The following is a 142,585-nucleotide window of genomic DNA, read 5'->3' on the forward strand; positions in this document are numbered from 1 at the left end:
GCAGGGCTCACAGAGACAAACAACCAGTCACTCTCACACTCACACCTTGGGACAATTTAGAGTGTTCAATCAGCCTGCTAAGCATGTTTTTGGAATGTGGGACGAAACCGGAGGACCGGAGAAAACCCACGTGGGCACAGTAAAAACATGCAAACTCCACACAGGGGGGCCGGGCCGGGTCTTGAACTCATACTGCACTGTAAACCGGCGTGCTAACCAGTCGACTGCCGGGCCTTCCCTTTCCTAATGGTGATGACTGCAATTTAGCAAACTGCCGGATGCATTTCAGACCCATTTTATTATATCGGGTTGTATGGGTGGTGCAATCCCTAGCAAAACCAGTATAAAGACTGACAGAACAAAGTTCGACTCAAACTAGGTAGATGAAATATCTTTACCTGAAAATAGACCACAGAATGTGATCCAAAAAAGGAATGATCAAATTTATGGACGTGTGATACGAATGTAGAATTTTTCCATTACCACAACCTTGAGGTACCGTTGGAATATGCAAAAGTCACACACTCCCATCTTCCCTGGGACGGTATTCATTTCAGTACAGTCGACCTGCCGTTGTGTTAATTGAACCTCAACCTACAGTCAGAAAAGGGGCCTAACGGCTCTGTAAATTTAAGATCTGGCAAATAATCAGAAAACTAAATACAGTATATCCATACAGTCGTGCACCTAGATCCCTTTGAATAAAATAAAATTGCCATGACGTACAAAAAGCAAAAAAGACTTTCCCTTATGTTCAGAAGCAGTGAGAGACGATCTTTGTGTCCCTGATGGTCAAGAATGTTTCACTTGGAAACATAAGCCCAAGGACACATCTTCATCCTCATGTTTTCTCCCAAGCGTGACCCTTCGCATGGATTTTGGAGAGTTTTGGGTTGGTCAAGGTGAAGCATGTCACTTGTCTACACTGCCACGACTCCAGAGATGTGAACTTCCAAAAATAATTCCCAAAATATAAGTTATCTCCAATGATGCAGTCCGTCCACATAATTTCTATTGTGTTTCTTACATAGCGCTGGTTCTCTGTTTGAAAAGTAACGGGAACAAAGCACACTCTTCCCCTCCAAACACACCCGTTATTACAGTAGTGCATGGTAGCGATGGGAAAATGAAGCTTCACGATGCTTCTTAAACCAGTCATTGTATTTTATGACACTTCTTGATGGCACAATGACTTGCTATGTCAATGGTTATTGTGTACTTTCATCAGAATGTCGAACAAAGAGGGCCAAAAAAATAGGAGTCAAAATAAAATATAACCACTGGTTCATAAAGCAGTTTTGAAGCTTCATTTTCCCATCGGTACTGACAGTATATATACATCCGACTTACGACCGACGTGGCTTACGACCACCCGTTATAAACGACCACGACCGCCAACCTGATGTTTTAATTTTAATTCTATGCCTGGCACCACAATGCGCCAGGTGTACGACAAGACCAGAACACCATGACGAAAACGCAGCGACGAGAATGCCACGACGAGAAAGCAGCGATGAGAACGCTGCCGTCTCTTTGAGACAGTTAGTTCTGCTTCGGGGTGAGGTGGGGGGTCGGGCGCGTCGGCGTTTCGGCGGGTCGTGCGGCAGCGCGGATATTGGGGTAAGGCCGGTGAGAGGGTAACCGGTAGATCACTGACGACCCAGATCCATGTCCGCCTGCCCCTGTGGCATCAAAATCAGATCGTTTGCAAGTAATTTAGCACCCAGTCTATATTCAACATTTTAAATTTATTTTGACTTACGACCATTTTGACTTTCGGCCGTTTGGTCGGAACGGAACCCGGTCGTATGTCGGATGTTACCTGTACATTTTAAAATGGGACAACATCTCCGTGAGTAAAGTAACTTAGGAACATCCTGCTTCCAGTTATTGGTCAAGGCCTACCAAGCCTTGTATATATAAAAAAAGTCAATGCTCCAAGACAGGTAAAGTTTTGAGATCCAACAGGCAACTGCGTTGTGCAATTTAAATGATCTCAAAAGATAATATCTGGTGTTACGCTATATACATAAAATATGCAATATGACATGTTCCTTGTGTGACATGACACTTCCCGGGAACCAATCATTGAAATTTACATTCAGAACTTCTGCAGTCTCAAGGTTGCCCTCATATTCAATTGTTCCCCCTATTTTCCTTGCATTCATCATAGTTTGTGGCAGAGTCATGTTGAACCACATGTCTCGGCAGGAGTAGCGACTGTATTGTACCATCTTATGAAGGGCAGATCAGGGCCATCCCCTGCTTTGGCTGTTAATTTGCATTTTTATTGCCGCCATCGCATCACGAGTTAATACGCCATTGACTCCGGCTGCCACCCCTCACCTTGCTATCCCGTTGGAAATGAGAATGCTTGTTGGCCCCTGAGGTCTACATTGGCTAGAACCCAGGTAGCGGTCGATCTCGCGGTCCATGGCGGAAATGAAGTGTCTTCACAGGCTAATGTGGAGTTTTCATTAAGAAAGATGATTGATTTGTGCCATGCCTTTGCCGTGAATAGACAATGGGCTTGCACAATGAGACTAAAATGGGGCTTTGTTTGCAGGTGAGGACACATGTGAACTGGAGTGTGACAGCGGAGACGAGAGATGGCAAAAGAGGAAGAAGATGAGAAGGTGAAGGGTCGCAAAAGTGGAATACAGGATGAGTGTGAGAGATGGCAAAGGTGCGGAAGCTTGTCATTCATTTTAAATGCCTATCACGATGCAGTCAGTCGAGCTATAAACCATTGGATAGTTTGTGTATCATGTCCGTCACATTAAAAAGGATCTCCAAGCACTTGCTCTTGAAGTGGGAGGGGGGTTTTGAACACATGTTGGTAACGCTCCAGTTGAACAAGAAACCTTCTTGCTTTTCTTCTACTGAGAGTCAACTGGGATGCACAAACTTTCCCAGGGCATCTGCTCCAAACGCCCACGTCTGATTCTGCATCCAGTAGGAGGGCTTCTCTCACCCTTGAGTCAAGTTGTTGCCGATACGCCATTGGTTGCCTGGGCCAGGGCCCAGAAAGGGAAGGATGGGCCATGAGAATTTTCCCAAACATTTTTTTCTTTCGCTTGCCTTTTAGCCAACATCTGCTTTCAATCAGTGTTAGTCAAAAGACCGTTTCTTTGCTGTTGGGGTTAAAACACACACACACACACACACACACACACACACACACGCACACACACGCACGCACGCACGCACGCACACACACACACACACACACACACACACACACACACACACACACACACACACACACACACACACACACACACACACACACACACACATGCACTGATGTGAAGTCAAACTAGCATTGTCTACAAGAACATTAATATGTGTTTTTATTCAATAATGACTGATACATTTTTTTGGACACTTAACAGCAGTGAATTATAAATTGTTGACATTGTCCCCATTTGTCATGACAGACCAAACATACTTACAATATCTCTGCCAGTAGAGAAGCTGTTGGAATGACTGCTGGTTTTTTTGTTGGGCAATCCTTACATCTATCAATCCATACATCTGTTTTTATAAATATCTAAAAACAATTTGTTATTTGAATGTCATTGACTCTTTCACTGCCATTAACGGATTTCTACGGGAATTAAAAATATGCCGTAGAGCGCCATTTCTGAATTTGTTTTTTTTTTTAATGCTTGGGTGCTGATAAAGCGCTGGTCATGGCCTCTGACAATGTTTTTTTGTTTTCTACAAGGGGGCAGCATTTCCTTTCTTTCCATGTTAGCACTTTGTTCCAGCTTCATTTGTTGTTCAAACACTATATAAACCAATATGTATGTATTGCATTGTATATTGGACAATTTCATATTTTGGATTATTTCAAGCTCATATAACTCCAGACCCATAAAATGTAGGAATTCACTTCTCATGAAAGAAGAGTGTCTAAGGTTTCTAACGCTGTACTGAATGTTTGTGTAGTCCTAAAACCCAATACTCTGTGAGTCCTGGAATTCAAGTAACAATGACAAAAGCCCTGGCAGTGGAGTGGACATGTTTTTGCACGTATGGCAGTGAAAGAGTTAAGAGGAATCTTTTGATGGAAATGGAACATTTTTACATGTTTTTTTCCCTCACCCAAGTACCGATGTACTACATTGCTGAACTTGTGGACTTGTGCACTCATATTGGCTTGCATTCTAATCATGAACACTGTCAAATTCTGACAATGAGGCTGCAAACAGATTGTAGCAGTGTGTGTTTCTGGGGTGGGGCAAAACAGAAATGGCTTGCGGTTTCATGAGCAAACACATCTTGGCACATCATCTTATGGCTTCATTGTTTCAGGGAGGGGAAACATCACCACCACGCAGTCACAGTTTAACAAATCCTTCTACGGAGGAGCGGCAGTGGTTTTGTAGCCACGTACCAAGTCATAGATCGTGAAATATGTTTCACATGTCGCGCCAAAAATTATATCCAAATGCAACACATGTAACGAGGTCAGCTTGGGGCATTTTTTGCTTGTTGTTGGGGTTGAGTCGTCCGGTAACCCATTTAAATTTAGTTCAGGAAAGACTCGAAAACGCATTTTGAAATATTCTGACTTCCGTCTGGCATTATGGATTATAATGAGTTGTTGACATTTGCCCTACTTGGCCTCAGTCGCTTCAATTAGCATTCAAATCTTTGGAAACTCCCCTAACTTCTGAAAGGACGCTCTTCTGTATTCTGCTCGAAAATGGAAGCCCATTTTCATTCCCCAATAAGTTATTCTTTCTTTCTCTTTTTTCTGTGAATGCATTTAAAGTAAATCTGGGCCGAAACCAGAAAGGTCATGGCTCAAGATTTGCCTTTCAAATCTTCGTCCTCCCGCAACAAGTACTATTTTTTTGTCGATGGTTGTGCTCCCCCCACCCGTACCCCCACTTTAGAATGTTAGGTGTCCAGTGGTTTACAGTAAGTCCTTGGCATGTAAGTATTCCGCTGTCTTGCCTGGGTTCACCCGAGGGTTTAAACATGAGTCATGTTGGGTTGCGTGCAGGCTGAGTTGCCCTTTTGCTTAATTGCACAAAGCAGGAAAATCCCATCAGATAAAAATAACACAATGTATTTTTGTATTTTTTTATATGTCCAATTCTGTTTTTTTTGTTTTTATAGGAGCAGTTCCATATTTTTTAATGTCCCGTTCTGTTTTTTTTTTGTTTTTATAGGAGCAGTTCCATATTTTTTTATGTCCCATATTGTTTTTGGTTTTGTTTGTTAGTTATTTTATTTTTTATTTTTTTATATGTCATGTTCCGTTTTTTTGGTTTGTTTTTGTTTTTTGTTGCGTTTTTTTTATACGTCCAGTTCCGTTTATTTTTTATTATTTTTTTTTGTCAACATTGAGTCACACCCCGCTGACCCGTCCACTTGTGAGCCCGCTTCTGTGGTGCCAGCGGCCTTCTCCCTGTGTGCCCTTGCAGCCTCACCCTCTCCGCACGCCGGTCCGTCCGTGCTCCCAAACTGAATGTTTTTGCAACCAAAATAGCTCATTCATGCCGTGCGCGCCTTCACGCAGAACCCTGCGTCGTTCTGTCTTTTCCCACCAAACTTTAACCCCCAGAGTGACAAAGGTTGACACAACTTACTTCACTCGGAGAGAAGGGGCTGCTCCGTAATTCCCCGTGGGAGACAAATATTTGCTAGTGCTCCACTCATCAAGAAAAGTTACAGTTGTGTATATCTTCTTTTATTAAATTGCCAAAGAAGCATTGGGAGGCTATGAATTCAAAGCCACAACGTACCTTCTCATCTCTTGCAACCTAGGCTCGGATACAGAATGCCTTCGTCGCTGTTTTATTAATATTTATACGGTTTAGCGTCATTTGGAAACGGACTATGCATAAATCCCGATTTGGGCAAACTACGCCTTCGTTTTGACTCGCACACTTGAGATTTATGAGCTCAGTGTGACCCATGATTACTCCTGAAGACGAGTCAACAGTGTTGTGCAGTAAATCAGACCAAACACAGCAGGATCAGAGCTACAAAACCAATAGTGTTTAGGGGCAGAGGTCAATGGGAAGGAAGCTTAAAATCATGTGCTGCTATCTTTTTTTTTAACTCTCTCTTGGAGGCTACCGTTATTGCGCTTCTCACTTAGCCGTAACACATTAATGAAAAAGTTCAGTTGCATTAAGTGTCAACAATCTCCATGAACCTCTAGCTGCAGCTATGTCAAACCAAATTTCGAACCTGGCATTACTCTTCCAATTAGTGGTTGATTTCCAATGACAATATGGAATTTTCTCCACGTAACCCACTGAATGATCTCCAACACTACAATACTTTGGATTGGATTAGCCTTAATTAGAGTGGAGAAATTTACATTTCAATGCAGCAAAGTTATGAGTTAGAAGTTAGAAGAGAGGAAAGACATAAACAAAGGAAAAAAAACAGAGGACCTGCTGTAAAAGCGGCCACTCTCGCGTTGCCCTCTGTCATGATCTGGTTGGCGACCAACGGGGGGCGCTGTCGGCCCCGCCTACACCTGCACAGGTGCTGGTCGTCCCAATCAGATTGGCGACCAGCGGGTAGCGACGTCAGCCCTGCCTGCAGCCTCGCAGGTGTTGGTCGTTTAATCATTGACACTGAAAAGGACACCCGGCACGACCATCCGGGGCCGGTTCATTGTTTGTTTGCTGCTTGTTGGCTGCATGCATTGTGTATGTGTTTGTTTAACCTTGGCGAACTTTTACTTTTGGTCTTCTTTTGCTACTTTGTATTTTTTCCATTTAGATGATATTGATGTTTTACATTTTGTTCCTGCTGACTTTATTTTAATACAATTTGTCAAACAACCTCCTGCTCCCTCCTGCCTGCTTTTTGGGATCCGCACCCGCCATCACCACCTTGCAAACCGTGACAGAATGAACCGACCAACCATCGGATCCCGCAGGTACATCGGACCCGTCTCATTTCCACCCTGTGCCTGGCAATGCTACGTCCACGTTAGCGCAAGCCTCGTCGAGTTTGAATTGCGTCACTCGACGAGCCGCAACGTCCACGTAAACGTCCGGCCGACACCTCCTTCCAGGTGGCCGTCCAGGGTGACACTGGGTGACTGGCATTGCACGCCCACGTCCAGCCACGCTGTCGTCGTGCATGACGAATTGAGTCTCATCCACGACGAGCCGTGCAACGTCCGCGTCAACGTCAGTCCGAGACCCCACTCACCGCTGGATCCCGGAGCGGCTCTGGACTGGTCTCGTTCCCCCGGAGCCGGGCAGTTCACGCCCACGTCGGCGTCCGGCTGAGACCTGGTCCCATACGGCCGTACGGGGTGCCATTCTGCGCCTGGCAGTTCGACGTCCACGCAGAGCCATGCGCCGTCGCGTGAACGTGCGAGAGGGATCACACTCACGCCCACGACGATCCGTGCCGCGTCTTCGTCCACCCCAGGCCGAGTCCCGTTCCCATCAGGCCGCCGCCCGTCGTATGCTGGAGAGGCAGCGGTTGCCCTCTCCACCGACCGTTCCCTGGCGAGTGGACCTTTTGGGAGACTGTTGGGACTTCTGGAAGCAGCCCCTTGAAGGGGGGGTACTGTTATGATCTGGTTGGCGACCAACGGGGGTTGCTGTCGGCCCCGCCTACACCTGCACAGGTGCTGGTCGTCCCGATCAGATTGGCGACCAGCGGGTAGCGACGTCAGCCCTGCCTGCAGCCTCGCAGGTGTTGGTCGTTTAATCATTGACACTGAAAAGGACACCCGGCACGACCATCCGGGGCCGGTTCATTGTTTGTTTGCTGCTTGTTGGCTGCATGCATTGTGTATGTGTTTGTTTAACCTTGGCGGACTTTTACTTTTGGTCTTTTTTTGCTACTTTGTATTTTTTCCATTCAGATGATATTGATGTTTTACATTTTGTTCCTGCTGACTTTATTTTAATACAATTTGTCAAACAACCTCCTGCTCCCTCCTGCCTGCTTTTTGGGATCCGCACCCGCCATCACCACCTTGCAAACCGTGACACCATCTTGAAATCAAAACAACAACAACAACAACAAAATAATGTGACACAACACATTATGCACCCGCTTTGTTGTATGAAGCAGTTGTAGATGAAAGAGGAGAGGATCAAAGTGTCCTATTCACCAGTGGATCTGGGATGTCATGGTAAAATGTGCATGTTTGCTGCAAGCTAAATGTTGAAAGCAATCATGAAGCTATACCATCCATTGACGAAAAGAGACTGTCTCACATCTCCTGTCCCACGGAAATCCATTTCAATTCCAAGCCACGACAGTTCCACATATGCATCGGCGCTCTGGACTGACACTCCTTACTTCTCATCGTGGGCTCCTCAAGCCATGCATCCATCCAGCCGCAGACTGTCCAACAGCACCAACCTTTCCGCTAAACAAAGCCGGGCTTTGAAAATGCTCTCCATTACAGGCTCAAAATAACATAATCGCCCCAAAGCTGTCCAGCGATGACAGTCCAATGGCACTGACATTCCTCCCAAATCAAAAACAGTGCTTGCATATCCGTGCTGCAGAAAAGGCGCAACCGCTCATCAGAGTCGCCTCCTTGATGAATACCTTTGAATCCCTTCTGCACTTTTGCCTTTGACTTCAAGACAAAAGCATCTCATCCTTTGTTGTGTTTGTGCATTTTTTTGTCTTCTGGTGAATGTGTTGAGTTGAATCCTATATGGATCGAATTTGTGATTGGTAAAATGAAGCTTCGAACATACTTGATAAGCTAGTTGTCCCTGTTCACCATTGGGCTCACTTGCGGTTTTTGAAACGCCTTCACTTAAACCAACCGTGCCATCTAGAGAAGTAAAACAAAATACTGGTATTGGTTCATGAAGCAAATTTTCATCTTCACTTTCCCATTACGAGATAACACCTTGAGCAAACATTTACGAAAATCTTACTCCAACTACATAACTACACCTTATTCTCGTGGCCTTATTGTACTCCTAATAGTAAATTAACATAAAATACATCAGAAATTGTACCCACACACAATCTATTCCAGATGCCTTTAGACCTTCGATTAGTTTTTCTTTGTCGATGAATCAAAAATCAACGCTGCAAAACAAAAAAGCCAAAGCTTGTATAAAATGCTCACAACAGCTGCTTGAAATGCCTTTTGGTTATTTTCAAGAATCACAAATTTGGCAATCAACTTGCGACGTTCTTCTGTACCTCCTTCCACGCGGCGAATGAACTGCTGTGAAAGGTTAGAAAAGTACTTTTGTTTGAGCGATCAGTGTGCATGTAAACATTTTGCAGTCATCCATTAGCTTTCTTTGTGTGTTCAGAGGAAGCTTCAGAAGATTTTTTTTTTTGCTGTACTTCACATACAAGAAAACATTTTGACAGAAGAGCTACAAGATGTGATACAATCCTCGTTCTCATCCTCCACGAAACAAGCAAGAAACATGCCGTGTGAAGATCTTGCAATAATATTAGCGGTTCGCTCCGTCGTGATGAATTTTACACTCACTGCACTTGTTTTAACTGTGCGTGTGTTTGGCTTGTTATAGGATTTGACAGAACACAGATCCTCCTGCTCTCTATCAGTTTAACACACAGAGAGATGAGCCAGGGATTACTCATGCTGACACTTGACTTTGCCAATGCCCAAATGTTGCTTTGGAATCGGGTGTTCGCGGTGGCGAGTGACTATTTGCAAAGGAAGACACAAAAGGAACACATTATGCGATGTATGCCCGGTAAAAAAAACAAAAACAAAAAATCAAACTAGAAATTGAATGCAACGTTTGAAATAATCAAGTTAACTCATAGCATGTTGGTATATTTCCTTCAATTGGCTTCTTGGTGTGTGTCATGTAAAGCTCATTTCAACACAAACGATAAATGATAGCTGTCCATGTTAGAGGTCTGTTACAGCTTTGGCTGCTGTTAAAGTGCCACATCAATCAATATGCATTATATTGTCTGTCTGTCTGTGTCTGTCTGTCTGTCTGTCTGTCTGTCTGTCTGTCTGTCTGTCTGTCTGTCTGTCTGTCTTTCGGTTTGTCTGTATGTGTATATGTGTGTGCGCGTGTATTTATTTATTTATTTATTTATTTGTTTTGTGATATTATTTTCACAATTTGCTTCATGTGTATATGAAATCTCAGCGCAAACTCAAAATACCTCTGACTGGATTTCAATTGCTCAAAAAGTTGGTCTTATCATTTCACAAAGCATCACTCTTACATTTTGTAACAACAAATTGGGCAATCAGGCCAGTCGTCAACCAGGACAATAGAAGCTATCAGTGGAACTGCAGGGATTATTCCTCTGCTCCCCCCAACCTGAGAGCAGGGACCTATCATAGCAATGTCCGGCACCGCCATGTCTGGACAGTATGGATATATATATATGGCCTATACTACCAGACTTTAGTTCGCTGAAGAATCATCTTGGATAAGGAGCGAAACGTCCGACAAGTTCAAAAAAGTACAGATGACGGCTGAAGAAACCCTTTCATCGATGGACCACTCCTGTATGACTGAGAGCTTACACAGACGTATTCAATGGTGATGTGTACTGTCACAAAGTTTCCATTGAATATATCACACTGTTCACTTGTTGTAATCAATTCACTCAAAAAAAGATGGAAAAAACAGAAAACAAAATACAGTGAAATTTGAATTGTAATTCAATAGACTATTTTGTTTTTGTCACATTACACCGCGATAAACCCACACAAAGATCAAAATTACTTAGTGCAGATCAACCAAAGCGAGTCAGCCTTGATCTTGTGTGGTAATGCCTGTTTCGTCTAGTGAAGTGAAACAACATGCAAAGAAAACACAAATGGGCCAAGCTGCCTTCCACAAGCTGAGCCTGGGTTTGACTAATGTTGCAGTGCTACGTTTGGAGCCGATGCGCGCTCCCTCTGACACCCTCCCAGGCTTTTCCCACATCACTGAGGGGCCGAGGTGGGCTCTTTGCTCCACAACAATCTTTTGGGGTTTGGCTGGGAAAGGCTCAACTCCACTGTTCTCACCATTCCGCACTCATGTTGCTGCAGGAAAAGAAGAAGAAGTAGTAGAAGAAGAAGAGGACATCGGAGTACAGAATGTGGTCAGGGGCATGTTCTACAATGCTGAGTCATTGCTAGCTGATTCCCCGTGTCAGGTGATAACAATTTGAAAGAAAGCAGAACAGAGATTTGCAAGCGGACAAAAAAAAAGACAGTTGAGCTTGACTTGGAAAAACAAATATCGATGTTTCAGGCACAGCAGCTAAAACACATTAACAATGTTTATACCAGAGCTGCTCAACTAAATTGTTCAAGGGGGCCTCATTTTCCAAAAGTGCAGGACAAGATTCTGCCAACATATAAAACAGTTTCTTCAATGGCAAATATGTCATAAATTAAGTGGTAAGTCTCAATGGCGAATAAAAGGCATTCATTCAAAGACCAATAAAAGATATAAAAAAATATATCTGACTTTAACTCATTCACTGCCAGACGTGCAAAAATGTGTCCACGCCAGGGTTTTTGTCATTTTTACTCAAATTGCAGGACCCACAGAATATTGAGTTTTGGGACTGCATAAACATTCAATGCAGCGGAAGAAACCTTAGAATAACTTCTTTCATCAGAAAAAAGGTTAATTCCTAAGTTATATGGGTCTGGAGTTATCTGAGCTTGAATTGGTGGCAGCTGTACAAAATATAATATGTACATATTGATTTATATAGCACTTTAACAACAGCTGCAGCTGAAACAAAGCACTAACAAGGACAAAAGGAGACCACTTCCCCCTTGTGGAAGGGAAAAAAACATGGCCAGAGGTCTTACCAGCGCTTTATCCGCACTCCCGCAAGAAAAAAACAAAAGCTGAACAAAATCAGGAATGCTGCTCTACGTCATATTTTCAATTCCCCAATAAATTTGGGGATTGCAGTGAATTAGTTAATGTCATTATAGACTGCCATGAAAAATTTGAACAACTCAAAGATCGAACTAGATGTCCCGGCCCAATGAGACTTTTGTAGTATTGATATTCATTCTTATTGAGTTTTATTTTGCTGTCTTCCTCTCTTATTTGCTGCCATCATAAAAAATGTCTAAAGCATGGTGCCAACTTTCTACTCACACATTTCACACCATTTGCAAGTTTACATTCCTTAATATTTTTTTTACAACTGCCAGTTATTGCAGCATTGCAGAAACATTTTTTGTACATATTTGACAACTGAGCTCGATAAACAATTTTTAGCTGACTGGTTAACACTATAGGATAAAAAAATAGGACTATAAAAATGTGTGTGTGGGACTGTGTGTGTGGGGGGGCGGAGTGTGTGTGTGTGTGTGTGTGTGTGTGTGTGTGTGTGTGTGTGTGTGTGTGTGTGTGTGTGTGTGTGTGCGTGTGTTTGAACTCACGCAATCTAACTGACGACGGCAGCACTTTCATTTTCAGCACACTTAGTCACCCCCCTTGTTTGCAAATGAGGGATGAGTGGGCGGTGGTCGTCATGATAAGAAGGTGCAAGCGGCAGTACACTGAGAGGAGGCAGTTTGTGCATGAGGAGGGGGCGCAGGGGGGCGGGTCATTGACCGGGCAATTATAGCAACTTGTCCCAACTAGTATTCATAAACACAACGCTTATAGTATGGGGTCACAAATGTATCCATTTAGGTACACAAGTGGCAATGACTGAGTGGTTGTACAGTAAATGGCTGCCTAGACTAATATTTAGGCTTTCTGTTCGAAATCATGATGGATGATTACAATTTGTAGAATCTGAAATCGGAGGAGACCTGCTCACTCTCTGATACTTTTCTATGCATGTGGTATATGCTTGGTCTGCATTAGTGTCACATCGTTACATGAGCATAAAACACTGCGACATCGTAATTTAAAAAACTGTTCTGAGTAAGGATTATGAAACCATAAAAGGAATGAATGGTGACCAAATTGCTTAAAAAAACAAAACATAGCAGTCACGAATTATGAAGTAACGATTTCATACTGAAATATCGAAAATGCAAGTCGTAACTGTACAGTACAATATCACAGTAATTTCATTTTAGAAACCATATGACACAGGTGTCAAAGTCAAGGCCCGAGGTTCAAATCTGTCCCGCTACATCATTTTATTCGGCCCGCGAAAACAAATTGGACGTGTGAAATTCTATGATGTTTGCTGACGTCCAAATCAAAATTTCAAATTGTCCCATGTAAACCACAATAAAAGTCATTATTTTTCACTTCAAATTTAAAAAGCAGTTATTCATTAATTAGTTCTAAACATTGTAATGATTTCCCGAAATACATAACGGCCCTCAAGAGGAAATCGTAACTACAATGTAGCCCATGGCAAAAAATTAATTTGACACCCTGCCATACGACATGAATGATGCAAATTTTTCAAGTGACCATGGCAGACCTGCTGCATTAAAAATCAAATCGAAAATTTTGAAAGCTGTTTTGGAATTGAAGGTGATTCGACGAACATCCAACAATAAATTATCATTATCCTTACTTTTGTCATTTAATGGTGCCGTTTATGTGAATGCACTTAGACTAAAGAAGTGCACTGCTGAATGTAAGACGAGGGGGAAAACATGATAACACAAAGACTGCGTCAGAGAAAACGTGTTGAGAGAAAAAAAGCAGCAAAAGCTGGAAATAACCCTGTTGGGTTTCTCAATCAAGTCACAGAGCATAACAGAGCTCTTACATTGTCGAAAAGGTCATGCTTGTATTTCGCAGAAAAAAATGAGCTTGTGAACAAAGTACATGACTGAAATCATGTCATGATTGCCAAACTTTGATGACAGATGCTGTGATGCAGTGTTGCAAAAATGGCCTCCCTGTGCACGTTTGCATGTTCTCCCCGTGCCTGCTTGGCTTTTCTCCGGGTATTCCGGTTTTCTCCCATATTCCAAAAAACAAGCATGACAAGTTAATAGAATATTCTAAATTGTCCCGAGGCATAATTGTGAGTGTGAATGCTTATCTTTGTGTGCCTTACAATTGTCTCGCAGTAATTTCCCCTCTCCCACTGCCTGCAGATTTATCTATATACAGTATTTATTACATACAGTTACATTCTTCGCGGCCCGGTAGTTGAGTGGTTAGCACACCGGCTTCACAGTGCAGAGGTCGCCGGTTCGCATCCCGGTCCGGCCTCCCTGTGTGGAGTTTGCATGTTCTCCCCGGACCCGCGTGGGTTTTCTCCGGGTCCCCCGGTTTCCTCCCACACTCCAAAAACATGCATGGCAGGCAGATTGACCACTCCAAATTGTCCCTAGGTGTGAGTGTGAGAGTGACTGTTGTACGTCTTTATGTGCCCTGCGATTGGCTGGCAACCAATTCAGGGTGTCCCCCGCCTTGTGCCCGAAGACAGCTGAGATAGGCTCCAGCAACCCCCGCGACCCTAATGAGGAATAAGCGGTACGGAAAATGAGATGAGAGATGAGTTACATTCTTCGAGTTTGCAAATGTTACTTCAAATATCGTTTGTGCTACATTTATTTATTTATTTATTTATTTATTTATTTATTTATTTATTTTTGTGCATGTGGTGGGAATGGGGGCGATGACATTTTTCTAACATTCTTTCTATTTTTTTGAAGTGGGATGCGGTCTCAGCGTTCAAGGTCTACTCTACTTCCAATATGCATGAAGTGGTCCTAAATTATTCCCAACAGAGTTTTGTTTTCATTTCATAGTGTTGTTCTTGGCTGTGTAGCTTGTAGCCGTTCTGATTTTATTTATTGATTTATTTCTGTCTAATCATATTTTTTCTGTCTAAAAAGTCCCTTTGGTGGCCCTAGTAAAAGCCCAACTCACTGCTCACAGAGGCTTTTTAGGTTCTCGTGCTTTTCCAGAGTTGCCTCCATTTGAAAGTACGGAGGCTTATGTTTTGAAATAAAAAGAAACAGCACCACTTCAGTACGCAGAATTTGTTGAGAGTCCACCTGGCAAGGGATCTGCAACCATCCAACTGAGAGATGACCCAAGCCATGTCGCCCACATGGGGTCCAAATTTATTTGGTTTCAGGGTCTTTATTACCTGTGACCTTGTATCAAATAGGTAAGAAAATGTTTATGGTAGCTTAACTGCTTCCATGTGCAATTTTTTTTAAGTGCGATGAAGACACATAACCTCCCTGGGGACCAAAATGCAGCAGCAGTTCATAAATTATCTTGCTGGACCGTGGCACCAAGTCATTAATTAAGAGCACCTGTCAAGGCAGGGGTGTCAAAGTCATTTTTCGCCGTGAGCCACATTGTAGTGATGGTTTTCTCTTGAGGGCCGTTATTAATTTGGGGAAGCCATTAGAATGTTTAATCCCCTCCACACATTACATATAGAGCGCATAACACATTAATGAATAACTAGTTTCCAAATCTGAAGTCAAGAATAATTACTGATATTGTGGTTTATGTCCAAAAATATGAAATTTTGGTGAGGGTTTTAGCAAGAATGATGGAATTTCACAAGTTGATTTGCTTTCGCGGGCCGAAGAAAATTATGTTGCGGGCCGGATTTGGCCCCCGAGGCCTTGACTTTGACACTTTGTGTCAAGGTCTTCATTTGTGACTTTATGAGCTGAGCCATGTTATTTTATATGTATATATTTTTGATTTATTTCTGGATGAAAACAGCTGTGCTTTTTCAATGCATCTCTCCTTGACACGCCGCACCCCCTTCTCTTAAGCAGTCTGACAAATTCAGTGGGGCAGAAAAACAGAGAGATGCTAAGTTGAAGGTGGTGGAGCTACGTAAGAAGGGGGATAATGATGTCACAAGTCAAATTGGAAACATGTGCCTTCAACCTGTCCGATTGACGCATGAATCGTGGCGAAGGACTGGTGACCGGTCTGAGGTTTGTTTGGTTTCCTTTTGCCTCAAATCAGATGGAATAGGCTCCATCTTCGTTTTGAAAATTGATGTATGGTTACACTTTGTCTTACATTTTAATTCCCTGCAGCTTCCTATGTGGATCCATGCAGAACTCTCAAGCATACCACCATCATATATGTCGCCGGTATGCAGACAAATCTTGTCCTCCTTTAGTCTCTGAGGTCCGAGAATCCTCGATTTGGACATCGCCCGGTCGCACTTGATCATTTTAGAAATGAAGCAGAAAACTGGGAATTAAACTACCTTGGTTTGAGGAAGTCACATATCTGTTCATGTCGTATGTGAAAGCAGATAGCCAATTTATCTTTAACCTTGCTTCTGTTTTGACGTTTCTTCCTTAGAAATATTTTTTTCTTCTGGCTCCTTTCCTAAAGTGCTTGCTCACCCCAGTTGGAAGCCAATCGTTGTCCAAAATGGCAATGATCAATTACAATTCACAATCGGCACTTATCGTTGAATCAATGAATTATATCTCACTCTCAAATGTTAGTCCGTCAAGTAAAACTCAGATTATACACAAGTGAACCAAATTGTATTTTTATTTCATCTTTTTTTTTCTACAGTGTATTTCGTTTGATTGAGTTCCCGAAGTGGTGGTCTTGCGCTCAGTCGGCAGGGTAGAACAGCCCAGACACGCTGGGTTAACCTAACAGGAAGCCTGGAGGATACACTCTATTAGACCTGGACTTCCTGTTACTTTGAGCCATGTACAATTTATTATCCCAGCGGCATACAGTGCACTCCTGCGGAGCGTGATGGATTTTCCTTTTTGTCCTCCAAAAAAAGACTGAGCCAATGCAAATCATGAAAGTAACATTTGTGTATGTATGTGTATGTGGAGGGAGGTCGGTGGTTGGGGCTACGGGGCTGATAAGGCGAATAAAATAACCATCTGCAAGACCCTCTGTAAAGCTTTGTGCCAAAAGGTCTGGAAAGAATCGAACAGCTTGGCGGTACTTTCCATGAATATGCGCAGATCCTTGTCCCGATAATTCACAAAAACAACACAGGTGGATGTGAAATAGATTCCATTGCCTAAAAGTCAGTGCCTGTCATTGCTGACATTGTTAACGCAGTAAATCTTCGGTGCAATGTATGGAATAACCAGTTGAAAGTTCAGGATTTACAAAGAAAGCGACCATTTTGAAGGACCAGTGCCAAAACGTCTTTGTCACATTTAATTTTTACCTGGACATGGATGATGATGAGATTTTTTTCTTATATAGGTATATAAGAAAAAAAATATTATACTAGTACAGTGAGACCTCAACTTACGGACACCTTATCTTACGAACGTCAAATTTATGAAAATTAAAGCTTATAATAAGCATCGATGAGAAGCCGTCATCTGTACAAATTTGAAGGTTTAGGACGTTTCTCCTCCTAAGAGGCTTTGTCAGCGAACTAAAGTCTGTCGTATCGGCCCTATTTATATATCCCTAGTGTCCAGCCATGGTGGCGCCGGACACAGCTATGAGCTTATAATAAGCACTATTTTCATAATACACACCCACCATGGCTGGTCCATCAAGCACACAACCTTCGGATCTGGCGGAGTGATCTTCGGCGGAAGCACACGACCGAACAGCGCTCCAGCCGGCGCTACTTTCCACACCCCCTCTCATTGAATGCACACGTCGATCACCTACTTGGAGCTTTTTGCTGATAATTTTACTATGATGGGACAGAAAAAAAACCCACCACAGGCTCGTGTTCAGCCCAAGAAGTCGCTGAGAAGAAGTTGAGGATTTTAAAGCCAGTAACGGATGTTCGATAACATCTGAGGGGGAGATGGCTGCAGCATCAAGTGAGCTCATAAAGGCAATATTGGCAAAGTGGAATGATGTGCAGGCTTTTACCGAACAGTTCCATTCAGAAAAGACTGTGGCTATGACAATCATCAACATGATGAACAATAATGTGATGCCTAATTTTAAGCAGATTCTTTACTTACAGACAGTGTAAGTGTTCAAATACCGAACATGTTTCGGCGACTACTTCCGCCTTCGTCAGAGTGTCACGGATGTTGTTGTGACGCGCCATTTTCAGCTGGTGTTGCTATGAGGGCGTGACCTACCTGTCAGATCTGACAGGAAAGCCACGCTCCCCGCTGTCCGCTCGTCCCTCCAAGATAATGCTCCAGGTATTAGAGGGCATGTAAGCTCCCTCATCCCTGTTGATGGTCCTTGGTCCTCGCTTCCGGATTTCAATGGCCTCCCTGATCCAGCCCTGATGTTTGTTTTCTTCGGTGCGGATGACTCTGGCCTTCTGATGGCTCATTTATGGTGCTCCTGTTGTGCTTGTTCTTTTATTGCTCTTGTTTGTATTGTTGCTGTCTCCTTCTCACACTCCTTCTTGTGCTCTTTTTTTCTTGTATTAAAACTTCTTCCTGTCTCCCCAATGTATGATTTATTGCATGACTTGCATGGGATTTCATATATTGAGTTGCATTTATTTTCCGGGTGTATTTTGTCCTTTGTTTATACCAAGATTTGTTGTGTTGTGAGTTGTGTGTGGTTTGACCGGTGTGTTTATGTTGTGTTTCCTCAGTGTTCTTTGTATGCGTTCTGTGATCCCTCTCATGTATGGCAATGTTACCATTGCTCTGTGTTCTGATTGTTTGTTTGCTTTTTCTTTCTCCCCTGTCTTGGGTTGGATTTGGATTGGATTGGAGTGGATATGCCTTTATTAGTCTCACAGTGGAGAAATTTACATTTCACAGCAGCAAAGTGATGAAAGGAATGAAAGTAGAAAAACAAAATACATGAGCTGCTGGAAAGGCAGCCACTCTCGCGGCGCCATCTTGAAGTCAAAAGAACAAAAAAAAACCTAAATAACAAATAATATGACAGCACAAACACAATATGACAACACAAAGACACAGAGAGACATTCATTCTTCAGGACTTGTGTTGTTTTTGTTTTTGACCTGCTCTGCCCCTTTAGTTATTGCCCACTGAGGATATTGGCATTGTTGTACTGCGTGTTGTATGTTTTTCCTCCTGTGTTCTGTCCTGCGGGTCCATGATCATTGTGGTGCGTTCATGTAATGTTCTGACAACTGACAACTTAACTGACAACAAAGGAGATATTGGTCAGTATGTGTGGGGTTTCTGGGTACTTTTATTTTGATGTCCCCGTTGTCTGTGTGGTGTATGTTCAAGTCCAAGAGAGGCGTTGGATTGGTTTATTTCCTCTTCATGGGTGAACTTGATACTGCCTGTGGTGTCTCTGGAGTTGAGGTGTTCCGTAAGCTGTTGCGTATGTCCTGTTTTGATTTTTTCCAGAATGTCGTCCACATACCGTTTCCATAGTGTTGGTTTGTATGATTCCGGGGCTGTTGAAAGCACTTTCTGTTCCAGGTCCTCCATGAAGAACCCACACATGATGGCAGAGAGTGGGTCCCCCATGGCGAACCCTTCTTTTTGCCTGTATATGGTGTTTCTGAATTGGAAATATGTGGAAGTGGCAATGAACTGAAGTAGCTGGGTTATGTCCTGTGCTGTTAGATTTGTGCGTTTTTTGAGTGTCCTGTCTGCTTTGAGTCTGTCCTATACTATCTGAATGGTGGCTTTGGTGGGTGTTTTGGTGAAAAGTGAGATGACGTCATGTGATATGAACATTTCGTCTTTCTGTAATTTTATGGTGTCGAGTTCTGTAGCAAGTTGCTTTGAGTTCTCGCAGTGTTGGTCCGTGTGTCCCAGTAGCGGTTTTATTATTTCCGATAATGCTTTGGAGAGGTTGTACGTGACTGATCCGATGCTGTCTACTATGGGGCGGAGTGGTGTATCTGGTTTATGTATTTTTGGCGTGCCGTAAATCCTGGGGATGATGTTTGCTGTGGGTACCAGGTGGTTGTACGACTCTCTGTTTATTTTATTTTCGTTTAATAGGGGGGTACATATATATATATATATATATATATATATATATATATATATATATATATATATATATATATATATATATATATACAGTCGAGAGTGGCTGCCTATATATATATATATATATATATATATATATATATATATATATATATATATATATATATATATATATATATATATATATATATTGTTATATATCTATATCTATATATGAGGATTACTTGCTATATATAGAAAATAATAGGCGTGAAGTAGAAAGTTGACTCAGTTCAGGGTTGGTTTCGGGAAGTAGAATGGCGAGACAGCACTTTTGAACAAGAGGTCTATCAGGATGAGACGGGAGATAGGTCAGCCGTCTCCACGGCTGTCACCATGATAGACGGTGTAAGACAGAGTTTTCTCCAGCGATTATCACGCTGCAGTAAAACACCCATGCTCGTTCAAAGCTCGGGCTGACACATTAAATACAAGTAAGTAAGTAAGTAAGTAAATACAAGTAAGTAAGTGAGTTAACGTAGATTCAGATATTTGAAGGACTGAGTAGTCTCAAAAACTGTGCGTGTTTCTCAAGAGAAGAACGTACATGATGAAAATTGTTTATTGCCAGGAGACAGACTAAAAATGCTCAGTTACCAGTGTATGTGTCGAGCATGCCCCACAGATCTTAGTCAGCAGTGCTCTTAAATTTTGATGCCCAAAACTGTATTTTCTGAACAACAAGGCGCACCGGTATATAAGGCACTTCAATAAATGACATATTTTAGAAGATTTTCTAAATATGAAGCACATGTCTTGAAAAAAGCAGCAAACCAGGACGTGTCTCGGCGCCTCCTTAATTGTCTCAACATAAACTTTTTGGCTGTGAAAAGAGTGAAGCAGCTGGCCAGCAGCTCACTGGAGGCTAATGCACTAATGCAGGCTCCCCTATCACAACTGCTTAAAGTCAATGCTGAAGAATGTTAATGACTGTACTGTATCAGGTTTTATGAATAAATATTTCAGTAAATGAGCGTCCTGCTTTTGTTTTTGTCTCAAATATATATAGTATATATACTATTTACATATTTTAATAATGCTGATACTCACAAATGATTGCACACAAATTTCTCGGGGAGGAGGGTGGATGCGCGGGTGGGAGGTTCAAATCCTACTTTGCGGATTTTTGTCCATCACGGGTGGTCCTGGTCCCCAATAAACACTTGGAATTACTGTATAGTAAGGATTTTTTTGGGCCCAAAAACCACGACCACGGACAGTAACGCATTGTTAGCAAAGAAAAAAAAAAAAACAACGGCCATGCATAGTAAAGGTATATATTATATTGAAAAAAACAACAACCAACCATGTATTGTAAGTTTTTTTTTTTTTCGGAGGCTGTTTTTAGCCGAAAAGAACGACCATGTAGAGTAAATCATTTTTAGCCGGAAAAAAACTACCATGTATAGCAGGGGTCGGGAACCTATGGCTCGCGAGCCATATATGGCTCTTTTGATGATTGCATATGGCTCGCCGATAAAACTAAAATATGTATTTACTTTTTCGTTTCGTCGGTTTTTTTTTCGCCGTTCATTTCCCGTTGGCGCTGCAGTTGGCAGAAAACACAATTTTGATTGGATGACACTGACCTAGAATGGCCGAAAACGCCATGTTGATTGGATGATAGTGGCCGTCATGTTGAAACAGGTAAACTCCCCTTTAAATGAGCCCAACGAGTGCACTTCAGCGTGAATGCACCAGTGTGTGTGCGCGGGCGTCTGCGGAAGTCTTCAAGCCGGTTTTTCGATCACCGAATGCGGGCGTGCACGGGGGAATCTCGGCCTGTTCCTTTTGAAATATTTTCAAAGTGTTTGAGCTCCAGCAAGACGGCGAGGAGAGAAAATATTCTGATTCTAATTTGCAATGAAACAATACCATCGATGAAATAGTCGAATGTCAGTGACATTTTAACAAGCCCCATGTTAACGTTAGCATCGACATACTTCTGCAAGAAGTCGATTGCAGATAGCAGTGTGGAAGCTTATGAGCAGTGTGCAGGCTAACTAGCAATAACTTCGCCTCTGGACCGGCAAATTGAATTTCATTCCGATCATTTTCCTGGAATTTTACCAAACACGAGGAACGGAAAACCATTCATGTTAACGGTGAGTACTATCACAAAGTTATTTTAAATAATGCATTCTGATATTTTGTTGAAAAGTGTCCGCGCGTGCGTGTGTGCGCGCGCACGCGAGCGTTTGTATGTGCGCGCGCGTACGCGAGCTTTCGTATGTGCGCGCGCGCGTGCGTGTGGCTCTCGCTGAAAAACATTTCTAAATAGTTTACTTTTGTGGCTCTCTTAGTCAAAAAGGTTCCCGACCCCTGATGTATAGAAAGCTGTTCTTGACTTGAAAAAAACAAAAACAAAATGGCCATGTATATTCACCACAGGACTATTGAAAGCTTTCTTATTCTTATTTTTATTAAAACACGACCATGTATCAGAAGTCATTTTTAGCATGAAAAAAAACGGCCTTGTCGAGTACGGCAATTTTAACCCATCAAATAGGGATGTGTTTAGCTCAGTAGTGCATTGCATGCTTTCAATCCTCAGCATCCCCATTTTGGATTTTTGAAAATTTCCCCATTGTGGGACTAATAAAGGCTTTTTTATTCTGATTGAAACACGACTATCTATACCAGGGGTCGGCAACCTTTACGACTCAAAGAGCCATTCGGACCCATTCCCCACAGAAAAGAAAACACTGGGAGCCACAAAATCCTTTTGACATTTAAAATGAAGACAACACTGCATCTTTTCATCATCGTTTTTTACCTTTATATATGCATAAACAAACTATAGTGTGTTGCATTTATGAATCAATGAACTGTTACAGAGAAGCGAAATTACATATCTGCACGCAACAAAAACATTTTAAACTCCGAAAAAAAAAAGACGCTAACTTTCTTACATATTAAGCATACCGGAAAACCCGTCTCGTCAGCAGTGAAGGCGAACGAATCTGCCCACATATCATTAAACGTTCTGTTTTCTTCAGACACTTTTTCTTTTCTTAGATTTATCCATAGTTGGCCTACCTGGGGGTCGAAAAATTCAAGAAATTGTGCGCAATTTGGCGATTGTGACCGGATATACATCCACTGTCGATGGTTGTGACGTATATTATGAGCGACAAAAAAATTGAATACGTTTTATTTTGTATTATTTATAATCACCATAATCTTCAAATTTAGAATTACATTTTAAAAATGAATTAACTAAAATAATATACATTAAATTAAATACTCATTACTTATTTTCTAAAGCCGCAGGGAGCCGCAGCAGGGGGGTGAAAGAGGCACATGCGGCTCCGGAGCCGCGGGTTGCCGACGTCTGATCTATACTAATGCATTTTTTAGACGTGATAAAAAACCATGTATCGTAAGGCGTTTTTAGCATGAAAAAAAATGACCATGTGCAGTAAGGTGGTTTGAATCCATTAAGTAGGCATGTAACTCACTGGTACAGTGCATGCTTTGCATGTATCAACGTTCCATCCCTGGCATTTCGATTTTGGATTTGTGCAAATTTCCCCATTGTGGGACTATTAAAGGCTGTCTTATGTTGATTAAATAACGACCATATATAGTATGGCGTTATTTTAGACGAGATAAACAACCCTGTGTAGTAAGCCGCTTTTAGCCTAAAAAAACAGCCCGAGATAAACAACCACGCAAGGCATTTCAAGCCCCCCCCAAAAAAAAAGAACCATGGTTAGTAACGCATTTTTACCCCCAAAAAACAATAATGTATCATAAGGCATTCTTTTTGCCCCAAAAAAAGGTATAGTAAGACTTTTTTAGCTGAAAAAAACATACAGTATCTGTATTCATTTTTGGAAGGAAAGGTGAACAGAGTCACGTAGGCTAAATGACTTCAACACATTTGATTGATGATCTCAATGGATTGACCATTCCAGTTGCAGTGTAAACAAAACAAGGACAATTACACAATTTCCTCTGGATAAGAGCGTCCTCCAGAATTCTATGTTTTGGTCTCAATGACAGCCAAATACTGAAACAAACCTAAAACCATAATCAGACGACACATTTGGAATATGATTTAATTGTGTTGCCAAGTGATTATCAGCACGGAGGCCTCGATAAACACAATGGATGAGACCAAGAGGTCGAACACAGACACGGGGCCGGCGCGAGTGCCCTTGTCCTTGCTAAGAATCAGCAGAAGCCCCGCAGGAAACATCTGGAGGAGGCTGTCTCTGCAAACAGATGTCGGAATGAGATAAGAATCCTTGTGAGTGAAGACTCAGCCTCCCACCTCACAGTGATGGGGCTTCAGAACATCCAGGTGGGCTGCAGCCTTGGCTCGAGCGGCTCAAGGGTCCAAATAATCACAAACCACAGCCCCACCCCCCCTCGATCGCCTCCACGCTACCATCTGCTTGGTATGACGCTGTAACCTGCGCACCATTGTTTCTGCTCACATTTTGATCTATTGTCAGCCTGACCCTCCAGAGACCATCTTCATACAATGTTTTTACATCTCCAGATCACAATTCACATCACTTCCTGCCAGTGTTTGGACACTACTTGGGTAACGAATGGCAGTCTGCATCGGTGGGGGGGAAGGCACATCGACCGCTGTTGCTCATTGAAGTTCTTTGTGGTTGAAAAAAGGATTTTAAATGGTGCTGTATGATTTCCATTGTCTTTTCGGAATATACAAAGTAGAATGCCAATGACAATGTAAAACTTAGCTAGTGTAACTAGCTAGCTACCAGACAAAAACACCAAAGTGTCAGACAGAGGTTCTGTTTTGTGTCATTTTCATACATTGTGTCAGTACCGATTTAATGATAAATGTTTTTACTTTTTTAGTAGCATTGTTCCATGGATTTTGCGTGGCTAAATTCAGAGTATTGCAAAAATGTCAGAATTTATGGAGAAAATAGCAATTGGTGCAAAACTATTGGTTGAATGTCATTAGAATTTTCCATGTGACTGTTGAGTCAGAGTTTGGAGTGTTAGTTTCTAACTTTTTGCTCACAATCATCGTACGGACCCGTGGAGACAATTGCAGACATTTTATGAGTAGCTTTAAAGAGAGAGAAAATAAGATACAAATGATAAAAAAAGTGTGTCAATCATGCAGAACAGTCGAAGCCACAAGGGAGACCTGGTTCCTGTTCTACTATACAGAAAAAAAAAATCCCTGCGGACCCAAAAGATGTCAACCCAAACCCACAGAATGTTTGACAACCGCTGGATATTCGTAAATTGCACAATGAAAAGCACTCTGCGTATGTTAATATTCAAAAAATTAACAAATATATTTTGGTATTTTTTTTATTTTTTTTTCTCTGTGCAAAAGTTTTGCTGATGTTTTTGTTGACTAAGTTTTCTGGGTTACAGTAAAATAATGAAAATGTACCTTCAGGATTGAGCTAATATAATTCGAATGTTTTGATGCTTGATGAGTCATAAAAGTCATCAATGTAAATTATATTGATGTAAATGTACAATATAACATGTTCAACTACATAAATAAACACGTTTGAAAAAAAATATGGCGTATGATTATTTTGTATTTTGTAAGGGAAAATACGACAGTTTGTAATGTCATGGAGCTGTGGAGGTTGACAGGTATGCATCCATCCAGCCACTGACTGTCCAACAGCAACGACCTTTCCGCTGAACAAAACGGGGCTCACGCTCACATACCCGCAAACTGTGTTCTATATACAGTATATATTTATATTTTTTTTAACTGCAAAAATATCACAATAAAGGAAACTCCACCTTGCTATGTTGCCTTATTTTGTGCTCAAATGCAGAACTATAGTCATGTGTACCTATGGTGGACTTATTGTGCTTGTTTGGCACGCTTCAAGCGCAATGCTAGCCTTTTTCTCAGGCGAAAAAATGAATAAATTACACGACACTAACAAAAGTCGTGAATCATTTTATGCGCTTTGACAAGATGTCGATGAAATACATTGGATTCACGCTTCCTCACAGTCATACCGCACCAGCCACACCCGTTTCATTTATTGAGAACTTTTTACCACAAGCACCCTCGGGATGACCACTGGTTGGCCACACAAACAGGAAGTAGAGAAGAGGTCAGTCAATGAAAGGAAGAAGTGCTGGCAAACAGCAACAATGCAGACAGGAAAGCAGCCCCTCTTTTTCCCATTATAAATAGGAACAGACCCCTGCAGGAGGTCATGAATGAAGTGATGGGAAACAATAAGGGTGCAAGGACACTGTTTGACCGGCGTAGGTGTAGGCTGAGATAGCAAAACGTCATGGGTCAACGGGGACAAGCTTGATAAAACGATGGAAAAATGAACCTCCGTGTTGACATGATGGCGATTTTTAGTGTGAGTTGGATCACTGTATTTATTGGCCGCTCACGATTCATTTCTGTACCATCATGTCCGCTGCATTCAAATGAAAAAGACACAACTAAAACTATTCCCGATTCAAAATGATGCCATTTACTTTAGTTGTGATGAGATTTGATGCCCCCCTCCAAAAAAATAAAACGTGTACCACATCATGCTTCATGGTTCTACGAGAGTCAATTTTTATTCTAAAATCGTAAAGTGATTAAATAAAAGAGCGTTCATGAAAAAAATATAACATTACATAACACTGTTAGCGTAAGCGTGCATATATTCAAATTGTTCAAAGTTGACTTTTATCTTTGGCAACAAATACTTTTTGACCTTAGGTCACTTTTTATTTGTAACACAACATTTTTTTAACTGGGTGAGTTTAAAATATTAAACATAGGGCTATTACCAAAATTAACGCATCCAATAAGGAATTTTTGTTCCTTTGACCTATCATGCGTGTTGTTGAAGTGTGGGAGGAAACTGGAGTACCCGGAGAAAACCCAGTCAGGCATGGATAGAACATGCACATTCTATGTGTCGTATTTTACGTAAAAGGCCTGCATACCGCTGACGTGGGATCGATTCACTTTTTTGGATGTCCCAATTACAATTACCATGTAGCTTTCGTCCAAATTAACTCATTCACTCCATTTCTGAATTTAATTGAAAAGCATGACGTGGAGCGCCATTCTCAAATCTTTTCGGTTTGTTTGTTTTTTTTTTTCTTGCGGGGGGGGGGGGGGGTTGAAGCTTCGGTCAGACCTCTGGCAATATTTTGCCTTACCACGAGGTGGCAGCATTTGCCTTTTGTGGAGCCATCCTCACTTTTAATACAGATAACTTTACAACTAAGTAAGCTCGAAACAAACTTTTTTCTGATGAAAGAAGAGTCTAAGGTTTCTTATGCTCCATTAAATGTAGTCCTAAAACTCAATATTCAGTGGTTCCTGCAATTTGAGTGAAAATGACACTGAAGTGGACACATATTTGCACATCGTTTGGCAGTGAATGAGTTAAGTTGTGTCGGAGGTGGGAGCGGGGGGATCCTGATGTGCCTCTCATAGTTGTATAGGTCCGAGAAAAAGTGTGAATGTGTCAAGCGGTTGGAAACGAAGAAACCAAGCAACAAATCAGAAAGACAACTTTCTTGGCGGAAGTAATAAGGGGACCCTAAAAACTGGCAACAAACATGCTATTGGACACGGAGAAACCAGCAGAGGTGGTTCTTGTCCCCGAGGACCTGCATCAGGGAGTACAGCAGACGCGGATTATGGGGCAGCATCCAAGGCCTTTCACCTTGGAGCTGTTAACAGCCATGCCTGTGATCCCTAAAGACCCCCGCCCCATCCCCCCCTAACTGTTAAAGACCTCTGGGGTTTCGAACTGTAACCGGAGACATGGAATAACAGTGAAGGGAGGCCTCATGTGGCCAGGCGGACTCTGCCGCACCCTCTTTTCTTCAGCCAGGGTCGAGGTCAGAGGGTGGGAGAACTTTTTCAACCCCCCTGTCCACCCTATTCACCCAGTCTATCTTTTGCCACATTGCCACATTGTTGTAAGATGTAGATAGACAGTCAAGGGGGTCATGCCAAGATGGTAACAGATTGGATAATTTCAGAATATTTATTCCTGTTACGTGGTCACAAACATGTCTCAATAGAATTTATTTAGTGATCCCTGAGACAGAATTTCTTTTTGGTGCATTTTTTTCTTCGTGTCGTTGAAATTTATAGTTTTTCAGAGGCGGTCTTTGAACACCACTTAAGACCAACGATGACAAAGCACGCAGTCGGACAGAGATATGTCTGTATTTGTTGGTGAGTGTTAAAAGAATGAAAAAGTGTAGGTTTAAAAAAACCCAACACTCTTCTTTGTTTCAGAGCTGCAATAAGTGTTTCCTCATGAGGCCATCTGACCACAAGCTTACCTTTGAGACTCAAGATCTAGTCCAAGGAGAGAGCGTGATTTCACTTTGAGGATATTCGACCAGCGTCAAATACTCTAAACTCCGACAATTGAACACAATGGCTATTTGCACACTTCTTTGTTGCGCACTTCTCAATATTTTCAACAAACAATATCACTCATTTTGAGTTTGTTCTCTTTTCCATAAGACCCCTGAATGAGTCTATTTTAGAAGTGCTAAAACATTGACCTAAAATCTACGATGTTATTAAACAACCTCTAGTGATCGTAATCTACTGTATTTTCCGCACTATAAGGCACACCCAAAAGCACTCAATATTCTCAAAATCCGTCCGTGTGCCTTATATACGGATGCCATTTCTGGAATTTACTAATTTAAATGCTCTGTCAAGCGCTTTATTACAGTTCTATACAGGATAAACTGTATTGAATTGTATTGTATTCCCCTTAGCATAGCTCCATCTAGTGCAGGGGTGGGGAACCTATGGCTCGCGAGCCATATATGACTCTTTTGATGATTGCATCTGGCTCGCTGATAAAACAAAATACACATTCTTGCTCGCTCGCTGTTCATTTCCTGTTTGGGCGGCAGTTGGCCAATTTTGATTGATGATACAGACCTATGGCCGTTGATGTCGAAACAGATAAACGCCCCCTTTTAAATAAGCTTGCCGAATAAAAAAAATCAGAATCAGAATCATAAACATCTTTATTGCCAAGTATGTAGAACACACAAGGAATGTGTTTCCGTTAGAACAGGCTGGGGAAGAAGCTGTTTAAATGTCTGCTGGATTTGGTGCGCACTACCGTGAATGAAACAGTTGAATCAGTAGCACTTTGACAAGCCCCATGTGGACGTTTGCATTGATATACTTCTGTGAGAGACAGCAGCAAGCAAGCGTGGAAGCTAATGAGCAGTGTTCAGCCTAGCTAGCAGTAACTTCGCATTGGGCCTGGTAAGTTGACTTTCATTCTGATCGTTTGGCTGGATTTTTACCAATCACGAGGAACAGAAACCCATTCTGTTAATGGTGAGTACTATGACAGTTATTTTAAATAATACATTCTGATGTTTTGTTGAAATCACATGTGTGCGTGTTTGCGTGTGCGCGTGAATGTGTGTGTGTGCGTGCGTGTGCGTGCGTGTGCGTGCGTGTGTTTGTGTGTGTGTGCGCGTGCGTGTGTGTGCTTGTGTGTATGTGTGACTCTCACTGAAAAACATTTCTAAATATTTTACTTTTATGGCTGTCTTATTCAAAAAGGTTCCCGACCCCTGATCTAGTGGATGTATAACACAACTGAAACTATTATTGTAGCTCCTATTATATTGTATGGTAGCTTTCATTCCTTTCATCACTTTGCTGCTGTGAAATGTAAATTTCTCCACTGTGAGACTAATAAAGGCAAAGCCAATCCAATCCAATCCTATTCTATGCACCTTTTAACATGATGCACTCTATGTATGAAAAAAGTGATAGGTCATTTATCGAAGGTGCGCCTAATACTCCGAACCGCCTAATAATGTGGAAAATATGACACTCCACAATCTGCACTTGGATACCTGTCAACCTTGGCTATAGCTGCCCTTATAAATGGTTATATATAAAAAAAAAAACACTAACACAAACGGAAATGCAGAATACTCACCGCGCATGCGCACATTATACTTTTATGAATCCGACTGTCCAGAGCGATTAAAAAAAAAAATGGTGTGACAATAGTAGTGATCGGCGGCAGCATTATTGTTGGCAATCAGCGGTTGAGACAAACTGCATTTGGGCCGAAATGGCCTTTGTAAGATCGGTTCACATTTTTTTCCCCGTGTAAAAGTTGTCTTACGCCGTACATTATTAGAAATGATAAAAAGAAACATAAAATACAGGGAAAACGTAGAAGTTGACATCTATGCACTTGAATGAATAGTGCATTTCTACCTTCAGCTTTTTCCTCTCAAATGAAATTCAAAGACGCTAACAGCAACATTTTGAAGAAATTACTGTCATGATCTGGTTGGCGACCAATGGGGGGCGTTGCCGGCCCCGCCTGCATCTGCACAGGTGCTGGTCGTTTCCAATCAGTGACACTCAAAAGGACCCCCGGCAGGAACTTTCGGTGTTTTTTGTATTTTTCTGTTTGAAAGATTTTGAGATTTTAGATTCTGTTCCTTTTGAATTCATTTTAATACAATTTCTCAAATACAACCTGCTCCTCCCTCCTGCCTGCTTTTTGTGATCCACATCTGCCATCACCACCTTGCAAAACGTGACAGAATTACCCGACCAACCATCAGATCCCGCAGGTACAACGGACCCGTCTCATTTCCACCCTGTGCCTGGCAATGCTACGTCCACGTTAGCCCACACCTTGTCGAGTTTGAATTGCGCCACTCGACGAGCCGTAACGTCCACGTCAACGTGCGGCCGACACTCCAGGGTGACACTGGGTGTCTGGCAGTGCACGCCCACGTCCAGCCACGCTGTCGTCGTGCATGTTGAATTGAGTCGCATCCACGACGAGCCGTGCAATGTCCGCGTCAACGTCAGTCCGAGACCCCATTCATTCTGGATCCCGGAGCGGCTCAGGACTGGTCTCGTTTCCCCGGTGCCGGGCAGTTCATGCCCACGTCGGCGTCCGGCCGATACCTGTTCCCATATGGCCGTCCGGGGTGCCACTCTGCGCCTGGCAGTGAAACGTCCACGCCGCGCCATGCGTCGTCGCGTTAACTTGCGAGAGGGATTGCACTCACGCCCATGACGAGCCGTGCCGCGTCTTCGTCCACCCCAGGCTGAGTCCCATTCCCCTCAGGCCGCCGCCCATCATATGCTGGAGAGGCAACGGTTGCCGTCTCCACCATCGTTTCCGGGCGAGTCGGAACTTTCGGGAGACTGTTGGGACTTCTGGAAGCAGTCCCTTGAAGGTGGGTTACTGTCATGATGTGGTTGGCGACTGTCGGCCCCGCCTGCACCTGCACAGGTGCTGGTTGTTTCCAATCAGTGACACTCAAACGGACCCCCGGCACGACCATTCGGTGTCGGGTAATTGTTAAATGTCATTGTATGCTGTTGAACACATTGTTTGCTGTTGGATGCAATTGTATGCATTGTGTGCAGTGCATTGCGTTTGTTTCATCTTGGCAGACTTTTACTCTTCGTCTTTATTTTGATACTTTGTATTTTTCTGTTTGAAAGATTTTGAGATTTTAGATTCTGTTCCTTCTGACTTCATTTTAATACAATTTCTCAAATACAACCTGGTCCTCCCTCCTGCCTGCTTTTTGGGATCCACATCTGCCATCACCACCTTGCAAAACATGACAATTACAAAGACGCCGATTAGTTCAGTGTAGAGTGGTTCGCACAATTTCTTATGACAATGAAGAAAGAGGAATGTGCCTCAAACTGAAACAAGTAGCGTTGCGCTTAGCCAGTCAAATTGAACGCTTAAAAAAGGCTCAAATGGGTGGTGGTTGGTTATGAACCAGACAGTTTCGATGTATTCTTTTTTTAATGATTGATTTGCTTGCATATGCCCCCACCCCCGCCACCCTAAACATCACATCTTCAAGCGGGTTGGTAAAAAATGCTAAGACTCCCACGGGTATGCAGCTCAGCTAACCACAGTAAAGGTACTGCAGAACACACAAACACACGCACACACACACAAAAACAGACACAGCATCGCTCAGCAAAAATAAATAAAAATAACAGGCACCTGTTGCCAGTATGGCAAAGTGTACAATGAAATTGAATTAGAGCATCTCCTAGGCAACAGTTCAACAAATACAGAAAGAAATATGAAATGAACACCGCATTCCTGTAACACACCAATGCGAACGTCTACCCTTGATCAGTCATTTCTGTTTAGTGACTTGATTAGATTACCCACCTGAAAAAAGTGGACAACAGCTGACAAAAGGGCAAACTAGCCGTCAGTACAGGGCTGGCCATTGAAGGGCCTAGTCAGTGTAATATTTTATTGTATTTTATAGATACAGTGATACCTCAGCTTACGAATGCTTCAGCTCACGAACTTTTCGCTTTCTGAACATTAACTTCAAGAGAATATAATCTTGGCATACAAACTAGTTTTCGCCGAACAAACCAAACCACACGGTCGAACAGCGCCACGGTGGCTGGCGGATGGACACCAAACCACACGGTCGAACTGCGCCACGGTGGCTGGCTGACTAGTTTTCCACCCCCCTTTGAGTGCAGACATTGTTTGCTATTGAGTGGAGTACTTTTGCTATTATGGGACCGAAAACCCCCAACCACAGGCTAGTGTTAAGATGAAGAGGACATAAAAGAACATTACGGTCGAGCAGAAGAAGGGGATCATCGAAAAACACAAACGAGCTTTAGGGCTTATTTAGTAGGAAATTATGTTTTATGGGGACCTGGGAATGGATTATTCTCATTTTTAATGGTTTCTGATGGGAAATAAATTTTTGGTAGACGAACTTTTCACCTGACACACACTTTCTGGGAACCAATTAAATTCCTAGGCTGAGGTATCACTGTACATAAAAAAACTATTTTGGCTCTGGCGTGTGATTGGGGCAACTCTAGTGGTCAAAAGTAGAAATGTGCCTTTCTCCTCTGAGGGCTTTATTAGTTTTCAGGTACTAATAGTCAAAATAAAGATCATAAAAAAGAAATGCATATCAAACTAAAACACATGATTCGCATTTTTACAAGCACAAAAAAAGAACACAGAGGGCATGCACAAGTATGCAGATATTGCATCTGTCATTCTCATTCATGGACATCCCACAAAATACAGTCAAACCTCGGTTTTCGAATGTCTCGGTTCTCCTCCCATTCGGTTTTCAACCAAAAATGTCATATTTTTTAATGCCCCGGTATACAACCGAAATTTGGTTCTCAACCAAACTGAGTGCATCTAAATGCATCACTCGACTACCCTGTGCTTCCTTATACGTCACTTCCTTCTATGTCACGTCTTCCTCATTGTCTCATTGTGACCGACGCATTAATATTGTTGTTGTTTTATTTTTGCGAAAATGCAGACATATTTGGTTAAGATCTCCTGAATAGTATGATTTTAAAGCAAGCAGAGGATGGTTTGAAAAGTTAGTGTGCCCTGTGTTTGCCCAAAGACAGCTGGGATAGGTGCCAACACGCCCTGTGGCAGAAAGATAGAGAGCTTTTTATGTACAGATGTTAATGTTGATGTTAAAAATTGGTTAAAATAATTTTATAGAATTTTCCACATGACCTGCTCCATTATTATGAGCGATGAAGTAGTTAAAAAGTTGTTTTCTAGACTTTGAACTGATTATGGTCGAAAACCGAGGTATCACTGTATTTTGATGTGATTCTGATTAGAATGCTCCTAAGTGGCATAATGTTCTTGAAATATATTGGGGGCAGGGGTAATGAAAAGGAATTTTAAGGGGTAGAACGGGGAGGAACCATGTGGTTATGAATACTCAAAGGGGTGTGTGTTCCGAATGTTTTGTAGACAGATGCATGTGAACTAAAATGGGGGTGTGTGAATACAAGCGGGAGAAGGTGGCCTGCATGAAGAAAATTGGAAGCATATGTGTAGTTCTGTGCAGCAGTTTTTAAGGGACTCTGGTGCATTTGTGAGTGAGGGTGCTAGTGCTAGAAGAAAGATAGGGGGGCTGGCTGTTTGTGTGTGTGTGTGTGTGTGTGTGTGGGGGGGGGGAGTTCTGGGGGGGGGGGGGGTGTTGGTGGCCGTCTGGTGGTTTGGAGGGCATGAGAATGTAAACCTCGACGTAAGTGAGGCGATTTACTGGGGCCTGGGAATACAAAGCTGGGAATGGTGTAAGCAATGTAAAGTGGACACAATTTAAACCATATTGTCTTGATGAAGATAAAATGCAGATGAACCTCCAAAACTGAACCTGATACAATTCGAGATGCTGTTTGACCACCTGTTTTCTGGGAATTTACCCCCTCTGATTTACTGTAACAACATGCTGTTTGCAATTAAAGCAAACATCTGTGTCACCGTTTTAAAACCACGATTAGACTTGACAAAAGCATTTGATAAATATGATCAGTAGAAAATATATAAATACATAAACATTAATACATATTAAATTTGTTGTCTCCGGTCACATCTCTTATAGGTGACGAGCGTGCCCAAGAGGCATTTGGAGTAGTTTCTGGAGTCCCTCAAGTTCACGTACTGGAGTCCACACCATCCTGATTCCAAACACAGCAAAAAAAAAAAAAAAGAAATGGAAAAAAATGATTACAAAATGATTGACACATCTTCATTTGATATTTTACTGATTACGTTTACAATCACTGGGGTGTTTGAATTTTACCAGAAAAACAAAAAAGACTTCAATGACTTTTTATGACCTTGTTGAGATCATATATTTCCCTATTGTTTACTCCACAAGATTTATCCCCTTTCATAAAAAAACAAATAAAAAAAAACAAGTTTGGCTTACGGCTCAACGGTTCAACATCCCCTCGTCAAGTTTGGCTTTGGGCCAGGAAAGAAATGACAACGGTCTTTCTTATTTATTGATCTAAACAGCAACATGCAGGCAGGTGAATAAAAATCGGATGCGGAATGGAGGAGAAGACAGAGGGAAATGGAGGCCTTGCAGGGTGATAGTGTCATCCCTCCAATGAAGGTTACGTCCATTCTGTCCAGTTACACGTCTAGCTGCTCCTTCCCACCTTCCCAATATGTCCCGGCAGCACCTGAACTCTGGATCCCATCACAGCTACCTGCCAGGGATTAAGCAGAACCTGTTACCCCTCTGTGTCTGATGACTGAGATTCTCTCTCTCTCTCTCTCTCTCTCTCTCTCTCTCTCTCTCTCTCTCTCTCTCTCTCTCTCTCTCTCTCTCTCTCTCTCTCTCTCTCTCTCTCTCACCCCCCTCACTTGTTTGCAGACACTCACACATGTGCACAGTCAAGAAGAGGTTGTAATAGGAACCAACTGGTCTTTTCAAGGCTACGCAAGTGGGCCAGACAAGCTCATTCATAACCCTGTGTGAGTTTTAACGAAGCAGGGGAGCAATGCAGAGGCTGTGAGGAGACAAACATGTCTCAAAGTCCCGGGGGTGGGAGGCATGTGAGGGGGGGCATTTTCCTTATTGCCCACAGTCTGCAACTATCTTTCCGTTTGATATTGGAAACAATCTATGACTGCTTTAAAGTTTAAAGTCTCGCGAGGCATCAAATTGTTGTGAAATGACATCACTGCAAGCTCGTTTGGTGAGCAACAACACACAGTTGGAAGACGCCTCAAAATGAGGGCATTTGAAAGTAAATTTCACAACATGTCTTGTGAGTGAAAAAAGTGATGGCCGCCTTGAGTGTATTTTAGATCTATTTGAACTTGTATACACCCACATGTCAGCATCCATAATGGAAGCAAAATGCGCAGAGGTGTTGAAGGCATTTGATGTGTTTTTTGAGAGGCGACCAAGCAGGAGGGGAGCAACGATCACCTTGGTCCTGCTTTTCAACGATGGTGGATGTGTAACGTGAGCTAGTCAAGTCACGATGGAGAAACAGCCTTTTTTACACCCCGGGGTCAGCCTGAAGTGAACTGGTCAGATTGATGCAATTCGACTTTGCTTTGAGCATTTCGGATGAACGTAATTACGTGTCATCCTTGATTGTAGAAAAATAAATATATATAGTATGTATTTTTAGTATTTACATTGTATTTATAAGTGCCTTTCAAAACTCTCAAGGAAACTTTACAGTCACAGACATTATGAGAGATTTTGAACAGCTTGGCCCAAGATCCTAAACGAATCAGTCTTTGGGGAGAAAAGGGGAGTACATCAAACTTCAGAGGGACTACTGTATTTTTTTGGGGTACGGTTAAGGAGGACCGGACTATATGAATGATGTATTTTCCAGCTTTTTCCAGTTTTGTTTAAAACTGTTTTCCATATATAAGGCTCACCACATTATCAGGCCCTATAGTAGAGGCTCAGGTAAAGTTATGCCACCATTAGACCAAAGGTGTCAAAGTCATTTTTTGCCGCAGGCCACGTTGTAGTCATGGCTTTCTCTCAAGGGCCGTGATGAATTTTGGGAAGCCATTAGAATGTTTCATCCCCTCCACATTTTACAAACAGAGCCCACAACAAATTGATGAATGACTAGTTTTCAAATCTGAAGTCAATAATAATGACTTCTATTCAGGTTTACAGACGACAATTTGTTTTGGTACGGGCTTTAGCAAGTATCATGGCACTCAACATGCTTGATTTGCTTTCACGGCCTGAATGAAATTATGTGGTGGGCCAGAGTTGGCCCCTTGGCCCTGACTTTGACACCTGTGCATTAGACGGTGCTGTGCTAAATGGAATGTCAACAAAACAGTCAGATTTCACCAAAAATTTCATTCTTTTATGTCAAACATGAAAATAAACTTTGGAATAGTATATACAGGGTATGATATTTTCTCAATTTTTATAAGCTCCTTTTTTGAACTAAAAAAAGAAGACAAAAGTGATACTCTTTGGTCCCAGTCGCCCATATGCATCTCATCCTGTAGACATGGGACTCCTGGCTCCTTATCTGAAGTCAACAGTCTCTTACTTGGGTCTTAAACTGGACAGTGACTTTAAACTTGACTGACAAATTGGTGCTGTTGTTAAGTCCGTCTTCTTTCATCTTAGGCATCTGGCTAAAGGAAAATCTCTCCTTTCTCATGAGCACCTTGAAGCACTAATTCATGCCTTTGTCACATCTCGGCTCAATTACTGCAATGCGCTTGACTTTGGAGTCAGCCAATCCTCCATGACGTGTCTCCAGCTGGTCCAGAATGCTGCTGCTCTGCTCTTGACTGGTACTCGTAAGAGGGAGCACACAATTCCTTCTCTGACATTCTTTCACTGGCTTCCTACAACTTTTAGAGTTCTTTTAAATATCCTATTATTTGTTTTCAATCTTTACTCAGGCTGATTCTGACTTGACCTTGACTTCATTCCCTGGTGCTTTCTACTATCTTTGTGACTTCTTTATTCCACTATCCATGTAAAGCGCTTTGTTTCAGCTTCAGCTGTTGTTAAAGCGCTATATAAATCAATATGTATTGTATTGAGCACATAAATATTTTTTATCAGAGTTTATTTACAATTTACAATACAATAATAAATAGAATTTTCAGAGATTACCAATCTTCCTTTGTTAAAACTTTTATGTTGCTTGGGGGTTTTCATGGAATATTTTGGCAATTTTTGGCCATTTGTTGAGAGCCAAAATAAAAACAAGCAAACAATTCAAAATTTACATTTTTAGTTTCTGTGCCAAAAATTGAAAATTATGGCGAAATCGTGAAAAAAAAATCCATCTGGAAAAGTAATTTTAAGAGGTTACCAAAATGAAACAAAAAATTTCATTTAATATATCCCAGCATGGATTGCGCACTACTTCTTCTCCAGGGGGAAATGGAGTCCGTGGCTGCTGACAGTTGTTGCTCCATATTACTTCACATATAGGGCGCATCGCCGTATAAGGCGCAGTGTCATCTTGAGAAGAAAATGGAGGCTTTTGGGACCTTATACACCGGAAAATACAGTACTTGGGATGGAAAAACCGACAGAGTTAGCTTTTGACAGGGGGGGGGGGGGGTCACAATTTGGACATGTTACTTGGGAAAAAAGTGATGGTGTCCCGGCACCACAGATTGTTGCGTGGGTGCGGTTATGTATTCAAGTCACACTGGGCACTTGGCGGTTGTGTGGATATTTCAGCGGGGAGGAGGAGGTCATCCGGAGTTGAAAAGAAGATGGCTCCCTTGTTCTTGCTGGGCTTTCCTCTCTCTGATCATCGCATGCAGGGCAGGGATGAATCACCCACCAGCCAGCTGGGCCGAGTGCCAAAAAATGCACGATCTGCCGGGTGATTTCCTGTCTGAGGATTCTTCTACTCGTAACGTGATCGGCAACCCCGCTCGGTCCAAAAATAACTAGCTTCCCTGCAGGAGATGGTAAAGCTTTTGGCGCAATCATGCGGACTTCTCAGCTTCCTTCCGCAAAGGATGCTGTGCGGATGAAGACGATCATCGCTTAAACTTAGTTGTATCGTCAGCTCCTCAAAGGGGATCGGGGGAGGGGGGCACTGGCAAGGCCGGTGGACTTCAACTCGACAGGTGATACTCCTCAACGATCCCACTTGTGTTCCAGCAATAACAGCAAAATACAAACACCTTTTATTTTCAGATGTTAGATCTAAGGCTTCAAACCCCCGAATGCTCTCCAGCAGAGTTTCCTAAAGGACGATCAGCATGTATTGCTTTTGCAGTTTCTTTGCTCCGTGACCTCAACGTGCACTTGCAATGCAAACATGAAATCCAACCAACAAGATGGATAGGTATCGCATCAAAGATGATGAGGATAAAAAGGGCCACTTACATAGCCCATTAACCTCATTATTTCCTTCAGGGCCTTTTTTTTGCTTGTACAGATGTATCTGTGTTGGTTCAAAGAGCCTAAGCTGCCGTAGCAGGGGGCATTTCCCCTGGGTAACTATGTGACAATTTTTGGCCGGTAATTCTCACGGGGTCTCATAAAGTGCAGCGGGGAATAAATGAGGCAGACACACAAGATACTACGAAAGAACCTTTGGTATTCTTCAGCCCCCCCAAATAAAAAAAGAAGAATTGCCATTCAGAGTTAACTCATCCAAGGGGGAAAATGGTTCAGAAATCCAATGATTAAATAAATATGACCACAGCTTCTTCTTATTTTTTTCATATTTAATGAATGTGATGCTGATTTATTTTCCATGTGGCTCGGCTGATTTGTCTGGGCCCAGAACAGAGAGTACTCTGTTTGACGCCACACTCAGCAAACCAGGTGTGAGACAGACGGGCCGAAACAGTTAAAAGTCAACGGAATGGTTCTGCTTTGCAACAACGCACAGCCTGCTTTTTGTCTCACCCCACTTTACATCACAAGCCAACAATTTTGACAATGTGCTTTTTCAAACAGGAAACATTTTCAAATTGTAGGTTTCGCTTAGAAACAGCACTCTTCACACATGTATTTTTTTAATGCTTATGATTGATGCTCAAACCAGGAAAAAAATGATTCTGTGTACTTACATTATAGTTTACATTTAAGGAGTGAGCTTTTATCTCATTCTGGTTTGTTTGGAATCAGTATTGTGTGGTAGTACATGGCCCTGAGGGACTCCAGAAAACCCTTTCGATACTGAAAATGAAGAACCACCATAAATGTTTACACAGAAAATAAAGGAGAGGACTGTTTTTTCCCAAATTTGCTGTGGGTACAAATTTGTATCCCATTTTTCCAATATCTAGTGATGTGGCATTTTTTGGGCTGTCAACACAAGATTGCATCAGAATTACTGCAGGCGTCCAAGAAAGTGCACATTACTTTGCTCGGTTATATTGTTGGCTTGTTACTTGATATCCACAAAAATAGTGTCCTATATATTTGTATTCTCATGTAAAAACACTTCGTCTATGGTTTTATCTACACAACTAATAGAAATGCAACTTTTTATTCACGATCAATATTATATATATATATATATATATATATATATATATATATACAGCAAAGTCTCGTTATATCGATATCGGATATATCGATAGTCCCGGTTATATCAATACTATTTCTATGCACGCACTGAGAAAATTACATGCAAACAGGGTCGGATATATCGATAGTCCCGGTTATATCGATATTTTTTCGGACTCCCTTGAATATCGATATAACGAGACTTTACTGTATATATATATATATATATATATGGTCACATATATAAACAGGCCATATCTTCTTTTCCTTTCGGCTTTTCCCTTGAAGGGGTCGCCACAGCAAATCAGTGTCCTCCATCTTTAGAGGTTTGATCTGCATGTTTGTTTTGGCCAAGCTTTTACCCCGGATGCCCTTCCTGACACAACCCTTTAAATAATATATAACCCTTTAAATTATATATATATATATATATATATATATATATATATATATATATATATATATATATATATATATATATATATATATATATATATAGCGGCCCGGTAGTCGAGTGGTTAGCACACCAGCTTCACAGTGCAGAGGTCGCCGGTTCGCGTCCCGGTCCGGCCTCCCTGTGTGGAGTTTGCATGTTCTCCCCGGAACCGCGTGGGTTTTCTCCGGGTCCTCCGGTTTCCTCCCACACTCCAAAAACATGCATGGCAGGCAGGCATGGCCACTCCAAATTGTCTTTAGGTGTGAGTGTGAGAGTGACTGTTGTACGTCTTTGTGTGCCCTGCGATTGGCTGGCAACCAATTCAGGGTGTCCCCCCGAAGACAGCTGAGATAGGCTCCAACAACCCCCGCGACCCTAATGAGGAATAAGCGGTACGGAAAATGAGATGAGATATATATATATATGGGAGAGTGAATCAGGGGGGATTTTGGATTGGATTGGATATGCCTTTATTAGTCTCACAGTGGAGAAATTTACATTTCACAGCAGCAAAGTGATGAAAGTAGGCTTGAGTATTCACTACACGCGTCTTACCTCTCCCCTTCCGAGGTAGTCGGGCCAGTCTTGAAAGGCCGGCCAGTCACGTCCAATCAGGAGGGGGACAGGGAGAGAGTCAACCACACCAGCTACCGTGCGGATGATTCCCTTGGTTGTGGTCATGGTGAGTTCAGTAGTGCGGTACTCTCTGGTGTCTCCGTGGCCGCAGGAGACTGGAAGGGTTTTCTCTGGAGACAACCTGGTTGGATCGACCAGCGTTTGGCGCACCAAGGTGACCAGGCTTCCGGAGTCCAGCATGGCTTCAACATCCTGTTGATTCACTGTCACTGGACAGGTGGGGGGCCTTGTTAGTGAGCTGTCACTCCCCCCCAGGAGGGAGGCATAATGAGCAGGGTGGGCGCTGGAAGAGTCAACGGACGGCATGGACTCTTCCGTTGGTTTTCCACACTGCCATGAGATGTGTCCCGTCTCTGCGCATCTGTAGCATCGTCTGGTTTCGGTGCCACTGGGCGTCCGCCACTGCCTGGGTGGACTTCTGACACCACCTGGAGCAATCTTGGCTGTGTTGGGGGGCTTGGGCACCTTTGGGCGGGCCATTTCAGTCCGGGGTGGAGATGTGTTGCCGGTTTCCCTCTTGGTCATTCGCAGCATCTCCGCTGTGGCCTGGTACTGCTCCACCGCTGCCACTGTTTGACACGCAGTAGTCAGCGACTGCTGACTGATTATCCTTTTTGCCTCATAGGGCAGGGCCCGTAAGTAGCGATCCACGACAACGGCCTCGACCACCTCAGCTGCCGTGTTCTTCTCCTGTTCCAGCCACTTCCGTGCGATGCGGGCCAATTCGTGCATCTGTGCCCATGGAGGTTGGTCTGGCTGGAACGTCCAGGTGTGGAAGCGCTGTGCCATCCTGAACTTGGTGAGCCCATGTCTGCTGAGAATTTCAGCTTTTAGATAGTCGTAGTCTTCTGCTCTGTCTGCGGTCAAGTCCAGGACAGCATTCAGCGATTCCCCTGTCAGGAAGGGTGCCAGTAATCCCACCCATTGCTTTGGCCACCTTTCTCTCATGGCTGTTGCTTCAAATGTATGCAGATACGCCTCAATATCATCCGTCACCCCCATCTTGGCTAAAAAATCCCCCGCCTTCACCCGGGGCATGTTCTTGGCGGCCATTTGTTTTTGCAAGAGCAACTCCTCTGCCTTCAGTTCATTGGCTCTCTTTTGCTCCTCCAGGAGAGCCAAATTGGCCTGATATTGGGCTTCCTGACTTGCGAGAAGGGTTTTCAAAATGTCTTCCATTTTTTTTTTTTTTTTAATTTAAGATATTTTCAATTTGGGAAAAAAATAACACCAACCATCAATGTCCATGCACTTAATAACGCTTGCCCAGTGCCCGCATCCCCCACCATACGTGATATATTGAGAGGCTAGCTCTCAGCGGGACAGGACAAGGAGCGCAATGGGCGACAGGTTTGAATACAAACAAAGGTTTTAATAAAGGGTTTCAGGGGGAATTCACAAGCAACAAAGGTTTGAATAGTGTCTCTTCCAATACTTAAAACAAGATAAATTCTCTTCTGAGGTGAAATTGAAGACAGAGTTCTTTTCCAGGTGTTTCTACGCCTCACCCCTCTTGATGTCCTTCCTCGGTAGCCTAGCCACCTTTAGCAAGGGTCCAAATCCAGAGTCCCGTCGTATGGTCCCAACTGGCGATGAGTTTCATGCAGCGATCAGTTTCTCCACGGCGGACAGCAATGGAGCTTGTCTTCCCTCGGCCTCCACACTCAGAGGCTCTCTGCCTTAAGCGCCTTGCTTGCCAATCAAGCCGTGATCAGCCGCAGGTGTGTGGTTTGAATTGCTGCCTTCCACCAGATGGGGCCAAGACTCTCTCTGGGTGGAGCCATCTTAGGGGGATGTATTTGCCCTCCAGGACACAGCCTCTCGTGACATCACAATATATATATATATATATATATATATATATATATATATATATCTCATCTCATCTCATCTCATCTCATCTCATCTCATTTTCCGTACCGCTTATTCCTCATTAGGGTCGCGGGGGTTGCTGGAGCCTATCTCAGCTGTCTTCGGGCACGAGGCGGGGGACACCCCGAATTGGTTGCCAGCCAATCACAGGGCACACAAAGACATACAACAGTCACTCTCACACACACACCTAGGGACAATTTGGAGTGGTCAATCTGCCTGCCATGCATGTTTTTGGAGTGTGGGAGGAAACCTGAGGACCCGAAGAAAACTCACGCAGGTCCGGGGAGAACATGCAAACTCCACACAGGGAGGCCGGACCGGGACGCGAACCGGCGACCTCTGCACTGTGAAGCCGTTGTGCTAACCACTCAACTACCGGGCCGCCCGTATGTAATTATTTGTTCATCAATTATTTATTTATTTTATTTATTTTATTTATTTTATTTATTTGTATGTATGTATGTATGTATGTATGTATGTATGTATGTATGTATGTATGTATGTATGCGTGTATGTGTGTGTGTGTGTGTGTGTGTGTGTGTGTGTGTGTGTGCGTGTGTGTGTGTGTGTGTGTGTGTGTGTGTGTGCGTGTGTGTATTTGAGTGTGTGTGTGTGTTACTATTTTTCCCACAAATGTGGACCAAGATATCTTCCACTAAAAACTGAAAATACATTTGAATTTGAATAACTGAACTTGAGCGTTGACATTTTCAATTTGAATTTTCTAAATCAAAGGGGCCAGATTTGGCCTGCCTCATAATTTTTGGGGCAAAAGTGACTCATGAAATATTTTGCCAAATTATCACAACACTCCTTGACACAAATGCTTTTGTCTTTATACGCTTTTATTTCAAGGACTGCACCACCCCCATCCCATAACACTATCTACTAGAAATTTATACAAAGTTAAAGCTCTGCACTGTGAAGCCGGTGTGCTAACCACTCGACTACCGGGCCACCCTACTATATATATATATATATATATATATATATATATATATATATATATATATATATATATATATATATATATATATATATATATGCTTTTCTTTTATATATATATATATTTATATATAGGATCCTCTTGTTTACATCTCGTTCATACAGATGTACGTATAACTGCTTTTTGCCAATTCAAGCGAAAAAAAAGACAAATATCCGATATTTTCAAATGTAGCCCCAAAAAAACTAGCTTATTCCATATTTAGACCAGTTACAGCACATCTTGGACAAGTTCTGGAGCCAATGGAGAAAACCTGGCATGCATGTTTCATATTAAATATCTCAATATAGGGACATTGGAGAAATAATGCTTATCTTTTATAATCTTTTGAAGACAGAATTGGAGGCATGTCAATCGACAAATCCAGTACTACAAAGGACTTCAAATTTTAAGACCATCATCCATTAAAGGGATTTGTGTGGTGAGATAAAAATCGGAATGCTCTGAACTTTTACACATTGTTCCATGGGAATTTGACAGATACATTCTGATGTATCCATACTGCAAAACATAGTTTAATGTATGGTTCAAATGAAAGTGAACTATCTGAAATACAGTACTGTAATCACAACTGATCTGTGGGCAAAAATACATAAATCAATGATGTTCATGTTTTGTTTTATAGCTAAATGCTGCCCCCTGTCTGTTGGTCAGTGCAGACAAACAAAGAGATACAGTTTTCCAACTACAAAAGAAAAAGAAATCAGAAATAAAATGATGACCATGTCATTGCTTGAAATAATTGCCAAGACACCCTTTATCCCGTGGCAGTTATTTCCTCTGTGAGCCTGTGAGTCTTCTTCCAGGAATGCAAACGGACATGCAGCAATTCTCATGTCCCAATATGTGTTCCATTTAGACTTTTTGTCTCTCAAGTACACATGTGGCCAAAATATGTGGCCCTCTGTACTCCAACGGCAACGGAGCACGTTCCGGAACGGGTCTGAATGTGAAGCTCACACTAAAAGGAAGCCAGGTGGCCACTTGTTCCAATGCGGACGAGTCAACATCGAATCAGACTTTTGAGGCAACATACTATCGAAATCAACACAAAATACCACTGAAAGTAATTGTAAGCGAATCCATCTGTCATGACTCGTGCCGGTGAGACATGCATAAGGACCTGACAAATTAAAACCACACTGTTGACGATATCCACTACATGTGATAAAGATATAAACGACTGAGTCGTTTATGCCGGCAGCCATTTTGGCAGCAGGACTAATATTAGTAATGGGGTTCCATTCCAGTTAGGTTAAAGGGAGTGACCCGGTATTTCTCAAGTAAAATGGGATGTTGCATTAAACGCATTTGAATGTCTATGGACATTGAGTTTTGGCTCTTCTCCTGGGTTTTTATTTTCTCCCATTATTTTTTCCGATTCCAATCATAAGCAGGGATATGCAATCTGAGTTTCTTAACTGTCACAAACACTGATGTACGACACCGTGCAATGAAATGCATTTTTTATTTGACCTTTGCAAGGTAAACTATGGATGAAAAAATAAGAAAAGATTCAAACAGTAACGTTGGACCAAAAAAAAAATGGAGTTGCAAAAAAAAACAAGCTTTAATGATGAGCAAGGGGCAGAAAACTGAGGTCATTTGGAGTTGAGGGGTCACTCTTTAAGGCCTTCACGGACTGTGGTGCAACGTGTTAAAAAATGCTTCCCTTGGCACATCCACATTCCCTTTCTTTACCAGTTACAGAGTAACTGTTACACACTGTGAATGTACATGTATTTATTCTACACATTTTAAAAGCATTGGAAAATATTAACATTGTCATTGTCATGTTTGTTTCATTCTAGAAATCATGAAAAAAACAAAAACACTTCCTGTGCCGACCTTTTTCAATTTCAAAAGATTTTTTAAAAAGCTCTAAGGAGCCACTAGGGCGGCGCTAAATAGTCATATACTCATAGGTTGCCGAACGCCGCAAGAAATGAACTGTATGAAAAACAGAAATGTTTCACAGAGGGCAGCCTGCGATCGAGTGTGAAATTGAAAACCATCTCTACCACTCTGATGTGTTGATGGACGTTGCGACATTCAGGGGCCAAAAAAGTAAAAAAAAAACAAATCACATTCATAATCGAATAGTACTGGAATTAATATTAGAATTAATAGTGGAATAGTCGAATACATGTTATAAGTATGAAGTACCATATATACATACAATACGTTTCTATATTGGGAAAGGGAAAATGGGCAAATATGCTTTGCAGCCAGAAAACAGGTTGGCTGCCAAGTGCTCCTCGGCAGCTGGAAAAGGGATACAGTGGGACCTCGGTTTACGAACCCCGTGGCTTACGAACTTTTCGGTTTACGAACGTTACATTTATGAAAAATTTACCTTGGCATACAAACTATTTTTCGGGATAGACATGGAGCTACCACAATGAGTGATGTGTCGTTCGTGAACGAGCCCGTTCTCCAAACAAGGAAATGGCAATGGCCTTTTTTGTCCTCTATTCCCCGCCTCCAGTCGTCGGTTAAACCACGTGATTGGTCAAGAACGCAGCAGTGGGGGATGGGGTTACAGACAGAGAGAGAGTGAGGCCGGTCTCCAAAAAACAAAATGGTATATTCGGTTAAAGCCACGTGATTGGTCAAGAACCCAGAAGTGGGGGTGGGGGGGTTAAATATTAAAGACACAGGCAGACAGAAAGAGAGTGAGAAAACACACACGAAAGGGAAATGACAGAAAACAAACAAAAGTGAAATAGTGAGAAAATGGGAAACAGTTAATTTTGGACCCATTTCAACTTTGAAAGTTCAAAAGCAGAGTGTAGACTGGAAGGTTAAATATCCCATCAATCAGGCTCCACAAATAACCCGCACAAGTCATATGTGCACTTGATGCAAAAAGCTATTAACCCAGTTAAACAGATCACAATTGATGAGGGACTAGATAAAATTATCACAGAGAAAGCACCTCAAGATGATGAAAGAAGAAAGCTCTGTTCCTCATCAGGTGTGTAATGCTGATGAAACTGGCCACTCCATTCCATCAAGCAAAACCATCAATGACCATCACAAAGGTAAATAAAATGACTTTATTATATAGTACAGTTTATTTCTTTAATTATAATACCATAGCACATTTATTACACATAAAATAAGGTATATGTTGCGTCGTTTTAAGGTTTAGAGAATTAGAAAGTAGAAAATTGTTTTATGGGGACCTGGGAACGGATTATTCTCATTTTAAAGGTTTACTATGGGAAATAAATTTTTGGGATACACACTTTTTGCCTTACATACTCTGTCTGGAAACCAATTAAGTTCGTAAGCCAAGGTCCCAATGTATAATGAAATTTCAGACCTTTGTAAAAATGCTGTGTCCAGCTGCTTCTAGTTAATGTCAGATGATGATTAAAAAAGCAAAAACACAATAACAGTTATCTGCTATTGATCAATAATGATACCCCCGCCCCTCCCCGTCCCCCCTACGAATCAAGAAACAACATTGGATTGAACACAAAGCATTTTGAATGGATCTGGAAAGAAACAGTTCACGCGGAGGATTTTGGCGTGTGTTTATGTGCTGTCTCTCTTGTTGCATTTGCTCATGTGGAATTTTCCAAGGAGTGGTACGATCAGGTCAAAGATTTGTGTGTGTGTGCGCGCATGTTGGGCGGGTGTTTGGGGGGGGGGGGGGTGGTGGTCACACCATCATTCACCAGTTTCCCCACTACCTTCATTCTCGATGGAGGCTCTCCTGTTACCGAGTTATTCCCCCTGGACTACTTTTCAGGCATTTACTCATTTGCTCAAACGTAACTTTTTGACTTGCAAAAACATAATAATAATACAGTAAAGTCTCGTTATATCGATATTCAAGGGAGTCCGAAAAAATATCGATATAACCGGGACTATCGATATATCCGACCCTGTTTGCATGTAATTTTCTTCGTGCGTGCATAGAAATAGTATCGACATAACCGGGACTATCGATATATCCGATATCGATATAACGATACTTTACTGTAATAATAATAATAATAATAATAATAATAATAATAATAATAATAATAATAATAATAATAATAATAATAATAATAATACGTAAGTAAATGAATACATACATCCTTGTGTGTTCTACATACTTGGCAATTGTCACGTTTTGCATGGTGGTGATGGCGGGTGCGGATCCCAAAACGCAGGCAGGAGGGAGCAGGAGGTTGTGTTTGACAAATTGTATTAAAATAAAGTCAGCAGGAACAAAATGTAAAACATCAAAATCATCTGACCAGAAAAAATACAAAGTATCAAAAGAAAACCAATAGTAAAAGTCCGCCAAGGTTAAACGAACACATGCACAGCATACAATGCATACAACTGCATACAAAGCATACCACAATGACCCGACACCGGATGGTCATGCCGGGAGCCCTTTTAAGTGTCACTAATTGTAATGACCAGCACCTGCGAGGCAGCAGGCAGGCTGACAGCGCTAGCCGGTGGTCGCCAATCCGAACGTGGCAGTCCGCTAAGGCTCGGGACGACCAGCACCTGTGCAGGTGCAGGCGGGGCCAAAGGCGCTACCCGTTGGTCGCCAACCAGATCATGACAGCAATAAAGATGAGTCTGATTCTGATACATACATAAATACAAACTTCAACTTGTTCAGAATTCTTCAGCTCGGATCATCACCATCTCAAAACCCATCTATTTAAAATTGCATTTTCTGTGTAGCTCTCTCTCTTGTTTCTATTTATAATTGTCTTTTATTTATTGCATTGCATAAAATAAGGCGGTAGTCGAGTGGTTAGCACACTGGCTTCACAGTGCAGAGGTTGCCGGTTCGCGTCCCGGTCCGGCCTCCCTGTGTGGAGTTTGCATGTTCTCCCCGGACCCGCGTGGGTTTTCTCCGGGTCCTCCGGTTTCCTCCCACACTCCAAAAACATGCATGCCAGGCAGATTGACCACTCCAAATTGTCCCTAGGTGTGAGTGTGAGAGTGACTGTTGTATGTCTTTGTGTGCCCTGCGATTGGCTGGCAACCAAGTCAGGGTGTCCCCTGCCTTGTACCCGAAGACAGCTGAGATAGGGTCCAGCAACCCCCGCGACCCTAATGAGGAATAAGCGGTACTGAAAATGAGATGAGAGAGATGAGATAAATAAATAAATAAATAAATAAATAAATAAATAAATAAGAGTCCAAAACAATGTGAGTCCGATATGGACATTTTTGTCCTGTCCATTGTTGCACACTCTTGTTGCTCATACATGTGAATAGCTATGCCTGATGTGCGATTCCAGAAAATATTTGATTCCATCTGGAGAGTGAATGCCTCGCAATAATGTAAATATTAATGTTGCCAACATCATTGACATTTAATGCCACACACACATTATGGGTTGAGTTAGTGGATACATCTGGAGTGTATAAAACCATAAAGCTTTTTGCTTTAGACTGATGTGGCCGCTCTTCAGAGAAAGCAGGAAAACTAAAAACAGAATACATATATTTTAAAAAATCATCAAGGTTTTTGACAAGATTGACAAAACGTGACAGAAAGTGTCAAGTTTGATGAGTGATGGAGGGGCGTGCATCCAAATGAAAATCTTAAGATCACAGGAACAACAACAATGGCAGACGTTAACAAAAGGCTTAAGAATAGAACAGATTTGGGTAAAAAAATAATCAAAAATAATAATAAAAACAATACAGATGTCAGTATACAGCTTCAGAGGATTTTCATTGACTTTGAACAGTTGTTGTGTATGTTTGTCAGTAATTCAGCTGCTCCCCCCCAAAAAATCTTGAAACGTAGGAGAAAGAAAACAGAGTGACGTTTTTGTTTGGGCGTTGGCGCATGATGTCAGTCTGTTTTGTCGTTCACAAAATATGATGTGAACATACAGAACAGAACCATTTCTGATTTTTAGTGCAGTGGGAATTGAGTCTTAATGACAATAATCATTGCACTGATGAGAACTGTTATAATCACATTGTTAGGATAGCTGAATGATTCCAATGACGACTGATACAGACCTGTTTTCTTTTTGATTATCGAAAAGTATGAAATGAAAAGAAAATGAACAAATATCATTGTGGGTAATCCCCAACAGCCGTCTTACAGTACCTCTTTCATCCTCCCAACAGACGTTTCCTGACCCAAAGTGTTCTCACAGCGGCAACAATGCGATACAAAGCCTTTCCACAAACATTGAATACGCACAGCAAAGCCAGAACGCCTCCCAGTCGAAGCTACCGGTTACCTTGCAGCACTTCCTATCCACGTTGGGGCATTTCCTCTTGGGCCATGCATGGGCTGTGGGGTTTTACAGCTTCAATACCACATGAACCAGGCCATGATTTATTTCCTGGAATCAACAACCTATCTCATCCGTCTTCATAGTTACACAATGTGTCGCGAGTACATTTAGTGCAAACTAAAGAAGTTTCTTTTATCACCTAAGTGCCGAGGCACCTTTGATTAAAGGAAGAATGAAAATGGGGGTGGGACTGGTTTGTCGATACTGCTCTTGCGAATGTCTGGAGACTTGTCAGGGGTTAACCTCACCCCTCACCTAAAGTTGAGTGATAGGTCTGTTGACCTCAACCCGTTCATGGCAAACGTATCACAGGATCATACTTACAATGTTAAAAATGAATTACACAACGCAATCACAGGTAGATGTAAAAATAGCTCAAAAACGTTTTGGCACATTTCCTTTCATCCCTGAAACAATAAATATTAAAAACAATTCCATATTGAAGTTGTTTATCACGAGCGACAACGGGTTTCAAGAGCATCCCAAAACACAGCCTCCTTCAGAGTGGAATAACTCGTGGAGGAGCTTTACAAAACACTTGAAAATAGGTCCCAAATGGGCCCACTCATAAACACTTTTACCCCAGCCCACAAAACCCCAACACCCCACCCCCACCCCTCATGTGTACTCAGCGAAATCACCCTCCCGTCGCGAAATGAGCCAAATTGTTTGGGACAATTAGGCCGATGCCAGATACTACCCACAGTGTTCCACACAATCGCTGCCCCCTATCAGCCAACTATGTTTATCAGCATCGTAAATGAACTCTGACGATTAGAGCCTGGGAGTGGCACTTTGCCCTGCCCTAAACAAGTATGCAGTGTTTGCACGAGGTCCCACCGAGGCAGAAGCCTGACAGATTGGAAGGATGAAAGGAAGGAGGGAGGGAAGGATATCTACCAGGAAAAAAAATAACATTAAACAAATATCACTCGGTAGTCACAAGGAAGAAATAAGGACAAACAGAAAAAAGAAAAATGGGAGAAAGGAAGGAAGTAAAGAAGGAAGGAAGGCGGGAAGTGAGGGATATAGGAGGGAAGGATTCCAGGAAGGAACGAAGGGCGGGAGGAATGGAAGGAAGGAATGAAGAAGGAAGGCCGGGAGGAAGCAAGGACAGAAGGAAGGATGTAAGGTAGGAAGAAAGGAAGGAAGGACGGACGGAAGGAAGGAAGGTGTCACATCCTCGTCGACGCCAGGAGCGTGCCCCTCCCCTCCTGTGTCTTCCTCCGCTGTTCCTTGGAGCGGGCCCCTCCCTTCCTGGCTCTCCTGACTCACGCACCTGTTCCCCATTTCCTTAATTGTGCCTTCTGGCTATAAAAGCCACCCTTACCGTTCAGTTGTTGTCAGTGTATTCCTGGAAGTCCCCTGTCACCCTTCCACACGCAGGTCTGTTTTGCCGTTGCCCTCCTACCTTTCTTGGCTTTCTGTTTTGTTAGATACATGTGTCTCAGTAAAGACTCTTTATTGGAATCACTCTCTCGACCATGTATTTTGGATCCGACCTTAACTACCTTCCGTCGTCCCTCGAGTTCTGCCACTATTCCTGGAGCGGACGTGACAGCCTCGAGTGCCCCGACCACCACAGGCACGACTGTTACCTGTACCTTCCAGGTTCTCTCCAGCTCCTCTCCGAGCCCTTGGTATTTCTCGATTTTCTCATGTTCCTTCTTTCTGATGTTTCCATCCCTCGGGACCGCTACATCCACGACAACGGCTTTCCTTTGCCCTTTATCTATGACCACGATATCTGGTTGGTTGGCCATGACCATCTTGTCAGTCTGTATCTGGAAGTCCCACAGGATCTTTGCTCGGTCATTCTCTACTACCTTGGGAGGTGTTTCCCATCTTGTCCTTGGGGTTTCCAGTTCATACTCCGCACAGATGTTTCGGTAGACTATGCCAGACACCTGGTTATGGCGCTCCATGTAGGCTTTCCCTGCCAGCATCTTACACCCTGCAGTTATGTGTTGGATTGTCTCAGGTGCCTCCTTGCACAACCTGCACCTTGGGTCTTGCCTGGTGTGGTATATCCCTACCTCTATGGCTCTGGTGTTCAGGGCCTGCTCTTGAGCAGCCAGGATGAGTGCCTCTGTGCTGTCCTTTCGGCCAGCCCTCTCTAGCCACTGATAGGACTTCTTGAGATCAGCCACTTCTGTTATGGTCCGGTGGTACATCCCGTGTAGGGGCTTTTCCTCCCATAATTGTCCCTCTTCCAGCACCTCATCCTCTGTTCCCCATTGTCTGAGACATTCTCTGAGTACATCATCCGTTGGAGCCTTCTCTTTGATGTATTGATGGAGCTTGGATGTTTCGTCCTGGACAGTGGCTCTCACACTCACTTGTCCCCGGCCTCCTTCCTTACGGCTTGTGTACAGTCTCAGGGTGCTGGACTTGGGATGGAACCCTCCATGCATGGTGAGGAGTTTTCGGGTCTTAACATCCGTGGTCTGAATTTCTACCTTTGGCCACCTTATTATTCCTGCAGTGTATCTGATCACTGGCAGGGCATAGCTGTTTATTGCCCGGGTCTTGTTCTTGCCATTGAGCTGGCTTCTGAGGACGTGCCTCACCCGCTGGACGTATTTGGTCGTAGCCGCTTTCCTTGTTGCTAGTTCGAGGTTGCCATTGGCCTGTGGTATACAGGTATACAGGGATATATATATATATATATATATATATATATATATATATATATATATATATATATATATATATATATATATATATATATATATATATAATTTAAAGGGTTATATATTATTTAAAGGGTTGTGTCAGGAAGGGCATCCGGGGTAAAAGCTTGGCCAAAACAAACATGCAGATCAAACCTCTAAAGATGGAGGACACTGATTTGCTGTGGCGACCCCTTCAAGGGAAAAGCCGAAAGGAAAAGAAGATATGGCCTGTTTATATATGTGACCATATATATATATATATATATATATATATATATATATATATATATATATATATATATATATATATATATATATATATATATATATATATATATATATATATATATACAGTAAAGTCTTGTTATATCGATATTCTCGGGAGTGGGAAAAAATATAAATATAACCGGACTATCGATATATCCGATTCTGCGCCAAACTGCATTAACAAAAGCCGCCGAAAGAGGGCAGCCATCGCCATATAAGAAACGGATCTGGCCATGAGACTTATTTTGTTTACGCTTCCTTTGGTTTACCGTATGAGTGGAAGTGTCTCGAATCCTCTGTGGTGATCAAGCGCTTGGATTCTTTGTTTTGTTGTTTTATTTTTTTTTTCCTTTTGGCCCGTTCAAGCCTCAGACCACGCGTGTGAATTGGTGAATTTTAAAAGGCGACTGTCTAAATAAAGGTACACAAAAAGTTTGGCAGAGAAATGATCCACAGGTTCCATCTGGTTGAATGTGATCAGGTTGATTTATTTGACTCTTTCCGATTGGCCACAGATGCCTTTGTGTTGTTTGGCTTTTACTTGACATTGAAACGATGAGAAGGTTTCTTCAGCCGTCATCTGTACAAAAGTGAAGGTTTCGGACGTTTCGCCTCCTATCCAAGAGGCTTCGTCAGCGAACTAAAGTCTGACTGGTCGTATCGGCCCCATTTATATATCCCTAGGGATATATAAATGGGGCCGATACGACCAGTCAGACTTTAGTTCGCTGACGAAGCCTCTTGGATAGGAGGCGAAACGTCCGAAACCTTCACTTTTGTACAGATGACGGCTGAAGAAACCTTCTCATCGATGGACCACTCCTGTACGACTGAGAGCTTACACAGACGTATTGTTGACATTGAAACATAACTTGACATGAAATGGATTTAGAGGCGCGAACAAGATTGAAAATTTCCCATTTGGCGGCAGCACAAAGCTTTACATTGATTCATTGTTTATTGCGCAAGCGCAAATGTCGTTTAACGCTATGAGAAGGACACGTTCGACTTTTTCTCCAAGGACGAAACGGGAATCTAATGAATGAAGCCGTGCGTTTCCATTAAATGCCGACAGACAAGAGCTTGGACTCCACTGCTGCTATTGTGTGTCTCTGTGTTGTATTTGTTGGACATATTGCAGGGCTGGATTCAATTCATTGAACACCATTGTTACATCTTCGGCCTTTGGTGTTCGGCTTGCATTTTGAGTTTGACTCGCAGATTAATTTTTGTTTGACCGACTTCACACAGATGCTTAAAAAAACAGAAAGACCATTCAAAAAGTCTCGAGTGTCCAACCCGCTTATCTCAACTGCATGCGGGAGATCACCGAAATCCGGTAAGTTCACAGAAGACTCACATGGAGCACATCCTAGGGAAATATATTACCATCCCATAAAAGTGAAACTGAGAAAACAACAAGATCATTCTTTTGATTTTTTTTTTGGCAGAAGAAGAAAAGGAAAGGCACATGAATACAATCCGGCACACTTGGAAACAATTAGACAACATATTCTTTCTCACGTTTAACTTTCGTCCTTTTCATTCATCGATTTTATAAATATTGTTTCACTCGGAAGACCTGTTTTATTTACAGAGCTACACAATTTATTGATCTCATCTATACAGCTCACTGTCCCAAAACAACACATTGTATTTTAATAACTTTACAATACTGCATCCGTTTCATATCATCATTCACACTGCTCTTTCAGAATCAGAATCAGAATCAAAAAGCCTTTAGTAAACTGCACAAAAAAGTTTAATACAAAGAACTGCATATATTGCAAGTATAAAAATACAGTATAAAAAGCGTATTTTATAGATGTAACTGTATTGATACGACATAAGTTGACTGCTATTTACAATGTGGGAGTGCAGTTTTTTTTCACGGGTTTATTAAGAAGCATGACAGCAGTCGATAGGAACAAGCGTGTCATTTAAATGTCTTCCAATAAATTACATTCGAAAATGCTCTAGTTCCACATCTCTCTTTCAAACAACCAGCATATCGGCAGGTGAGAGAGAAAGACAGAGATAATTCAAAAAAGAAAATTAATTTGTTTTTATATCTAAAGAGTGGAGGGAAGGTAATTTTGTGCAGCTTTGATTGACACCTGTCATCATGGAAACTTTTGTAGGTAGAACAGTGTATGCCTAATTTGGAGCCTTGTCAATCAAAACTGAATCATGAAACACTGGACATGATGTTATTCTGTCCGTTTGTGCCAATGGATGGTCCGCACATGAGATTTAGCCTTGATGTTGAGAGTGATGTGGGAGCTGTGCCTCATGGATGGGAAGGTTGTGAATTTGGGACACATCATCAGTAGTGTTTATCATTGGGTGTTTCGGCCTTTCATCACTAGACACCCTAACCGATGATGGCCAGCGACAGGTTGATCACACCCGCGCTTGTGTCCCATGCCCAATCAGATGTTCAGAAGCTGGTGGGGGGGGGGGTCTCAGGTTGCTGACCTATGAGCCCAACAAGGGTCCTTCCTCTTCATCCAGATCCAATGGCTGCTTCTTTGTGCCTCTTCAGAGAGTGACCTACCTGTGTGCTAAATGAGAGTGACCTAACTGTGAGCATCTTTTTAAAGTCAGATGCCTCCACGCATGTGAATAGTTGCCCTGTGTTGATGCAAGGAGTGTAACTACCAGATAGGACCACGAGATGGGCCTCAAATGTCATGTCTCATGCGATTTTACAAATGCTCTGCTGTGAAAATACTGAAATGAAATGGACAATGCGGTGTATACAATTGGGGTAATCAGGCTCTGTTTTGTATCGTGTAGATGCACGGATGCACACTGGGGTCCGTATCGGGCCCCTGTGCGATTGCTTCAACAGGTGCTACTTTTATTCCATCTGATCTTTCTTCTGCATAACCGGGCCAGATGATTGTATACATCGTGTTTCACCGGACAAAGGCAAATGCCATAGCCAGATGACAACTTGATCTATGATAGGAAAAGCTATAAACAAGAAGTTTGCTATCCCTGAAGGGAGAGGAAACGCAGTACGGAATAATAGCTAATGTAGCGTAAGATTTGTGAGGATAATACGGTAATAACAAATGTGATAAAAAGCCGAAGCGTAGTTAATACGTCTTATAACTCAGAGCTTTACCGGGAAATAAAAATGAGCATTTTGCAATCCAAGGAAAGGTTCACGTTAAGTCGAACGGATGGGAAACAGATGCTGTGCCGGTGTTCAGACTATTGAATAAATGTGATCAGCTCACATCTGTTACAAACACTTGCAGGGGCCTGTAAATTTACCTTTATAAGGCTGTTCAAACTGGTTTTACATACGGTGACATCTTCCGTCGATCAAATCACGGCGCATTGCTTTGACCTCATCATACATATTCACACAGAATACATCAAACTGTACATCCCGTTGCACTGGAAACTGTGTGATTCGGGATTTTATATCATATGCACTAGGAAGAAATTAATTGTGATTTTAGCCATGAACTATGTATTATATCATAGGCAAAGGGACACTGGTTATTTACTTGGACTCATCTACTGTTCACAAATTGAAAATGTGATTTTATAAGTCTTGCTCTGTTTTAGGGCCTGTTAATCCACACTCACTTTTGTTTTCCAATTCCTGGCATTTTCTCCAATCCCATTTATGATTGCTTATTAATTGCTTCCATGAACTCTTTCTTGCTTTGTTGAGTGCTTTCAGCTGTCCGGTTGGATTTGTTTTTAGTTATGATTTTTATCTATCGATTGAAAGGTTTCTTCAGACGTCATCTGTACTTCTTTGAAGGTGTCGGACGTTTCGCTTCATCTCATCTCATTTTCCGTACCGCTTATTCCTCATTAGGGTTGCGGGGGTTGCTGGAGCCTATCTCAGCTGTCTTCGGGCACGAGGCGGGGGACACCCTGAATTGGTTGCCAGCCAATCGCAGGGCACACAAAGACGTACAACAGTCACTCTCACACTCACACCTAGGGACAATTTGGAGTCGTCAATCTGCCAGCCATGCATGTTTTTTTGGAGTGTGGGAGCAAACCGGAGGACCAGGAGAAAACCTCTGCACTGTGAAGCCGGTGTGCTAACCACTCGGCTACCGGGCAGCCCTATATATATATATATATATATATATATATATATATATATATATATATATATATATATATATATATATATATATATACAGTGGTACCTCGGTTCTCGAACATAATTCGTTCCAGGACCCTGTTCGAAAAGCGATTTTTTTTCGAACACCGAAACCACCTCTTTGCTCCTGTCACTTGCGAGTTGACAGCGAGGGGGGGGGGGGAATCGGCGGGGAGGCAGGGCTGCCTCTCCCGGCCGCCCTCTACCTACTGTCAATTCTCTAATCACGGACACGGGGCATTTATACGGTTCGCGATCACCTCGCCAATGCCGGATGATGATTGACTCAACTCGCCACCGTACCTGGACTCTTCCTTCGATGCGCGAGTGTATCCGGTCCGAGGTATTTTCCCTGCGTCCCATAAATTTATGTCATCTTCCGGGATTGCGTCATTTTGCACCCTCGTGTGCCATTTGCTTTTTGGCGTAGTAAGCGGGTAACAAATCGCTAACAGCCACGTTGACTCCACTTTCTCAGCGGGTTTCAAAACTGAAGTACACTTTTGAGTCAGGGTGTAGTGTGTCATAATTGTTCGCGTCTTCGAACGTTCGTTTGGCAATTTGCCTAGTCGGCACCGGCGGCCAATCAGAAGCCTGCTTCGGACTACACCCTGACTCAAAAGTGTACTTCAGAGTTTCGAAACCCGCTGAGAAAGTGGAGTCCTCGTAGTGTTAAGCAGGCAACACAACGCAAACGTTGAACGCCCGCACGCGACAACAGTTGGTCACGGAGAGAGTGATACACCCGTGCGCCGCTCAGCTCCCCAACCTCGCGTACGCACTCAAGCGTCGTATTGGCGTTCGAACACCGATTGATGTTGTATATATATAGTGGTACCTCGGTTCTCGAACGCCTCACAGTTCAAACAAATCAGAGTTCGAACAAAATATTTGAGATATTCTTGCTTCGGCATTCGAACACCAATCGGGGTTCGAATGCCATTACGACGCGTGAGTGCATACGCGAGGGTGGGGTGCTGAGCGACGTACGGGTGTATCGCTCTCTCCGTGACCAACTGTTGTCGCTTGCGGACATGCTGCGTTTTGCTCTAGCGTTTAATAAAGGTGTACGAAAAGTTTTAGCCCCTAATCATGCCTCCAAAGAAAGTAAGTGCTGCTTAAAGTGACAAAAGAAAAGTAGTGCGTACAACTATTGCATTTAAGAAAGAAATAATCGCAAAATATGAAGGAGGTGTGCGAGTGTCTGATCTGGCTAGTGAATACAGCATGGCGAAATCTACGATCAGTACGATATTAAAAAATAAGGAGGCTGTGAAATCTAGTGATGTGACTGTGGGAGTGAGAGCAAGTGTCATTGGATAGATATTTTAAGAGAAAAGAACATCCTGTAGTCGAGTCATCCGTAGCTGTCACATATATATATATATATATATATATAAAAAAATAAAAATCCTCGTCTCACCCACCATGGGTGGTGTCTGTCCCCCATTTCAGCTCGGGTCCCCTACCAGAGGCCAGGAAGCTTGAGGGTTCTGCGCAGTATCCGTGCTGTTCCCAGCACTGCGCTTTTCTGGACCGAGATATCCGATGTTGTTCCCGGGATCTGTTGCAACCACTCGTCGAGTTTGGGGGTCACTGCCCCGAGTGCTCCGACCACCACAGGCACGACTGTCACCTTTACCATCCAGGCTCTCTCCAGCTCCTCTCTGAGCCCTTGGTATTTCTCGATTTTCTCATGTTCCTTCTTTCTGTGTATATATATATATATACAGTAAAGTCTCGTTATATCGATATCGGATATATCGATATTCCCGGTTATATCGATACCATTTCTATGCACACACGGAGAAAATTACATGCAAAAAGGGTCGGATATATCGATAGTCCCGGTTATATCGATATTTTTTCCGACTCCCTTGAATATCGATATAACGAGACTTTACTGTAGTAAAGTCTCGTTATATCGATATTCTCGGGAGTCTGAAAAAATGTCGATATAACCGTACTGTCGATATATCCGATCCTGCGACGAACTGCATTAAAGAGGGGGGGGGGGGGAATACGTAAATGGGGGATCTTTCTTATGGCATGTAATTTTATCATTGGGTTCACTCTTTCGCGATGAAGGATTTTCTCGTTAGGTAGTCCTCCACAGCCACGATTGCCTTGTACGTTGTTCGGATATCACAATTCTTCTATTAAATCCATGGTTTAATTGGTGTCAAACAACAGTACTGTATGTAAGCTAAGCTGCTAGTTTTTTTTTTTTTTTATGTGCTCGCATCGACAGGATAAACATGGAAGCTGGTTACGTGACAGGGGCTTGGCAGGACCCGACAACAGGGTTCAAGAGAGTGCCTGAATAGAATGCCGGCGCGCATCTGTGATTTAACAACAGCTCTTGTTTGTATCTGGATGTGATAACGGCTACGTTTTGTTATTAAAAAGACCGACCAGTAGTAATGAAAGCTGTGAGCTATCAACAGTCTCGGCCAATCGCTAGATTTTTTATTGTGCTTGCGTCGACAGGATAAACACGGAAGCTGGTTACGTGACTGGGGGATCTTTAATACAGTATCGAATGAAAACTAAACATTGTTGCAAAAACAATTGCATCCATATACAGTAGTGGGCATGTACATACAGTAACACTACAACAGGGAAACTGCAACACTTACATCTTACTGTACATTATGTATGCATGTTTTGTCTGAGAACCGTGTTGCATCCGAAAGCCGCCAGTAGAGGGCACCCAGGCTCCATAGGATACAGTATACAGTACAGTACAGTAAATCTTTAATCAATTGCAAACATGTATTCTTTACTCTTTCTCTTCTGTATTTGAATCATATCCATGAATGGATGTCTAATAAGAAAGCATATTCTCCGAATCTGAAGCCATTGTTTGGATTCTCCAGCAATGCAAGACGTCTTGGCGTGACGTGAAGTCATTTTTATTGGTGTCTTGCATTTATCATACTGCGTGTTTTGGGTATTGTAGATGCTATAAAACCGTTTTCCGATGTCAGTCAAGAAACAAAAAAGTGATGTTGGTTGTCATTTAATGCACAGTATGGATGGAATGTGCAGTCATTTTCTAAATCATCACGCTTCAGCAGACAAAACAACAAACATTGTTGCAAAAAACGCTTGCATTCATATACAGTACATGTACAGAACACTGCAATTATGTGTGCTATTTAAAAAATCAATCAATTTTCTTCTGCTTCCCATTTTTATATTTTAATATAAACACTTCCATCTTGTTTAACGTTTCTAAAAAGACGGATGCATTTTCTACGGATTCAAAGAAAGATCGCATGTCCGCAGCACCTTGCAACACTTTTGTCGGTGTTGCAATAGGTGTGCATTCAGTCGGTTCTTCTTCATCCTCATCATCATCAGCTCCGTGTTGGATTCTCCTCAACAGCCACGATTGCCCTGTGCTTCGTTCCGAGATCACAATTCTTTCGTTTCGCCATTGTTGAAGACACACGAGCTGCCGTCTGATACACACGAGCTGCCGTCTGAAAATGAAAATGGCGTCTTCTCGCGGGAGCTGGTCACGTAACCAAGACACGTGACCAAGTCCCGTGACCAAGTCGACCAATGGCGCGACCGATGGCGTGTATCGATATAAACATAGCAAAATGGCCGGCGGAAGATGAAAAGGAGCACCGTAGTAACCGGATTATCGTAATAACCATGAATCGTACTAAACGGAACTAATTATACATAAAAAGACTAGAAATGTGCACGGGAAATGAAAATAGTATCATAATAAGCAGTATTATCAATATAACTGATATATATATATATATATATATATATATATATATATATATATATATATATATATATATATATATATATATATATATATATATATATATATATATATATATATATATATATATATAAAATTTGTATTTCCTCTCGTGCCCTCAGATCCTCTTCCTCCCTCCACCCCTGTGTGCCACCCCCTGCCTCCATCAGCATGATGGGGGACAGAGCTTTCAGCTGCTCTGCCCCCAAACTCTGGAACTCACTTCGTCCCAACATTCGTAACATCGATTCTCTTCCCACCTTCATATCCCATCTCAAAACCCACCTATTTAAAATTGCATTTTCTATGTAGCTCTTCTTCTTGTTTCTATTTATAATTGTAGTTTATTTATTGTATTCTATTTTGTGATTGTATTTTATTTATTATAGTACCTATGCTTGTCTGTGACTGTAAAGTGTCCTTGAGAGCTTTGAAAGGTGCTTAAAATAGAATATCTTATTATTATTATTATTGTTATTATTATTATTATATTATTATTAATATTATTATTATTATTAAGGTCTCACCGACCCTTTTTTTCCAGGGAAGGAAGTGAGTACACAGGGGTTTTTTTAGTAGTGCTTTTTGATATGAGAAAAAAAAAAAACATTGGTGGGAAGACAAATACAGACTTCACCACTTATCCCCGTTTCTACTTTGGCGTAGCCTCCCAGAATATCAAAGATAGAAAAGTAAAAATGCCAAGAAGCCCCCTTTGGCCACAGACACGAAAAAGAGGAAATTGCATTGATTTAAGACCGATCCCTTTTGGCATTTTCCTTCTTTTTCCTTGCCTAAAGGGAACACATTTGTTCTACAGCCGCTGGTTTAGAAATGGCCGACCGAAGAGGTTTTTCGTTTATTGCCGACAAGCTGAAGATATAAAGGTGGGATATCAGAGTTTAACTTCTTTCAAACGCAATCCAATACCCATTGGGTCCCCATTTTGTATGAGTATATTTTTCCGGTGTCATAAAATCATATTTATGAGCAATACTGCCAAGGTCCCTTTTTCCACCAAAAAGGGCTGCAAAATCCAGTGAACCCGCATAAAGGCCGCATGTTGGATTAAAAAAAAAAACATTTAAAAGCCCAATTCAGCTTCCTCTTTTCATATTTATTTATTTATTTATTTATTTATTATGTGTTTATTTGTTTATTTATTTATGTATCTATTTATTTATGTATGTAAAGTCAAAGTCAAAGTCAGCTTTATTGTCAAATATGCTAATATGTATGACTTACAGCACAGATGAAATTATCCATCCATTCATTTTCCGTACCGCTTATTCCTCATTAGGGTCGTGGGGGGTGCTATCTCAGCTGTCTTCGGGCACAAGGCGGGGGACACCCTGAATTGGTGCCCAATCGCAGGGCACACAAAGACGAACAACAGTCACTCTCACACTCACACCTAGGGACAATTTGGAGTTGTCAATCTGCCTGCCATGCATGTTTTTGGAGTGTGGGAGGAAACCAGAGGACCCGGAGAAAACCCACGCGGGTCCGGGGAGAACATGCAAACTCCACACTGTGAAGCCGTTGTGCTAACCACTCAACTACCGGGCCGTGTTATTTATAAATTATGTCCCAGAATTATTTATTTATTTATTTGTATGTATGTATGTATGTATGTATGTATGTATGTATGTATGTATGTATGTATGTATGTATGTGTGTATGCATGTATGCGTGTATGCGTGTACGTGCGTGTGTGTGCGTGTGTGTGTGTGTGTGTGTGTGTGCGTGTGTGTGTGTGTGTGTGTGTGTGTGTGTGTGTGTGTGTGTGTGTGTGTGTGTGTGTGTGTGTGTGTGTGTGTGTGTGTGTGTTACTATTTTTCCCACAAATGTGGACCAAGATATCTCCCACTAAAAACTGAAAATACATTTGAATTTGAATAACTGAACTAGAGCGTTGACATTTTCAATTTGAATTTTCTAAATCAAAGGGGCCAGATTTGGCCTGCCTCATAATTTGTGACTCATGAAATATTTTGCCAAATTATCACAACACTCAAATGCTTTTGTCTTTATACGCTTTTATTTCAAGGACTGCACCGCTCCCATCCCATAACACTATCTTCTAGAAATTTATACGAAGTTAAAGCATGAATTTAGTTTTCATGCACAATTGGAATTCTCAGTGTGTCTACACTTGAGAAGCTTGAGAAATGTCGCCATCTTGTGGGAATCTTTTTTAAAGCAGCTAAATAAAATATAGTCCCTCATGACAGATTCCACCATGTCTGTTTGCACGTCATATCGGAACAGGCTTTGGTCTGTGTAACTGGTTGTCAGAAGGCCTTCGTTCAGCATCTGGACAGACGCATCACAGAGAGAAAAACCTAAGTAAGTCTTGGGAAAAAAATGCGTACAGAAATTAGCCAAAACGTCTGTTATCACAAAAAAATTCTGATAGTTAATTTATGATGTCATCCAAGAGGAATCAAGTGTGATCAGAAATATATGATAGAAAATATGTTGTGACACACAGTAAGAAATTATGAACTAAATCAAGCTTGCTGACGATTTGACTCTCCAATTGACATTGCCTACCTTTTTGATGAGAACGACGACTCCATGCTCCAGACTGATAAGTTTGTCGGACATCCACTTGGTCTTGTTGAGGAGCATTTCCGGTGCCCCGTCATAGTGATCCAGTGTTCTTTGGAGGTAGACTAAGGGCTCGATCCATGTCTGGACCAGCATTAGCACGGAGTGGAGCAACCATTTGTCCTTTAAAGGACAACCGACATCACTTTTTTGTTTCCCAACTGACATCAGAAAAACGTTTTATAGCATCTAAAATAACCAAAACACGCAGTATGATATTTTTGTCAAATGCAAAACACCAATAAAAATGACTTAAAGTGTCCAAAATCTGCAAAACGTTGAGCTGCGAATTGGGCATTTTCAGAAAGTCCCGCCCCCAGTTCGTGACGTCACGCCAAGACGTCTTGCATTGCTCGAGAATCAAAACAATGACTTCAGATTCGGAGAATATGCTTTCTTGTTACACGTCCAGTTATGTATATGATTCAAAGAGTTCTGAAGAGGACAGCATACATGTTTGCAATCGATTAAAGATTTTATTCTGTGCCATTTTGAGGCAACATTGGGGGGAAATGTATCACCAAAAAAGAGGCAGAAAATGGCGACGAAGCTCCGTGTGAGGAATTAATCAGCCCATTTACACAGGCTGATAAATTCCTTACATGGAGCTTTGTCTCCCTCTTCTGCCTCTTTTTGGTGCAACACCATGTTTTCAGACCAAACAAGTCCAGCAAAATGCATTGACGTGATGGAAGGACTGCTACAATGTGTCCTTTGTCAGGGGCGTTCCTTCTGTGACGTAGGGTGAGGACTCGTCACCAACTCAAAAACAAGAGCTCCGGTATATTCAGCGCGAGTCTTAAAACGTAAAATATAGCTATATGCGGTGGAATATTTGTCAAATACGCTCAGTAGAAGTCATTTGAAGCCATTTTACAAATTATGGACACAACTTGTCCGCAGACGTCGGTTGTCCTTTAAGACATACACGATTTAGTAGATGTACAAATTGTCCGGCAATGGACTAAACTCCTCACACCATAAAACGTCAAATAATCTTTGTGGAAACACTCCACGGATACATGTACTAAATATGTATAGTTGTCCCGAGACAAAATGCCGCTGCAGCTGCAGATATAGTAGCTTGTAAAATACAGTTGAATATTATTTGCTAGAGTAGTTCCTGGTTTGCCTTTCTTGTCCCCACTATTTCATGAGCATGTGCAAAAAAATAAAAACAAAAACAAAAACAAAACACAAACAATACAATCTTTTGTTTTTGGGGTCAAGTTTGGTGATGATGTCTTCCTTGTAATGGTTAAGAAAGTATGCATTGTTTTTATTTACTTATCGATGATATTATGATTATTTTTTGGGTAATTTTGTCCCAACATCTACACCATTCGTTTTTGCTATTTAGATGGAAAGGAAAAAAAGTGAGTCAGTGTATGTGTAATTATATCACCCTTTATCAAAGTTCTCTGACTAGCTAGCATGCACAAAAACTGTAACTGGTTTTGCAGCCAAGCTTCTTTTAAACGTATGAGCGTACTCCGAAAATGAAAATGGCATGGAAGTAAAATCTAAATTCCTTCATTAACTTGTAACAAATATAACAACACATACAAAATGGAGTGTTGATGGTTTAGCTGGACGAATCAAAAGATTATGATTTAGCAATCAAAACTACACATTCAATAGATACGCCATTTTTCAAAAATGATTCTGGAATGACCCATGAGATAGTTTAAGTATTTTTCTGCTCTTTATGTTTTGCTTCAAGTTAACAGGTCCAGGTTGGAAAAGGAACAGGAGCAGAAACAGGAAGAGTATTAACGTTACCAAAATGTTGTGCTTACAGACATTTGCTGGACTTCGCCAATGGAACTCGGAATGGGAATGGCCTTCGTAAGGCACGCGTAGGCCTCCTGGTTCCTCTGGAGCCGCAACGGGTATGGGACAAATATGTCCTCCTGCACGGGATGCAGACAGGTGGCGGGTGGGAACATACACACAAAACATTTTTCTGTTCATTTAATTCGCCGTTCGTCATGTTTAAACTATTTAATGATGCCCCCAATGCTTACTGCTAATTTTTAATTTCTGTGTTAAGGTTCATTTTACTTACAAACAAGGAGCATGACTCTTCAGAGACGCGGTAGATGAGCTCAACGTGCTGCATCACCCTGTCCAGAAGCTTATCCTGTGAAATGGATAAGCAGTAGGGATGGATGACTTGATCCTGATCCGTACATTCGAGCAGGAAACTAGTGCTAAGGAGGTAAGGCCAGAACAACACAACCCAGAGAGCATCCCGTACAGCTGCAAACAAACACAAACAATTCAGATGGTGTAAATACGCTTCCATGATAGAACTAAAGCAGAACCTGGAAAAATATTGCTTTTATATTTTGCCATGCTTGAATCATCAAAGAGAACAGGATTAAGCATGAAACAGTCACATCTGGATTTAGACGGAACAAAAAGTACAGGAATACCGGCCATCCTGTAGATTCTTCTACCACCTGTCTTCTCGTTGATGGTGCAGAGCATGAGGTCAGCCTCTTTTATGTTGCTCGGCCAAACCATGAATACATGAAAAGGTCGTCCCGGGCAGGGGTGGGCGAACTTTTGAACTTAAGTGCCGCATTTGAATTTTGAAAAGAAGGCCCATGTGATTCGTAGTAGATGAATTAATTTATCCATCACCCCTCTCCACCCAATGGCCTTTCTCAGGTTTCTAGGGATTATAAAAAACATTTGATGGACATCATGTTGCTAGATTCCGCATCACGCGTAATGCATATTTACACTTGAAGTCAATGTTTTACACAAGAAAAGATTCTCTCCACTTCACCTTTTTTTCGTCACAATCACAGTCCCTTAGCACGTTGTTGAATCCTATTTTTGGGTTTTAATTGGTCCAAATGACACTTCACAATCATACTTGCGCTTCTGGTTTGAGAAAGGAGGAATCAAACAAAGCATTCAATGTGGTGCTGTGCCGTGTGGCCGAAAGTCATTTTCACTCGAGAAATCCTCAAGCGGCACCATGTGCTCCAAACCATTTTCAAGTGCTGCTATTTTATCATTCCTGTTGTTGTCAAAATAATATAGCGACAGTCAAGGGAATACAAAGGAGGAGTTACGTTTGCAAGACTTTGACAGCCCGATGATTTTGTCAATTAATCTCACAACAACAACCGAGTTGAAAAGTGCACGGCTAGCGTTCTCAAAATAGTAAAGAAGATGACAAAGAAAACTCTGAATGAGGACACTGTCAACCGAATTGCAATTTAGCATGTACCAGCAGTGAAATTGTCATACACACACGTACTGTACATATATACATGTAGTATATTAAACAGCGACCATTGAGAGAGAACCGCGACTGACAGTGTGATACAGAGCCATTATAACCTTGCCCCGGGCTTAATTACCGTTTCACTTTGCGAACATGCAAAGGCTTTCTTCTTTCGAGACAATATTCTTTCTAATTGGGCTCCATTATTTTCCATGGAGAAACCTCTTCCCCTTGGGGAGTGAAGTAGTGCACACCTGCATGGAAAAGAAGATTTAAAGATCCTTGCAATTCATCATTGCTGATGAATTTCTTTTGTGTGTGTCCCACTGGGATTTGGCAGTGTTTTGGCACCAGGGCTGTCTTGCTTAGTGATGTGTCATTTTTTGACAGGGGATAAAGAGAGCAGACACAGATTAAATTGGTCACGTTTCCTTGTCAGTCACTCCAGAAAACAAAAGCAGGCGCACAACCAAGGTAATGCCCGTGTGTCTCAAAGCATCTGACGGTAATTGTGTTCCACTACCTATCCACCTACCTACCTACCTACCTACCTACCTACCTATCTATCTCTCTATCTATCGATACACAGTATATATATATATATATATATATATATATATATATATATATATATATAACTTAGGTTATAGCGGCTGGATAGCTCAGTTGATAATGCATCGGTTTGGCATATGGGAGACGAGGGTTCGAATCCCACTTGTGGCAGAGAAAATGAGCACAATGACATCATCCAGTGTGGGTCCTTGGGCAAGACCCTTCACGCTAATGCCTACCTCATACAATGATGAGAGACAATAAATGGAATGACATGCCGGCTCAGACGTCGCCCGGCCAAACAAGGTCTGCGTCAGGTGCTGGGGAACCAGAGCACCCTGATGAAAAATGGGCTACTGGAACAAAGCGTAGATGGACGAGATGCGATAACATGGCTCTGTTGGAATGCTACTACTCAAGCAACCCTAGTCAGAGGGGTTACATGCGGAGAATGGGGGCTGAATGGTTACTTGGAAACCCACAGTCACGGTTGACCACGAAACAACTAGTAGCTCAGTGTTCCAATATCCACAAACGGCAATTGCTATCACAACTTGAGATTGATGAGGTACAACACAAATTCCGAGGTGAAGGGCCCCAGGCTGCCACATCACAGGAAGAGGTTCAACCAGAGATTGGGAGGCAAGCCCCAATGAATAATGAGATTGGGAAGCCAGCCCCAATAAATGAAATGCTGAGCGAGGCAGCAAATGACCTGAGAGATAAGATCATGGCAAGAATGAAAACTGGGCAACGAAGGCACCTATTACAACGGCTATGTGAAGTACCACCTGAAAGTCTCATGGAAACTGTGAATGCAGCACTGAGAACGATCCCGACCGGAACGATCACGGAAACCAATGAGCTGATATACACCTCAGCATCAGTGATCCTAGACATGCTTGGCTACAAGAGCAACCATGAGAGCCACGAGATTCATTACCCACCATGGAAAAGACGGTTGGAGGCCAAGATCAAGGCGGCTCGGAAAGATGTGAGTCAATTGACGGAGACCCAGAGAGGTGTGAATAAAAGGCCAATACCCAAGAGGTACATACAGATAACCATACCTGAAGCACTCGAAACTGCCAAACAAAGGCTCCAGGCCTTGGCCAGTCGCCTAAAGAGGTACACGAAAGAGAATGAGGCCAGAAGAATAAACAGGCTGTTCGCAACACAACCTGCGAAAGTGTACGCTCAGTGGCAGGGTTCTAACAGCAGAGCAGACCCTCCAAGGCTGGAAACTGAAAGATACTGGAAAGGCATATGGGAGAAGGAGGTCGCACATAACAGCAGTGCACAATGGCTGGTGACTCTGAAAGAGGAGCACAGCAACCTCCCTGAACAGAAACGATCACGGAAACCAATGAGCTGATATACACCTCAGCATCAGTGATCCTAGACATGCTTGGCTACAAGAGCAACCATGAGAGCCACGAGATTCATTACCCACCATGGAAAAGACGGTTGGAGGCCAAGATCAAGGCGGCTCGGAAAGATGTGAGTCAATTGACGGAGACCCAGAGAGGTGTGAATAAAAGGCCAATACCCAAGAGGTACATACAGATAACCATACCTGAAGCACTCGAAACTGCCAAACAAAGGCTCCAGGCCTTGGCCAGTCGCCTAAAGAGGTACACGAAAGAGAATGAGGCCAGAAGAATAAACAGGCTGTTCGCAACACAACCTGCGAAAGTGTACGCTCAGTGGCAGGGTTCTAACAGCAGAGCAGACCCTCCAAGGCTGGAAACTGAAAGATACTGGAAAGGCATATGGGAGAAGGAGGTCGCACATAACAGCAGTGCACAATGGCTGGTGACTCTGAAAGAGGAGCACAGCAACCTCCCTGAACAGAACCCAGTTACCATCACAGCGGCAGATATACAAGGAAGAGTCTCAGGTATGAAAAACTGGACGGCACCAGGCCCGGATATGGTCCACACCTACTGGCTAAAGAAACTCACAGCTCTCCACGAGCGCCTAGCAGCACAAATGAACCAGCTGCTGATGGATGGGACTCACCCAGGATGGCTAACCGAAGGGCGAACAATCCTGATCATGAAGGATTCCTCAAAGGGTGCAGTTCCTTCCAACTATCGGCCAATAACCTGTCTCTCCACAACATGGAAGCTCATGTCAGGCATCATTGCGGCTAAGATAAGTGGACACATGGATCAATACATGAGCAAAGCACAGAAAGGCATTAGTAAAGATACTAGAGGTGCCAATTATCAGCTGCTGGTTGACAGAACAGTCGCTCAAGACTGCAGGTCCCGACATACCAACCTGTGCACAGCCTGGATTGATTACAAGAAAGCATATGACTCGATGCCACACACATGGATCAATGAATGCTTGGAGTTGTATAAGGTCAACAGGACCCTGAGAGCCTTCGTTGCAAACTCGATGAGGATGTGGAAAACCACACTTGAAGCCAATGGCAAGCCACTAACGCAAGTGTCCATCAAATGTGGCATATACCAAGGTGATGCACTCTCCCCACTGCTGTTCTGCATAGGACTGAACCCCCTCAGCCAGATAATCGCCAAGACAGGCTATGGATACCGCCTCAGAAATGGAGCTACGATCAGTCACCTCCTCTACATGGATGACATCAAGCTGTATGCTAAGAGCGAAAGGGACATAGACTCCCTGATCCACACAACCAGGATCTACAGCAGTGATATCGGAATGTCATTCGGGCTGGAGAAATGTAGTCGGATGGTGACTAAGAGGGGCAAGGTAGTTCACACTGAAGGGGTCTCACTCCCTGAAGGAACAATAGCAGACATTGAAAACAGCTACAAGTACCTCGGTATACCACAGGCCAATGGCAACCTCGAATTAGCAACAAGGAAAGCGGCTACGACCAAATACCTCCAGCGGGTGAGGCAAGTCCTCAGAAGCCAGCTCAATGGCAAGAACAAGACCCGGGCAATAAACAGCTATGCCCTGCCAGTGATCAGATACCCTGCAGGAATAATAAGGTGGCCAAAGGAAGAGATTCAGACCACGGATGTTAAGACCCGAAAACTCCTCACCATGCACGGAGGGTTCCATCCCAAGTCCAGCACCCTGAGACTGTACACAAGCCGTAAGGAAGGAGGCCGGGGACTAGTGAGTGTGAGAGCCACTGTCCAGGATGAAACATCCAAGCTCCATGAATACATCAAAGAGAAGGCTCCAACGGATGATGTACTCAGAGAATGTCTCAGTCAATGGGGAACAGAGGATGAGGTGTTGGAAGAGGGACAATCATGGGAGGAAAAGCCCCTACACGGGATGTACCACCGAACCATAGCAGAAGTGGCTGATCTCAAGAAGTCCTATCAGTGGCTAGAGAGGGCTGGCCTAAAGGACAGCACAGAGGCACTCATCCTGGCTGCCCAAGAGCAGGCCCTGAACACCAGAGCCATAGAGGCAGGGATATACCACACCAGACAAGACCCAAGGTGTAGGTTGTGCAAAGAGGCACCTGAGACAATCCAACACGTAACTGCAGGGTGTAAGATGCTGGCAGGGAAAGCCTACATGGAGCGCCATAACCAGGTGGCTGGCATAGTCTACCGAAACATCTGTGCGGAGTATGGACTGGAAACCCCAAGGTCAAAATGGGAAACACCTCCCAAGGTGGTGGAGAATGACCGAGCAAAAATCCTGTGGGACTTCCAGATACAGACTGACAAGATGGTATTGGCCAACCAACCAGATATCGTGGTCATAGATAAAGGGGAAAGGAAAGCCGTTGTCGTGGATGTAGCGGTCCCGAGTGATGGGAACATCAGAAAGAAGGAACATGAGAAAATCGAGAAATACCAAGGGCTCAGAGAGGAGCTGGAGAGAGCCTGGAAGGTAAAGGTGACAGTCGTGCCTGTGGTGGTCGGAGCACTTGGGGCAGTGACCCCCAAACTCGACGAGTGGTTGCAACAGATCCCGGGAACAACATCGGATATCTCGGTCCAGAAAAGCGCAGTGCTGGGAACAGCACGGATACTGCGCAGAACCCTCAAGCTTCCTGGCCTCTGGTAGAGGACCCGAGCTGAAATGGGGACAGACACCACCCATGGTGGGTGAGACGAGGATTTTTTTTTTTTTTTTTTATATATATATGTAACGGAGTTGTGCGCTTAGATTATTAAATTATGAAGGAAGTGACGCAACGGCGCACAGTGTGGCACTATGTCCCGCCCATAGTTTCCAGAACAATCTCGAGGAGATTCAGGGTGAGTCGCAATTTTCTGTTGGTCTTGATTAACGCGCATTTTCATGACAATATCTTATTTTGTTTCCCCTTTTGTACTGTCTAGTGTTATCTAATTAGTTCCCTTATTCATTTCGAGTCCAGATTACTTTTTGTGTCATTATTTACTTCACGTTTTGTCGAGTGGACCTTTGGAGCACATGTGCTTTTCTATTGCGCAGTTAATCACAAGACGAAACCCATGCGACTTCACCCATCCCTTCTGCCATACTGTGTTGCAGGTAATAATTGTTTCATTTCGTTTTTATTGAACAATATTTAGTTTCTTGTGTCGTGTTTCATTTGCCCGTGAGTGTCCGTGGCGGGTTGAACTGCGCGCCAGCCATTACAAGCGCACCGCGTGTTCTGCCGAGTCTCCGCCCGTGATGCGTTCAGGGACATCTTGTAAATAACAGTGAACTTGTGTTGTATTCTCTTTTTCTGTAAATAACCACTAAACGATCACACGTTGTTAATTCTGTTTTGTTATCTACAATGTTTTGCATTTGAGAACAATCTCGAGGAGATTCAGGTTAATTACAAGACGAAACCCATGCGACTTCACCCATCCCTTCTGCCATACTGTGTTGCAGAAATAAAAGAAATAAAAAGACACATCCACGCGTCTCGTCTTCATTAATACGGCAGCATCGTGGAGATGAAGACAGTCACTGTTGTGACGCCCGTCACATATATATATATATATATAAATAACAACTTTCAACTTTCAATCATGATTCCAGTTCCAGGAGAAAGAATTCGCTTCACTCTCGTTCAAAGTAAGATGTACAAGAAAAGGAAATGCTTGGCGAGGTTATTATCAAAGAAGTTCCCGATGATGGCACGACAAAAGGTACTTTAATCCATCCTTCTTCGGGCACATGTTCTCCAAAGCTTGGCTTCAGTGCTTTACTCCTCATTTTAAGTACACATTACCCCCGAGGTGCACTTGCTCCTCCACCTGTCAAGCTGAAGGTTTTTCCGTGTCCTTTTGTCTTTCTTTTCTATGTAAAAACCCACAATATTTCCCCCTTTAACCCTCGTGAACTGCTCCTTATTACTCTTGCCTTTCTCACCGCCAGACTTTGTCTGTTCTGCTCTGCTTGGCTGTCTGACTCCAACCACATTTTGGTTAGCTCACAGTAAAGACTGCTATTAACACAAGCCTCAGCGGCCAGATGGCAGCTCAGAAATGGATCATCTAAATTCCAAAGGGGTTTGGAGCACCAAATCTTTCTTTCTAATTTACCCCCCTTCCCTTCCTCCAATTCTCCCCTTCATGTTCGAAGTCAAGTATGTCAAACACATTTTTTGCCGCAGGCCACATTGTAGTTACAGTTTCCTCTCAAGAGCTGTTATGAATTTGAGGAAACCATTAGAATGTTTGATCTCCTCCACATTTTACATAATGAACGCACAAGAAATGAATGAATAATTAGTTTTCAAATCTCAAGTCAAGAATAATGACTGTTATCGTGGTTTACATGGGACAATTTTAAATTTGAGTTCGGACTTAAGCAAGCATCATGACGATTGACATGCAAGATTTGCTTTTTGCTTTGGTGGGACGAATACAATGATGTGGCAGGGAACATTTGGCCCTCGGGCCTTGACATTGACACCTGTGTTCTGCGGACTTGTATTGCCACAGAGGCAATTAAAAGAGGCCGTGTGTGGGTGTTTGTGGGTCTGTGTTTGTGTGTGTGTGTATGTGTGTAGATATATAAGTACAGCACTTTCACCTTTAACTGTGAGGTTCAAAACCATTTTGATTTGTTATTGCCACGGCAACCCGAGATTGCGTTTCAGACGAAGTAGTCCTTATTATTTGTAGAACAAGCCCAGACACCTTCAAGACTGGAAAGGCAGTTTGATGTTGAAGTGCACCGTTGCGTCATGGCCTTGATTTAAAATAAACACACTCACACACAAACACACACACACGCACACACACACACACACACACACACACACACACACACACACACACACACACACACACACACACACACACACACACACACACACACACACACACACACACACACACACACACACACACACACACACACAAACCCACACAGTAATCTTGTCATTTTTAACTTCTCCCCATAAATGAAAAAATAGACCATATCAGACAGCTGCCTTTCTTTTCAAAATGTATCGTGGGTGGTTAACCCTGAGAAACAACTTTATCAGTCATTTCGATTTGTTCTTCCAATTTTTGTTTGACACAGGCAATGGTTGTCGGAAAGTTTGAAGGATATGGTCATAAAAATGGGAATAAAAAAAAATCAAATACAGTAAAGTCTCGTTATATCGATATTCAAGGGAGTCCGAAAAAATATCGATATAACCGGGACTATCGATATATCCGACCCTGTTTGCATGTAATTTTCTCCGTGCGTGCATAGAAATAGTATCGATATAACCGGGACTATCGATATATCCGATATCGATATAACGAGACTTTACTGTAATTATATTGCCAGATGTGGGCGTTTCATTCGGACTGCTGGAACGTGGGTGAGAAACGAATGAAGGAAATGTTGAAACACTGGCCACGGTAGCAATTACGACGGGGGAAGCAAACATGAAGATGTCTTCCAAAAAGTAAATCAATCCATCCATTTTCCGTACCGCGTGTTCCTCATTAGGGTCACAGGGGGGTGCTGGAGCCTAAATCTTTGGGCACCAGTTGGGGGACAGCCTGAACTGTTTGCCAGCCAATTGCAGGGCACACGTCCGAGACGAACAACCATCCGCACTAACAGTCAAATTTACACCTAAGGACAATTCGGAGTGTTCAATGAACCTGCCATGTTTTTGGAATGTGGGAGGAAACCGGCGGACCTGGAGAAAACCCACGCGGGCCCGGGTAGAACTGCACACAGAGAGGCCCGACTGGGTATTAAACTCATGACCTCTGCATTGTGAAGCCGGCGTGCGAACCACTCGACTACCGGACCGCCCCCAAAAAGTAAATAAAACTCGAAATGAAACGTGCAACGCATTATTTCTGTAGGAATTGAATTAGTGCAACGGTGCATGTCGGACTGATAATGACTTGCTGCAGCAGCCTAGCCTGAGTTGACTTAACTTCTTTCACTCAGTGAATATTTGCTTGCCGTGCGGCGATGATTGACAGGTAACATTTTGAAAGCATGAGCCTCTCTCTCTCTCTCTCTCTCTCTCTCTCTCTCTCTCTCTCTCTCTCTCTCTCTCTCTCTCTCTCTCTCTCTCTCTCTCTCTCTCTCTCTCTCTCTTTCTCTCTCTCTCTATCTTTCCCTCTCTCTGCCATTCCAACTCTACTTTCTCTAAGTCGTTCTTGACCCGTCCACCTGTTTACAATGCTAATGTCATTTTTTTCATCCTTTTCTAAGCGCAATGCAAATGTTCATTACGATGCAGAATGCAGTTCTACGGCTCAACAGCTTCTGTTTGAAATGAGATTTGTGAGCACGAACGTGAGCGACGATGACAGCGAACCTCCATCTGCCTTGAGTCTTGATGAATAAAAGATTGAGTTGAGGGGGCCCTGGCATCTTATAAACAACGGAGCATAATTAGTTGGCTTCTTTTTATTTTACAAACGATTCGTGTGACATTTCCTTTGGGTCACCGAGGTGTATCACCTGCCCGACACCTACTTGCCATGACATGTCACATTTTCTTAAATTCTCATTGTTACGAGTCAACATATATCAAGCAGAATCATATTTACATTCAATTTGGAGGTACAGTGCGGCATGCATTTCTTTTGCACCCGGATTTGACACGCCTAATGCATTTTATATTGTATATATATGTATATTTACAGGAAATAACTGACACAATACTGCAGCACTACATTCCTGTTCCATCATTCACTTTCTGGCAATGGTGCAGGTTGCGAGTTCAGTTCAAATTGAGTGTAGTTAACATGTGATTAAATAAATAAATAAACTAACACATGTAAAAGATTAAATAAAAAAATAACGTAGATAAAATAAAAATAAAATAAAATAAAATAAACAACATTTTTTGTCTGTCTGGAAATGTATACTTTTACTAACTGGTGAACAGTTCAAGGTGTAGTTGGCCTTGGGAGAAATTTGGGATTGGGGTCCAGCATCCCACCTTGAATAAAAGCAACCAGTGAGAGAACACTGTCCACATTAGGCAGAATGAATCCGTACAGGCGCAGATTTTGACGAAGTAAAGGAACACTGCAAAATCCAAATCATACCACATCAAATTGGTTTTTGGACCTTGCCACCGAAAAGCATAGATTTTTTTTTCCCGGTCCGCTGAAGTTTTTAATGTGGTCAGCTGCAGATGACGAAATCCCAATTTTTTTTAGAATGTTATGCTGAGTAACCAATAACATATTCCAATTCTACATGAGAAAATGCTCCCAGAAAATGTCCTGACTTCTCTGTGCTCACACATTTTTATTCACATCAATAAATATGCGAATAAAAAAAATGTCAACACAAAGAAGACTCATGTAGAATCGGAATACGTCATTAGTTACGCAACATAACAATTTATTCACATATTTATGTGATAAGCACGCTGTCTTCACAGTACACAGGTTGTGAATTCAAGACCCGGTCTGGCCTCCCTGGAGGGTGTTCAGGGTGTCCCCCACCTTGTGCCCGAAGACGGCTGGAATAGGCTCCAGCACCTGCCGCGACCCTAATGAGGATAAAGCGGTCTGGAAGATAGATTAATTTATTCATCAATTTATATCCATATTATGAATACACACGCACACCATATCAAGGTGGGGGATTGGGTCAGGGGGGGGGATCAAAGCCACATAAGACTTGGAGAATGTAAATGAAAGAAAATAACTGAGGGTGCCCTTTGGCTCAACACGCTGGAAAAACACCTGCGTCGAAAGTATGAGTAAACATACCGTGCATTTCTTTTGACCTTCTTACCGAACTGAAATGCTCTCACATTTCCTTGACTTCAGGTGGCAAATGGTTACATGTTCATGAGATGCCCCCTCACTTCCCCCAACCACCACCACCCCCTCCTTTTCCTCCTTGTAGATACGTAGAAGGAAGAGCAATCCCTCTGGTAGCAAATGTGGGAAAGTGAGGAATAATTTCGGCCGCAATTAGACACTTTCAGTTTTGTCCAAAACTTCTGATGATACAAAAAGGAGAGGAGTATCAGTACCTTACATTGCAGGAGTTTCTGAAAAACTACAAAGACTCCTTTGGCAACACAAAATTCCTACTTATTTCAAACCTGTAAACACTTTAATGCAACAATTAGTGCATTCAAAAGATAGGCTGCCAAATGAAAAACAAAGTAATGTAGTTTATTCAATACATTGTAAGAATGAAAATTGTAAAGAGCAGTACATTGGGGAGACTAAACCAATTCTCAAAATAAAAACACTTTATCAACATCGCAGGGATAATACTAGTGGGACTCAATTGGCAGTACATATGCACCTAAAAGCTAGCAACCACTCATTTGACGACAACGAGGTTAAAATCTTAGCGAAAGAACATAGATGGTTTGAAAGGGGAGTAAAAGAAAGGATTTTCATAAAACAGCTAAATCCTTCACTAAACCGATATGGTGGTGTGAGGTTCAATTTGGATCGTTCGTACAACAGCCTGCTTAGGCAACATATGATTTGTAATGCTGATGAGGTGATATCGCAGGAAGTGGGGCAATCAGGCCAGTCGTTAGTCAGGACAATAGGAACAATCAGTGGAGCCGCAGGGAGTGGTCCTCTACTCCCCCCAACCTGAGAGCAGGGACCTATTATAGCAGTGTCTGGAACCGCCATGTCTGGACAGTAGGGATATATACCGTATTTTCACGACCAAACGGCGCACCGTGTGAAAAGGCGCAGTCTCATTTATGTGTGCCATTTCTGTATTTAACCCACACATTGGGCGCACCGGATGAAAGGACGCAAGTTTTATATACCGGTACATATCCTCTACTGCTATACGTACGTCCGCCTCACAACAACACACAGGCATACAAGTATGCATATTTAAAAAAAAACAGATCGGGAGCAAAACTGAGTTTGGTAGTGCTTTATTTATTAATTACAAAGGAATAACATTTTGTAATCATCACTCAATATGCGTCGGCATGGTAAAAGGAACACATTACCGGTACCGACTTTTTCGAAAGCTCAAACCACCGTGCTAGCAGACACGTTAGCCCAAGCATCCACAATCCATTGGCAAACTGTGGCGTAACATCCAGCCCTTTTTGTTTGCCTTAAGAATGACGCCTGCTGGAAATGTCTCTTTAGGCAAAGTCTTTCTTTTAAAAAAATCACAATCGCCGGGAGTTTCTCTCCGTTAGCATGACAGCCTTTTCGCCAGCTTTTCAGAATAATTCGCCGGCTGTCGCTACAGTAGTCCCGGTCCGCATGGAAAAATCGCACAGTTTCATAAAACGCCAGCACCAAGACGGACCTCCTTGGAAATGTTCAAGTTCATGTTTTTCATTTCCTCCGCTAGCGTTACTGCTCTGAGCGGGACGGTGACAGTCGAAACGCCCCTTCCGCTCGCTCTTAGCTCGCCGATCGATTGCTTGAAGCTTTCCTCCAACTCGGCCACCTTGCCTTATGTCCGCGTATTATGTCACGGCGGCTCCATTCCCATGTTCCTCGGCGTAGTTGATAGCCTTCAGTTTAAATAAACTGAGCTTCATAACCATGTCTCTTTGCCATTTTCAGGGTTGTTCTACATAAAGCACATACCTGTTCATTCATACACAAACCACGCCCGCACACCCCTCCTCGTTTTCTCTACACATCCTCCTCATGATGGTGTCTAACACGTCCGCACTACAGGGCGCACCGCACATTTTGATAAAAATCTGAGACGTTTATATGCGCCTTATGGTCGTGAAAATGCGGTATATAGGGCCGATACTACCAGTAAGACTTTAGTTCGCTGAAGAAGCATCTTGGATAAGAAGCGAAACGTCCGACACCTTCAAAGAAGTACAGATGACGGCTGAAGAAACCTTTTCATCGATGGACCTGTACGACTGAGAGCTTACACAGACACATTGTGAAGTCTTCCTTTTTTCAATATAAAAAGGTCTGAAAGTAACTCTTTGAAAAAAATCCGTTTTATGTTTTCTACATTGTTGCCACATCGCATATACCGTATTTTCCGGTGTATAAGGCGTACCTGAGTGTAAGGCGCACCCCCAATGATTGGTGAATTTTAGTTTAGGCCCCATATATATCCCTACTGTCCAGACATGACGGTGCCGGTTTCTGTTATGATAGGTCCCTGCTCTCAGTTTGGGGGGAGCAGAGGACTACTCAGAGGAGAGCAGAGGACTACTCCCTACCACGCCACTTTTTTTGTTCCTATTGCTCTGACTAACGACTGGACTGAATGGCCCATTTCCACCGGTATCATTTCATCAGTATTCCTAATCCTATTTTGCCCAAGTAGGCTGTTGTACGAACGATCCAAATTGAACTTCACCCCACCATATCGGTTTAGTGAAGGATTTAGCTGTATATATATATATATATATATATATATATATATATATATATATATATATATATATATATATATATATATATATATATATATATATATATATATATATATATATATATAGGGCCTAAACTACCAGTAAGACTTTAGTTTGCTGACAAAGTTTCTTGGATAAAAAGTGAAACGTCCGACACCTTCAAAGAAGTACAGATGACAGCTGAAGAAACCTTTTCATCGATGGTCCACTCCTGGTCGACTGAGAGCTTACACAGACGTATTGAATCTATATCAGTACCAACTGTAAGGATCATGGGCCCGGGATGTTTGTTTTGGTCAAAAAAGTGCATTTTAGAATTTGCCGCATTTTCCAACCGCATTATCATTGAGTCCTTTCTAAGGCTCAGTAACGCGTTATAGAGAGCTGTAGGCGTTTGCAGCAGTCCCACTGAGGTCAGGTGTGGTGATGGAGAAAAAGTGCTCTCATATTCCCCCCAGCCTTGAGGTACTGTCTCCGTATCTTGCTTTGATTGACAGCCCGGGTTCATGATAGCCATTAATAATGCAGACGGGCTTGAGGAAAGACGGTGCTCATGGGCAGCGTGACACATGACAACCTTGAAACAGTCAAGGCTTTGTTTACTTAAGGTAGACCCACCGGTCACTTCCTATCTCACCTTTTCTCCTCTGTCGCTTCCTGGCGTCACCTCATTGAATGATCTTGCTTAAAACATATGCCGGTCACAATGAATAGTGAAGCGACCATTGAAAGGCAGACTCTTCCATCAAGCAAGGCTTTTATTCTATGGAGGTGTTCATTTTAGGTTATCCAGATGAGGGTGTACATTTGGAAGGCGCTTATTTGATATATTATACGTATATATCATTTGCTACCTTTCTTGCCAAGTGTCCTTCTTCCCATCTGAAGTTAAGGCCTCACTAAGTCGTTCCCTGTACATGTGTATTGAAAACAGAACCCCCAAAGAAGAGAAATTAGCGTCCTAAATGCCTTTGTTCATTGGCACTCCGCAGGAAAAAAAGGTAATTGCATTGTAGCCATCCATAGAATTATCTGATTTGGATGGAGATGAAGGAGACTAGAATTAATAATGTAACTTGTACAATGGTGGTATGGTAGTTATCCTTTGAGTGAAATTTATCAAGCTGAGACGGCTACAAAAAAGAGCTGCTTTTGGCAAAGTGGCCACTGGGTGATGCTAAAATCCCGCACTGAGCCCTCGACATAATCCACTATTGGCATCACAAAGTGTTAGTGAGTGTTGACTGCATCAAGGGTCATGTGTGGTGTTATTATAACATAAAAGTAATATCAATGAATTGTATATATTACAAATATAAATCAGTTATATCGTAACATTAAGCAAATATACAGTCCAATGACATTAACAAATGACAGTTTACACAAACACTTTTGACAATAAGCATCCTTTCCAAACAGAGATTTAAAACCACTGGATTATTGAATTTAAAAGAAAAAAACAGCATTGATTTCTTCAACATTCTCAGGCCGTCATAGTAAAACACGGAGGTATTGATTCAACTAATGCATTCCAATCGATAAAAAGTAAAGTTTACCTTTTTTATTTGTTTCCCCACAACAGGGCGAGGGGAGGGTTGTGGGTGGTCAGGTGGAAGGGGTCAACTTCATAAAGAAAACATCTCAAAGGTGTAAATAGCAACACAGTCACAAAGGTTACAAGTATACATGTACTGGTCTTTTCCTGAGCTCCTACACAACGAAACCTATGACTGCCCGGCAAAGGAAAATTAATTAGCACAGGTTAGAGACACATAATGAAAGTTATTGGCCATGACACTTCCATCATCATTTCCCCCTCCCCTTTGGTGACTTTTCACCTGCTTACTCGAGTGTGAACTAGGAGCTCCAACGTGCCATCGTACTTGGGCACAAATCGCATTATTTCTCTTCACTCTCCAAACATGTACTTGTTTACGATGTCTACACTGAACTGGTTGATCTCGGGAGATTGGCTGCATGAAAAATTCTGAAGGTCTTGGCTCGTCCTGGTTTCGAGGTTCTAATGAAACTTGAAATTCAGTTACAGTACCACTAAAACGATTTGAAGTTTGAAATGACTAGAGAACAACAAAATACATACCCAAAACATTAGCACAAGGTCTGTGACAGTCAAAACATTCTGCTTAGCAACATGCCCGGATGCCAACACTGCAGCTAAACTCATAAAGGTTTCCCTCTTCCAATGCCACAAATATGCCAGAACCATTTTTGATTGGGAGGAATGTTCGTGCCATTTGACTCTGGGGTGATTGTGCTTTTTTGTGCCTGTAATGGGCAGCATTTTCACAGCCCAGCTTTGTTCAGAGAAAAGGTCGGTAGTGTTGTACAGTCGGGGCCGGATAAATGCATGGGTTGAGGAGCCTGCGAAAGAAGCGTCACCGCAGAGCGCATATGCGTATGAGGAACTGTTGAGAATTGGAATACAAGCGGATTTACATGGGACTTGAGATGTGAGAAAATCTCTTTTCGTCAAAGGATGCTACACCTTTGTATTTGCTTTCAACATATAGCTTGTAACAGACGTGCACATTACACCATGATGTTGTTGATCCACTGGTGAAAAAGAGACTTTGAACCTTTCCTCTTTCATCTAGCACTGCTTGATACAACACATAGATGGTGCAGAAAGGTCTTAAGGTGGAATGACTGTTTGTGTCTTTTGTTTTTTGTCACATTTGTTCTTTTGTCCTTTTGTTCTTTTGAAGATGGCACCGCGTGAGTGCCTTCCTTTTTCTACTTCTTCCTTTCCTTACCATTTTCCATTCATAATTGTGTTGCTGTGAAATGTAAACGTCTCCACTGCCTAAAAAAGGCTATCCACAATCAAACTCCAATCCAATAAAAACAATTGCTGGGGTAATCGCTGTGTGGCAATCCGGGAAGTATGCAATTCGGGAAGTATGCAACAAATTTACATAGCTACGTTTCAATTGTGGTTGGTAATTGTGAGTATTTATAGCGCTTTTTTAAAAATGTTGTCAGCATATGTGTGTACCCATAATCTCTGATCCATTTTCCACCGTGCAAAGTAAACACAGGAATAGGATGTGCTAATGAGAGCTTGTTCACACCTTCTATTTAACTAACAACCCTTGTTTTGCACCGTGCAGCATCGGCTGCCTTAATTGGGCCGCTCGTAGCAACCCGTGCATTTGACGGAAAATACCCCAAATAAACATCTTCAGTCTGCAAATACAAACGCGGTGTTTACACAGCGCTATTATTCCTATAGCCTTGTCAGAACGGGAAGTGTGTTTTCTCAGCAACATGTACATAGTGTTGACCAAAAGCATCCATTTAAGAGAGACTTTTTCAAGACGGAGCATCAACAGTGACGGAGCACCCATCACTCGGTCAATGAAGGACGTGCGTTTTGCTGAGGGTTTTCTCCGGGTACTTCAGTTTCTCCTAAAAAACATTAACGGAAGCAAACACATGCATAGCATATGATGCATACACAATGCACAATGCATACAATTGCATAGAATACATACAATGACCCGACAACGAATGGTCGTGCCCGGAGTCCTTTTGACTGCCACTGATTGTAACGACCAGCACCTGCGAACTTGCAGGCAGGGCTGACAGCGCTTCCCGTTGGTCGCTAATCCGAACGTGGCAGGTTGCCACTGATCGGGACGACCAGCACCTGCGCAGGTGCAGGCGGGGCCGACTGCGCCGCCCGTTGGTCGCCAACCAGATCATGACAGTACCCCTCCCTTCAAGGGACTGCTTCCAGAAGTCCCAACAGTCTCCCAAAAGGTCCAACTTGTCAGGAAACAATGGTGGAGACGGCAACCGTTGCCTCTCCAGCATATGATGGCCGGCGGCCTGATGGGAACGGGACTCAACCTGATGTGGACGAAGACACGGATCGTCGTGGACGTGTGTGCGACCCTTCTCGCACGATCATGTGACGACACATGGCGCGACATGGACGTTGCACTGCCAGGCGCAGAGTGGCAGTGGTCTCGACCGGACGTCTTGACCGGACGTTGGCGTGGACGTTACGACTGTCACATCCTAATTGGCGTCAGGTGCGCGCCCCTCCCCTCCGTGGTCTCCGGGCTCACGCACCTGATTCCAATCCCTTTGATTGTGCCTTCTGGCTATAAAAGCCACCCGTTTCCGCTCGGTCCTCGCCGGTGTATTCTTTCATTCGTTACCCTGTCACCCAGCAGTACGCAGATTGGTCCCGCTCGTCTCTTCGGTTGCCTTACCTTCTGTTTTTGCCCTGCGTGTCTCAGTAAACGTTTATTGAACTATACTGTCTCCATCGTGTATTTTGGTTCCAAACCTTTCCTTTTTTTTCGTCCGCCGAGTCCTGCCGCCACTCCTCGAGCGGACGTGACAACGGCTCGTCAAGTGACTCAATTCAAACTCGACGCGGCGTTGGCTAACGTGGTCGCGAACTGCCCGGCACCGGAGAAATGAGAAAAGTCCAGCGATGATTGGGGTCTCGGACTGACGTGGACGCGGACGTTGCACGGCTCGTCGTGGATGCGACACAATTAAACATGCATGACGACGCGTGGCTGGACGTGGGCGTGCACTGCCAGACACCCAGTATCACCCTGGACGGACACCTGGAAGGAGGTCTCGACCGGACGTGGACGTGCAAGCGGCACTGCTCGTCGTGCACGTGAGTGTGAACCTTTTCACACAATCACGGGACGAAGCATCGGCTCGACATGGACGTTGACTGCCAGGCACAGGGTGGAAATGAGACCGGTCCATTGTACCTGCAGGATCCGATGGTTGGTCGGGTCATTCTGTCGCGGTTTGCAAGGTGGTGATGGCGGTTGTGGATCCCAAAAAGCAGGGAGGAGCGAGCAGGAGATTGTGTTTGTTTCACCTTGGCAGACTTTTAATCTTGGTGTTCATTTGATACTTTGTATGTTTTCTGTTCAGATAATTTTGATGATTAAGATTTTGGTCCTGCTCACTTTATTTTAATACAATTCATCATTTGTCTTCTCCCTCCTGCCTGCATTTTGGGATCCACAACCGCCATCACCACTTCGCAAACCGTGACAGTTGTACTGTATTTCCTTTGAGTTAATCCGTTGGAGAAGGCTGAAAAAAAGGTGTTTTAAAATACACTGTAAAACCCAACAAGTTGAAAGTACTCAAACATTTTATGGCAACTGATTACGTAAAAAAAATTTAGTACAGTTTACTCAAAATATTTGAGTAAACTGTGCTATACTGTCAACATTTTTGAGTAAACTTTACTCAAAATTTTTGAGTAGTGGAAATAAATTTTATCAGTTTGATTGAACTTAAATGTTATGAGTTTGAATGAACTTAAAATATGTACTTTCAGTTTACTCTAATGTTTTCTTGTTATCTTAATTTTTAAGTTAAAATTAGGTTTCATATTTAAGCGTAACCAACTCAAATTTATGTTACCTGAAAAAATATATTAATGTACACTGTATTTACATTTGCCTTCTATGTCTAAAAACAAAAACACACCTCATGTCTGTTTAGGGTTCACATTTTTATTAAGGTTTAAAACAACCTTTGATAAAACATTCATGATAACAGTATCAAATGCACAGCATGTCCACATACCAAAACAACAAATAAACCCCTGAGCAGTTCTTTTTTAGTAATTAACACAACATCGTGACAAAGATGTGAAATAAACACAACAACAAAACAAAACAGAAAAAAACAACAAATTATACTCTGCTGTTCTGTTAAAAAATAAATTCTCTGACAAGCATATACTTGAATAAATACAAGAGAATACATTTCAATGTACTCGTTATAAGGTGCAAATCAAAATAAAACTGTAAAACAAACAGTATTCATGAAATGAAAAAAGACATTTTGGTGAAATCCAGGTTTACACATCAAATTATGAATAGAAAATCAGTCACAAACAGTACATCAATGTTTAGGTATACAAAGCAGAGTAAAACTCTGAAATTACTTATCCAGTGTTGCTTTGTTCCGTAATATTGGAAGCACTGGTGCCTTCAATATTGCGGAACAAAGCATTTTTTAAACTTAGCAGGCGTGGTTTGAGTGGTCTGTTATAATCAAGACACAGGAGTGTTTTCTGAATGAAGGTGAATGTGTGGATTGATTTTTTTGGGAGAATCTAAATGCAGTGCATACATTAAACCAAACAAGAGGAGGTGTGTATCAGTGTCATGATGCTAAAAGAAATGTTAAATAATTTTGTGTTTCATGGATTTTGGATGGGAGAAAGGTGCGCATTTCTCCCCATCCAAAACAGTTGAGTTGGGCGACCACTAATTGACTCTGAGAAGGTGATTGCAACCACCTGAGAATGGCCAATTGCCGCTGGGACCTGATTGGCCAGAAGCTCAGGTGAAGCACCTTTAAAGCCAGCCTGAGCCAGTCACTTCGAGGAGGAAGAAGAGGGACAAATGACAACCTAGAGAGCAGTGTTACCTGGGGTCTGCCGAAAACTGATGTCAACTTCAAATAAAGAAAACTCACAATACCCTTCCTGCATCTGGCTGAGTGAACTTTTATCAACTTTCCACCTGCGTGCTGTATCGCATCACGACAATTGGTGGCAGTGGTGGGATCCTTTCACCCTGCATGAAGAAGGTGGGATCGTTACGCCTTGCTGAAGTGGAAAGGATAAGAGGAAGCCGAGATGGAGAAGGTGGGGGGGAGGAAGAAGAGGGACAAAGGACAACCTGGAGAGCAGTGTTACCTGGGGTCTGCCGAAAACTGATATCAACTTCAAATAAAGAAAACTCACAATACCCTTCCTGCATCTGGCTGAGTGAACTTTTATCAACTTTCCACCTGCTTTCTGTCTCGCCGCACAACAATCAGCCAACCTGGGGAGACATCTCACAATAATGCCATCTTCTATCACAACAGAAATGCTGTTGGGGTTAAACAAGATGGCACTAGTTGTCAGTTGTCACGGAGAGAAGTGCGACAGGAATGTTTTCAATATCTGGATTCTCTTCCCACTGCAAAATACATCAATAGACATTTGTGTTAAGTCAGGCAATACATACATTGCATGTTTTGAAGGACTGTGAGTCATCTTCTCGTAGGTATGCATGGAGAGCACGAAGGGCCAGACTGCGTTTCGTGTATATCATGCTGTTCCTTTATCAAAAGCCAAGTTTTAATTTGGGGAAAGCGACAGTAGCTTAACATTGCAGTACTTGTCTTCAGCATCTCAAACCCAAGACAGTGGCCTATTGAGACCTATGGAGAATTAAGTTTAGGTAAAATTCTGTTCAATATAAAAAATACATACATGTATTATTTTTAATATGATTCGGGTAATTAATCATGTAGCATTAATAAAAATGTAAACATACCTTAGATAATGGCGGTGTTACTCAATTTCCACCCTGGGGCTAAAAGGTTGAATAGAAAAAACAGACAACAAATGTAATCATTTAATTTAATAAAACACATTGATCCATGTTTACTTTTTAAATTGAATAAATAATCTATTTACCAGATTAAATGATGCCATCAAGCCAGTCAGGTGTTTTCAGTTTGAAAAATGGTGTTTGCAGTTTCAAAAATATATTTAAAAAGTTTTATGTTGACACATGAATGACCATTTAAAACTACACCAATTGTACAGAGTGATATTTCATTTGGCTAGCATTATATTTACTTAGTGCCTTCTTAAAACGGCAGCACAACTGTTGCACGTTGAATTAGCATGACTTATTGTGCTGCCGTTTAAAACAAAGTTAACTCAAAGCACCAACCTGCTGGCGTTGCAGCATCCGTGTGGTGGATTTCGGGTGACCCTTATAACTTTTGAAGTTCATATAAAACTTAATTTAACACCCATTTGACTATTATTCTCGAACCTTCACGGACACAAACATAACTCGCAACACCCCGTGATAGATATTACTCCACCACCGCCCAAACAAACCTTCGCGGTACAATTCTCCTAATAAACCTGCTGTGTCTTTCAACAAACAAGAGACGTTTAAGAAACATTCCTACTTACCACAGAAGAGCTCGTAACATTAGGAGAAGTCCTTGGCTCGAGCGGCGGATATAATGCCCCAAACGGACTTTCCAAAATATTCCTTTCCTGTGGAGGTACTACAGCATTGACACACTGGGTCTTTGTAGTATACATATATAGTATATTAAATACGATTGTTTGTCTTTCCACCCTAATTTAAAATGAATAATCCGTTGGTCTTTGCCAGATTCAGCCGTTGAGAATTCAAATGGCGTCCAATGAGAGCACGCAGTGACGTCATCACGCAGCTTCCTGCCGTGAACTCAAAATATTTGAGTAAACGATTGCCATGAACTCAAAAGTATTGATCTACTGCAAATTAAAAACGCAGGACTCATTCAAAAACTCAAAACGTTTGAGTTTTTGAGACAAAAAATCGGCTTTTGAGTTGACTGACCTCTATGACTTTGAGTCAGTAGTACTGTTCGGGTTTACAGTGTATACTGACCATGCAGATATGGAGAGATTTAGAATTATTTTTGAAGCATGTCCCTGAAAATTGAGAATATGTCTTCAGTTTGGTCTTCCACTGCAGTCCTAATTTTTTCCTCCTTTTTGTGTGTCTTCTAAGAGACATCGTCCATCAACGAGTCATCTCAGGATTCAACACGGTTCTCCAAAATCAATGGCTCATTGACTCCCTCAGCAGCAAACATGGACACACGTCTATCTCGATGACAGCTACAAAAAAGAAACGGGAATACAAATTGGGCTCACTGTCTGGCTGAGAGGGCGAGTGAGCGGATCATTGACTATCATGACAGAAATCTATCTCTGAGGCTCGAATCTTCCTTTATACTTGTGTCACTCAGGTCCCCACGCACCCCAAGTCTCCGCAAGTACATGTCAATAAAGTCATGCTCATCATAGAAATTTGGTTATACTGAGTCTGAATGTACAGGCTGCTTCAAAGGCCATCGTGATAATGGGAGACGGATTGAGGCTCGAGTGGCTTTGCTCTTTATTGATTGCAAAAGCTCTGAGAGCTTAATTGATACTTGCAAAAGTAGCATCCCGGAGATTCACGGCCAGTCTTGTCGCAGCACAGAACAGAGGTTTACATTTTACCAGTGGTGGGCCATGCATGTCGACCCATGATCTTTAGTAGTGCTACATCTGAATCAATCCACAGCTGCGAGTGTGGCGTGATTTACTACACATTCTCTGGAGTCATCTGGAGTCTAGATCAGGGGTGTCAAACTCCGGTCCTCGAGGCCTATACGCCTACATGTTTTCCTAGTCTCCCTGTTGCAACACACCTGTTGAAACACAGTCTCTGGTTTGTTGCAACAGGGAGACTTGGAAAACATGTAGGGCTACGGCCCTCGAGGACCAGAGTTTGACAACGCCTGGTCTAGATGTTGTCGTTAACCCGGAAATAACTTGAAGATATTTAAGAAATATTGTCATTAAACTGTTCAAAGTTTTACTCTGAACGTCTGGATTCATGTATGCCATCAAGTATCACTGCAATCAAATCAATTTCTTCCTTTTAACCATTGTGGGTTGACTAAACCGAAATTAAATTAAGACAACAATACTGTATATTTGCTTATGCAGCTCACTACAGATACAATGTGCTAGCTGTTGCCAGTATGCTCTTATCACTAGCGGCTAGTGATACTATGAGCCAATCATGTGACTAGCCAATCATAGTATACAAAAACTCGTTTCCAGTGCCTCCCAGAAGGCCTTGTGTTGCCAACTCGAACTCTGATTGGTTAAAGGAACAGTTTATTCAACATTTATTTTTATGCTCTAGGTCCCGCTGAACAGATTGTGAAGGCATCCAGGTAGATTTCTAATACTTGTAACAAATAATGCCTCAACTCTGATTGGTTAATTGGTTGAATGCTTAAATACGAAAACGCACATCTGGAAGCAGCAAACGGGGGAAAATCAATCAAAGGAAGCTGATAGACAATTTGGAATTATTTAATAAACATTCATGGACAAAATATAATTTACATTAGTCTGTGATTCAGATATTTGTAGGCCAGCAGAGAAGGCCTTACAGGCCTTGATGGCCGACTACTACTTTTTACTAACACTCAAGGTTAATGATCCATTTTATGGATTTTAAGGAGTCCAAGATGGCGCCCGTGTAGGCAGCCGTCAGCAAGTGCTCTCATGAGACTTGCTTTTTTGTTGTTTTTGTCTTGTTTTTGTGTTTTGTTTTGGCACTTTGTGTTGTTGGGCATCGTGTGGAATGGATACGGATACTTTTTCAGCATTTTTGACCACGGCATTCATCAAGCAGGAGACTGGACTTAGCGGTCACGCCTTTTCGGCAGCATGAATATGCCAGTACTTTTTTTGAATGGGAGGAATGTCGATGCCATTCGACTGTCATCGTTGGACTGCTTTGGGGCCATTGTGCATTTTACGCCTGCAATGCTCAGCATCTTCACAGCCCCGCTTTGTTCAGCGGAAAGGTCGGTGCTGTTGGACATTCTGCGGCTGGATGGATGCATGGCTTGAGGAGCCCGCGATAAGAAGAAAGGAGCGTCAGCGCAGAGCGCTGATGTGTGTGTAGAACTGTTGTGGCTTGGAATTGAAGCGGATTTATGTGGGACAGGAGATGTGAGACAATCTCTTTTCGTCAATGGATGCAACAGTGTTTGCTTTCAACATTTAGCTTGTAGTCGACGTGCACATTCCACCAAAATGTCCCTGATCCACTGGTGGAAAGACGCTTTGATCCTCTCCTCTTTCATCTAGAACTGCTTCATGTAACAAAGAGGGTACAGAAAGTGCTTAAGAATGAATAACTCTGTGTCTTTGTGTTGTCATATTGTCTTTGTGCTATCATATCATTTGTATTTTAGTTTTTTTTTTGTTCTTTTGATTTCAACACGACGCCGCGAGAGTGGCTGCCTTTCCAGCAGCTCATGTATTTTGTTTTTATACTTTCATTCCTTTCATCACTTTGCTGCTGTGAAATTTCATTTTCTAATTCCAAAATCTAATCCAATGGTGGATTTAAGGTAGGGTAAGATATATGGTTGTTCTACAAAAAAATCAGTTAGCAGCATGATGCCGCGGTGCTAATTATGTCGATGGCGATCGTCCGGTAGCTTCTGGACTGTATCATATAACCAACACCACCGACAAACACCCCCCACCCCCACCCCCAGAAATGCTCATCCCTTCCAATACATTGATAACGCCTTCATTTTGTAATTGTATCTTCATGCCCATGATTGAGCACAACACCAAACTTTTCTGTCTCATCCTAAATTTGTCTTCTAAAAGTCTAATCCCTTGATCCAACAACAAACACACGTGTTTTTGAGTGCCATATTGCCCAATCAGTGCTAACAGTTTGAACACAAAGTGCGTCCTTGGAGGGAACAAAACCTGCATGTCTGAATCCAAGCTGTCAGTTGAGTGATGACACAAATTAAAATGAAACAAAAACTACACGATGAAGCTTGAGCAAAGTTTCAGAATGCCGCCTGCCCCGACCACAGAGGTTATTTCACCATCAATGTCACGTCTTGGGCACCCAGTCATCTGTCTCGCTGAGTTGTTTGACTCCACAAAAAGTGCAAAGCCTTATTCAACCAAGCTTTAAAAACATCAGTAGTGCCTTCTCTTCCTATTAAAGTTCCTCCAGCCGTGCCTCACGACACGGCAACACCAAAAGATCAGTTGTTCCTTTATCTTCTTGGGTGAAGGCCTTGAATTTGACAAGCAACAGACATCATTGACGAGACTGCTGCCAGCTCTGGTGGCAGGGCGTTGGAGCGGGTAGGCGTCCAACTTGCCAATTCGATGGACACCTAAAAGAGTTTGTCGGGATCTTTTTCAGAGGCCTTCGGGGACTTGAAATTGAAAATTCATGAACGAGAAAACAAGGCATGGGACCACCACCATCGTACGCTTGTCTTCGGCAGATGAAGAAAGAAGGCCCTGGACAAGTTCAGCAGGAAAGAAACATGAGTGGGCAGCCGGAGGGATTTACGCCTACCAAATGTGTGCGGTTCACCCAAACAATGGCTTTGTCACATTTCAGTTTGCCACCAACGGTTGGCACTATAGGGCCCCGCCTGCACCTCCACAGGTGTTGGCTGTTTTAATCAGTGGCCACTAAAGGGACTCCTGACCATTCATTGTCAGCTTATTGTTTTTTTCACCCTGTTAGGTTTGTTTTGTCTTGTCAAGTTTTACTCACGCTTTTGTTTGCTACTTTGGACTTTTTTGTTCTGATGAATTTGTTGTCTGAGATTTTGTTCCTGCTGTTTTTATTTAATACAATTTGCCAATTGCATCATGCTCCTCCCTCCTCCCTGCATTTTTTGAGTCCACCACCACCACCACTTTGCAAATCGTGACAGGCTTAATTCCTGTGAAATATTGAGCTATCAAAAATATCTTTTATCTTTCTGTAAACGAACACACACAAACTACTAATGATCAATCCATCTTCTATGCACCAGGTCGCCACAATGTCACTGATGTGCTGGAGCCTATCCCATTTGACTTTAAATCATATCTGGGCAACAACTTGACAAGGTCACCAGACAAGCTCCTAAAAAAATTATCATCTATTTTTTTCCTTGTAATATTTAGGTTTTATTAGTATAGGCTTAACTGTATTCTTTTCATATATGTCTTCGCAAAGACCTTGATATCATCTCAAATAGTTTCCATTCCTTAGACAGTTATCTAAAGGGTTATCAGGGTCAATGCCTACAATGTGAAAGAATAGAAAATTACATTGAATAAGCTGTTGAGACGGTGTGACTTGCGGGTTCAGATGATTCCTTCGTATTCAGGCATTGCTGTGTGACGGCAGGGTTACAAATAGCAGCGGTGCTTTGGTGCCCATATGTGATTCAAATATTCCGGAGGGCATTAAGAATAAATGTGCATGCGTAATAGAAAAAACCCTCCTTTTGCAAACAAGGTGACACTCGGTGGTTTCCGGGCATCTTGGCATGGTCAATTTTTAACAGAGGAAAGAGTCAGAATGAACCATCAACTTCTGACCTCCAGCATCTTCGTAAAAGTCGACAAAGCACCCATACTCACAAATAAGCTGTGAATGTTACTAAAACAGAGATAATGTTGAGTGATAATGTTGAGTGAAATGTGTTGGAGACACCAGATTGTGAACACTTTTGATCACAAATCGTATCGGTGCAAACAAATGTACTTGTCGGGAGACTGATGTTGCCATGGCGATCACATGCATCTTTTTTTCTTTTTGATTCAATCAAAAATATCATATTAAGTTTTTAAGGACAAATGACAATCATTTTTACTGTTTAAATAACATAAACCCGACCTTCACGGGGCCAGATGAAATACGTTAAGAAATAACAAGTTTCCTCAACATGTCTTCTTGATGGTCTATTGCAGGTCTCACCAGGTGTGCGCAAGAATAAGATGTTGCCCTGAGGTGAGACAATATTTCGTTGTCCAACTTCCCATGCATTAAGAATATGGGGTGATGTCTGTCCCGGCTCCTACAAGCACTACAAGAGCTCACCGTGTTCCCAAAAGTACTTGACTGCCAAAATGCATTAACCGATACTAAAGAAGAAATAATTCAATAAGTGGGTGACACGGCGTGACATTGGAGATTGATTAAAACTTTATCACTAGACTTGGAAGAAAACTTTCCCTAAATCCTTACTTAGCATGCTATGGTCGGGTGTGTTGAGCAAGTTCACTGGAATAGGCGAACATAATTAAAAAACTCATTGTTCTGTTTTCTGAATTGTTGTTTTCCAATGAGCCGAGCACAATAGTACTACTCTCTCTTACTGGCCTCTTGAATTTGTCCAGGACAAAAACGTTATTTTTATTTATTTGTTGATTTTTTGGTTGGCGTGGTGGGTACGCTCTGGCTTGCCTTATTTTGCCTTATTTTGCCATTCGTTGTCTTTTCGTATCTGTTCAGCGATCTTTTTTCACATTTCTCAGTTGGGTGTGTGTTGGTAAACTGATAACAAAAGCAGTAAAATCACATAGTCATTTCCACCACACACTGGCAACGCGCAAAGCTGCCACCATAACGATTCATGAAATACATATTTTCACACGGTTACGGCCATAGCAGTCAGCTTGGCTCGGTTCCAGCTAACCCTTGACCACAGTAAGGAAAAGCGTTAGAGACAATGCATTAATGTAATATTTGGCTCGCTTTGAATGCGTTGGTGGTGGCGCATTTTCACTTTTTTTTCTCCATTGATTGTGGGGTACCATTATACAATAACTGGTATGTTACTCGTGTCCACCTACTGTAATTGATTTGTGCGTGTGTTGTGTCTGTGTGTGTGCGTCTGTGTGTGTGCGCGCATATGTGTGTGTGTGTGTGTGTGTGTGTGTGTGTGTGTGTGTGTGTGTGTGTGTGTGTTAGGACCACAGTAGGAGGCTAATTATCCGCACACAATGTGGCAGGCATTCCTTGGGACAAAGGGAACAGGGGGAGCACATACTGTTAATTACAAGGTCAGACAGGGGAGATGAGGCAAGTTGGCATGTACACACAAACCCACATAATCACACACACACGCGTACACACGCGTACACACGCACACACACACACGCACACACACAAACAGAAAAACACACACACACACACACACACACACACACACACACACACACACACACACACACACACACACACACACACACACACACACACACACACACACACACACACACACACACACAGAAAATATGCACATCAGACACCTGCTATTTCCACCTCTTGCAGCCTTGACAAATCCAACTCCGCCCTGCTGGCTCATGGCCGCCCGCGCTCCCAAATCCCTCACTATTCCAAAATTGCTTGTCTAAAGGACAAAATTAGAAAATACAACTGTGCAGCTGACAAACAAGATTACACGCTGTTTGCACCTGGCTCTGGCAATTAAAACGCTGATGACAAGCAAGCATGGCCTCCTAATGTGGTGTCTCAAGGCGCATAAAGCTTTTCGCGGCAATGCCGTGGCCCACGTGTCATTTCTAGCCGTACCGGCAGCCGTGATGCCTGCCATTCTTTGGCCCTTTGTGTTGTCATGTTGAGTTGAGAGCATGTCATAGACATAACTCATTAGATAAAGGTAACATGTGTCCCTCTAATGATTTGGCTTATTGAGAAATCCATTTCGGGAGACATTCAATCCATTTTTCATACTGCTTATTCCTCATTAGGGTCGCGGGGGTGCGGAAGCCTATCCCAGCCGTCTTCGGGCACTAGGCGGGGGACATCCTGAATTGGTTACCAGCCAATCGCAGGGCACACAAAGACACAAAGAGAATTGGAATCAGAAAACCTTTATTTGTCCCACAATGCTGAAATTTGCTACATAAAAAGTCACTGTCACATTCACACCTAGGGATAATTTGGAGTGTTCAATCTGCCTACCATGCATGTTTTGGGAATGTGGGAGGAAACCGGAGCACCCAGAGAAAACCCACGCGGGCCCAGGGAGAACATGCAAACTCCACACAGGGAGGCCGGAGCGGAATGCAAACCGGCGACCTCTGCACTGCGAAGCCGGCGTGCGAACCACTCGACTACCGGGCCGCCTCAGGAGATATTTGTTCATAAATATGGCTGCCCCTTTGTCATTTCCTTGACCATATACAAGATTCCTCATCGTTAGAGGTTGGAGGGTTCAGCTGTGTTTGAAGAAACATTTTCAAGAAGTATATCTCTTCCTCCACCCCATGTGTCTGTCATTATAAAATGTATACAGTCCACGCGTACGACAAGTTCTTTTGGGCATTAGTTCCTTCGTTCCTTCCTTCCTTCCTTCCTTCCTTCCTTCCTTCCTTCCTTCCTTCCTTCCTTTTCCAAATCCAAATCTGGCAGGTCCATCCGAATCTTCTATGAAAAGCCCCCCCCCATATCCCCAACATATATATTGACAATCGGTTTGTACCTGTATATATTTTTTAGGATGTGTGTCAGGAAACTTAATCGGAAAAGTCTCCATTTTTTTCATTGCCCCTAATATGCATTTAATTGATTACTCTATCTACCGGTATAAAGGTTAGATACCATTTACAGGTGAGGCAAGTTGGGAATGACAGCCACTTGTGGCCAACGATCAGCCACAAAAAAAAGAATAAAATACAAAACATTGTTGATATCCCTGCACACTGAATGGTCAGTTGATTCAATTTTCTCTACGTTGTTCAGTGTGTGGCAAGTAAAGTGTAAGCGTCGGTTGTGAACGTCTCTCTGCTTGGTTCTCTTTAAAGGATTAATATAAACGCCATTTCACTTCCGAAGGAGGTTAACCCACATGAGGAGCCGTCACTATTTTTTCTTTGGTGCTGGTGCAATGTGCTACATCTTAGCTTGCTAGTTCCTGGTGACTTCCCTTTGAGTAGAACAATACTAAAGTGCCATGGGCTTCATCGTGACAGATGGAGCAGCTTTGCGACTCCCAGAGACTGACAAGCCCCCTCTGGCCCCTCCTGATTGAAAGTCTAAATATCGGTCCCTCCTAATTGAAAGTCTAAATATCGGTCGGCTCATCCGCATCAAGCAAACGTTTTTGTGTGTATTGGTGTGTGTGTGTGTGTGCATGTGCGTGTGCATGTGTGTGTGTGTGTGTATGCGTGTGTGTGTGTGTGTGTGTGTGTGTGTGTGTGTGTGTGTGTGTGTGTGTGTGTGTGTGTGTGTGTGTGTGTGTGTGTGTGTGTGTGTGTGTGTGTGTGTGTGTGTGTGTGTGTGTGTCATGCCGTTCCCATGCGACCCACTCGCAGTGACGTGAAGGCGATGTCACATTCTGACAGCATTTCTTTTGTAGCCAGTATTGACGCCATTGTGGTTTGGCATTTTTATGAAAGTAGCAGAGACAGGCACAGTTATGAAGGAAGATAAGGATAAACAGTCAATAGTTCGGGTTGTATATTCAAGTGATATTATTCACATATTTGGGATCATATGTCACCTGTTTGTTTTGCGTCGGCATCAATAAAGCAATAGTTTCAAATGTTTGGATGGTTGCATTGAAAAATGTGACACTTGTTTTTGTCAAATTACATGATTTTGATGCAATCTGAACCACTTTTTTTGTTTAAATGGGACCAACACAATGTCCAACTGCAGTGTGGCAAAACTTCAAGATAATCCAACTCTATACAGCACGTGGCATGGAAACAGGAGATTAGAATATTCAGAGTAAAGCTTCTCCCTATAAAAGTATGGTGTACAGTTTATCATTAACCTCACCAATTCAGACAACAATGCATGTTTATTTTCATGTAGTGTCACATTTTTCAAACAGATTTTTGGTTGAGTAATTGATTTTGTAAGTGATGATACCGAACAACTGAGCCTAAAGAGCCACTTTCATCAGGTGTGAAAGGTTTAGATTGAAATAGATTCCCCAATATTATACTTGTTGTAACAGAGATACACATGAAGCATTTATGAGAAAAAAAACATGTGCATATCCCACCGTATATTACATATGAGTATTCACTGTGATGCAACTATGAAGCTACAAAGCAAATCTATCGGAACCGTGTACGTTCAAGGTTGCCCAGGATCATTGTTTTGCGTTCAAACAATATTAAACAACCTCCAAAATAGATATGCTCTGCCTTTCAACCTCCTGGCAATTATCTGGCACAGTAATTCTGAAAGAGCAATGAACAATGAAATCAATATTCACATACAGTATGCTTCTTCTTTGTGTATTTCCAAAACTGCTTTGAACGATGCCCTCACGCCACACACAAAAAACTGCAAAGGGTGTATTGGAAGAATGATAATTATTAATAAATCTATTTATTTGTTTATTCGTTCACCCACCAATTAATTAGCCTTTATTCGTCTCACAGTGAAGAACGTTACATTTCACAACAGTAGTCATAAAAGTAAGAAGAAAGGAAATGAATAAGTAGAAAACCAAAATATATGACCTGGTGTCAAGGCAGCCACTCTTGCGGCGCCATCTTGAAGTTAAAAAAAAAACAAAAAAAAAAAAAACAATGTGACACAACACAAAAGACACAGACAGTAATTCAATTTTAAGCACTTTCTGCACCGTCTCTGTTGTATGACGCAGTTGTAGATCAAAGTAGAGGATCAAAGCGTCCTTTTCACCACGGGATCAGGAACGTTATGGTGAGATGTGCACGTTTGCTACAAGCTAAATGTTAAAAGCAAACACGGAGCTGTAGCATCCATGGACGAAAAATTATTTTCTCACATCTCCTGTCCCACATAAATCCACTTCAATTCCAAGCCACAACAGTTCTACATACGCATTGGCCAGTGACGTGCAGTCAGGGGAGGCAGGTGAGGCCATGCCTCACGTGTGTGTCTTCAGGGAAATATCAAATCAAAAAAATAAATTCAACAGTTATATTTATTTTGTGATTTGTACTTTAAAGTTCTTTTCCATTTAACTTTACCATTTTTGGAGTTTTTTCAAAATCGCTGAATTTTCATATTTCCCGTTCAAATACTACTAAGTAGAGACGAGCGGTGAGGCAGCAGCCGGCTGAGCCTCACCATGGATTACGCAATCACTATGCTAACTGTGCTGGCTTGCTCTGCAGTGAGACCGCATTGCTGTCCCTCTGCATATCGCTATTAAAGTGTTCAAACACTTTTAGTATATGAACAAAATATCTACAGTTTAGCTGGTGTATACAATGTAGAGTCACTTTACATTTTCAACACTGTACTACGGTGTTTATTTTATTTTATTTTATTTGTATCAAAACAGTGTGCATCGGTGAGGCACACAGTTCTCATGCCTCATGACAGGGGGCACTGGTGATTACAGATTCTTCTTGTGACTCCTCGCTGCAGAATAATAGAATTAGTGACAGCAAGTTACAGTAAACAGTTAGCCAGTTAAGTGCAACCATCCAGTCATTTTTTCTTGTTGCTTGGCCTTATTTTCAGAATGGAGGATTACATATCTAAATTGAAAGAAATAGAGAGACTTTTAAAACTGAAGAAAAATAAGGAAAGCTTCTACAAAGAAGGTATAGATGCCTTTCTTCAGAAGGAGCGGCACACGGACTTCATTTATCAGTAAAGGTAGCACGATAACGTATGTTTTATTATTTTTTTTTTCGATACTACAGTTTATATAAAGAATGCTGACATGACATTTTAAACAAAACATGTTAACTGTTGCCAATCAAATGGTGAATGAGCTACTCTGTAGAGTTCATTTTTGTAAATCTGACTGTGATGACGTCAGTGCCTCAACAGCCATGAACCTCACCACACGTCACTGGCATTGGCGGTCTCCGCTGACGCTCCTTTGTTCTCATCGTGGGCTCCTCATGCCATGCATCCATTCAGCCACAGACTGTCCAACAGCAACGACCTTTCCGCTGAACAAAGCAGGGCTGTGAAAATGATGCCCATTACAGGCGCAAAAGTCCAGAGTTGTCCAGCGATGACACTCAAATGGCAGCATCATTCCTCCCAAATCAAAAACAGTTCTGGCATATTCGTGCTGCCGAAAAGGCGCACCCGCTCAGCAGTCTCATCCTTGACGAATGTTGTGATCAACAATGCTGAAAAACAATCCATATCCATTTCACACAAAAACTCAAAGTAACAAAAGAAAACACAAAAACAACACAAAAACAACAAAAAAGCACGGCTCATGAGAGCTCTTGCTGACGGCTGCCTACTCGGGCGACATTTTATTCTTTATTTTATTTTATTTATTCTTTATTTGGGTACATATTTATTTATTAATCTATGTATTTATTTCTTTATCTATTTATCTACTATGTGAATTTGTCTGGGTATGATTTATAAATAGGTGCACTCCAAATATGTTAATGCAATGAAAGTAAAAACATGATTTGTTTCATACCTTTCTTTAATTTAAATTTACTAATCTGGATTAGGACATTAAATTGTAACTCGCGGATTGTTCATATGTACAACCTCATGAATTTCCAGAAAATTCTTGTTGTGCCCATCGATTTGTATATTGACTATTGTGACAGAAATGAGAATCCACACAAGATCGGGACTGATACATTTAATTCTTTCTATTTAACTCTCTCGAGGTTGTTTTTCCGCGATGATGAATGTACAAATTTACCCATTTCGGACTGAAGTGGACATCGCAAAAATCGAAACATGTAATCGGATTACACTCTTGGTTTGAGAATTGTATTGTTTTTTTTTTACTTTTTGACTACCATTCTCAGTTAACGCCCGCACAATTTTTACATGTTATCGATGTAACTAAACTCTTTTTTTGCCGGACTCATGAGTTCTCTTAAAGTTAGGATTTACACACTTACTAACTTTACCCGACTGTTGGTACGATGCCACAGCTGGGCCAAACAGAGCGAGAGTGAAACCATTTCTCGAGTTTATTTTGTAAACTTAATATCAGTCTTTCATCACGCATCCTTGGGTCCCCTGAAATTCATTTTTTAAAACAGACACATGATAATCTCCAAGTGGTTATGAACCGTTGTAGCTATTTTTGATTTGGTATTTCCGAGACATCTGTTCTCAGATGTTAGGTGGCGACGAGGAGCTTTCTACGTCCGCGTAAGTCTGTGCTCGACCGAGCATCTTTTAAGTTCTTGTCAGGAAATGCAGCAACACTGCTGAACATCATTTACTTTTCATTTTTCCGCAATGACCTCAGCAGCTCTGAGGCATTATTGTTCAGACAATCAGATGTTATACGCAAAGCATTTATGATAATGGTGAACTCAGCTCTACTAAATTAGTCGTCTTCTACGGGCCCACTTCCACTCACTGTAATTACTGTAAAGGGCATGTCTTGAGGAATGGAGCTTCAAGGTCCCTGTCTTTTATGGAAGATCAAGGCGATTAAACGAACTTTGCGGGGTAAAAAATGGATCAGCAAGAAAACGAGCAGTTCTTCTCACCAGAATTTGCATGATATATACAGTCTGCTTCACTGTAAGCATTTTCATTACTTTGTAAATAAGACTAGTTGAGACAGTTCATACAGTACAATATGTTCTGGATGCACTGTACATTTGACATTAAGCTAGCATGCATTTTTAATTCTAGTCCCAGTAGTGGACGGAAAAGAGCAAAAGGACAAGGACGTGTCTACATAAATACAAAAGATAAACAGCAGACCCACGCAGTCTTTCTGTTATGACGCTAACTAGTTTGAGATATGGGGGAGGTTTATTAATTAATAAAGGTCCCTTTGAGACTCGATTTGCACTATGTTTGCAAAACAAAAAGATGGGTTGAGTCTGGGTTGGGCATTATTAATACAGACACTTGTAAGATGTGTTTGAGAGTTTAATAGGAAAACAATAATTGGAGTCTTTGTTGTTTTTTTTTGGGGGGGGGGGGGGGGGGGGCTTACACAAACTATGATTGGCTAGTCAGTAGCCAATCAAATTGCGAAAACTCTGATGTTGACTAACGCCTGCAAGAAGACATTGGTGCACCGTTTGGGTTGTTGATTTGAAATCTGTTTGGTTAGACCAACAGTTTTATTGACACATTTGATCCGACAGGCCCCATAGAACTGATTGTGAAGGCCTTCAGCTGGATTTCTGACCCTGCTAACAAATGATGGCTGAAATGTGATTGATTACACGCATAAATAGGAAAACACACATCTGGGAACAGCGCAACAGGGGAAAAGCAATCAAAGGAAGCTGAAATACAATTTGGAATTATTTCAATAGAATTCATGGACAACATATAATTACATCAGTCTGTGATTCAGATATTTTTAGGCCAGCAGAGAAGGCTTTGCAGGCGTTTACGGTCCACTACTGCTTACAGTACGAACATGCATTCTAAAAATTGTGATTCTCTGTCTCCCAGGTCATTGAATCCACAAAATTTGAATTAGGGTAACGACTGTAGACGCTACTCATGAGCTCTGATTCATGATGTTCTTTTCCCGTTTTGAACAACAAAATGACAGAGGAAGCTATGCTATTAGAGTAAACAATATGGAGCAAGTAGAGACTGTTTAGATGCGTGCTATATTTGCCCGACTGTTTTAGCCTCAACATTTAAAATATTCAGGAGCTGCTGCATGTAAATGCCGTAACCTTTTGTTTCCAATAACCAGGATGGGTTTTATATCCCTGTTGTATTGCTCAACAATCTAAATCTTTTATGAGACGTAGTTGGTGCCTCTCAATAAGACGGAATGCTAATTACATTACTAGGTATTCTTTGTTCCTTGATACGTGCTTATAAACGAAATTTATTATTATTATTATTTCGTCTGTGTAAGCTCTCCGTCGTACAGGAGTGGTCCATCGATGAGAAGGTTTCTTCAGCCGACATCTGTACAAATTTGAAGGTTTCGGACGTTTCGCCTCCTATCCAAGAGGCTTCGTCAGCGAACTAAAGTCTGATTTTTGATCCATGAGACCAAAAATCACAACAGTGCTTTACCCTGAGGTCCAAAAACATAAATGTAGACAGTTTTAAAGAGTACCTGTGTGGTCAGAAGGAAAAATACAGTTTATCAAGAAAAATACATGGATCGATTCAAACTATTTTTGGCTAGCATGTAATATTTGTAACTTGTGGGACCTTTCGCAAACATATTAGCTCTTTTTGGCTCCTGGGAGCAGAGTCGTGATAAAGTGTTATTGAGTTGAGTCACCAGGATCTTATTTTTTGTTTCGGATGACAAGTTTTTTTGCAGCATAAGTAGTAGTAATCCCAGTGGTGGGCCGTCAGGGCCAGCAAGGCCTTCTCTGCTGGCCTAACATAATCATACATCATTATCATAATTATAATAAAAGTCAATTTCCTTAAAAACGTATTTTTTCTAAATATATATATAATTATTCTACATACTGTTTTCTTGATGTTATATTATATCCATTTGGTTATGCTCCTTTCAGTGTTGTAGTTTTAGGTCAGAGTTTTTAATCCAATCAGAATTCAACTAGTTTGTGTCGCCAGGGTGTATGAAATCTGACCGACGCCTTCAGAATCAACAGTGAGGGCGTCTGTGCGCTGTACATGAACGGGCACATGTAGTTGATATACAGTTGCAATAGCCAATCAGATCACGAGTTGGCACAGTAAGGCCAGCTAGAGGGCCTCGCGTTGAACATGACGTACGCGTCCTGTGATTGGATACTCACTTTACCTCAGCCCTCAGCGGAGGCAGCGCTATGCAAATCAACCAAGCTGACAACAGATCAGACCCGGAGACTATAGCAGAAGTATATCTACTCGCTTTTTTTAACCCACAATGGCTGAAGGAGAGGACAACTCGCTGTCGCATGTAGGTAGGCCTATTCTCAAGAACAAATGAAAAAGATTTGTTTACTTTTATTTTCAACAAATAGTTTGTTTTGTGAACGTCTTGTTGTTTTTCTTATATTAAACTGACATTTTGTAATGTAGCGTAAAATCTTGTTAAAGATTGCATATTCTTGGTGGACTTCATAAAACTTTGTGGACAAATGATTTTAAATTTCCTTTTATTTTTAAGTGTATGCAGTATCACGTATAGTGACAAGTTCTAATTGCTGATGCAGATTTATTGATGTGTAATTGCTCCGGAAAATAGCATGTGTGGGGGGACTACTGGACTGCGTCCCAGGGGCCCGTTCAGCCGCGGAATACTCCGTCGACTTCCGCATCCAGGCCGCTGGCAGCGGCTACGGCGACCGAGCGGTGAGGGGGGTGTTTCGTCGCGGATTAAACGCTGATCTCAAGGACGAGTTGGCTACCCGCGACGCTGGCACCACCTTCGACGACCTGGTCGCCATAGTCATCGGCCTGGATCACCGTCTTCAGGAGCGATTGAGGGAGCAGCGCGGCCGGCGGCTCGACGAGCCCCGAAGCCGGTCCAGGTCTACCACACCCGGCAGCGAGCGCGTGCGGCGCCTGGAGGAATCCCCCGAACCCATGATCATAGGGGGGGGGGAAACGACCGCACTATCCCCGGGGCTCGTCGCACCCAAGGCTCCCAGCCGAAGAACTCAGGTCCACGCAAGTCCCCGTCGAAACGGCGACCACAGCGACCTCTGGAGGTCAAATCCACGACCCCCGTTACGCGGTTGGAGCTGGACAGCGAATTAATCGGCCCGTCCAGCTCCCAAACCGTGCGGGCCCTAGTGGACTCGGGGGCCGACGGGTGCATCATTGACCCCCAGCTGGCGGACTCGTTGGGCTGCCAGCTGATCGATCTCCACCCCCCAAAGGAGATCGTCGACCTGGACGGCAGACTGTTAGCCAATTTTTAGTAATGCCCTCCCGGAATGCGCCGTTGGTATTGGGTCTCCCCTGGCTCAATACCCACGACCCGTGCATCTCCTGGGAGGGGCCCACCATTCAGGGCTGGAGCCCCTACTGCTACGCCAACTGCCTGCGGTTGGCTACGGCAGGGCGAGACCCCTCCTGCGGTGGCCCGCCCGAGGCCATCTGCCTCAAGGGCGTGCCACATTGCTACCACGACCTGCGGGAGGTGTTCAGCAAAGACAACGCCCAATCCCTGCCGCCTCACCGACCGTATGACTGTGCTATCGACTTGCAGCCAGGGGCTCCATTACCGGACTCCAGACTTTTCCACATCTTACAACCAGAACGGGAAGCCCTGAGCACTTACATAGACTCCTCCCTCGCGGCGGGACTCATCCGGCCGTCACGGTCTCCGCTGGGCGCAGGGTTCTTCTTTATTGACAAGAAGGACGGAACCCTGCGTCCGTGTGTCGACTACCGGAGTCTGAACGACATCACCATCCGGAACAAATACCCCCTCCCCCTCATGGACTCAGCCTTCACGCCCCTTCAATCAGCTACCATTTTTTCCAAATTAGACCTCCGCAGTGCGTACCGTTTGGTCCGCATCCGGGAGGGGGATGAATGGAAAACCGCATTTAAAACACCATTAGGACATTTTGAGTATCTGGTGATGCCGTTCGGACTCACGAACGCGCCCGCCGTCTTCCAGAATTTGATCAATGATGTGCTCAGGGACTTCCTCAATGTTTTTGTTTTTGTTTATCTTGACGATATTCTCATTTTTTCTCGTTCCGCAGAGGAGCACCGGCAACACGTCCAACGGGTCCTGGTGCGGCTCCTGCAAAACCGGCTCTATGTGAAGGCAGAGAAGTGCGAGTTCCATGTCCGCTCTCTGTCCTTCCTAGGGTTCGTCGTGGAGCAGGGGCAGCTCAGGGCCGACCCCACTAAGACTAAAGCGGTGGTGGAATGGCCGATCCCGAAGACGCGCAAACAGCTCCAGCGGTTTTTGGGGTTTTCCAACTTCTACCCCCGCTTCATTCGCGGGTATAGTCAGAAGGCACTCCCCCTCACTAACTTCACTTCCTCCAAGATTCCCTTCAGGTGGACGCCCGACGCTGAGGGGGCATTCAACCGCCTCCGTCTGGCCTTCACCAATCCCCCTCTTCTGCGTCATCCCGACCCGGATCTCCCGTTCACGGTCGACGTTGACGCATCCGAGTCTGGAGTAGGGGCCGTCCTGTCCCAGCGCTCTCCCACGGACCAGAAGCTACGCCCATGCGCCTTCTTCTCCCGCCGGCTCAGCCCCGCCGAGGCCAACTACGACGTCGGCAACCGGGAACTGCTGGCGGTCGTCCTGGCCCTGCACGAATGGAGACACTGGCTTGAGCGAAACACCCCTTCACCGTCTACACTGACCATAAGAACCTGGCGTTCATCCGGTCGGCCAAGAGACTAAACTCACGTCAGGCCCGATGGTCACTCTTCCTCACCCGTTTTAACTTTTCTCTCACCTACTGCCCAGGGTCACAGAACACCAAGCCCGATGCCCGATCCCGCATCCATGAGCCGGCAGAAAGGGAGGAGACCACCACCAACATCCTGCCGGCCCAGCGCATCCTGGGTGCCCTGAGGTGGGAGGTTGAGAGAAAAGTTCAGCAAGCCCAGGGGACGACCCCCATCCCCAGGGGCTGCCCTAAGGATTGCCTGTTCGTCCCCCCCCCCTCTTCGCACGGAGGTGCTCGTCTGGGGGCACACCTCCAAGATAGCCTGTCACCCGGGGTCAACAGGACGATCCAACTCATCGCCCAACGGTTCTGGTGGCCGGGGTTCAGGATGGACATCACCTTCTTCATAAAGGCCTGCCCGACCTGCGCCCGTGGGAAAGCCTCCCACCAGCCCCCGGCAGGACTCCTCCAGCCGCGACCGGTGCCATCCAGACCCTGGTCCCACATCTCCGTCGACTTCGTGACAGGCCTCCCCCCCTCCCGTGGCAAGACGGTCGTCCTCACCGTAGTGGACCGATTCTCCACTTCGTCCCGTTAACCAGGTTGCCGTCCGCCATCGAGACGGCTCAACTCCTGGTTAACCACGTCGTCCGTCTCCACGGGATTCCGACGGACATCGTGTCGGACCGGGGACCGCAGTTCGTGTCCAAGGTATGGAAACGTTTCTGTCGGTCCCTAGGGGCGTCGGCGAGCCTGTCATCTGGATACCATCCCCAGACCAACGGACAGACGGAGAGGAAGAACCAGGACCTGGAGGCGACCCTCCGGTGCATGTGCCTCCACAACCCGGCGTCGTGGGCCCTGGATCTACCCTGGGTGGAGTACGCCCACAACTCCCTGGTCTCCGCAGCCACAGGTCAGTCCCCATTCATGTCCGCCTGTGGCTATCAGCCTCCCTTATTTCCCACCCAGGAGGGCCAGGTGGAGGTCCCGTCTATTGAACATCACCTCAGACGGGCCCACCGAGTCTGGAAGGAGACCAGGGACGCCCTGACACGCACCGCATCCCGGAACCAGCGGGTGGCGGACCGTCATCGGAGACAGGCACCCAGTTACCAGGTCGGGCAGGAGGTGTGGCTGTCCACGACGGACCTTCGGCTGGCAGGGTCTTCAGCCAAGCTGGGCCCACGCTTCACGGGTCCCTTCCCCATCGAGGCCATCCTCAGCCCGGTCTCGGTGAGGCTCCGGCTGCCACCCACCATGAGGATCCACCCCGTATTCCACGTTTCCCTCCTCAAGCCATTGGAAACCAGCTCCTTAGCCCCCACGCGGCCGTTGAGGGGGGGGCACTGTCACATCTCGTCGTCGCCCGGGGCGCGCCCCGCCCCTCCTGGAACCTCCTCCGCTGATCCCTGGAGACAGCCCCTCCCATCATCACGCACCTGGGTTCCCACAGCTGTTTGTCATTCCCTTGATTGTGCCTTCTGACTATATTTACCGATCGCGCAATACCGTCTTCGTCGGAGTATTCTGAAAGCCACCATTGCTACTTCCATGCCGTCAGGTCTGCCGTCACCGATCTCTCACTTACCTCTCCCTGTTGTTATTTTTGCATGCGTGCCTCAGTAAAGACTTTTTGTTCACGAGTATCTGTCTCGGCGTGTATTTTGGATCCAACCTCCCCGCTTTCCTTTCATCACTCGAGCCCTGCCCTCAAGCCTTGAGTGCCGTGACAGGTTTCGGACGTTTCGCCTCCTATCCAAGAGGCTTCGTCAGCGAACTAAAGTCTGACTGGTCGTATCGGCCCTATTTATATATCCCTAATGTGCATCCAAAAGATAGGCTACCAAATGAAAAACAAAGTAATGTAGTTTATTCAATATATTGTAATAATTAAAATTGTAAAGAGCAGTACATTGGGGAAACTCAACAAATTCTCAAAAAAAGACTTTGTCAACATTGCAGGGATAATACAAGTGGGCCTCAATCGGCAGTACATTTGCACGTAAAAGCTAGCAACCACTCATTTGACGACAATGAGGTTAAAATTTTAGCGAAAGAAAATCGATAGTTTGAAAGGGGGGTAAAAGAAGCGATTCTTATAAAACAACAAAATCCTTCATTAAACCGGTCTGGTGGGGTGAGGTTCAATTTGGATCATTCATACAATAGCCTGCTTAGGCAAAATTAGTTAGGCAACATTCGTAATGCTGATGAGGTGATACCGGTGGGAGTGGGGCAAATAGGCCAGTCGTTAGTCAGGAATGTAGGAACAATCAGTGGGGCCACAGGGAGTGGTCCTCTGCTCCCCCCAACCTGAGAGGAGGGACCTATCATAGCTGTGTCCGGCGCCGCCATGTCTGGACATTAGGGATATATAAATAGGGCCGATACGACCAGTCAGACTTTAGTTCGCTGACGAAGCCTCTTGGATAGGAGCCGAAACGTCCGAAACCTTCAAATTTGTACAGATGACGGCTGAAGAAACCTTCTCATCGATGGACCACTCCTGTACGACTGAGAGCTTACACAGACGAAATACTAATAATAAAAATAATAATAATAATAATAATACATTTCGTTTATAAGCACCTTTCGAAACTCTCAAAGACACAATAAACATACAATTCAGACATTTGGAGATTCTAGACCAATTTGATCTTTGTGCTTTTCTCCACATTTGAATTATGTTTTTAAAGAAGTTCCATTATGGCAGGTGTCACAGTATATGGAGACAATTTCGTATTTTCTGAGGGCTGCAATTCAAGGAGACATTCATGACATATATTTACAATGCATTTAATATATATATATATATATATATATATATATATATATATATATATATATATATATATATATATATATATATATATATATATATATATATATATATATATATATATATATATATATTAAATTGTGATAATTAGTTATAAGACTGGAGGCAAGTTATATCAAATTGTCACATTTATTTCATTAGTCCCTTTGAAGGCCCGGCATTGTTTGTATTTGCACTTCAAAGCAAAAGGTAAAGTGGAGAGAAAAAAAAGAAAGCATTGTTAATTCCCGTTCATGCTTCTCTGGTCTTCTCTGGTCCTGGAGGAGTTCCGTCACATTTATGCCGAAGAAGACAAGTGCTCCCACAGCTCCCTCTCCTGGGTTTTTAACTCTATTCCTGTCTTTGAAGATCATCTTTTTTTGCAACATCTTCTCTTTTCTTCCTCCCTCAACCCGCCGCGACAAAGCCCCAATGCTCTTTTTTTTCCACTTTGATTGCACGCATCTCTCATCGGAGTCCTCTGGTTAATTGCATCACTCTAATGGGGCTTTTCATGATCATAGTCTGAGCTAAGTTGATGTCTCACGCAGCTTATTAATGACAATTAGTTTTAGAACAGGACAGAAAAAGTAGCGAAGTGCTGATGTGGATTGCTTTTCTGGAGAAATACTCTTGTTTGGCATCTTGGTATTTGGACCGTGAGACAGGAAGGGAATGAAGTGTTGAGGCAAGAAGTTTACATCATTCCATGATATACATAAATGCAGTGGAACCAAGAATGTTGACAGTGTTCATAGTCTATTTTCAAGACATTCGTACACACGAGTTGTACACTTTTGAAACGGTTAATGTGCAGGTGTTTGTCTTGGTTCCTACGGGTTATACAAGTATACGATAAAGACAAATATGTACAGTATAATAGAAATGTCATACTATCTCCTCATAGCATTTTTGGCCTACGACTGAACAACTATGGAAACCTCCTATACTTTCCCCTCACTCGACTGGTTACTTATTGGATCCTTTAACTTAACCAAATTTATTCGGGAATTGAACATATGTCGCAAAGCGCCATTTCTGAATTTGTTCGGGTTTTGGTTTTTCTTGCTGGTTGTGCCGATAAAGCGCTGGCCAGACCTCTGGCAATGTTCCACAAGGGGGTTAGCATTTCCCTTTTTCCATATTAGTGCTTTGTTCTAGCTTCAACTTTTTTTAAAGATCTATGTAAACCAATATGTATGTATTGCAATGTATGTTGGACCGCCACCCTCATTTCAAGCTCATATAATTCTAGACCCATATCATTTATGAATTAACTCTTTTTTTTCTGATGAAAGAAGAGAGCCGAAGTTTTCTTACGCTGCATTGAATGTTTATGTAGTCCTATACATATACATATAGTCCTTCAATATTCTGTGTGTCCTGGAATTTGAGTGAAAATAACCCATTCACTGCCATTCATGAATTTATTCGGGAATTGAAAATATGATGTAGAATGCCATTCCCAAATTTGTTCGGGTTTTGTTTTTTCTTGTTTGGGTGCCTATAAAGCGCTGGTCATGGTCTCTGGCAATGTGTTTTCCCTCCCACAAGGGGGGAGGAATTCCCTTTTTTTCCCATGTTAGCGCTTTGTTCCAGTTTGAGCTGTTGCTAAAGCGCTATATAAATCAACATGTATGTATTGCATTGCATTTTGGATGGCCACCCTCATTTCAAGCTTATATACCTCCAGACCCATAATACAGTAGTCTCGTTATATCAATATCGGTTATATTGATAATCCAGCTTATTACGATACTATTTTTGTTTCCCGGCTAATTTCTAGTCTTTTTATGTATAATTAGTTCCGTTTAGTACGATTTATGGTTATTACAATAGTCCGGTTACTACGGTGCTCTTTTTCATCCCCCGCCGGCTATTTTGCTATGTTTATATCAATACACAAGCAGTTTAAGGTGAATCGATATTTGCTTAAGGGTTTCTATACAGTACCACCATTATCAAAATCTCTATCGGTCGCGCCATTGGTCACGTGACCCCCCCCCCCCCCCCTATGACTCCCGTGTCTTGCGCAGTGTAGCAGACGCCATTTTCTACCAGCTTCCATGTTTTGAACTGTCATACGGGAGCACAATAAAAAAGGCGTAGCAGAGCTCATATACAGAACTGTTGTTCAACACCAATTTAAACCATGGGGAAACGGAAGAATTGTGACTTCGGAACGAAGTACAAGGCAGTAGTGGCGGTTGAGGAGAATCCAACAAGGAGCAAATCCTCCATCGCGAAAGAGTTTGACGTGCTGCAGAATACTTCATCAACGTAAGCAATGTAAATGTTGCAGTTTTTGTTCTTTATCGCTTGCAAAAATTATTGCAACAATTATTGTTTATCATATGTTTGTACATGTGTGACGGGTGTCACAACAGTGACTGTCTTGAGCTCCACGATATTATTCACTTCACTACTGTACAAAAAACATGCTAGATACGCAATCCATGAACCCAATGATAAAATTACATGCCATATCAAAGATCCCCCATTTATGTATTGCCCCCCCCCCCCCCCGTGCTGTCATTAATCATACAGATTCAGTAACTCCCGATCAACCGTTAAGTATTTTTTGGCTTACTTCTGGTGAGCAAAATGCTGCAGGTGTCTCAGGTTGGAATAATTTCTTCTCTTCCTCTTCTAAGAAAGTTAAGAGCCACCAATATAAACCAAAGAAATGTTGTTAACATATGTCTGTGTAAGCTCTCAGTCGTACAGAAGTGGTCCAGCGATGAGCAGGTTTCTTCAGCCGTCATCTGTACTTTTTGAAAATGTACAGATGACGGCTGAAGAAACCTTCTCATCGTTGTCAACATATGCATAGCTATGGAATGAATAATACTTGCACCAGCAAGTTAAAGGTCAAAGCATGAAACGAGTGCAGAGCTGCAAAGACCAAAAAAAAGTAAACATCCAGAATTAGTCTTTAGTCTAGCAAAGCTCCCACTTCATTAATATTACATCAAAATGTTCCGTGCAGCCAGCTGAACTAGTACGGCTGGAGTTTACATTCTCAAACTGCCCTCATTATGACTATTACATTTCCACCCAGTTGTGATGTTTGGACCTTGACCTTCCTGCTTTTGGCTGTCAGAATTTTACCTCTATTTGATCACAAATGTATTCAATTTATAATGAGGTCAGACCATATCGCGTATTGGTTACATTTTGTCAACACACGTTCAAACGGGTGCGTTGACATCCGCGACTTATAAAATAATCTGTCCTATTTATTGACTTTACAAAAATATACTGCTTAACATGTCCACTTCACAGTGCAGGGATGCAGTGTTCAATTTTCCTACCCTTGTCGAAATAAGCAGATTCGAAAATCGATGGATAGGTGGATTGATAGTACCGAACAGTTGAGGCAATCGCGTACAGTCAATACGACATCATGCAAATAATATCTGATTGATTACACAACCCAATAGTGTTTTTTAATTCAGTTCACATAAACGTTGCCGTTATAAAAGATGAAACAGCCGTTGAGATGTCAAGTTTTGTTTGTGACCCGTTTGGGATGATGCGTGTGTCCGCATGTGTTTAGGTCTGAGTGTAAATTTGAGAGCAAATTTACCAATCCACAATGGGGCACTAATTAAAGCTTATTGCCTAACATTATACTAATGAGGCCTAATGAAGCATTTTCCCAGGTCCATTAGGACAAAGATATGGATTCAACATACAGGTGTGTTCATATCCTTGATGAAATCAATGTTTTCCCACTGGCTGTGCTGTAATTAAAACCGTCAAGCCCAAATAAGACCCCGACTAAACCTGTGTTAAGTCACTCATCGCATACCTACAAATGCGTGTGTGTGTGTGTGTGTGCATGTGTGTGCGCGCCGTGACACAGTTGAAGCAAAGTGAAGATTGATAACAAGAGGCTTGATACAAATTAGACAAGTAACCTTGTCGGAGCAGAGCTTGCATTTTCCTCAACCTTACTTGTGCCACAAGATCGACTGGTGACCCACTTCTAACCTTCAACTATTGAATGTTCCACTCGGCAAATTAATATTTTTAGGCTTGATTGATCTATTGATCAGGTGCATGAACCCATCACGGGCTGCCATGACAACATATGCTTATAAAAAGTCAATTTGAAGGCTATGCGGTGAGAATGGTGTATATTTTACGATGATTGATTTTATTTCTGGCAAAAAACGGGGTTTGTGCTGTTGATTTGGAGTATTGCTCAGATTGAAGCTGGGCTACACTTTTATGTGACAACTGAGACACCTGTCAGTGCTTTGGTGCAGGAGTGGGGCGGACAGCATCCCAAGCATTCATTGAAAAGAGTACCGTATTTTCACAACCAAAGAGCGCACCGTGTGAAAAGGCGCTGTCTCATTTATGTGTGCCATTTCTGTATTTAACACACATTGGGCGCACCGGATGAAAGGACGCAAGTTTTATATACCGGTACATATCCTCTACTGCCATACGGGCGTCAGCCTTACCCAACATACAGGCATATTTACAAAACAGATTGGGAGCAAAACTGAGTTTGGTAGTGCTTTATTTATTAATGACAAAGTAAGAACATTTTGTAATCATCGCTCAATAGGCGTCGGCATGGTAAAAACAAGCACATTACCGGTAACAGAATCGAACAGTTGCGCTAAATCCAACATGGCAGGTTCGCTTTCCTCACTGTCAGTTACTTTCTGTGCCGTGCGGCTCCTCGGAAATAATGCCGGCTTTTCCGAAAGCTCGAACCACCGTGCCAGCAGACACGTTAGCCTAAGCATCCACAATCCATTTGCAAACTGTGGCGTAACTCGCCCGGCGCTGCCTACCACTCTTCGTGAAGCTGTGGTCTCCTTCGGTCATCCATCGCTCCCACGCCGCTCTAGCCTCACTTTGAACGGCCAGTTCACACCGATGTCCAGCAGTTGGAGTTCCTTGGTCAACCCACCCGGAATCACAGCAAGCGTAGCGTTCATCCGCTTCACTTTCTGCTTCACATTGTCTGTGAGATGCGCTCGCATAGACTCACAAATCAGAAGTGACGGTGATGTGTGGAAAAAACCTCCCGGTCTCCTTACATACACCTGCCTCAGCCACTCCTTCATCATATCCTCTTCCATCCAGCCCTTGTGGCTCGGCTGGATGCGCTTGTCGGCGATGTGCTTCTCGCAGTAGGACCGGAAGTTCGCCAACTTTTCTGAATAATCCGCCGGCTGTTGCTGCGCAACCGTAGTTCTGGTCCGGATGGAAAAATGGCACCGTTTCATAAAACGCTAGCACCAAGACGGACCTCCTCGGAAATGTTCAATTTTCATTTCCTCCGCTAGCGTTACTGCTCTGTGTCGGATGGTGACAGTCAAAACGCTCCTACGCTCATACGCTAATACGTCCGCACATTCGGCGCACTGCACTACAGGGCGCACTGCACATTTTGAAACAAATCTGAGACGTTTATATGCGCCTTATGGTTGTGAAAATACGGTAATAACACATTGTCAGAATTATTTTAGAAGTTATTATTCATTTGCTGTGATGATGTATTCAAACATGCATTCACTTTATTCTTGTTGTCATGAATGACTGCCTGTGATGCTTGAGTGTACAAAATGGAGTTATTTGGAAGGGGCCCACTTGGATACGACCACAAATGGGCAACTTGTCTGCAGAGTGCGAACCACAAATAAGGGACATTGCGGATAGGGAATGCAAGGACACATTTGCAGACAGACGCCTGTGTGTTTCAGATGCTTGTGTCCTACCAAACGCACACACTGTGTGTTATCAGACGTGAACATTGTGTGTAATAAGATGCCTCTGAACCCAATAAGTATAGGAGTGGTCGAATTAGTGATTGAGAACTTGGACCGGTCAAATAGAGTTCTCCTATCGAGATGAAAATACCACGTGAATGCTTCATCCTCTCTTTTGTGTTTTAAATTTAATAAATGTCTATTTGGTGAGCCTGACGAACATAACGAAATGGGACTTTGGACACACCGCCCAATGCAATAGCCACGGTTTCTGCCCCTGATCCCATAATTTGAGTAAATAGACTGGTGAGTTGTGTCACAGAAAGAATTAAAGTCGTAGGTTAATGCACCGCCGTGTAAACACAGTTAAGTGAGTACACCTTTCACATTTTCATCAATATCTTATGAGTTTGTTATTGGACAACAGTGAAGAAATGACACTCTGCGAGTAAGTAGTCGATGTGCCAATTGTACAGTATCAGTAACACAAAGATGCTCATGCTCATGTATTTTGTTTTTCTACTTTCATTCCTTTTATCACTTTGCTGCTGTGAAATGTAAATTTCTCCACTGCGAAACTAATAAAGGAAAATCCAATCAAATCAAATCAAATCCAATCCAAAGGCCTGAACCTGACAGATGTGAAGGATAAATGTCCAGATTGGGCCCTATCAGTCTTTTTTTATTTGTTTCATTTATTTGAACACACTTCTGGCCTTGGACACAAGCACCACGGTTCTCATCCTGGATGGTGAAGACAGTTGCATCTAAATGTATCCTAAGGCCTTTTGACGTTGGTTAATTGTTTAGCACGGGGCTTTTCAATCCTGTTTGTCCACGCCACTGTCCTGCTTGTTTTTCTATCTCTCCCTGTTGCAACACATTTAATTCAAATGATCAGCAATGCCTGCAGAAGCTGGATAACAATACTGATTATTTGAACACTTTGTGTCGTAGCAGGGAGTGATATAAAACATTCATGAAAACAGGATTGAAGACCACCCTGCTATCCGGTAGGCCACTATACTGTGGCCACACAGGTCCAGTCGAGAATATAAACAATCGCTGCCAAATGTTGACTCCACATGTAAAGTATCACGCAAACGGAATAAAACAAACACAACTTAAAGGACAACCGACGTCTCCGGACAAGTTGTGTCCATAATTTGTAAAATGGCTTCAAATGACTTCTACTGGGTGTATTTTAATAAGATTCCACCGCATATAGCTATATTTTACGTTTTAAGACTCACGCTGAACATTCAGGAAGTCTTGTTTTTGAGTTGGTGACGAGTCCGTACGTGACGTCAGAAAAGGACCGCCTCCTCACCGTAAAAAAAACGCATTGTAGCGTCTTTCCATCACGTCAATGTATTATGCTATACTGTTTTTTTTATACCATGTCTTACACCCAAAAGCCGCCAGCAGAGGGAGGCAAACTCCATGGAAATATAGTATCAGCCTGTGGAAACGAGCTGATTCATTCCTCACCGGAGCTGGTCGCCATTTTTCTGCCTCTTCTTGGGTGAGACATTCCCACCCGCCCGTTTGCCTCAAAATGGCCCAAATAAATTCTTTAATGGATTGCAAACATGTATGCTTTGCTCATCAGGACTATTTGAATCATATTCATAACTGGATGTGTAACAAGAAAGCATATTCTCCGAATCTGAAGCCATTGTTTTGATTCACAAGCAATGCAAGACGTCTTGGCGTGACGTCACGTAAGGGGGGCGGGACTTACTGAAAATGCCCAATTCGCAGCTCATTTTTTTGCAGATTTTGGACACTTTAAGTCATTTTTATTGGTGTTTTGCATTTGACTAAAAATATCATACTGCATGTTTTGGGTATTTTAGATGCTATAAAACGTTTTTTCTGGTGTCTGTTAAAAAACAAAAAAGTGACGTCGGTTGTCCTTTAATATTGATAAGTAGAAATGTGGCTTGACTGGGCGACTTGTCCGAAAATTGTTCTCACACATTAAGCGCTTACATCATGTCCCAATCAAAGCCCTTGCATGACTTCAAAGCCATTAAAGTTGTTTGTTTTCTTGAGGGGAAAAACAAATTCAAACCCTCCGTGCTTGCCACTTTATTCCAACTCATTGAGGGCTTAGTCAGGCATTATGGGAAAGGAAGTAATTACATGCGCCCATAATTACGTGCCTTGTAAAATATTCATTGAATTCATTCTAGAGGGGCTGCCATCCACTGGAATGCCTCTGAACGCAATTTAAGGCTGTGTTTTGCTTTGTTCTTTTGTCTGACAATGGCTTTGCCAAAAATGTACGTGTATTTTAATTCATGATGACAAGAGTGTCAGGTTTATATTAGGTTTAGATTTGGGCAGGGGTAAAAAAGCAGCCCAAGCGTTTCAAATTTTCGCAATATATGACAGTGTCTAAGGTCACATGATGACTCAACTTTTTCTGCAATATTTAAAGGACAACCAACACCATTTTTTGTTTCCTAACTGATATCAGAAAAACGTTTTATAGCATCTAAAATACCCAAAACATACAGGCTGATATTTTTCGTCAAATGCAAAACACCAATAAAAAATGACCTAAGGTGTGCTAAATCTGCAAAAAAAAAGAGCTGCGAATTGGGTATTTTCAGAAAGTCCCGCCCCCAGTTCGTGACGTCACGCCAAGACATCTTGCCTTGCTCGAGAATCAAAACAATGGCTTCAGATTCGGAGAATATGCTTTCTTGTTCCGCATCCAGTTATGAATAGGATTTATATAGTTCTGAAGAGCAACGCATAAATGTTTGCAATTGATTAAAGACGTTCTTTAGGGTCATTTTGAGGCATCAAGACTGATGGGTAGCACCCCGAGAAAATGCAGAAGATGGCGCCAGAGCTCCGTTGATTTGTCTGCTTGGAATTTGTGTCAGCGAATATCAAATAGTTGTCTTGGTGCAACACACAACGATTCACCATCGCATTATTTATGTGTTTTCCTTCTATTTTCGCCATCAACACGGATCAACACGAAGTTTTCAGACCAAACAATAAATAAATAATGTAACACAACACAAATATAGAGTCATTCATTCTTAGGCAATTTCTGTACCCTCTTTGTTACATGAAGCAGTTCTAGATGAGCGAGGAGACAATCAAAGCGTTTTCACCAGAGGATCATGGACATCATGGTGGAATATCTGTTACAAGCTAAATGTTGAAAGCAAACATGTAGCTGTAGCATCCATAGACGAAAAGAGATTGTCTCACATCTCCTGTCCCACGTAAATGCGCTTCAAATCCAAGCCGCGACAGTTCCACATATGCATCGACACTCTGCGCTCACGCTCCTTTCTTCTCACCGCGGGCTCCCCAAGCCATGCATCCATCCAGCCGCAGACTGCACAACAGAACCGACCTTTCCACTGAACAAAGCGGGGCTGTAAAAATGCTGACGATTACAGACGCAAAAAAAGTGCAATCGCCCCGGCGCTGTCCAGCGATGATAGTCTAATGGTACCATCATTCCACCCAATCAAAAACAGTGCTGGTATATTCATGCTGCAGCGTTCCCTCCTTGATTAATGTTGTAGCCAAAAATGCGGAAAAACAATCCGTATCCATTCCACACTTGCACCATTGAATCCATTGCATTTGGCATTGTCACGTTTTGCGAGGTGGTGATGGCGGGTTCGGATCCCAAAAAGCAGGCAAGAGGGAGCAGGAGGTTGTTTGACAAATTGTATTAAAATAAAGTCAGCAGGAACAAAATGTAAAACATCAAAATGATCTGAATGGAAAAAATACAAAGTAGCAAAAGAAAACCAAGTGTAAAAGTCCGCCAAGGTTAAACAAACACGTACACGATGCATGCTGCAACCAAGCAGCAAACAAACAATGAATCGGCACCGGATGATCGTGCCAGGTGTCCTTTTAAGTGTCATTGATTATAACGACCAGCACCTGCGAGGCTGCCGGCAGGGCTGACGTCGCTACCCGCTGGTCGCCAATCTGATCGGGACGACCAGCACCTGTCCAGGCGGGGCCGACAGGGCCCCCCGTTGGTCGCCAACCAGATCATGACAGTACCCCCCCTTCAAGGGGCTGCTTCCAGAAGTCCCAACAGTCTCCCAAAAGGTCCACTCGCCAGGGAACGGTCAGTGGAGAGGGCAACCGCTGCCTCTCCAGCATACGACGGGCGGCGGCCTGATGGGAACGGGACTCGGCCTGGGGTGGACGAAGACGCGGCACGGATCGTCGTGGGCGTGAGTGCGATCCCTCTCGCACGTTCACGCGACGGCGCATGGCTCTGCGTGGACGTCGAACTGCCAGGCGCAGAATGGCACCCCGTACGGCCGTATGGGACCAGGTCTCGGCCGGACGCCGACGTGGGCGTGAACTGCCCGGCTCCGGGGGAACGAGACCAGTGCAGAGCCGCTCCGGGATCCAGCGGTGAGTGGGGTCTCGGACTGACGTTGACGCGGACGTTGCACGGCTCGTCGTGGATGAGACTCATTTCGTCATGCACGACGACAGCGTGGCTGGACGTGGGCGTGCAATGCCAGTCACCCAGTTTCACCCTGGACGGCCACCTGGAAGTAGGTCTCGGCCGGACGTTTACGTGGACGTTGCGGCTCGTCGAGTGACGCAATTCAAACTCGACGAGGCTTGCGCTAACGTGGACGTAGCATTGCCAGGCACACGGTGGAAATGAGACGGGTCCGATGTACCTGCGGGATCCGATGGTCGGCCGATTCATTCTGTCACGTTTTGCGAGGTGGTGATGGCGGGTTCGGATCCCAAAAAGCAGGCAGGAGGGAGCAGGAGGTTGTTTGACAAATTGTATTAAAATAAAGTCAGCAGGAACAAAATGTAAAACATCAAAATGATCTGAATGGAAAAAATACAAAGTAGCAAAAGAAAACCAAGTGTAAAAGTCCGCCAAGGTTAAACAAACACGTACACGATGCATGCTGCAACCAAGCAGCAAACAAACAATGAATCGGCACCGGATGATCGTGCCAGGTGTCCTTTTAAGTGTCATTGATTATAACGACCAGCACCTGCGAGGCTGCCGGCAGGGCTGACGTCGCTACCCACTGGTCGCCAATCTGATCGGGACGACCAGCACCTGTCCAGGCGGGGCCGACAGCGCCCCCCGTTGGTCGCCAACCAGATCATGACAGGCATTTGCCGAAAGGCGGGCTGCGCCCTGGATTGGTCGCTGGTCAGATTGAGTGGGACGCTTGATAACATTTCCTGAAATCCATCTCGAATTGGTATGTCAGTAGCTTCTACACAACTTGTAGAACGGTGAGAAATATCCTGACAGGGTCCGCAGAGTCACACCGAACCAAGAGAATTAAAAATAGAGTAGAATGATTAAACATTTTACATTATCCGTGCGTCCAGACCATTAGTCTTTAGACGTAGAGGTTAAGTTAATAATGGAGAAAAACAATGAAAATAGCCTTTAAAACATTTTTTCCACCCTGAGTTTTATTATTATAGGTTGACATGCAATTGTTCTTAATATTATTCTTATTATAACTAACAGTGTCATGCCCATTATTTAGATTTTGATCTGATCTTGTGAAATTCCAATTGCAAGGTCAAACCCGGTCAGTGCATAACAATGCAACTGCGGCAGCATGAAGCTTCTCGAGAATTAATCAGCCATCTCAGACGTTCAACATGTAAAAGTTTCAAAACAGGAACATTTAATCATGGAAATGTGACATTAGATGAATGGAGAAAGGTGGCATTTGAAGCTTACTCTACTTGAATTGTAAATGAGTTCATTAAAAAGCTGTGCCAGTGGGTGGTGGTGGGGTACGGGGGTACGGGAAAGGACTGACATGGCCTCATCATGCAATGTTGAAAAATCCAATCATTAGTGGCAATTGGATGATATTCTGTCAGGGATTTCTTTTCCTACCACTGCTTGAGTGGCGTGTTACAGGTGTCAAACAGTGTAGTTAGTGGCCATTTGCGAGTTCACTCGATTAGAAAAAGAAGACTATAGACACTTAAAATAATAAACTGAAGAGCATTTCATCGGAATGATTCATGACACCGATAATGTCATGACAGTAACAATGCCCAGGAGGCAATCACTAATTAGGATCAATTTAAGTCTATCAAAAATGTGTGGTATATTGGGCTTAATGTGTGTAGAAATCTGCAATCCACAGCAGTTACCTCATGTCAGCATTTAACACGCTGCAGGGATTTAAGCAACACCATGCATACCCAAAGCTGAGATGGCGAGGGGCTGGGGGAAAAATCCTATTCCCAAGATACAAAAAAGATGGAGCAAACAAGTTTTGGAAATGTTGAGCCCTTGCAAAGTGATGACTAGTGAGTATCACTGACAACTTCAAAGCTTCCATGGATCCAGGTCACCTGCCATCCAGCTTGCTGTGTGTATTAATGAGCTGTGATTAAGGACGAACCTGCCTTGATTCACTTGCAGCCACTGATTCACTGCCCTCAAGTATATAAAACTGGAAAACATCTTTGTGGGATAAAAATAAACACATCGTCCCCTGGGTATAATATGACCGCTACCATGCTTAAAAAAAGACTGGATTGATTATTTTTTTATGATCCCAACTTTACAAAATATTGTTTAACAGGTCAAAGAAAAAAAAAATGCAATTGAAAAAAAATCACATTTTAAAATACAAAAGTTTTAATTGTTCCTCTCGCACAGTGGCTCATGGACCCCTGCCAGTGTGAAAATTGTGTAACTGTCGAAATATAATCGACTAATACAATTATTTGCAAGTTGTGCCATTGATTTTTGCATTTTATGAGACATACAAAATAGATCTTAATAATATTCTTTGTTTATTATCTTTATCCTGTTTGGAAAATGGCCCCCATCGCAGGTTATTTTGTGCAAAAAGATTCTGACACCGTACTGATTTGCTGATAAATCGCATGGTACCCACAGAGAATTAATTAATTTCATTTGTGCTGTATAATACAGTAAAGTCCCGTTATATCGATATTGTCGGGTGTCGGAAAAAAATATCTATATAACCGGACTATCGATATATCCGATCCTGCGCCGAACTGCATTAAAAGGGGGCAATAAATGGGGAATCTTTGATATGGCATGTAATTTTCTCCTTTAGTTCAAGGATTGTGTGTCTAGCATGCTTTTGTACTGTAGTGAAGTGAAAAATAAACTTATGCATTAAATAAAAATGTCATTTATTATTTTTATAACGCACTCTTGCAATCATGACTCTGAGTAGCACTCAACATTGTTGACATTGTACACACAAGAGAAACCACGAACGCCAGCATGTACAAACATTAAAAACAGTGAGTATTGCAAGCGAATACACGGAATACAACACAATAAAATACATTTATGGAAAACAAAAACTGCAACGTTTACATTACTTACGTTGATGAAGTATTCTGCGGTGCGTCCAACTATTTCGCGATGAAGGATTTTTCTTGTTGGATTGTCCTCCACAGCCACGATTGCCTTGTACGTTGTTCGGATATCACAATTCTTACGTTTCCCCATGGTTGAAATTGGTGTAGAACAATGGGACTTTATATAAGAAGACTAAAGCATTGTGACGTTCGGTGTTTGTGTTGTGCATGTTTGGGGGCTGGGGCTTGTGACGTAACAGCAGCTCCTGTTTATATGTTATAACTGCTACGTTTTGTTATTAAAAAGACCAACCCGCTATACCAGCGACTGTGCGCATCATTTGCCACGCTGAGGGGCATTAGAGTATGTTTCAGATGCTATTGCAGCAGTAATGAAAGATGTGAGCTCTGCTACGCCTTTTTTATTGTACTAGAGTATGACAGTTCGAAACACACGGAAGCTGGTCACGTGACTGGGGCTTGGGAGGACCCGACAACGGGGTTCGAGAGAGTGCCTGAAGAGAATGATTGCGCGTGAGTTTTGGCGTAACAACAGCTCCTGTTTGTACCTGTATGTGATAACTGCTACGTTTTGTTATTACAAATCGATATAAACAGAGCAAAATGGCCGGCGGGAGATGAAAAAATGGCACCGTGGTAACCGGATTATCGTAATAACCATGTATCGTACTAAACTGAACTAATTATACATAAAAAGACTCGAAATTTGCCGGGAAATGAAAGTAGTATCGTCATAAGCAGTAGTATCAATATAACCAGTGACGTGCAGTCAGGGGAGGCAGGTGAGGCTGTGCCTCACCTGTCATCAATGGAAATTTCAAATGACAAAATAAATTAAACAGTTATATTTATTTAGTGATTTGTACTTTAACATTCTTTTCCATTTAACTTCACCATTTTTGGATTTTTTTTTCAAAATCGCTGAATTTTCACATTTACTGTTCAAATACTAAGTGGAGACGAGCGGTGAGGCAAGCCTCACCATGGATTGTGCAATGACTATGCTAACTGTGCTGGCTTGCTCTGCAGTGAGACCGCATTGCTGTCCCTCTGCATATCGCGATTGAAGTGTTCAAACACTTTTAGTATATGAACTAAATTTCTCCACTTTAGCTGGTGTAGTCACTGTACATTATAAACACTGTACAACAGTGTTTATTTTATTTTATTTTTATCAAAACTGTGTGCATAGGTGAGGCAACAGTTCTCCTGCCGCATTGACAGGGGGTGCTGGTGATTACAGAGATTCTTGTGTTGCGCTCTCCACTATGGTAAGGGAGATACGATGTTGTGGGATACAGAAAAAAAAAACCACAAGACAAGCGATGGAATACATCTTGACTGAACAGTGGTTTACTTTGAATGCCCAGATGTAATGCAAACGTAAACGCACAACAACTTCCTGTCCAACGACCTAAATCGGTCCGACACGAAACAATAACCCAAGCAGGCGTTTAAATAAACATTTTCGATATATATCATTTGTAAACCAATGTAACTATGCGAATGTAACCGAAATACGAAATAAGATCCGAAATAAGATCCGAAATAAGATACTTTACAACATGACATACTCCCCTTCAAAATACATGTTGTCCCCAACATATGTACTAGTAAATACATATATGCGCTGGACGACATACCCAAAACAATTATGCACGGTATTATGAACTGCATCCAAATATGAACTATAATAATGAACAGTTTACAGACTGGAATTTTTTTCAAACATTTTGTTTACATTGTAATAATCAACAGTTCACAGAAGTGTCGATTAACCATCTCTGTAGTACTCCGGAACATAATAAAGGTGTGCACCATACATCCAAGGCATTGTCTGGTCACCGTAACATGGTACTGTCCCTACATTATAACATGGTACTGTCCCTACATTTTAACAAGATGGTGAACCAAGGCTATCATACGTGAATACCTTGGGTCTCCTGTGCTCTCGTCGTGGTCGTTGATTTTCCCCAATATCAGCATTACTGGGGGGTGGATGGGGCAAAGAGGGTCACACCGTCACAGGTGGATCATTTCCATGACCAATGTTTCCCTCTGGAGATTGGTCAACTTCCGCAGCTCCGGCAGACCATTCCCCGGTTGGTTGTCATCATGATGAGTTGTCTCCACGAAGCTCACGTCCCGCAGTTCTGGCAAGTCTGGTTGGGCGCTCTGGCGATGCAACGCTGGATAATACTCATCCTCCTCTTCTGAATCCATCTCTGGTGTCTTGTTCGATCATTGCTGAGTGGACTTTTTCTTTGACTGGGGCTGTAGTGAAGTCTCTAATGGCAAATGATCACATGGCAGCAAGAGATTGCGGTGGAGTATCCTAGGTCTGCCCTTCCCCCTCTCAGATTTCAGCTCATAAACTGGAATGTATTTGCTGACTTGACGAACCACTGTATGAACAACATCCTCCCAGTGGTTTCTCAGTTTGCCTGAACCTCCGCGTGGGTTAAGTTTCGAACTAGAACACGATCACCGGGCAACAGGGTAGAATACTTAAGTTTACTGTCATGTAGTCTCTTACTCCTGGCATCAGCTTTGTTGTTATTTTCTTGCGTGATCACATACGCTTCCTCCATACCCTGTTTCTACTTCTTCACATAGTCCTTCTGGTTGGTGTCACCCTGGTGAGAGTCTGGATTCAAACTAAACAACATATCAACTGGTAAACGTGGTGAATGTCCATAAAGTAAGTACAAAGGTGAAAACCCTGTCACCTCACTTTTGGTACAGTTGTAAGCATAAACTAGTTTGTTTAGTGAGTCTTTCCAGTTACTCTTTTGTTTCTCTGTGAGTGTCTTTAACATTTGGATCAGTGTTCGATTAAATCGTTCAACCTGTCCATTTCCCTGTGGGTGGTAGGGAGTTGTTCTTGAACCCGCAACCCCACAATATTCCTTCAGTTGAGCAAAAAGTTGGTTTTCGAATTCACCACCGTGGTCATGGTGAATCCGAAGGGGAAACCCAAACTTTAAGGCATAGTCATTAAAGATTTTGTTTGCCGCCATTTTGCCAGATTTGGACATTGTAGCATAAACTTGAGCTAAACGTGTAAAATGATCTACTAGTACAAGCACATATTCATAACCACCCTTACATTTGTCAAGATGCAAAAAGTCAACAGAGACAAGTTCAAAAGGCTGAGTAGTCACAATATTAGTGAGAGGGGCTCTAATCTCACGGTTGGGTTTTTTTTGTGTTTTAGACACACACACTCTCTCAGTACTTAGTCCTATATTTCTTTTTGCGTAAAGGGCCAGTAAAAACAATCCCTTACAAGGGAAAGAGTCCTTTCTACACCATGGTGGCCCATTTCATCATGCAGTTCTTTTAACACTGTCACCTTGTGTTTTTCAGGAAGTAGTACAGTGAGACCTCAACTTACAAACACCTCAACTTACAAACTTTTTGTCTTACAAACGTCAAATTTATGAAAATTAAACCTTATAATAAGCACTATTTTCATAATACATACCCACCACAGCTGGCGGAGTGAAGAAGCAGAAGCACACGACTGAACAGCACCAGAGGTTAAGTTACCAACAGTCCTTATGGAAGGTGACTCTCCTTCCATAAGCCATCAACGACCATCAAAAAGGTAAATAAAACTTTCTTTTTCAGCACAGTTTATTGCTTTTATTACAGTCGTCATGTAATGCGCCTCTCTTTGCAAACAGCAATTCCCTTTGACCTTCGACCTCCAACGCCATTCCATCAAGCCATAAATGACCATCACAAATGTAAATAAAGTGACTTTATGATACAATGCAGTGTATTTCTTTCATTACAATACAATAGCACATTTATTATACATAGAATAAGGTTAGTTGTGTGTAGTTTTAAGGCTTATTTAGTTGAAAAGTATATTTTATGGAAACGCGGGAACGGATTATTCCCATTTTAATGTTTTCCTATGGGAATTTTTTTTTGAGATACACACTTTTCACCTTACACACTCTGTCTGGGAACCAATTAAGTTCGTAAGTTGAGGTATCACTGTAGTTGGGTTCTATTTGCTGTTTTTCTGTACAAAACACATCTGTCATTAAAGTGTAGCTTGCCCCATTCCCTCACAAGACAAACAACTTGAGGACAATGTTTTCTTAGTTCAGTACCTAGCAGTTTCGTCTCTGCCAGTTTGTATCTAATATGTCCTATAATGGGGTCAGTCTCTTGATCTACCTTGATCTATCCAACAGTCAATGGAGCTATTGGTGTGTTTAGTGACACCTCGGCACACGTAGCTGAGATTCCCATAGACCAAGCTGCACTAGACTCGTTCTGTTGGTCAACTGCTTGTACGGCAGCACTCACAGCATCATATGACATTTCTTTTGTACATCCTTCCATATATGTTACCATATGAAGGGGCCTCCTAGATAAACTGTCTGCATCAACATTTTCTTTACCAGGACGATATTTAACAGTAAAATGAAAATCAGAAAGTTCTGCAACCCACCTACACTCAGTTGCATTTAACTTAGCAGTCGACAGTACACAAGTGAGTGGATTATTGTCAGTAAACACAGTGAAGAATGGTGCATAGTACAAATAATCACGAAAAATGTATGTGATTGCCCACTTAAGCGCCAAAAATTCTAACTTGCCCGAGTGTAAGTTATAATTCTTCTCAGCTGCCGTTAAAGTCCGAGAGCCGTAGGCTATCACGCGAAGTTTGCCATTTTGTCTTTGGTACAACACAGCACCTAAACCCCGGGCAAACAGGTCTGTGGAGGATGCAGTCAACATCGGACTGCACCACATCCTCGACCACCTTGACAACACAGGAACCTACGCAAGGATCCTGTTTGTGGACTACAGCTCTGCGTTCAATACCATCATCCCAGAACTCCTCATCCCCAAACTTCTCCAGCTTGGTGTGTCCCCCACGATCTGCCAGTGGACCCTCAGCTTCCTGACAGGACGGACACAACAGGTCAGACTGGGAAATATATCATCCACAACACGAACCACGAGCACTGGAGCCCCGCAGGGATGCGTCCTCTCTCCATTGCTCTTCTCTCTCTACACAAACGACTGCACCTCAACGCACCCAGCTGTCAAATTCATAAAGTTCGCAGACGACACCACGGTCATCGGTCTCATCAAAGACGGCGACGAGTCTGCGTACCGACAACAAGTGGAGCAGCTGGAGCTTTGGTGCAGCCGTCACAACCTGGAGCTGAACACACTCAAGACAGTTGAGATGATCGTGGACTTCAGGAAACATCCATCACCACAGCTACCCCTCACATAATCCAACTGCCTTGTGTCAACCGTTGAGACCTTCAAGTTTCTGGGAATCACAGTCTCCCAGGACATGAAGTGGGAGGTCAACACCAACTCTATTCTGAAAAAGGCCCAACAGAGAATGTACTTCCTGAGGCTGCTAAAGAAGCATGGCCTGCCACAGGAGGTGCTGCAGCATTTCTACACGGCTGTCATCGAATCCATCCTGTGTTCTTCCATCACCGTTTGGTTCGGGGCCGCCACAAAAATGGACAAAATCCGACTTCAACGGACAGTTAGGATGGCGGAAAAAATCATTGGCACCGCCCTACCCACTCTCGAGGACTTGCACACTGCAAGAATCCGAACAAGGGCGCGGAAAATCCTACTGGACCCTCCGCACCCTGCCCACCACCTTTTCCAGCTACTCCCCTCAGGCAGGCGCTACCGATCCATGCGCACCAAATCCAGCAGACATTTAAACAGCTTCTTCCCCCAAGCCATTACCTCTTTGAACTCTTCAACAGTAGCCAAAATGAAACTGTATAGTGCCACTTAGCAGTTTTTTTGACGACGATACTAGTGCAGCGTGTTCTACCGGAAACAAATTCCTTGTGTGTCCTACATACTTGGCAATAAAGATGATTCTGATTCTGATTCTGTATGCAAAATGAAAGGCTGCGCGAAGTCAGGAAAACCTAAAACTGGTGGTTGAACTAAACAGTCTATTAACTGCTCTAACGCTGACTGATGCTCATCACTCCACTCAATACGTGTGTTGGAATGCACACTGTTATGTCTCACTTTCAATTTGTTTTCTTGGTGCTGCTGAGTCTCAACATTCAGAGGGGCTTTAAGCAAATCGTCCAAGGGCCTAGCAATACAAGAGAAATCTTTGATGTATTGTCTATAATAGCTTAATAGTCCCAAAATGGCTCGAAGCTCACCGACAGTACCTGGCTGCCTGTTTTTCAGGGCATGCACTGCTTCTGTATCTGCTGGGTCCATCCTGCTTCCCCCGGCAGAGACAAACCTGCCAAGGTACCTCACTTCCGGTTTGAATAGGTCACACTTTCGGCATTTGAGTTTTATTCCATCTTCTCTGAGACGTCGCAACACTCGCCTGACGTCCTCAACGTGGTTGTCAAATGTCCCGCTGAAAACAAGAATGTCATCAAGATAGGGGACACATATTTCGTCCCTTAACCCCTCCAGACATTGTTCCATACACCGCTGGAACGCTGCTGGAGCATTCATGAGCCCAAAAGGGATTCAAATCCATTCATAAAGGCCCCAGGGGGTCACGAAGGCGGTCAGGTGTCAGCTCCCTTTGGACATGAACCCCTGGTGGTATGCTTTGCCTTGGTCCAGGACAGAGAAGATGGTGTTACCCCCAAGGCTGTCCACCACGTCCTGTACCCATGGGATGGGGTGCCGGTCAGGGTGTTTTCCGATTCAGCTCTCTGTAGTCAATACATAAGTGCAGTGTACCATCTTTTTTCCTGACACAGACGACAGGGGATGAGTAGGAGGAATTGGACTTTTTCCACCCACCCCTGCGCTATCAAGTCCTGTAAATAGTCTTTCACCTCTCTGTACAGTGGCTTTGGTACAGACATATATGTCTTTAAAACGGGTTCTGTGTCTTTTAACAAAATGTCCATTTGTAGGTTTTCCACATACCCTATGTCGTCGTCCGATTTTGAAAATGATGCCGATTCCTCTCTCAACATCTGCTGTACAGTCTTTCTTTGAACTTCATCCAGATGAGAAAGGTCAATTGGGGGTCCCGCGGCTCACTGAGAGGGATGGTGGTATCCTGGACAGTAGGGACCTGGTTAGTAGGGTTCTGGACACTAACAACTATCTTAGGGATAGAACCTGCCTTTACTGAGACCAACAAGTGACAAAACTCTAGGCCATCTGGCCACTGTAGGTTTTCACTTGGCTCAAAAACCAATGTAACATCTTCCTTAAAGGGCTTAGCCTGTACTTTCCATGGAATAAAAAGTGAGCTATGCCTAGCTATAGTAAATCTCTCATTTGTTGTTTTTACACGGTACTCATGCGCTTGTCCCCCACTAACTGCTTTTATGAAAGTGGCCGCTTTATTGCGCTTAAGGTGGGGAAAAGCTAGACTAACCGATCTCAAGAGCTTTTCTGTATCCCTTTTTGTGTCTCATTAGAGAGGCTATCTAACACAAGACGCTCAATGACATTAAACCCTATTATAGGACACTGTTGCTGATTACCTTTTAGTACTAAAACTGGTACAAGTAGCCCTGGATCATTAGCACCAGGTTTAAATGGTATCTCAAGCCATCCTACATAAGGCATATCTGTTCCATTAGCTGCCACAATATTGAGAGTATGATCAGGGTCAATAAGCTCATTCACATTTTTCAATGACACGTCAGGTAAGTTAGTTTGTTTCCGTAACTCATCTACAGCACACACCTGTGACCCCGAATCCCAGAGTGCTTCAACCCTTTTGTTACCCAAAAAACACAGAATAAGACATTTCTTTCCCACTAACTCCCTGACCAAAGGTAGTTTGCCACACTGTTTCTTATCTGTACGCACGGCAAATGACTGCTTATGTCTCTTCTGAACGGGGCCACATGTGTGGGGCTTACATTCCATTTTCATAGCACCACTGTAACGCTGGGACCTATCTGTCTCTGTGGTCACACTATGTCCAACTGGGGTAACCCTTTCTAGTTTAAAGCGTGGCTCCTGGCTGGGTTCTGTGCTTTGCAGCCTGCTCTGAAATGTTCACTACTTCCACATTTAAAACAATGCTGACAATATTCCCCACCTGTCTGAATACAAGAATAACACCTGGGCTGAGGGCGACAGGGCATGTAGGACTGCTGAGAGGCGAACCGCTGCTGGAACTGTGCTGCCCCCCTCATCGGCCTGGGACCTGGTGCGGGGTGGTACTGATGAAGAGCTAATGGGGAGTGCTGGGTGTAGTAGTGCCTGTCTGGTGGATCTACCCAATATAGAGTGAAGATGAGTGAAGAGGTTAGGGTAGTTCAGGGTAGTTGAGAGGTAGCCGTTCAGGTCCTCTGCTGGTGGGCTGAGAAGTGGCTGTTGGTTTCTGAATAGTCTCTTTGATCTGATACACTTCCACCCGCAGCTCCTTTAAAAGCATAATCTCTGACCTCATCTCTTTGATCTCTGAAAGGAGTTCATTCAGCACAGTAACAGTACTCTGCTTTAAGACTGTCTTCTTCCCAATCGGGGCTGGTATGTCATCTAACTGGACAGTGTTTACCGTGGTCACCCGCGGAGCAGCATTTTTTTTTCCTGTTGCTCTTTTTCATTTGCACATGCTATGTTTAATTTTTCTAACAGTACTTCATCTGATGTGGTTGTTAGCAGGAGGAAAGGTTGCATGTCACTATTTACATAGTCACTCTGTAACCCCGTCAGAACTGTGTGCAGGAATAAACTCGGAACCAATGTGGGATCATACTTCAAACCTGATTCGGCCTCTTGAGATGCAAAAAGAATCCTTTGACGAAGATCCATTGCTCTCAGTAGGAAATTCTGCGGCGACTCTTTATTGGTCTGTACTTCCAATGAGAGCTGCGTGTACAATTCAGTGGCCCCTCTCTCCTGATAGTGAAAACGAAGAATCCTTCGTAAAGAAGGTAGTCTGGGGTTCCTTTTCCCTTCGAGGTAGCTTCTCAACTGCAGACCCGGTGTTATGGCACGAACCACTGCGTCGATGATCTCGTCCCTGTGGTAGCCTTTATTGAGCCCACTTTCTATCTGTCTCATCAAACTAGGAAATGTGAGTTTATCTTTTTGTCCGAGCTCACCTATTGTCCAGATATCTCAAAATCTTTGCGCCAGGGGCCAGTGTCTGGGCGCACTATGCTTCTCTTTCACACGGCATCTTCACCTTTTTCACTTGGTTTGGCTAGTCCTAGTTCAAAATATTTTATACTTTCAATCAAGTCCGTTACACGTAGAAAATCAGACATTCCTCCATCTTCTAGCTCTAATTCAGCATATAATTCAGCATATTAATTAGTTGGCCTTGAGTCATGCCTGTAAATTGATCAGTTTTCAGTCCAGATATCTAGATTTCAGCACATAACTGGGACAACTGTTGAAAAGTCAGTCCAAATAACTTGCCTCTGACGTCCAACTGTAATTCTTCAAGCTCCATTTTCCAGAGGGGACACGCAGTCCAACTGGCCGGAATTCACTTCATAGACTTCCAGTGCCCTCGAGTGGTGGATGTACGCACAGAGATGCAACCAGAGCACATGTAGAAAAAAAACAGTGAACGGCGATGCCACTCCAACTGGGTTGATTGGGGATATTCGGCGCGAGCTTCTATCCACGGCGAGTAGACAACACTCGAACGCAAATATCCCAGCGGTGCCTCCAAAATTTTGCGCTCTCCACTATGGTAAGGGAGATACGATGATGTGGGATCCAGAAAAATAACACAAGACAAGCGGTGGAAACACACAAGACACACACAAGAAAAACACAAGACAAGCGGTGGAATACGTCTTTACTTCGAATGCCCAGATGTAATGCAAACGTAAACGCACAACAGTTTCCTGTCCAACGATCTAAATTGGTCCGACACGAAACAATAACCGAAGCAGGCGTTCCTTGTTTAAATAAACATTTTCGATATATATCATTTGTAAACCAATGTAACTATGCGTATGTAACCAAAATACGAAATAAGATCCGAAATAAGATACTTTACAACCTGTCACACTTGCGCCTCCTCGGCTGCAGAATAATAGAATTAGTGAGAGCAATCTACAGTAAACAGTTAGCAAGTTAAGTGCAACCATCCAGTTATTTTTTTTCGTGTTGCTTGGCCTTATTTTCAGAATGGAGGATTACATATCTAAATTGAAAGAAATAGAGACACTTAAAACTGAAGAAAGATAAGGAAGGCTTCCACAAAGTCAGTATAGTTGCCTTTCTTCAGAACAAGCAGCGCATGGACTTCATTTACAAGTAAAGGTAACACGATAATAACATTCTTTTTTTAATTCTTTTTTTCGATGCTACAGTTTATCTAAAGAATGCTGACATGACATTTTAAACAAAAGACGTTAACTGTTGCCAATCAAATTGTGAATACGATGCTCTGTAGAGTTCATATGTTTGTAAATCTGACTGTGATGACTTCAGTGCCTCACTAGCCATGAACCTCACCGCACGCACGTCACTGAATATAACCGATATCGATATAACGAGACTTTACTGTAATACATTTCATTAATAAGCGCCTTTAAAAACTCTCAAGGACACGTTACAGTCACAGTATATTTGTATGTCATGCATTAAATCCTCGTGAATTTAACGTTCGTAAACCGAAAAGTTCGTCAGCCAAGGCGATCGTAAGCTGAGGTATCACTGTATATGATCAGAAAAGATGCATATTAAATCAAACCATCTGTCTTCAAATTGTGAATAAAAGATTTGAGACATTTAATGCTGCAGGGTTCTACAGTCAGATCTCTGTCTTCTGGCCGATATTTCTGACAACACTTCCCTCTCCATTGCCACTTTGTCATGATGCCAAAAGAAATGTTAAATGATTTGGTGTTTTCTGGATTTTGGATGGGAGAAAGGTGCGCATTTCTCCCCATCCAAAACAGTAGAGTTGGGCGAACACTAATTGACTCTAAGAAGGTGATTGCAACCACATGGGAATGGCCAATCGCCGCTCGGACCTGATTGGCCAGAAGCTCAGGTGAAGCACCTTTAAAACCAGACTGAGCCAGTCACTTCGAGGAGGAAGGAGAGGGAGAAAGGACAGCCTGGAGAGCAGTGTTACCAGTGGTCTGCCAAAACCCGACATCTGTTGCGACTTCAAATAAAGAAAACTCACAGTACCCTTCTTGCATCTGCCTGCAACTTTTATCATCTTTCCACCTGCTTGCTGTTTCGCCGCACAACACAGCCCCAGTATATTTCTATGTCATGCATATTAGCATATTTGACCATAAAGCTGACTTTGACTTTTGAGAAAGACACTCTGTTACTCTCACATTCACAATCAGGAAGAAGTAAACCCATTCTGCATGCACCCAAATCTGGTGAATTCACCACAACACCATCAGTAACTTCACTGGCAACATATTTATGTTTTCTTTTTAAATCTTTAAGCTGTTACAAAGCAGCAGCAGCAGTATGACCAAGAACACATTTGATGCTAATTAACTGGTTAGGTGCTAATCTGCCTCAGAATGGCCCATCATCCATCTGGAAAGTGAGAACCTTGAGGCGTAGAGTCGTCCTCTCATCTAACTTCCCCTAAATCAACCCCCCATACACCCTACCCCCTCGTGCTTGAACCGCTGACAGGTTTTGACTCAAACGCAGCAGGAGTGAGTTGTCGTCACGGTGAAGTAACACAACGTCACAATTAGCATGACAGGAAGCTTCATACTGTGGCTTTATAGAGTGTGCAGTCAAACTTTGACCAGAGTTTTAAGTGGAGGTTCTTCTTTCATCTGTCTCTCCTCACCAACAATCAAGTTTTCTGTAAACACAACATGACTGCCTGCTTTGAGACAATCCTGCAAAGGAAATGGAAGCAAATATGTTTATTTTCCGTTTACGTCTCTACCAGTGCAACACAATTTGACAATAGCGTGTCTGTGTGGTTTCATATTTTTTTCAACCTAATGTTACATTTTCAGGTATCATAATTTTATTTCAAAACAAGAACCAAATACAGTCATAACTTGGCTTACGAACTTAATTGGTTACCAGACAGAGTAAGGCGAAGTGTGTATCCCAAAAATTAGTTTACCATAGGAAATCATTAAAATGAGAATAATCCGTTCCCAGGTCCCCATAAAACATAATTTTCTACTTTCTAATTTTCCAAGCCTTAAAACTACACAAATATGCCTTATTTTACATATAATAAATGAGCTATGTTATTGTAATTAACTAAATAAACTGTACTATATAATAAAGTCATTTTATTTACCTTTGTGATGGTCGTTGATGGCTTGACGGAATGGATTGGCCAGTTTAATCATCATTAAACACTTGATGAGGAACATAGCCTTCTTTTATCACCATCATGAGGAATGATTCCTTGTAAGCTTTGGCAGCTTTATCGTCAGAACTGGCCGTCTCACCATGACGAATGACACTATGAATCCCTGTACGATGCTGAAAGAAATGCTTGAACTTTCATACAAAATGGCGCCCCCCTGTGTGGCTGCCTCCACAGCAGCTCTTTCCTTTTCTTGTCTACTTTTCCATTTTTTTACTTTTCCGTTTTTGCTTTGTGTAATTGGGTTCACTAAACCTACGGAGAGGAGATGGGCATCTTCTCTTTTGCTCATCGCCGTTATTTTTTACGTTTTCACCACTCCTGCTAACGGGGAAACCACACACACTCGGAATCCCGTTGTTTACAGTCGACACCAGCTACTAGCATGGCGGGCTAATAGCGGACTAGCGGCCGCCGCGCCGGACATCCCCGACGACCTGAAGAGGAGGAAACGAGGATGTCGGGCCGGGAAAGATCGCCGCAAAAGAACGAGGAAATACCAACACGTTCTCCCGTCCGTCATCATGGGGAATGTGAGATCGCTCCCGAATAAAATGGACGAGCTGGCGGTGCTAACGCGGCACCAGAGGGAGTACCGGGAAGCCAGCTTGCTACTCGTCACGGAGACATGGCTATCGGCAATCACTCCGGACGCCCACGCAGAGTTGGAGGGCTTCCAACTCGTACGAGCGGACAGAAATGAAGGCAGCGGTAAGCAGAAAGGAGGAGGGATTGCTGTATTTGTGAATGACAAATGGTGCAACCCTGGGCACATCACGGTGAAGGAAAAACTCTGCACTCGCGACATCGAGCTGCTAGCCGTTAGCCTCCGGCCGCACTACCTGCCACGGGAATTCTCACACGTCATAGCCGTGACGACGTACATTACCCCTACGGCGCTGCCTCCGATTCCCTCATGACTGTTGTAAACAAGCTGCAAACCCAGTCCCCCAACGCCTTGTTCATCATCTCAGGGGACTTCAATCACGTTTCCCTGAAATCCTCCCTCCCAACATTCACACAGTATGTAACTTGTGCCACCAGAGACAATAACATATTGGACCTATTTTATTCAAACGCCAAGGATGCATACAACCCCCCCCCCCCCTACCCCCTCTCGGAAGAGCAGACCACAATATGGTTCATCTCCAGCATGTGTACAAACCCCTTGTCCAGAGGCAACCAGCTGTGACCCGCACGATCAGAAGATGGTCCACAGAAGCTGAAGAAGCTCTGCGGGACTGTTTTGACTCAACCAGGTGGGAGCTCTTTACTGAGATTCATGGGGAGGACATTGACTCACTCACCAACACCATCACAGACTACATAAACTTTTGTGAACAAAACACCGTACCCACCAGGACTGTACGGTGTTTTGCCAACAACAAACCATGGATTAATCCCGACATAAAAGTCCTCCTGAAGGAAAAGAAAACGGCTTTTGTGTTGGGCAACAGAGAGGAACTGAAGGCCATGCAGATCCTACTGAGGAGGAAGAACAGAGAGGGGAAGAAGGTCTACAGGATGAAAATGGAGGAGCAGCTGCAAGCCAGCAATGTCGCTGGTGTCTGGAAGGGCCTGAAAAACATCTCAGGCCACAAAAGCCCAGTGACATTGAACGAAAAAGACAAGGACTGGGCAGATGAACTCAACCGCTTTTTCAATCGGTTTAACAAGACGCCAGCCGCCCCCGGCCCACGTCAACTTCACCTGTAGCTGCACCTGCACCAACTCTCACTGTGGCCTGACGTCTCACCTGATGAAGACGCTGGAGAGACTCGTCCTCGCCCACCTGCGACCGCTGGCAAGCTCATCACTGGACCCGCTACAGTTTGCCTACCAGCCCAGCATCGGTGTGGAGGATGCCATCATCAACCTCCTCCATACCGCGTTGCTGCACCCGGAGAATGCTGGGAGCACGGTGAGGATCACGTTCTTCGATTTCTCCAGTGCCTTCAACACCATCCAGCCAAATCTACTGGGGGACAAGCTGCGGCATGCCGGAGTCGACCATCACCTCACATCCTGGATTACAGATTACCTCACAAACAGGCCACAGTACGTGAGGGTAAAGAACTGTGAGTCGGACAGGCTTCTCTGCAGCACCGGAGCGCCGCAGGGAACAGTCCTGGCTCCATTCCTCTTCACCCTCTACACCTCGGACTTCAACTACAACACCCCAACCTGCCACCTTCAGAAGTTCTCTGACGACTCAGCTATTGTCGGCCTCATTACCGAGGGAGACGATAGGGAGTACAGGGGACTGACAAATGACTTCGTGGACTGGTGCCTGCAGAATCACCTCCAGATCAACACCGGGAAAACCAAGGAGCTGGTGGTGGACTTCTGCAGGAAACAATCCTCACACACCATTGAACATCCAGGGTTCGGACATTGAGAGGGTGACCTCCTACAAGTACCTGGGTGTTACTCTCAACAATAAACTGGACTGGACAACAAACATGGATGCCCTAATCAAACAGGGACAGAGTCGCCTCTTCCTACTCAGGAAACTGAGGTCTTTTGGAGTTCAGGGGTCACTCCTAAAGACTTTCTATGACTCTGTGGTGGCATCAGCCATCCACTATGGCATTGTCTGCTGGTCAGGCAGCATCACCACCCGGGACAGAAAAAGACTGGAGCGCCTTGTCAAGCAGGCCAGTTCTGTCGTGGGCTGCTCGCTGGACTCTCTGGAGGAGGTGGGCAACAGACGGACGCTAGCTAAACTAAAAGCTATGATGGACACAGTAGACTAACGACTGCAGTGCATTTGCACCTAAAAGCTAGCAACCACTCATTTGACGACAATGAGATTAAAATCTTAGCGAAAGAACATAGATGGTTTGAAAGGGTGGTAAAAGAAGCGATTCTTATAAAACAACAAAATCCTTCATTAAACCGGTCTGGTGGGGTGAGGTTCAATTTGGATCGTTCATACAATAGCCTGCTTAGGCAAAACAGATTAGGCAACTTTCGTAATGCTGATGAGGGTCGTTATGCTGATGAGGTGATACCGGTGGGAGTGGGGGTAATAGGCCAGTCGTTAGTCAGGAATTTAGGAACAATCAGTGGGGCCACAGGGAGGGGTCCTCTGCCCCCCCAAACTGAGAGTAGGGACCTATCATAGCTGTGTCCGACGCCACCATGTCTGGACATTAGGGATATATAAATAGGGCCGATACGACCAGTCAGACTTTAGTTCGCTGACGAAGCCTCTTGGATAGGAGGCGAAACGTCCGAAACTTTCACATTTGTACAGATGACGGCTGAAGAAACCTTCTCATCGATCCAGAAAAATAGTTTGTATACCAAGATTAAATTCTCGTGAATTTAACATTCGTAAATCGAAAATTGTGGCAGCCAAGGCGATCGTAAGCTGAGGTATCACTGTATATGATCGGAAAAGATGCATATTAAATCAAACCATCTGTCTTCAAATTGTGAATAAAATATTTGAGACATTTAATGCTACAGGGTTCCAGAGTCAGATCTCTGTCTTCTGGCCAATATTTCTGACAGCGCTTCCCTCTCCATTGCCACTTTGAACACCACATCCTAGGAGATCCAGAGGTGTTCTCAATCCATCTGAGAGAGACATTGTCTCTCCAGCGTGTCCAGAGTCACCCTGGGAGTTTTCTTCTAGTGGGACATACACGGAACACCTTACCAGGAGGCATCCTAATAAGAAACTCGAGCAACCTCATTTGCCTGCTCTCAATTCGAAGGAGCAGCGACTGACTCTGAGCACCTGCCGGATGTTTGAGCTTCTCACCCTTTGTCTACGGGAGAGCACGGACACCATGCGGAGGAAACTAATTTTGTGCGCTTGTGTCACGACCCACAGCTTGCTACATGATTAAGGGTAGGAACAAAGATCAAACTCGCCATCCCACTCAGCTCCCTCTTTGCCTCATTTCTCAACTCATTACACACCTCCCACAGGCGATGGGAAGCCCATGAGGATGTACATTTCATTTTCGGGTTGTCCCAGGCCGGGCCCCATGAGTCTAGGTCTGCCATTCGGCGCTCGCCAGAGAGCCCCACACCTTGTCCTGGGTCCAGAAGTGACCCACATCCAAGCAAGAAAAAATAAGATCCAAAACACTCTCACAAGAGGTCTTGTATGCCGTGCTTTATGCATTATTCTGCCAAAGACCACGAGTGACACTGCAAGGAGGATACATCCCCAGACTTCGCTCCGACGATCATTGTAGTCGAACAAACCATTTTTCTCGTCATCTGAACATGTATTATTTTTCTTGTTTCCTCAACAAGTAAAATTATTGACCTACAAACTGACCTACAACTGGGTGGAACATTATTTGCACTCGGCAAACAGAGAGATGAACATAAACTGTCAACATGCGCTGCGCATCCTCACTGTACTGTGGTATTCATTTAAAGGGAATCGAACAGTGGTGGAAGACATAGACAAGCATTGCACACCACGAGCATGCTGGCTTGAAAATTATACGAATGGGAGCGAGGGCCTGAGACAGAAAGAGCGGGGTGGAGTGGGGGATAAATCAAGAAGAGATGGCAGTCGTTCAGCTAGGTCGACTACAGGGACATTGTGAATGAAGGCCCAGCAAACACAGATTCATTGCTTGGAGTTTTTACTGTATAAAAAAAGGATGATTACAATTTCCTCTCCTCCATTACCCAGAGGTCTTAATTAGTTTGGATTAATCATGCACTGCGATAATTGACTACTGTTCCGTGTGTCCTTTTTATCTATACTTTTATTGCTTGGAGCAAACCTGTAGTGGAGAATATCTCTGATAACACTCTAATTCCCTAATAAATGCTAAAGTCCTCCCACTATTGCTTTCTCCCATTGCCTTTAATCTCATCACGCAGTTTCCTCATATTCAAGATGAATCACGTGCACTTTTCATTTCGTTCGTCTGTGTAAGCTCTCAGTCGTACAGGCGCCGGACACAGCTATGATAGGTCCCTACTCTCAGGTTGGAGAGACCGGCGCCACCATGTCTGGACATTAGGGATATATAAATGGGGCCGATACGACCAGTCAGACTTTAGTTCGCTGACGAAGCCTCTTGGATAGGAGGCGAAACGTCCGAAACCTTCACTTTTGTACAGATGACGGCTGAAGAAACCTTTTCATTTCGTTCATTTTTTTTCAATCCACAATTTTCACTTTTGTACCGACCAATGCGTGTAGGTCAAAGGCTCAGGCTTAATAACGCAGAGATCATTTATCAGTCAGCAGTGTAATCATCCTATATAACGAACAGCATGGCAACAAAACCCTGCTGTGCTTATTTAATATACTCTCCTGCTCTTTTTTATTGCTTTTATGATATTTAAAGCAAAATTATATCAACTGCAATATTAGCTGGAGAGCTCTTTTAATCAAGAGGGGAATCTGGGGACCAGTAATCACTCATGCAAATGACTAATATTCAGTAGATTTGTCTCACTTGATTTGAAGTGTAAATTTTGTGGTTTCAATATTCAACTGTTTTCAATGTACATATTGTCGCATCGTTACTTTTGTATCAGCAAGGTGTGAGGACAAATCGCCGATCACAAAATTCCAGAATAAGAATTAGAATCATCTTTCTTGGGCAAGTATGGAGAACACGCAAGGAATTTTAAAGTATCTCGTGCTGTGGAATGGAGATCAGTGACAAAGGTTCAAGTAGGTACATAACTGGACCCAGAGTGATCATTCCAGTCATGTGCAAAATTGCAAAGAGCCAACGTACAGGTAGATTTGACTTATTGTTTAGGGATTTTATGGCTAAAAGGAAGATGTTTAAATGTTTGCTGAATTTGGTGCACATGGATCACTGCAGCCTGAGGGGAGGAGCTGGAAGAGGTGGTGGGCAGGGTGTGAAGGGTTCTGTTGACTTGATTCACGCGGTGTGCAAGTCCTCAATGGTGTGCCAAATATTTTTTCTCAAATCCCAGCTGGATTTCTTCCTTTTTTTGGCAGCCCAAAACCAAACAGTGATGGAGGAACATCGGATTGATTCAATGACTCCTGTGTGAATCTGTCTTTGAAACTCTTATGTTAGGCTATGGTTCTTCATCACCCTCAAGATATTCACCGTCTGCTGAGCCGTTTTCAGGATGTAGTCGGTGTTGAGCTCCCACTTCATGTCCTGAGAGATTGTAATTTCCAGGAACCTGAAGGTCTCTAACCAATTGCATTAACCGTTGGCCACAAGTGCAAACCTGGTGCAGACTCCGATGATTAAAATAGAGAAAAGCAATTTCGGCAATTCGCATGGTTTTTAACCATCGGAAATTAGAGAGAAAGCACCACAAGTGTGAATTATATTTTGAACCGATGGATATTTCTGACTTGGCGGATGAGGTAAACAAACAAAGAGATAATGTTTTATCGTTGGCGGAGCGTTCAATTACCTTTTGCCTGAAAGCATGGAAATTGGTTGTCTTATCGGCAACTGTTTGACACTCCACCATGCAAGGACAGTCCTTTCGTGAATGATTTCAAGAGAATGGGAAGTAGGCGACATGTGAAGTCTCGAAATGGACCCTGAAAAAGGTGTTGTAGGGCAGGCGAGGGAAATTATGGCTACTGTGTACGCATGCACTACATGCTTCATATGACATTAGTTAGTCGGTCAATGACGTGCAACTATGTCTTCCGGAAAAACAATTTGAGCTTATTTTGATTTGAACTATTGTTTGTTGTGGCGGTCTGATCTCCGCGCATGTAAGCTTATCAAAAAGACCAAAGCTTTTGTGCAGGCACCCTCTTAAAATAATATTGAACAGTTCCCTGAGCAAATTCCACCCATCCTGAGCGAAACTCGATCTGATCTTAAATAAAACGTTCAGCACCAACTGTGCAGAGAAAATGTATTTGTTTTTCATATCTAAATTTAATGGTCGCCTTCCCTCAAGGGTTACTTCCATTCTGTTCAAACCCGTTTGCCGAATTCTGATTGAATCTCGGTCGCTTTTAAAATTGCAACGTTGTTGTGCCCTCCGATTGTTCGGGCCTAATTTTTATGTGCCACTCGCTTTGTTGATGCGGGGCGAATTCTTCAGGCTGGGATTCGATTGCAATACATACAGACAGACTGACATGGGACTCTCACGGTGATGCCAGGCCATCTGTCAAAAGTTTCCTACCAGGAGAGAACTCTGAAGAAGCGGGATGGAAGCAGATTAGTGAAATAGATCATTTCCCATGAGAAACTGTATGCTTACTCAAACGATATACCCCTTCGAAGAAGCTGACAGTGTTAATTGATCACCAAAGTATTCATCATTAAAAAATGATGGATATTTTTTTACTTAGTGAGCCCCTACCAGTCTCCCAGATTGCAGTCTTTTGGCATATGGAATGGAGTATATTAGGATTGTTTTTCAGGAGCAGGAAGAGGACAAAATAATCCAAATAATTACTGTATATGCGTGTTATGGGGAGCAAAACTGAGCTGTAGCACTTTTTAACCTCAACATTTCATCAAGTGTGTGTGAAAAGAAATGTACTCTATATCCACATAGAGTAACTGAGATAGAGGCAAGTGCTGAGACACTGCTCAGACACCACATAAACAACATCAACCATCATCTGTGCACCTTGTGCACCCATACTGGAAGTTTGGCGAAAGCATTTTCAGTATTATTCATGAGCAGCTGCATATTTCCTCAACATTATGTTTGCTGGTCTCTGCTTTTAAGTCTTTAACATAACTGCCCCTGTGGGAGATTTGTTGGTTCGTCCAGATACAAACTTCACTTTTTAAAATAACATGAACAAGCCACAGCCATCCGGGCATCGAATTTTGATATTTGCTTTTTTTTGTTCTCTTATTGCTCTTGATCTTTGGCTTCACGTTATTGGTCTCTTGACATTACATTTGTTTGTTTCTTGGTCTTCCCTAGAGCTTTGTTGATGGATTGTTTCTCTCGGCTCCTTGCAACCAGCAATTTTGTTCTGTTCTTTGTCGGAGTGCTTTTTTGATAAAGATACATTTGTGTTATCACACTACATTTATGGAATCTGAAAATATGATTCAGTTTGGTCCATAACCTGACACATACCAAGGAAACCCGTAACCTGTTTTGTGTTCGGTCACATGACCTCATGCATGCAGCAGATTGAAAACTCTAAATTCCATTAAGTGCTCCGTGATTGGATGCCAATATGTCCAGGTTGTAACATGCCTTCTACCCAGAGTCAAAACACTTACACACCAGCTCACCGGGGAGCCTTGCTGTGTAGAAAAATAGCTGGATAATAACATATGCTACTGCTGCTACTCCTCTTGCTACTATTACAACTGCTACAACAATCATAATGTTTTTTTTATTATTCTCACCAACATTTCCAAAAGTGAATTTGCTTGACACAAACAAGGCAGGTTGAAGGGAAAGAGCACATTTTTGATTCTATTTTAGCAGACTGTTTATGTAGTTGGATTTGTACTCCCTTAATGTCCTGAACACCATTAAGCCGCATATCAATTACCACCATTGCATTCCTGCATGTCAGTTTCCTTCCAGTTCTTCGTCTGTAAGAGGGAACAAACAGTGACTTGCTGGGATGTGAAGTCCTGGTTCTGTGAGGTAGGAGATGACAGGTGTTATAAAGCACATGCGGCGGGAGGGGAACAATCGTGACGGGGAGTGCAGAGAATCAAGGTTTACTTTATGCAGACAAACTTGTGGCATTGTTCTATATAATCATCTTCTGTTCGCGTCATATTCCAGGCAAATGCTAACTGGAAGTTTAGTTTTATGAAATCTTACAACTTTACATTAACGGATTTAGTGAATTCAATGTACCAGTACTGTTTTGAGAGAAATGCATGGATATTTTATGTAGATTACCTTATCCAGACGCACTCAAAACTGCAGCACTTATATTTAAAATCTGTGGGCTCGGATTATGAAACAGTTGCCTTATTTAAGTCCAGGTACTTAGGGATTGCCAGGGATGGGCAACTGGGAAATTTGGGACTCATGAACCCGCAACCTGTAAACCACATGTACAGGGGTTCTCAAATGACCCGTTTTTAAGTTGAAAACTCTGGAATTATTTTCTGAGAAAAATATTGTAACACACGTTTCTCACCTTCCAGGCTTTAAAAACAATATATTTACATGCATTTTTGAACACTTATTTTTTTCTTGATGTTCCTGGAAATACGACATTAATACAAAAATGCCCTCGCTCATGTTATCGAGTTGATGCTTTGAACTGCAAAGCAACATTTATTCTTTTTCTTATTTTTTTGAAGGGAATATAAAATGTAATTTAAACTTTTCACCTTCACCGACAGTGTTCCGTTGAAGTGGAATGTTTATCACCCTGTCTGCCCGTCAGTCTATGCTTTAGTCATTAAATGAGTCGTGAAGTGACCTTTTACCTCCCTACTTTTATCTGTGTAATTTCTGGAAGTTCAAACATTACAATGCCGCGTGCTCTCTATCTCTAGAAGGGCCTCATCAAAAAGGGTTTTCATTGTAAAGGGTGACATTATAACAGGGCATGCAATTGAAAGCCTAAGTTGTAGACCAACATATTTAATTCACCATTATCAGTATCTATCAGTACTAGTATCTATCCCTAGAGTGGGCGGGTGGATGGACAGCCAGACAGCCGGACAGCCGGACAGCCGGACAGGCGGGGAGGCGGACAGGCGGACAGGCGGACAGGTTGGACAGATAGATAGATAGAAATACAGTAAAGTCTCGTTATATCGATATCGGTTATATCGATAGTACCGCTTATTACGATACTATTTCTATGAACGCAAGGAGAAAATTACATGC

At 43.0% G+C, this 142,585-nt stretch overlaps 1 protein-coding gene and 2 long non-coding RNA genes across 3 annotated transcripts; 2 read left to right on the top strand and 1 right to left on the bottom strand.

Annotated features, from left to right (window-relative positions):
- The first annotated feature begins 28,676 nt into the window (after positions 1–28,676).
- Positions 28,677–67,077, top strand: LOC148888151 (uncharacterized). Its single transcript, XR_016117142.1, has 4 exons — positions 28,677–29,036; positions 65,126–65,216; positions 65,378–65,545; positions 66,959–67,077. It is a non-coding gene; the product is annotated as an uncharacterized LOC148888151 (long non-coding RNA).
- smtla (somatolactin alpha) lies at positions 62,746–65,792 on the bottom strand. The gene is made up of 5 exons (XM_089013380.1): positions 65,763–65,792; positions 65,393–65,586; positions 65,124–65,237; positions 63,268–63,447; positions 62,746–63,027 (listed from the first exon to the last, which is right to left on the bottom strand). Exons 1-5 carry the CDS (start codon positions 65,767–65,769, stop codon positions 62,833–62,835), a joined length of 690 nt encoding a protein of 229 aa, XP_088869506.1. The 5' UTR covers positions 65,770–65,792; the 3' UTR covers positions 62,746–62,832.
- A 4,162-nt stretch (positions 67,078–71,239) lies between the features above and the next one.
- LOC148888153 (uncharacterized) lies at positions 71,240–88,075 on the top strand. Its single transcript, XR_016117217.1, has 3 exons — positions 71,240–71,602; positions 72,104–72,213; positions 87,488–88,075. It is a non-coding gene; the product is annotated as an uncharacterized LOC148888153 (long non-coding RNA).
- The last annotated feature ends 54,510 nt before the right edge of the window (positions 88,076–142,585 follow it).

Source organism: Hippocampus bargibanti, linkage group LG14, assembly GCF_051943395.1.
Source record: "Hippocampus bargibanti isolate YZ-2025 linkage group LG14, ASM5194339v1, whole genome shotgun sequence".
Taxonomy (NCBI): Eukaryota; Metazoa; Chordata; class Actinopteri; order Syngnathiformes; family Syngnathidae; genus Hippocampus; species Hippocampus bargibanti.

Excerpts from the sequence above, each read along its gene's own strand:
- smtla (XM_089013380.1), bottom strand. Across the intron at positions 65,238-65,392 it reads AAGAGTCATGCTCCTTGTTT|GAGGACATATTTGTCCCATA; the intron begins GTAAGTAAAATG and ends CATCCCGTGCAG. Across the intron at positions 63,448-65,123 it reads GCGAAGTCCAGCAAATGTCT|GACAAATGGTTGCTCCACTC; the intron begins GTAAGCACAACA and ends TGTCCTTTAAAG.